The sequence below is a fragment of the Electrona antarctica genome, assembly GCF_951216825.1.
Source record: "Electrona antarctica genome assembly, chromosome: 20".
Lineage (NCBI taxonomy): Eukaryota > Metazoa > Chordata > Actinopteri > Myctophiformes > Myctophidae > Electrona > Electrona antarctica.
In genome coordinates this window covers 24680558-24824736 of record NC_136801.1, presented here as the reverse complement: position 1 = coordinate 24824736, position 144179 = coordinate 24680558, and the positions used below count along the sequence as shown (strand labels likewise).

At 43.3% G+C, this 144179-nt stretch overlaps 1 protein-coding gene and 2 long non-coding RNA genes across 4 annotated transcripts in view; all 3 read left to right on the top strand.

Moving 5' to 3' along the window:
- Nucleotides 1-136, top strand: part of LOC306912918 (uncharacterized protein) — a 6922-nt gene extending 6786 nt beyond the window's left edge. The window contains exon 3 of the mRNA XM_079489378.1: nt 1-136. This exon is cut by the window's left edge and continues 1129 nt beyond it. The gene's annotated coding sequence lies outside the window, so the exon portion shown is untranslated.
- Nucleotides 137-65736: 65600 nt separating this feature from the next.
- Nucleotides 65737-69890, top strand: LOC306913061. Its single transcript, XR_013788474.1, has 3 exons — nt 65737-65761; nt 65841-65952; nt 66864-69890. It is a non-coding gene; the product is annotated as an uncharacterized lncRNA (long non-coding RNA).
- Nucleotides 69891-82967: 13077 nt separating this feature from the next.
- LOC306913457 lies at nt 82968-102154 on the top strand. 2 transcript variants are annotated; one of them, XR_013788539.1, is made up of 3 exons: nt 82968-83584; nt 83767-83840; nt 101389-102154. It is a non-coding gene; the product is annotated as an uncharacterized lncRNA (long non-coding RNA). The 2 variants fall into 2 exon arrangements; XR_013788540.1 differs by having other exon boundaries at nt 101338-102154.
- The last annotated feature ends 42025 nt before the right edge of the window (nt 102155-144179 follow it).

Below are 144179 nucleotides of genomic sequence, written 5' to 3'. Positions count from 1 at the left end.
AATCCACATCTGAAGGAATAAGCAAGGTGGAAACTGATCATTGAACTGCAGCAGTAACATTTTAAGTTCAGAAATGTGTGCTTGGTAGACTATGTCTCTGTTGTAACAATGCTTCTTATAAATAACATTTAATCCTGTTGGAAAGCTTGTTTATTTCCCTTTTTAAATGGTGCCCCATTTGTAAGGAACATGCTAGGGATGTGAACGACTCAGTATTTCCGAGTCGACATGTCGTTGCCATTTAAAGACGTGTTGATCGATTTCATTTAAAAAGAAACGTTTTTGCTACGCAGCAGTTGAGACCTGGTTGAGACTCAAGAGGAGAGCGCTATCGGCTTTGCTATGCTATCTGCTATGTCTCAACTCTCAACTGTCTGTAGCCTGCAGTGTTGGCCATAATTTCTGCAGTATGTCTCTCTGGCATTGCTTGTGTCTGTAGGATGGTATTCTTCACAGAATCTGCTTTCAAAAATAGTTAGTGGTATTGTCACATACTGTAGGACTGTTGTCAACCTGTCCATGCGTACGCACAAATACACATCAATTTGGGGGTCCTTGACACGAAAATGTTTGAGAACTACTGATTTAGAATGCATTTTGTATTCTCTGCCTTTGTTAGGTGGCAGGTTTCTGAACTGTCCACAGCCCACTGTATACTATAGCAAGTAACATTTCTAGGAAATCAATTATTATGCATGGTTTTAATAATATAGAACTAATGACATTTTTAGAAAGTAGAAAAGTGCATTTTTATGGCAACCTGCCAACCCAATAAAATCTGCACCGGACAAACCATAAATCAATTATGAATACTGTAATTAATACTTGGTTAGCTGCTGTTTTATTGATTTAGGTCAGAATGATGCTTGGAAACATCCTTTTTTCATTCAATCATCGCAAATGTTCTCCACTTGGATGTTGGAACCTGTACAGAACTTTGTTTCAACGCTGTCATTGATTGAATTGGATTGGAATGAGTTCAGGATGACCACCAGAGTTCTTTGCGTTAGTTGGAACTTGGAAGCATCCTGTTCTAAATCCCCACATCTGGCAGTAATCCAGAATTCATAGAACTATAGCTACTGTACTGTACTTTCTGAACAGTTCCTCTCTGAGGTGAGGAAAAGGTGCAGCAGTGTAGTAATGCAAGAGCTCATCAAAGTGTTGCTGCAGTAAGGATGTGATAATAATGCAGGACTGACACAATGCATGCTTTTAAGTAAAGATCAAATCAAATATATTCATTTATATAGCACATTTCCAACGATCAAGGTTGAACCAAAGTGCTTCACCTTCACATCATAGAGCAAATGTCTTTAGTATGGACTTAAAACCGGCATTGACCGAGCAGAGCGAATATTGAGCGGCAGGGCGTTCCAGAGACTCGGTCCAGCCACTGTGAAAACGCTTATTCTGCGTATTTCATTATTTATTAATTTTTTTGTTGCTGCATTCCTTGGCCATTGTTATTGCTGCTAGCAGTTGCAGCCATATTTGTAATTGTTGACTCCTGAATCCCCTGTCTGCATCCTTTTGTTGGCAATGACTGAAAAGGGCCACTAAGTGTCAGTGTTGGACAAAGTATTATTACACCTTGGCTTACAGCTTTGTGCAGAATGCCTATCAACCATACACAGTAACCTTATGTATTATTATTATTATTATGCCCTGTTATTCTTATCTAACTGTATGACAGTATCCAATTACACTGTACTTATAATAATTGAATAATCAACTGATAATCGTTGCATTTTTTGGGGGAAATGTCTAAATATCAATACAGTACTGCATTGATATTAAATAAGAAAATGTACTTTGTAAAATGTTTTAATAAAGTAGCTTACTCCAGTAGCCTACTTTAACTCGAGTAAATGGACAATATAGTCACTGTCCATGTCGGGCTTTAGACCGGATTAGGCTTTCCACAGCTACACCACAACACAGCAGGCACTGTCTGCAATGTTTTCAAGATAATACAACTAAATATACAATAACTAAACAAATCTTGAATTGGATTGCAACACTTACTACCATTTCATCATAAAAAGCTTTAAACCCTGTGTCTGTCCATCCATCCATCTTCAACCACTTATCCGTAGTCGGGTCGCGGGGGCAACAGCTCCACCAGAGTGTTCCAGACGTCCCTCTCCAGAGCAACATTAGTGACTTTCTCCTGCGGGATCCCAAGACCAAGGCCAGTGAGTCGGATGTGTTTCCTCCAACTGCGCCTTGGTCTGCCCCTGGGTCTCCTCCCAGTGGGACGTGCTTCGAGGACCTCCCTAGGGAGACGCCCAATAGGCATCCTAACCAGATGTCCGAACCACCTGAGCTGGCTCCTTTCCAGGCGAAGAAGCAGCGACTCGCCGAGTCTCTCTCGTGTGACTGAACTTCTCACCCTATCTCTAAGGGAGATGCCAGCCACCTGTCGAAGAAACCTCATTTCGGCCGCTTGTATTCGCGACCTTATTCTTTCGGTCATGACCCACACTTCATGAGAAGGAGAGTGTTCTCCCCTCACTCATGAACAAGACCCCGAGATACTTGAACTCCTTCACCTGGGGTAATGCCTCATTCCCTACCCGGACTGCACAATCTACCAGTTTCCTGCTGAGAACCATGGCCTCAGATTTTGCTGATCCTCATCCCAGCCGTACACTCGGCTGCGAACCGGTCCAGTGAGAGCTGAAGGTCTTGGACCGATGGTGCCATCAGGACCACATCATCTGCAAAAAGCAGTGATGCAACCCTTAGCTCACCGAGCCGAATACCCTCTCCGCCACGACTTCGCCTCGAGATCCTGTCCATGAAAAACACCAACAGGATAGGTGACAATGCGCAGCCCTAGCGGAGGCCAACCCCCACCGGAAACGAATCCGACGTACTCCCGAGCACACAGACACAGCTCTCGCTTTGGGAGTACAGAGATTGGATGGCCCTCAACAAGGTCCCCCTCACCCCATACTCCCGCAGCACCTCCCACAGAACCTCCCGGGGGACCCGGTCATATGCCTTCTCCAAATCCTCAAAACACATGTAGACCGGATCTGCATAATCCCAGGCCTTCTCCAGGATCCCTGCAAGAGTATAGATCTGGTCAGTTGTTCCACGGCCAGGACGGAATCCACATTGCTCCTCCTGAATCTGAGGTTCGACTATCGGCCGGACCCTTCTTTCCAGCACCTTGGCGTAGACTTTCCCTGTGAAAAACATACCCTGTGTATAACATGTATATAATTACGCAATGTGACATAGCTATGTTTACGAAATGCTGTACCCCTTCAACTGTATATAGCCTACTTTACCCATTTTCAACTGTTTTTATTATATTTTGACACAAACGTATGTCTTCTCATGCCAATAAAGCTCCTTTTAATTGAATCATGTGGTGACCACGTACACGTGTGCCGCAGGTGTGGGCGGGAATACAGAATAAATCTAGAACACACCACTGTCTGGGGGCTTTGGTCGAACAGGCGAAAGTGATGTTATTGCACACTCTAGGTAGGCTAAAAAACATTTCACACTTTCATTCCATACATAGAATAAAATAGCCGATCTTGTAGTTTGGCTATTTTCGACCATGTTGTGGGCCTACCTGCATGTTTGCTGTTTAATAGTGGTGTCAGAGTGTGCTGGGATCTTGGCTCTGAAACATGTACGATCGTCATGTGTGAATTGTGAACCATAGCTACTGCGATCTGTACCTGTCTAGTGTCTATGTCCTGAACACTATCTGTACAGAGTAGAACCTCACAAACCTATATATGCACACTATCTGGAGTCAATATTAATATCAATATTTAAATGGTTTTGGAAAACTGCAAAAGAGATTGCAAAACCATGAAAGATTGCTGCAATGCTGTTATTGAACCTGAACCGTAAGTAAAATCGTCTAGGCTAATTTTAGCCGCAATCTATAAGTCACCTGAAACGTTGATATTGTAACCGTGAGCCAGCGATGCTTTAGTTATGAGCCGTGAACATCGCCGTTTTGATGAAAAACCTCAATCTGGGAAAATAATCAGAGATAAAAGGGTTTTAAGTAAGTTTCAGTTAGCATGGCAGTGGATGAGGGGGAAGCCTTTTACTGACGGACCATAGCCTAGCCGAGTGTTGCCTAGCAACAGAGCTAAACAGACAATGGTGAAGAGCGATCTCAAACGGAATCAATAAAAATTGTTGTCAAAGGGCAGTAAATGGGTTAAAAAATGGATGCTTGCCGAGGAGGATTTTTGTCACTGCACGTAGTCCTATGGGCTGGGGGCGGGAGCAGTAGGACGGAGCCTATACGTCCTCCCGGTGGGGGCTTATCACGGGCAGGTGAGTCAGCGAAAAAGCAGTAAAAAGCCAAGTGTTTATGCTTGAGAATCATTGCTTTTCTTCGATTTCATCTCTCCTAGACTTCCTGCGGGTCATTGTGTGTAAAGAGGAGTTTTCCCCTGAACAGCAGGAGTGGAGCCCCAGTCTGGTCCAGGATGAGCCAGAGTCTCCACAGTTCACAGTGAAGAGTGAAGATGATGAAAACCTGCCTGTAGCCAGTACCTCAGCTGAACACATGACAACACTGGCTGATGTGGAGGACTGTGGAACTTCACAACCAGCCACTGACGACCAGTTCCTCTCCTCACTCTGTTCTGAATCCGACACTGAAGTGTCAGACACAAACAGTGATGAGGATTGGGCCGAGACCTGGGAAGGCCTGTCGACTTTAAACGAACCGGACTCAAATGAGACACATGTGGAAGGACGAAGACGGTTTGATTGTGCAGATTGTGGAAAAGGCTTTAATACACGGGGTGTGCTAAAGCAACACATGATGACTCATAAGAGCGAAAAGCCCTTTACTTGTCCAGTTTGTGGTAAAGGATTTGGTTTCCGTAGCAATGTGTTAAGACACATGACTTCTCATACAGGGGAAAAACCCTTTACATGTACAGTTTGTGGCAAATGCTTTAGTGACAAGGGTACAGTGCGAAAACACATGAAAATGCATTCTGGTGTAAAGCCCTTTATTTGTGCCATTTGTGGCAAAGGATGTGGTGCAAAGAATCACCTAGCAACACACATGAGGATCCATACAGGGGAAAGGCCCTTCATTTGTATGGTTTGTGGCAAAGGATGTAGTAACAAGGGTCATCTAAATTCACACATGAGAATTCATACAGGAGAAAAGCCATATTCTTGTACAGTTTGTGAACATACATTTGCTCGGAAAGATTATCTAGCGAAACACATGAGGACTCATACAGGGGAAAAGCCCTTTACTTGTACAATTTGTGGGAAATTCTGTAGTGAAAAAAGTAATCTGAACAGTCACATGAGGACTCATGCAGAGATAAAGGCCTTCACTTGTATAGTTTGTGGTAAAGGCTGTACTCAAAGTGGTGAGCTAAAAACTCATATGAGGACTCATACAGGGGAAAAACCCTATATTTGTACAGTTTGTGGTAAAGGCTGTGTTAACAAAGCCAATCTAAAAACACACATGAGGATTCATACTGGGGAAAAGCCCTTCACTTGTACAGTTTGTGGTAAAGGCTGCAGCCAAAGTGGTGAGCTAAAAACTCATATGAGGACTCATACAGGGGAAAAGCCCTTTATTTGTACAGTTTGTGGTAAAGGCTGTGCTAACAAAGGTAATCTAAAAACACACATGAGGATTCATACAGGGGAAAAACCCTTCACTTGTACAGTTTGTGGTAAAGGCTGCAGCCAAAGAGGTGAGCTTAAAACACACATGAGGACTCATTCAGTCGGGCAGACCCTTTAGTTGCACTTTGTGGTGAATGCTTTGGTAAAAAAAGAAAAGAAAACAAACAAAAAACTAATGATTGAACTGCTGACAGTAACTTGTGTTTTCTAAATTGACACGTGATATCACACTTAATGTAAATCGCTCTGGATTAAGAGCGTCTGTTAAATGCCTAAATTGTAAAATTGTAAATATGTGATCATTAATTTTAATCCAGGATAAAAGTTCAGAAATTTGTTTGGTAGAATATGTGTCCGTTATATCTGTAACAATGCTTCTTATAAATAACCTTTAATACCATTGGAAAGTGTTTGTGTACCTTTTAAATGGTGCTCCATTTCTAAGGAACATGCATTTGTGGGAGCAGCAGTGCAGCTGAACATGCAAGCAGAATAAGCACTTTTGCATTGGCCAGAGATTTGACACATCTTCCATGGCTGAAGAAAGCCACAAACTCAGCTGTGCTGCCCAGTGTATTTAATCCACTGAAAACGGGAAAGCATCTGTGTCATTTCAGATTTTAGCTATAAAACGTCTAGGATTTAGAACAGTGGTTCTCAAAAATAGCAGAGCTGCAAGCTTGTAGGGTTAATAATGGGTAGCCTGTCTAAAGCCAGACCAAATCAGCCGCTGGCTGAAAAAAGTCTGGCTAAGTAATGGGCGTGTCACAATGACGATGCGTCGGAATTGCAGGCTTCGGAATGCCGTTGTGTAACCCCTAATGTCATGTCATATTGTGTTCATTTAGCTTGTTCTGTGTAATGCACATTGAATTGCCTTGTTGTTGAAATGTGCTATACAAATTAATTTGCCTTGCCTCTTCCCACAAATGCATGTTCTTTACAAATGATCCAGGCACCATTTTAAAAGGGAAAAAAACGGGCTTTCCGACAGTATACCGTTTTACTTTTTGTTTGATGTTTACTAAGCAATATCATTGCGATAAATGTTTTTCATCCCGACGAGTGTCTGACTGATTTGGATTTTTGTCTGATGATTGTCAATATTGTCTATAGGAACAATGTGTGCTTTTTTTAGGTAGACGGGTTTCTGAACTGTCTATACAGCCCACCAATTAGACACAGGGTGAGTAGACAGAAATGGTGTCATATTATGATGAGCATTAGGTGAGGACCAATTATATGAAGAGAGGTTGAAAGTGGCTGAAGTGGTCCAATATTAAAAGTGCATGCTTTTAAAAGTGCAAATTACCATGTATTTTTTCTTTAAATCAGTGCATTGCTGTATTGAAATGTAGACCATTTAACACATAGCTTGCGACTATCACAAACTGATTACCCGGTATGCTACGATGATAGCATTGGACAAACACACTTTTCCTAGGCCGACAGTAAATGTTCTCTTTTTGATTTTACCATCTTCCATTCTGGAGATAATTATCTTTATGTAACACCTGCTTTTGTAGTGACAGGCTCATCTTGAACAGAAGCAGAGTTAGGAGCTGTTTTATGTCAGACGTTGACAGGCAGTTTTAAAAATAAATAGAAAAAAATCCTATGCATTCTATACACCGAATGAAAGCCCTCGTACTTTTACGAGGAAAAAGTACACATTGATCCCATTCACCTTTCGTCGCTAAATGGCTTTTGTATGAGCTAAAGAGGGAGAGAAACAGGAGCAGATTGGCTGAGGTGCATGGATACGATCGGATGTCATGAAATGTGATTCTGTTGACTGGAGTAGGCTACACTCGCATGGGGGCCGCCATTGTGTGATAGTGTGAGATCTACACACAATGAGCATTTGAGCCCCTCCCGTCCTGAGTTTTCAGGAAGGGAGGGGATCACGTGATCGAGTGTTGTGCTATATGTTGCTATGAGTTGACACATTTCCCGGGTGTGTAGAAAGGCGATTGAAAGTAATCAATACAAAAATACGGTAAACGTAGAAATCCTTTTCCCGCACCGTACCGTTGGGATTTGAACCACGTAGAAATCCCTTTCCCGCAATAAATGTGTTAACAAAACAAAATCTAAGATTTTCTAAAACTATAAGGCCATTCTCTGTGATTTTAGTTTGAGTTAGTCTCATAAACACACTTACTTTATTATCAGGTTTGTTAACAGCAGTGCACAGTAGAGCTCTTCCCAGGCCCAGCGATTCCGAAAATACCCGAGAGGACACGAGACCCACACAGGTCGATCGGATCCGTGTTCTATCATAATGTCGGAACGGGTCGGAATCGGACCAAATTGTGACGGGTGACGTCCATCCGGGTTTGGTTTTCTTATTTGAAAAATGTTTTTGGAACGGGTCGGAATGGGATAAAATTTCACAGGACCATTTCGGGTTCGGGACCATTTTGTGGGACCTTTGAACTAGGGGTGTAACGGTATAGTAACTGTATCGAAATATCAATTTTAATTTAAAATATCGATATGTAAACAGCAGATATTGTATCGTTTGACTTTGTATCATATCGTTTTGCAATGGAAATAATTTGTATTGAATCATTTTGCAATGTAAATAATCAATTTAATCAATACTAAGTACTTGTGAATTGTATTTAGCAATTTTAAGAAGAAAAAAGATCGGTTTAATTACTTTTTAATTCCATATTGCTACACTTGGTCTATCGATAAATGTGTGTATTATTCTCTGTTTATGTCAAGGTACGGGTTCGCCCATAGTAGTACATGTTGAAATACAATGTCCATCTATTTGCCAGAGAATCACTGTTATATTTAATGTATTTGCTATACATAGTTACTGTATCGATTTCAAATCATTGAATCGTATTGTATCGCCATACTGAACCAATATCATCCATGTATCGTATCGTCAACCATGTATAGTGATACGTATCGTATCGCTGTTAATATGTATCGTTCACCCCTACTTTGAACAGATTTACAGCACATGTAGTACATTCAAAGGTTATTCTAAAAGGATAACACAAAATGCCCCAGGGGCTTGTTTAGAGGTCCGTAAAGAAAGTGTCGGCAGTGAGATTTGATCCTGGGAGGTTTTGACTGAAAGTCTATTGATTTACTGCAGCACGCAGTTTCAGTGTGTTAGCTGGTGGATGGATTGAATTGGAACTTGCTATTCTTCTGGTCATAAAAGTCATGTCTGCCTTCACCTACAGCACCAACACCTCATCCACTGTGTATTTTTGCCCATAACTCTAGGCTGCCATGTTAAGTGGGCAGATCGGCGGGCCGCGGGCATTTTCATAGCATGTTAATTTGTAATGATCAATCAATCAATTGTGTTCCGACTTGGATCAATGGAACTAATGTAGTATACATGCGACTTTAAGTTCCTATCAGTATCACAATGACAACTCACTCTCCTGGGTTTTAAATACCACGATATAGCCTATTTCAACTTGGAGTATCCTCACGGTGTTCACTGTTTACCGACTGTATGGCGGTATCGATACCTCAACAAAAGTTGTTTTGAATTAAATAAAAATATATAAATAATAATAATAGTAATAATAATAATCGTTATAATGATATTTAAGGGGCATGGTGGCATATTAAGTGGTCTGCTCACTCCTCATGTATTGAAGGAAGCATGAGCTCAGTTTGGGACTCTCCCCAGGTTGGCAGAGGGAAAGTAGCGCCCAGGATTACATCTTAGGCAATTGGCACCAGGTGAGAAATGGGTTTGAAACTCGTGGGCTAAAATTTTAATGAATACTACATAATCGCGGTTATGAACTCGATGCCTTACATCAATGGTTCTCATCCTTTTCAGGCCATGACCCCACCAAATGATCACATTTTAACTGGGGACCCCCAGGCACCACCATGATAAGCACTTGGAATGTAGGAATTGAGGCATTACATTTTCCAATGATCCATGGGTCGGCGGTTCGAATCCCGGCTCCTCCTGTCTACATGTCGAAGTGTCCTTGGGCAAGACACTGAACCCCAAATTGCTCCCGATGTGCTGGTTGGTACCTTGCATGGCTTCCGCTGCAATCGGTGTATGAATGTGTGTGTGAATGGGTGAATGTAATGCACAATCTATGTAAAGCGCCTTGGATAAAGGCGCTATATAAATGCACCATTTACCATTTACCATTATTTGACAATTTGGCCAATGTTTGACCAGTTTTCGTAATATAGTTTGGTGATTACTTTTTCTTTCTTTCTTTTTGAGGTATTAAAAATGTCTTAAAAGCCCTTAAATTGTCACTTTACTGTCATCTGAGGACCCCCAAAAAAATAATTTCACAGGTTGAGAACCACTACCTTACACAACGTCCACATTGCTTTCTGAAGCTCACCAGGGACCATGGATGGCCTTCATGTGAACTCACATTGAGGTAGCGCTAGTATTCTTCTCTTCATCTATCTCTCTACCCATATGCAGCTGTAGAATACACTAGGTTTGGTACTTCTGCATGCAATAATTGACTGCTTTCCACAGCATTGCCTCAAGTTCATCCTGGCAGAAATATCGAATCTATTTTTCTTCTTTTCTTTTTTTTCCTTCTCCAACACAGTTTCGCTTTTTCTTCTTGTATTTTTTATTTAAGTTATTTTGCCCGTCAACTCTAAGTGCAAGAGGGACCCAGAGGGACTCATTACTGAGGAGAATTAAGAGTCTTCATGGGTGTCAACGCCAGGTCACTTATGCCTTATAGTTGCGTGCCGAAAATAGGCAATGTACAGTATAAGCAGATTAAGCACACAACGCATCACGGAAGCGAGCTGTTGTGCTGTTGTGATACCATTGTAAGATTCAAAATCAGGCTTTACTCTCTCTCTCTTTCTCTCTCTCTCTCTCTCTCTCTCTCTCTCTCTCTCTCACACACACATTTAACATCTTTATTTGCATTCACATTTAACAAGAAATTCTTGAACACAAACAATAGTGGATGCGCAAACTTGGAAAACTCTACAACAAGTGCTTCAGGATACAGATCACGGGTACAGAAAGCAACGCCTTCTCCATATATGGTGACTGCCAATTATTGCAGACACTGAACAGAATTTTGCCGATGCCTTAGCTCTCGGCTTGGGCATGCCTGCAATCTGTATGCCACTCACGACTGATTTATGGACATTACGGAGGCTTCCAAATGTCCATAGTAGTTTACATTTGTATCCAAGCTGTATAATAGCATCCTTAAGACGCTGGTACGCTGGTAGCACCCTGGTAAGGAATGCCTCTTCCAGACTGTGGTCAAATCAAATGTACGTACATGCCACTTCCAAAATGGTCACTTCTCTACTGTCCTCATCAACAGCAACAATATCTGGTGTATTAGCTGTGACATCTGAAAAAGCATCATTTTCATTATTGTGCATGAAACACGTGAGTGCTTATACATTTTGGCAGATGATGAAACATATGAACTTATGTCCTTATAGGACCTAATAGGTCAACAATTCTGTTGTGCCTAGCAATGTACATTAATCCCTTATACAGTGTTTCTGTAACTGGAGTGTGGTCATGGTGCAGACAATGAGGAGGAAACGTGTTAGGGTACCACAGAGAGAGATTGAGTCTGGTTGGAAGGACACACACACACACACACACACACACACATTTTCATTCAATCATGATGTTCTCAGGGTCAGGATGTGCAGCACTTCCTCGATGGCCCTTGAGGAGAATTTGGAGGAAGACTCCGCCCTGTTGTGCTAGGTCAAGGAATCCCAAACTTTCAGGCCACGACCCCCCCCAAAATAATCCTTTTTGAACAAACACTTTGAACTGGTGCCCACTCTGACAAACACTTTGAATTGTAGGAGTTGAGGCATCATTTTTTCACTGAGAAGTATTGTGGAAAATAGCTTATCTACAAGCGCACAGCGCCCGAGGCGTTGAATTGGAATGGACTGAGTTCAGGTCGGATGACCGCCAGAGTTCTTTGCGTTAGTTGGAAGCGCCCTGTTCTAAAAGCCCCACATCTGGCAGTAATCCAGAATTCATAGAACTATATAGCTACATGCGTATTGTAACTCTTTTTTCCCCCCGAACAGTTCCTCTCTGAGTTGAGGAATAGGTGCAGCGGTGTAGTAATGCAAGAGCCGTAAAATGGGGAATTGTTCAAAGTGTGTTTCATCAGTCAAATCATCAAAGATTTTTGACTCTCAGATGCAACTATTGCAGCAGCAGCAGCAGTAAGGATGTGATAATAATGCAGAACTGACACAATGTGCAGGCTTTTAAGTAAAGCTCTTCAGTCAGGCTCCAACGCCTTTAGCATTTTGATCAGCAACACAGCAATCTTGCCAAACTTTTTATATCTTAGCTGCATGGATGATTACTCTGCCAAAAGAGTGACAATTAAAGAGCTATTCTGATCTTTTTCTTTTTTTTTACACAGGCTGCAGAATAAAGTTAATGCTGTATTTTCTGGTCCCCGGGTGGAGAGAACTTTCTTTTACGCCTTCAAACCCAGGTGATGGTTGCTCAGGTGGCTTTGATGAACGCACGGTGGAGCTGTTAAGTGACACTTTGACACGCATACAGGGCGAGTCTGCGGTCGAACCGGCTACCTTCCCACTTCCAGATGACCTCTGCACCCCACTCAGATATGACGGTCAAACTATATGCTCACTCTCACAGGCAGCACCAGGTCATAACTGACAGGTTTTGCAAGGGTTTTTACAAGTCGATTAAAGGGGCATTCCACTCATTTTCAACATTTTACTATGTCATTAATATACCTACCTTAGAGCTGTGAAGATGTGATTCACTAAATGCTGCATGCTGTAACTACGCATTTTGAGAGCGAGAGCTTTTCTGATTGAATATCGTTTTTGTTCATGATCCCTTCTTCCAGAGTCCAAGCAACACTGCTTTTCTAGTCCTGAACTCATTCTGTTAGCATGTTGCCACATACAGTATAGCCTACACCACTATGTCAGTAAAACACATACAGATAGATAGTGTGTTCTATCTTACATGTAGGTCCAGTGTACTAGAGGCAGGGTGGGCCCCTCTGGCTCTTCACATTATGTCCATAGGGGCCTCATTAAAACTAAGGTAAAGGTTAGAAAAAATGTCTTCTGTAAGAGTCAAGGGGGCAGCTAAATGGGTGGTGTTGGGGGGGGGGGGGGGGGGGGAGGCCGAGAGGGGGAGAGAGAGAGGGGGAGAGAGTTTTATTGAAAGAGAGATGGAGAGGGTCATCCAAGCAGTACAATATTGATTTAACGTAAAAAGAAATGCTGCGGATGACAAATCCAAGATGCCTTTAAGGTAGAGATGCGCAAAAGATGTGTTTATTATGATGAGAGAGAGAGATGTTATACAACACAACAGCACCACTTCCAATCTGTAACTTAACAAGAATGGAGGTTGTCGCAAAAGCGTGGGTTTCCTTTCCCTCGATACTAAAATTAGATCATGACTCGGCTCATTAGGAGGCAGTAATTATCTCATCTATAGACTCTGCTTGGTTATTATTATGGCACGTCGTATGTGTTGTTTGGGTGTGAAAGATATCATTAGCATTCCATCAACCACCTTGGAATGTGTCCTCATACTGTCTTAGACACAGATTCAGACCTATTCATTGAATGAATGAATGAATGAATGAATGAATGGTTTATTTCGGGGGGGTTTCAGTGAGTTACAAATGAGCATCGCGCCTGTCACAGACATGCGCAGAGCAAGTTCAGTCAGGAAACCTCAGTGCAGTAGCTGCCGGCGTTAATTGGGCCGCCTCAGCATTACTTTCTCACTCACATGGTTCACTCAGCCAATCACACACTCTCTCCATCTTCATACCGGCTATTTAAACTGGAAGGGTTTCTGTGTAAAAATATACTATATTCAAATATCATTAGAATATAGTAGTATTCCATTTAAAGCAGTGGTTCCCAAACTGGGGGTTGGGACTTACAATTCCAAGGGTGCATGTTTGGTCCAGTCTGACAGGCATTAGTCCGACAGTGACACCCTATACCCCAAATCCTAACCTCGCAGGGAAGGCACGGATGAGTTTTAACTGGCAACGCATGTCGGGAGCCATGGGTGAGTCTTAACCAGGCACGCTGTGTCAGACTGTGTCAGACTGTTGCATGTCGGACTGTACGTCGGACCAACGTATGCGCCCCCCAATTCCAAGTGCTTGTCAGGGTGAGGGCCCCCGATTTTTTTTAAATGAAAATAAATAACACTCTCCCATTACTTAACCTCTTAACCTTAATTAACCTATTAAATCTGGGAAAGCATCTGTGTCATTTTAGATTTTATTTTTTTCAGTTTTTCAGATGGGGGTCCGCGGACAAATACATATATCAATTTGGGGGCTGTTAAGCGCGAAAAAGTTTTAGAACTACAGGTTTAGAATGCATTTGTATAATCGATCGTAACAGGTTAAATCTTTTTGACCCTTTACTTGACTTGAACCTGTCGGCTCTACTTACCAGACCGTTTTCTCATCACCGGCGGGGCCGCAGAGAAACGATCTGCCTCCTGGCAAAAAATAAAAAGGACAAACATTGATTGGCCTATAAAGAGCAGCTGTCTCCGTTGCATATTCAATAAGAATAGGGCATTACAAACCTGCTCCTCAAGGTCGTCCCGATGGCGGCCAGCCTTGTGAAGTTCAAAGCCTGTCTCATGTTACTTTGATTCAGTGTAAGGTTACAACCGACCCGGGGATCCACAAGAACCCGCCCGGCTGCCTCTCTTTTCTCAGAACCATCAGAACCATGCTTATCTGAAATATTTAAAAGGATGTTCAAGGGAGAGTCTGTTCAAAGCAGCTGTTCTGTGCTGTACCATCCTAACATAAAAGCATGTGTCCTTTAAAGGAAGGGTTTGTAATGTGCCACAATGATGTTATGTACATCTATACACTATACATGTAGTAGAAGTGGTGGCACTTCTACCCCGGATTTGAATCCCGCTTCCTGCACAAACTACTGACATTTTTACCATTGAGCTAATAGAGCCATTAACCTGCTTGCTCAGGGGATATTGAATCTTGACCATCATGTGTTTGGATGTCCAAAAAAAAGGGTGCTTCTCTGCAGACAGATTTATTCAGAAAGCCCACAGATAGGAATACTTTCCTCCATTGTGTTCCGGCGTTCTCCTAATTTGAGAGACAAACTTGTCTTACACTCCACCAACCCTACTTCCCTTTCACACATTCCTCCTGGCAACTACAAATGTGCTAATTGTGCTCAATGCAGCTACACCACAAAAACTAAGTGCTTCACACATATCCTCATATTGGCAAAGAAATAGCTACAAATGTGGTACCATCAACTGTTCCACTACTTGTGTTGTTTACCTCATCGAGCTTTACGTACCCGTATTAGTGAACACAGAAGCAACATTAGGTGTGGTGATGAGCATAACCCTGTGGCTTCCCATTTTAAGAGAGAGGGCCACAGTATTTCTTCTTTACGTTATTGGGGCATTGAAAAGGTTGAGAGACCCCCCCGTGGTGGTGAACACAATCGGCTTCTACTTCAACGTGAAGCTAATCATATTTTCACACTTAATACTATGGCTACTCATGGCCTCAATGAGGAATTTGATGTCAAGCCATTTCTGGGATAAATTTCTACTTTTACTATTTTAACTTTTACCTTATATTGTGTAGGCTATACTTGAATCTGTATGCCATAATGCTGTCCTTACATAGCCTCAGAATCATAGAATCAGCCGTTGGCAAAAAATAATTGCCTGCCGGTGTGATTTGAGTCTGGCTTATTAGCCAGGCTAGTCCTTATACATGCCATGTCCTTCACACACACACACACACACACACACACACACACACACACACACACACACACACACACACACACACACACACACACACACACACACACACACACACACACACACTGTAATTAGTGTTAAGCCAGTTCAGTTGTGGTAGATCAGCTCAATTGATGTCCAGCACACATGAAACTCTGATCAGTTTGGTAGAGTGTCTCCAAGTGTGCAGATCTCCTCTCCCCTTTTCCTCCTCACGTGTGCTTTGAAGAGCCTTTGCTTGTAAGTTTGCATGCTTTAGTTGTACTTATACTGTTGCATTTTGTCTCTGCGGTATTCAGCGCAACCTGCAAGAGCTGGAATGTGGGTCACAAGATGACTACAGCTTACCACCCGCAGACAAACCTCACCGAGAGGATAAATCGAACCCTGAAGCTCATGATCGTGCTTCATGATGCAGTGGTTAAAAAATCCTAAGCAAAGTTGATTGTAGCTCAGAGTCTTGCTCAAGGGCACTTCGACAACCTCACGGTTTTACCATCCTGCTGCTACTCTACCCCTGAGCCACTGCCGCCCACATAAGAGTTGTGCTGTTGTTGCTGATGTTTCAATTTATTTTTCTCTTTTTATTTTGGTTTATAGAGCACCGAAGTCTGACGTCACTTTCAGTAGAGGGTGCCAGTACACAGGTTCATGAATTTTTTTATTTGCATTGAAATCGCCATAGGGGGATTTTAGGTCGCTTCATATAAGAACTGTGTTTGAAAAATAAACCGATCTGAGGCCATGGTTCTCAGCAGGAAACCGGTGGATTGTGCAGTCCGGGTAGGGAATGAGGCATTACCCCAGGTGAAGGAGTTCAAGTATCTCGGGGTCTTGTTCACGTTTGAGGGGAGGACGGAGAAGGAGATCAACCGGAGAATTGGAGCGGCAGGGGCCGTATTGCAGTCGCTGTACCTCACTGTTGTGACGAAAAGAGAGCTGAGCCAGAAGGCAAAGCTCTCTGTCTACCGAGCAATCTTCGTTCCTACTCTCACCTATGGTCATGAAGTGTGGGTCATGACCGAAAGAATATGGTCGAGAATACAAGCGGCCGAAATGAGTTTTCTTCGACGGGTGGCTGGCATCTCCTTTAGAGATAGGGTGAGAAGTCACACGAGAGAGACTCGGAGTAGAACTGCTGCTCCTTCGCCTGGAAAGGAGCCAGCTTAGGTGGTTCGGGCATCTGGTCTCGGGCGTCTCCCTAGGGAGGTCCTCGACGCACGTCCCACTGGGAGGAGACCCCGGGGCAGACCAAGGCGCAGTTGGAGGAAACACATCGACTCACTGGCCTTGGGACGTCTTGGAATCCCCCAGGAGGAAGTCACTAATGTTGCTCTGGAGAGGGAAGTATGGAGCACTCTGGTGGAGCTGTTGCCCCCGCGACCCGACTACGGATAAGCGGTTGAAGATGGATGGATGGATGGATCGTTAATGCGTCGTTAATTATGTCCATTCATATTTGATACAGCCAGTTTCTGGAAAAAATTGAATTAATGTGGCCGCAAAAGCCTTGAAACGTAAGTATGAAAGCAATGTCGCTGCTAATATGCATCATGCCCACCTGTCAACACATTGCCTTCCTGAGATTTCTCGTTGACGTAAGCTCAGCTGGCACTGACTCGACTCGTAGTAACCACGAAACATTAAATATCAATAAAAAAAATACACTTAATTAACATGTCAGTTTCTGTTGTGCGACGGGCAGCTGCAGCAACCCCGCCTACCCGGAAATGTCGTCTCTGGGTTATTTGACTCGTTTCTATCGCTTATTATGTTAATCTTTGGGTATATTTGTACATTTACACCTTCAGTCGATGCTTCATATCCATATGAGTGAAAAGGCCGGGATGATCGGTTTATTCTTCAAACACAGTTCTTATATGAAGAGATCTAAAATCCCCCTATGGGGATTTCAATGCAAATAAAAAGTACACGAACCTGTGCGCCCTGTACTGACAGTGACGTCAGGACTTTGGTGCTCTCTTTCAGATTTTTTTTATACATGTGAACTACTGTACAAGCTCACAACACGTCCGATCGCACTTTGACCTTGATAGATGGGCTATATGTAGATCTGCTATTTTCAAATCACTGCTGTGTATATAGGGTTAAAGCGGTTAAGATGTTGACGCTATAAACACATTTAGCTGGGGACCCCCGCTTGGAACCCCCTCGAGTACCCCACTTATTGGTTTCTCTACACACAAGCCACTGTGGTGAAATGTTAAAAGAGCACAGGTAATTATTTACCTTGCCCTCTGAAGGTTGGAGTCACTAAGCCACTGGTTCCTAAGCAACTGGTTCCAAAACCCTTTAGCCTGTGACCCAAAAGAGAAATTTGATGTCACCCCCGGGACCCAAACTAGTGAAAATAGCAGATCTACAAGCGCACAATGGTTCGCTTTGTGTTGCAAGCTTGTAGATTGGCTATTTTCACTACGTCTCAATATTTTTTATTCATGGAATTTCTTAGATTTGTTTTAAACATTTTGTAATATACATATATTTTTTCTTTTAAATAAATGAGAAAATGTGATTTTATTTTTTTTACTCTAGTCGTGACCCATACAAATTGGTCCGTGACCCACAAATGGATCCTGGCCCACTGTTTGTGAACCAGTGCAACTAAGCAGTGTATCTGATCCATGCTGATGCTTCCGGTCAACACTGTGACCTCTGACCTGGGCCTGTCTAGACCCTTGCCCCCTTTCTGAAACCAGCTCCTCGCCACTCGCGCTACACACTTGCCCTCGATATGCGCGTTCACGCGAGGCTGCGCCATATTAAGTGTCGTCCGAAACCAAGCAGCCTTGAGTGGAAGTGGCTTATAAAGCCCTCAAGAGCGAGTCTGTGCCGATCTAGACTCGATTGCCTTGTGCAGCCCTGCTCTGTGTCCGCATGGAAACCGCGACCTACAAATGTAAGAACCACCACAAATAAATGATAAATAAACTCCTCCTAAACAATCTTCATCTGATGCAGAATAGACAATGCTCCAACTGATGTGAAAAAACTATAAATGAAACCACACAAACAAAACAACTTTTAACACAATGATTTATAAACACCATGGATGTATATGACATGTCATTTTTGACAGTCACGCTGTATTTCCTTTTTCCATATTAATGAAATCCACGTCACAAACATAACTGTACAAACAAAATTACAGGTAACACAATTGCGTGATGGTAACCATGGCAACGAATGGTGTCTGTTTCCTGTTTCTGCACAAGGAGGGCGAGTGTATTTCCAAACAGTTTTTTATACCCAGCACCCTAATCAAGGGAACTTGATTCAGCTGGAGGGGCACTTTCTGACGAGGGAACCTCCTGAGAGCACTTCAAGTCAAGGGACTGGTTTCAGAAAGGGCCTTGGTGTGGCAGCTGCAGTGCAGGTGTCGCATAACGTGCACATGCAATGCATGCACACCAAAAAGACACATTGCTGCTGCTGTTGTTGCTCAGCCAGTATGTGTGCATTCATGTTACAAGTAAAAGTCCTGTATTATAAATGCACTTGAGTCAAAGTACACAAGTACTGGCATGAAAAATATACTTAAAGTAAAAGTGCTCGTTGTGCACCATGTCCTAAGTTCAAAATGTAGGCCTATAAAAATATTTTTTAAATAGCTGGGCTGAAGTGGTTAATGTATGTTTTGAAATAGGCCTAATAATGAAAAATCTTCAAAATAACTATAGTCACTATAGTTTTTATTATAATTATAAAGATAAAGTTTTTTTTCTTGGAAGTTTGCCTTGGCAAGTGGAGTGAAAAGTACAATAATTGCCTCTGAGAGATTCATTTGGTTCCATTTGTAGCCTACACCCCTTTTCCACCGGTTGGTTCCCAATGGGAACCGGTTCAGTTCTTTTTGGTTTTTAGTCCATGAGCCAGAGCTCCAAAATTGGTGGGCAAACTATACCCTATATTAAATTGTTTATAGGATCAATACAAGTAAATTAATACATGATAACCCTTCCACAGTAGTAGCTTTTTCATATTTTAGATTATTTTGCACATTTTCCTACATAATGCCTCATTTGCATATTTAAAAATGTAAAATTTGTAATACAATAAATCATTGTCTTCGTGTAAGTACTCAATTGGGGAAGTTTAATGGTGATAACAATCTAATATAGGTATGGTTTTTCCCACTCAATTCATAATTAACGTTTCAATTTTGGAGCTCTGGCTCATGGACTAAAAACCAAAAAGAACTGAACCGGTTCCCATTGGGAACCAACCGGTGGAAAAGGGGCCTGTCAGAGTTACACGCCCATACGGGGCCATTTTGAACCTGCAGTCAGAACCTGTTGACCAGAATGGAACAGAGCCTTAATTAGTATCATCGACAGTAACACCTGTGAGTGTGAAGGAAGTAGGGAAGGGGCCTGTATGTTGTTCTATGTGCATATACCCTATTGGCCTACACAGATCAATATGAGAGTCAGAGTAGAAGGACTTGTGGACCTTCTAGATCGATATTGCTATATACAAGCTGAAAATTCAACCATACCTTGAAATGACTGGAATCTTCACCTACAGCATTACGCATAACATTACATCTCCACATCTGCGTGACGGCAACAGGGTCTGCTGTACGATTCCCCATTATTGTTATAAGACAAGTTCTATTTCACAGAAGATCAATCTCTCCCCTGTATTCTTCAGTGTGAAGACACCATCTGTTAGAGGAAGGCATGTCCGCCAAAGTGGTTGTGTTCCCTCTCCGGTGAGTAGAGACACATGTTTGTTCTGTTGTAAACCATTATAGGTGAACATAATGAATGCAGGTTGTGTCTCCAAACTGTGCAGTCTGTGTGTTTACAATTTACAATTTAGGCATTTAGCAGACGCTCTTAATCCAGAGCGATTTACATTAAGCAATAACAAAAGCATGGCATACATCACATATATAAAAAGTAGTTATCATGAATCATGCGTAAACTAAGAACGTAACAGTGGAGTATCTATTTAAACTATACATACTATACTATATAATATATTATACATGTGTACTATAAAGTGCTATGACTACATAAAGTGCAATTCTAGAGCTGTCTACGTAACAAGCTATAAGTCTGTTTAAAATACTATCTAAGTCTACATAATGTGCTATCTAAGGGGCTAGGCTAGGGCAAGTGCTACGGGCCATGGTGGAGTCTGAAGAGGTGGGTTTTCAGACTACGGCGGAAGATTGGGAGTGAGGCTGCAGTTCTGACTGTGATGGGAAGTGCATTCCATAGTTTTGGAGCCAGAAGGGAGAAGAGTTTGGGACGTGTGGAGCGTTGGCCCGGCGTTTTTAGTGAAGGTACCTCCAGCTTCCCTGCGTTGGCTGATCTGAGTGCGCGGGAGGGTTTGTAGGGTACGATCATACTTGTGAGATATGGGGGGGGGTTTGCTCAAACATTCACCTGGACATACCTACACATACTTACCTGTGTATTAGGCTGTTGTCTACACTTGTATTCACCTTTGTTATTCTCTGTACTTCAAGTGTTTGGTTTACAAATTAATGATAAGTATATTTTAAGTTTTATATCATTCATAAGGCCATTGGACAATGAAGTTTGACCTTCACCCATAGTTTGGCTAGGTATTATCATACGCAGTCAGTAGCTACTTAACCGCAATTTGCAACACTAGATTTTTGAATTTTGGAAGCACTTGCTTTTATTAAAGCGTTGTGCTTCTGCTTCTTGTGCAAATTCGAAACGGGTGGTACGCAGGGCCATTCAGTGACTTCCGAAGAGCGCTTACAACACTTGGAAAAATAATCACCTGTACGGAAAATAGCTCATATCATGTCTATATGGTGGAGTTTTATGAAACAACCGCTTTATAATAATAATATATACGATTTATATAGCGCTTTTCAAGGTACCCAAAGTCGCTTTACAGAACGGAAGTAAAAACAATTTTATTAGAGAACTAGTTAAAAGGTTAAAAACTAGAAAAACAAAAACAAAAAGGACAAACAAGAAAAGTGTGTGAGTGTGTGTGTGTGTGTGTTTGTGTGTGTGTGTGTGTGTGGGGGGGGGGGGTTAAGTAGGGAAAGCCAGTCTGAAAAGGTGAGTTTTGAGTGTGCTAAAAGGTGGGGGCAGCTCGATCATTCAACCTTGCCCTGGGCTACAGCTGCAATGTTGGTGGGTTTAATGCCGTTTAATACAAGCAGATCGGAAATTTCCATTTGGTCAATGGGCTGTCAATGGAGGGTAAGGGTATTGCAACTCTATTCAACCCATTATATAAAAAGATCTAATGTTGCAAATTGCATCTAGCCTATATTGTAGCTACTTGTTACAATGTTACATCCATCCACAGCGTGCAAGATTATCAGTGCAAAATACAAACAGTTCAAATATATAACTTTAACAGATAAAAAAAAACAACCATAGATTAGAACTCATTTAAATTCATTAAACATTTGGCTGATCAGATAATTCAGATTTTAATACAAGCTTGTGAAGCCATCAGTGAAGATCATTATCGTGCAAGTTAAGTACACGCCGATTTCAAGTGAAGGGCAAACATGTCTAACCGTGCATGTTAATTGGAAGATCTCCCCCGTTTGCTTAGAGCCTATAATGAAGCCAAAACGCTCCGCTGATATAGACCTTGCCATTGGGTGTAATTTCAATTTGGTAAGCACTAACAAATAGATTGGATATTGTGTCCATGGGTGCTTTCATTTGTCCTGGAGGTTAGACTTGCAGAGTTTGACTTTCAGAGTTTCTCTGGAAAACTGCTGTGTCGGCCTGTGATTTGGAGTGCATTAATTAATGGATGCAGTTCCTGAAGGATGTCAACCTGAAAAGGGACAGTTCCCCACAGCCACAACACTAGAGGGAGCAATCATGATGTTTCTTTTAAAACTGGCCCTGAAAAAAACATCAGGAGACCGAGGTAAATGTAAATTCCCATCTAAAGGAGTTTAGGAGTTTTGCTGCAGTTTTTTCTTTTTCTCCTTTGTACAAAGTTTTTGTATTTGTTGATGACATGTAGTATTGTGTAATACTAATTACCACAATTGAAACAATTAAGTACCCAGGACGTTTTGTGTTATCATTTTAGCCTTAAGGTCTTACTGTACTCACGTGCTGTTAACATTTCTGACTGAGATAAGTATTCAATCAATTTAACGAAACAAGCTCAGCTTCATCCCGGGCTCCTCTGTATGTCCATTTACACAGCCGTAAAACCAGTCTCCATGTTTAAAGAATGCAGTATGTTGAATGTACTGTGTAGCCGTTTGATGGCGCAAACACACATATATATTTTTTGAGGGACGCTATAGCCCCTCCTATGTCCAGCTTTGAGGGTAACACAAACATTGTCCTAACACAAACATTGAATGCCATTGATAATGAATGGCCAGCTTTGAGTGTTTTTCCCAACAAACATTAAATGCCATTGACAATGAATGGCCAGCTTTGAGTGTTTGTGTGAACACAATCGCTGCGTAAACACAATCATTGAAGACGAAGGTGAGGACGCAAATTCTGATTGGCCGAAATGAGATGATGTATGATGATGTACGATGATGAGAGCACCCCTCACTTTTTTAATTGAGTAAACATTTTCAACTTCATGGCGTTCACTCGTGACGTCATGTGGCACCAAGGCTATAGACTTTTAAATGTTTTTTTTTTTTGGCTTTCGCCTTTATTTTATATTTTTTATGGAGGGACAGACAGTAGGCTGACAGGAAATGGGGAGAGAGATGGGGGGTGACATGCAGTAAAGGCCGTCGGGATCGGGAGTCGAACCCGCGGCACACTGCCAGACTGGATTACCAGCCAAGGTGCCTGGACCGCTGAGCCACGGCCCAGGCCATGCTATAGACTTTTGACGTTTGCTTTTAGCAGCCCCACCCCCGTTTACAGCCCCGCCATTACGTCATGTGGCAGCCACAGTGAGTGCCCCTCACTTCACACAAGTGTTTTTTAGGGCCCCTCCTGTATTCAGCTATTAGTGTAGATTCGTCTTACACAAACATAAAATTCCCGTTGACAATGAATGGAGAATTTACATCATATGTGGACGAGCAAAACTGTATTTTTGTCCTATACACAAAGACTAAATTCCCATTGAGAATTTACGTCATGTGTCTGAGCAAATAGACATGTTACGTCATGATGATGAACAATGATAAGAGCGCCCCTCACTTCACACAGGTGTGATTTGTTTTTAAACTCAAATCTTTGCTGGAGGGTCCCCGGCACAAAATATTCTTTAGATGGCGGGATGTTTGCGGGCAAAATACAATTTTGCCACAGACATCTTTGACATGGAAAAGGTTTTGAGAAACCAGTCTGATTGGAGAACATAATTATTTGATTTGGCCCAGCCAGAGGTCCCCCCGGAAATTCAGAAAACACTGGCAACAAGAAACCGTCTCTGTAGTCAACTGGAAGCTGCTGAGGGAGAAGATTGTTGGACTGTGTGTGTGTGTGTGTGTGTGTGTGTGTGTGTGTGTGTGTGTGTGTGTGTGTGTGTGTGTGTGTGTGTGTGTGTGTGTGTGTGTGTGTGTGTGTGTGTGTGTGTGTGTGTGTGTGCGCGTGCGCACACTCACCATCTGTCTGCTTCACTGCAGTATAGGGGCCCTTAATCAAGTTTCTGTTGCTTTCAACTGCAGAGTTCGGTGCTTCTCTCAGGATAACAGTATAACATCTTTACCGGATACTCGGGTTAAAAGCTTTAAGCCACTTAAGATACCCCGATAGATTTCTCATGACGACTTCTAAAGTTTTCATCCAAGCACAGAGCAAGTGATGGAGATGGGGGAAATGAATATGGGCATCTGGACATATCTGTATGCCTATGACTGTCTGTAATCTCTCTCTCGCTCACGCGCGCGCACACACACACACACACACACACACACACACACACACACACCATCTATTCACCATATAGTCTTTTTTATCACTTGTGCTTCACCCACAAGGCTGGCTCCTTTGAAATGGCTGTGGGATTGATTGGTAGATGGTTTTTTGTAGCTCATATTTTTTTCCCTTTACAGAATCCTCGTTCTCTGTTTGTCTCTTTCATTCCTAGCTCCAACCCCCCCCCCCCCACCCCCCCCCCCCGCCCCATCCCTCTCACATGCCCCCCCCTCTCCCCTCTCTCTTTTTATATGGGGAGGTGAGGGTTCAGTGAGAGTGTGTGTGTGTGTGCGTGCGTCTGTGTCAGTGTGCATGATTTACGAGATCTCCCACGCTTCCGTTCGTTCCCGACTGAAGCTAAAGATTTCAGTTATTTATTTTCGGCTCAGTGGTGTTGTCGGTCCCCTGAGGGGGAGAGGAGAGACCTTCCCTGAAGGTCGCAAGGTCACCAGATATGGATCAGAAGGGTGTACAGCAGACCTACTGTGTATAGGTTGCTTGGCAAACCATTATGCTCAAGAATGTGTGGAGAGTTAGGTTCAAGGTTGTTTGTACTTTATTGTTACATCTTGTGTACACTGTACAGGTACATAAGAGTAAAACTTTTTTTGTTTGGCTTCCTTCAGACAATGCAGCAGCATAGATAGCATCACTAGCGTTTTCCTTTGCCATAATCGCTCTGGTTCTTATCAGTTTGTTCAGTTTGAAGTACTCTGACTCTGTTTTATATTTGAGCCATTTTCAGACTATCTTCATATAATTGGTCCCCACTAATGCTCATATAATTATGGTATCGGATTCGTTTTTGTCTAGTCACTCTTGTGTCTCCGATAAGAGGAGCAGGGCTGTGGACATTTCAGAAACCTACCACCTACCAGTGACATCATCGACGGGGAATCCAAGATAAGAGAAATCGCAGGTTTTCTATTCCTGGAAAGTTTAAATAAAATAAAAAATATACTTCATTAATAAATGAAACCTTAAAAAACATCTGCCTAATGATAATGTCACTGGTTAGTGGGTTTCTAAAGTGTCCACAGCCCTTTTACATAACGGTACTTTTACTTTACTTAAGTATGTCCATTTGTCAATACTTTATACTTCTATTCCACTTCTACATCTCAGAGGCAAATATTATATTATTTATTTTTTACTCCACTACAATTTTTTTGGACCGCTTTAGTTACTAGTTACTTTACATATTTGGTTTATTAACAAATAATACATGAACCAAATAATCCCTGAGATACTTGAGCTTAGCCCAGATACCCTGGGTAAATATAGTAATCATTTCATTTCATTACTTCAGCTATTTTCAGCTATTTTGAAATGGCTGATCTATTTTGTAGATCTGCTATTTTCTAAAGATTTCTTTTTTAATATATATTTTGAAACCTTGTGAAATAGGACATCCTCACTAACTTTTACTTTAGGCCTATACATTGATACCACCAACATTGTACCTTTACTCAAGTTATATTTGACCTTTACTTGTAATAGAGCATTTGTATGTGAATACTTCTTTCACCTCTCTGCTGCTGACAAGCCAAGAACTCATGGCCTGTATCTTTTTAAGCCCCTTATGGAATCCACAATGGTGCTCGATAAAGCACATGCTTAAGGCGGCATTTGGGGATGATTAAAGATGTTATAGAACATCCTCCCCGGGATGTGGTCCAGATGAAGAGGATTTTCCCACCAAATGTCAACTGAGCTAATTGTCGGCGCGCATATCCAACACATATCCAGTTCCGCTTCTGTTGACTCAGCGCTGTTTGAGTTGCATAGCGATAGGGTGGAAATTGGTTATAATCATTCCCCTTGGCCTCGTCACGGTATATATATATACGTGAAAGGGCATTCTCAGCAACAAAATAACATGACGGTATGGTGTGAGAATGTGCTGGCATACCACTGCCACAAATTGAGCAGGTCTTCTGAATGTATCTTGTCAACCTAAAAGCAGAAAATGTCAATTGTGTAGCATTTTAATCCCCCCTCCCCCCCGTGCAAATATTGTATTCAGTCTGTCTCTTTCTCTCTCTCTCTGTCCGTCTGTATATCTCTTAGTTCCAACAGAATTGTTCTTGTGAAGTAGGTTTGTATAAATAGGCCACGTCTGCCTTGTGTTGCCTGCCCACTTGGGAGTTCACCTTTACTGTAAACTGCTTCACAAGAGCATTGTTGGAGTGATAGATTAATCACCAAAAAACATAGCTGCATGTGCTCCGCACGCTCAGATCTGCAAACAGCTTCCACTTCCAGGTCCCCAGTACCAAGCTACGCACCATGGGGGACCGGGCCTTCTGCTCGGCAACACCGCTTGAAGAGCAGCAGACCCTGAACTCCAATTAAAACAGGTCTAAAAACCTTTTTTTATTTTGGAGCGTGCATAAGAGAGTGGGGAGATTTGCCTTGGTGCCAGTGGATTTACTAACTATGGCGTTCAGTACAAGTGGGAAGGGGGGTTTTGATTCTGTTGTAGGGGGGGGGGGCTGGGGGCTGGGGGGGCGTCTGCCACAGTCTTCGTTCAAGCAGAGAAGGGTACAAAGCCAAAAATCCCTTGGATGCTGTGCCATGAAATACTGTGATGGGAAACACGCTTCAAGTCAAATCAGCACAGCCGCCTACTGTATATCAAATAGACTGTCTCTCTCTATGACAACACCAAATAATATAAAGATTAAAGACACATATACACACACAAGTTCTAAGTCACCATGGGGTGGCAGAAGTACTTACATTTCTTACTTAAGTGAAAGTATCAATACCACAATACAGACTTTTGCACACAAAAGTCCGGTATTCAAATTTTGCTTACGAAAAAGTACAAAAGTATTGCCATCATGCTTAAAGGGATGGTTCACCTCCAAAATGACCTTTCTTTTATTGTTTACTCATTAATCTATGGTATGTTTTGTTTTTGTCACATCCCTAAGAGTGGTTCCCTATGGAGACACAAAGGAGACTTGCACTATCATGAACTCATGAACACAAGACCCATACGCACACAGTTCCGTAGCCAGATAATTTAGAGATGCCTCCACCCTCCAAACCTTCAAAACCGCCCTCAAAACCCACCTCTTCAATATTGCTTTCTCTAGCTAACTCTTTTTTCACATCTTTTAATGTTTTAGCTTTTATTGTTTATTTTGTTGCTATTCCTCTGCCCCCCATGTAAAGTGTCTTTGGGTACTCAGAAAAGCGCTATATAAGTTTGAGATATTGTTATTATTACACATCATGGGCCCTATCTTGTGCCATCCCATGTTGGCCATCCCACCCCTTATTCCTAAACGTATTTGCCATTGTTTACTATTTTAAAATAGGTCAACTATAGCCGATCTGCATCGACATGTTGTGAGCTTGTAGATTGGCTATTTGAACTATTTTTTTAAAATTAAAAATAGTAAAAAAAAAAAAAGGCAAATTAGTTTAGGGATAAGGGGTAGTGCAAGATATAGCCCTAAATGTACGGGAGGGGGTTTTACGGGTGCACAGGATCAGGCACATATACTGTACTATACACACCACCAATGCATTACATTACATTACATTACATTACAGTCATTTAGCAGACGCTTTTATCCAAAGCGACTTACAATAAGTGTATTCAACATAGGTAGGGAACAAAAACTACTAATCACCAGAAGTCTTTAGTGCATTTTCTGCAAAAACAAGCAACCAAGAGTATACCTAGCGCTAAGGTAAAAGTGCAATATATCAGCTACCTATTTCCTTAAACAGATGAGACAAAATAGCTAAATCAAAATGAGCATGAGCTAAAACAATTAAGTGTATCGACTAAACAAGATCCAATAAACAATACAACAATAGAAAACAAGCGTTCGTACAACTAGTTAACAACAAGTAGGTCAGGCAGAGAGGAAGGGTAGTGTTTCCTGAAGAGGTGGGTTTTCAACCTGCGGCGAAATATGGGCAGTGACTCTGCTGTCCTAACATCGGTGGGAAGTTCATTCCACCACTGTGGGGCCAGAACAGAAAAGAGTCGTGACCGTGTGGATCGGCCAGAAGGACCCTTGAGTGACGAGGCAATCAGTCGCCCCGAGGTGGCAGACCGAAGTGGTCGGGCAGGGGTGTAGGCATCGACCATAGCCCGGAGGTAGGAAGGAGCTGTTCCTTTCACTGCCCTATAGGCTAACACCAGGGTTTTGAACTGGATGCGAGCCGCTACGGGGAGCCAGTGTAGAGAACGGAGAAGGATGGTTGTGTGGGAGAACTTGGGGCGGTTGAACACCAGACGAGCCGCAGCTTTCTGAACAAGCTCCAGAGGTCTGATGGCAGATGCCGGAGCACCAGCAAGGAGGGAGTTGCAGTAGTCCAGGCGGGAGATGACGAGAGCCTGGATGAGCACCTGGGCTGCCTTCTCCGTGAGGAAGGGGCGAATCCTCCTGATGTTGTAGAGGAGGAATCTGCAGGACCTTGTCACTGATGCGATGTTTGCCGAGAACGTCAGTTGATCGTCCAGGGTCACACCCAGATTCTTCGCAGTCCGAGTTGAGGTCACCACAGCATTATCAATGGTGATGGCCATGTCTCGGTGCGGACAGCCCTTCCCCGGGAGGAACATCAGCTCGGTCTTGTCCAGGTTGAGCTTCAGGTGGTTTGTCGACATCCACGCCGAGATGTCAGCCAGACAAGCAGCAATGCGTGCCTCCACTTGGGTATCAGAGGGGGGGAATGAGAGGATCAGCTGGGTGTCATCGGCATAGCAGTGGTAGGAAAAGCCATGGGAGTGGATGACAGCACCCAGAGATGTAGTGTAGAGAGAGAAAAGAAGAGGAATGCACATGCTTTAATTGTCTCCACCAGGCCGAAGGCATGGGGAGAGAGTATGTTTTGCACTCCGTCCGTGTGTGTGTGTGTGTGTGTGTGTGTGTGTGTCCGTCCTTCCTTCCTTCCTTCCTTCCTACCTTCCGTCCGTCCGTTACCAGCTAATCTCCGCCACCGTTGGCCCGATCCATACCAAACTTTGCACACACACTCCCTGGATGCCAACAACGAACCTCTGCCCCAAATATTCTTCAATGTCCTTTTATAGCGCCACCATGAGGCCGATTTAGGCAAAACACATTTCTGTAGATTACTCGTACACATTTTATCCATACATCACACAATTCGGTATACACTATCTTCATAGTCATGTGATCAACACGGATCTGCACCATTTCCCATCTTCCATCCTGATTGGCTAAGATTGGCTTCCAAAGCTCACATGATTGGTCCGTTTCGAACAAAATGCCACAAATCACAAACACAGTGTGCAATTTCCGTGAAATTATACACGCACATTTCCACTAGGCCGAGGACGACATGCCACTATTTTTTTCCAAATCAGCCTCATGGTGGCGCTATAACAGGCCAATTCCTGTTTTTAGCTATAACTGCATCGATCTGTATACAACTTATGTATGCACACTCCCTAGAGGCCATGGAAAAACATTGTCTCTGCATCCCTCCACATCTGCCGGTTATAGCGCCACCATGAGGCCGATTTCTGCAAAACACATTGCTTATGTTAGTCGCACAGATTTCATCCAAATCTCACGCAAATCGGTACACATGATCTCTATAGTCATGTGAACAAGACGAGTCTGTTGGATTTCTCAGATTCTACACTGATTGGCTAACATTGCCTTCCAAAGTTTTCAGGAGTGGCCTGTTTTATTCAAAATGCTGCACATGTCCTGCTCATCCAGAATTCTATCCTCAGAGATGCTATGAGTGATCTGGCTCTGCATTTCCTCAACAAAAGAAAATTGTTGCAAAAAACAAACAAACAAAAAAACATGTTTATATTACTCCTAAACATTTTGCCAAACATCTCACACAGTCCTATCCTCCTGGTGGAGACCTGTGACCAGAAGGGCAATTTTTCTAGTTTTCTCTCTCTCTCTCTCTCTCTTTCATTTTCCTTGCACACCTACCCATCATGCTTCACTCACCCCACTTTGTCGACTCAGCGAGCTCGAAATCCATTGACAGGGACGAGATTAACCCACTGACATTGGTGGGAAAAGTATTCACGTTCTTTTACTGCACTGTAGAAATACTCACAAGCAAACGTCCGGAATTCAAGATGTATTTCAGTAAAAGAAACAAAATTAAAAGTACTCATTATGCAGACTGTCCCATTGAGTAAAAGCACAACATTAAAAGTACTCATTATGCAGAAGTTCAAGTTTTCAAATGTATACAAATCTTTTGAAAATAGCAGATCTACAAGCTCACAATGTGTCAAAATGTATAGGGCTGAAGTGGTTAATGTATGTTTTGTAATAATAATCAAAATCTACAAAGTACTATAGTAACTCATTTTTCAAATAAATGTAGTGGAGTAAAAGTACAATATTTTTATCCGAGATGTAGTGGAGTAGAAGTATTGGAAATTGGAAATATTCAAGTAAAGTGCAAATGCCTCAAAATTGTACACTTAAGTACAGTACTTACTACTTAGTTAAGTAAATGTACTTAGTTACTTTCAACCACTGCTCACTGGCGTCCGTTATTGAATGAGGGACGTTGTCCATAATGTACCGTGGAAAGGGAGGTGCGATTGCTTCCATAGAAGTCCTATCAAACAGGAGGAAACGGAGGCATCGTCTCTGTCTTCCTCAGTGCTGTTTGGCAGGTTAGTCTCTGCAGAGTGCCGAGCCGTGCAAAACGTTTCTGGTCTAATATATTGTTTCGTTCGGGTTCAGTATACAGAATACTGGTTCTGTAAAACTGTAGGCCTATACCCGCAACTAACGTTCACAAGGGTATATAACTGTGTGTATATTTGTTTTTGTTTTGTTTTTCTGTTGTTGATGTGTCGTGTTGTCTTTTTCTTTTTTCTTTCTCTTGTTTGCAAAATGTATAACCACCCCAATTGTATAAGTTATATTGTACTAACATACTTTTACTTAAGTAAAACATGTGAGAAGTTTTCTATCACTGCTTCCTATACCATATTGGTGGAGTTTTTGTTTGTTGTTTTATTCCTTAAAACAAATTTACAAAGTGCGATTTATAATTTATCATTTAAATCTTGGTGTTTTGCGAATTATTTGCAATATCCTCAGAGCTCACCAGTGGGCCCCGTTCTACAGATTATATAAGAAACTAGTGGTATATGAAAAATCAAACGGATCTGTGTTGAACACATGACTATAGAGGTAGTGTATACCGAATTGCGTGGTGTATATGGATCAAATCTGTAAGGTCGCTTCTGGCCCTCAGGGCGTCTCACTGGTACAGTAGGTAAGAACATGAATTGGCCTGTTATAGCGCCACCATGAGGCTGATTTTAATTATTGATATTATTAGTAAGTGGCATTTGTTCCTCAGCCTAGTAGGAATGTGTGTGCATATTCTCACGGAAACCGCACACTGTGTCTATGATTTGTGGCATTTTTTTTCAAAACGGACAAATCCTGCAAACTTTGGAAGACAATCTTAGCCAATGGGGATGGAATATGGGGAAGCGGACAGGTCCGTGTTGATCACATGACTATAAAGATAGTGTATACCGATTTCTGTGATGTATGGCTAAAATGTGTGAGTAATGTAATGAAAGGTGTTTAGCAAACATCAGCCTCATGGTGGCGCTATAACAAGCCGTTTTGAAGAATTTGTGGAAGAGGTTCATCGTTGGCATCCACGGAGTGTGTGTGCAGAGTTTGGCATCGGCCAGGCCAACCCGGAGATTAGCTGGTAACGGACGGACGAAGTGCAAAACATACTCTCTCCCCATACCATGCCTACAGCCTGGTGGAGACAATAATAATATACTGTAGAGCATTGTGTTCCTCTAAAATTACACAATATAAATATCTTTGTTAATATTCCATCAGTGACCGTTTTCAAATGATGCCACACTTCCAAATATCCACTATCTATGGACGCTTGAAAATATCACTGGAATCTAATTGCATAAGACCACATCATAGGAACAAGCTTGTGTATTATTCATTGCCTCTCAAGACTTAATGCCAGGACATACATATTTTAAACATTCTCTTGAGAGGATCTAAACCATAGATAAATTACGTTAGCCATTAATATTATATTTCTGCTGGTATCTGAAACCACAAAGTACATTGACTGTGAAAACCGTGGCATGTACTCTTGTCTATCTACACGTATGTTTATGCTATACTCACGCATATGTTTCTCCATGGACCACAACAACTTGACCCGTAATAACGCGATGGTGGCTCAGGGCTGGAGTGGCTGGATGGGAACCGCAAGGTTGCCAGTTCGAACCCGGGCTCCCCCAGAGTTATTAGTGTCGAACTGAACCCCTAGAATTGCTCCTGATGTACTGGTTGGTGCCTTGCATGGTTTCCGCCGCCATCTGTGTATGAATGTGTGTGTGAATGGGTGAATTGATGCACAATCTATGCAAAGTGCCTTGGATAAAGGTGCTGTGTGTGTGTGTGTGTGTGTGTGTGTGTGTGTGTGTGTGTGTGTGTGTGTGTGTGTGTGTGTGTGTGTGTGTGTGTGTGTGTGTGTGTGTGTGTGTGTGAAAACTCACTTGTAGGGGCACGGTGGCACAGTTGGTAGTGCTGTCGCCTCACAGCTAGAAGGTCCTGGGTTCGATTCCCGCTCAGGACGCTGTGGGTGCTGGCGGCGTGTTTCCTCCTCCGCGTCAGTGCCCATACCCGATGTGGGGTTGGCGAAAGGGCCTTTCTGTGTGGAGTTTGCATGTTCTTCCCGTGTCCCCTAGGGTAGGTACCCTCACATAAAACATGCAGTAATCCTGGTCTCTAAACTGCCTCCCCCTGGCCAGCCGGGGCGCCTGATGGAGGGGAAAGGAACTGGTTGGAATAACGTGTTCCTTCTACACGCTACGTCCAACCAGGGAAACTCCCCCCTGTCAGGTGTAAAGGAGCAACTTGGACACTCAGGCATGAAGGAAGCATGAGTTCAAGTCCGTTGCTCTCCCCATGTCCCCCATATATGGGGACTAGGTTGGCGGAGGGTGTGTAGAGCCCAGGATCACATTAGATAATTGACACAGGGGTGAAAAATGGGTTACAAAATCATGGGATAATAAAAAGAAGAAAAAAAGAAAACTCACTTGTACTCCTTGTCAACATACTGATTAAGACTAAGAGTTGCTGCTTCCACTGCATTATGTCCTTATGTTGCCCTGTTTATGTATTGTTGTTGTTCTTTTGCCTTTGATATTTTAGTATTTCTTTGTGGACAGCACTTTGTTTCAACTCTGTGTAAAATGTGCTTTATAATAAAGTGGTGTGTGTGCGTGTGCGTGCGTATGCGCGCGTGTGTGTGTGTGTGTGCGTGCGTGCGCGCGTGTATAATAAAACGGTTGACCGAAGGTGGTTTAATTATCAGCTTGTTGCTTTCAGAGTGCTTGGCAGCATTCAGTCGATCAATTGGCTTTCTTGCAGGCAGATGATGATTTCTTTGTGCATGGTGGAATCCATTAGAGGTGTGTTGTCCTCTGTTAGCTGGGTTATTGATTAGAACAGAGCCAACCAGCCTCGCTAACTAATGAGCTGCTTTGGTAGTCAGGACTCTTTCTCTGATGCCGTCTGAACACTTCAATTAAAACATACACCAGTGTGTTAATGTGTTTGTCTGTCTATTCTTCTTTCTGCCTTTTCATATATGTCTCCCCTTTCCTCCTAATTTCTTTCTTTTTGTTGTTTACCTTCCTCTAGCTATACCTTTAAATCGTTTCTTACACAGAGCCAATGATGAGGCAATGTACTAGCTGTTAGCGATCGCTTTAATGTTTCTCTCAATTCAGGATCAAACGATGATCTGCCAGCCTGTTGGGTTACTCCAGGGTTCACTGCATTCCGTTCCACTACATCTGTCAAACGGGGTGAATCAATAAGGCCACGGCGCTGCCAGATTACCTGATCAACATAATATAAGTATCTTTGCGCACTGGAAATCTTACTCTCGTCAGCACTATGGAAGGCTCAACTATAACTTCAAAGTAACTTATTTGTTTCTTCCAAGAGTTCTGCTGTTCTTTTGATATTTATTCTGAACACTGGGACTTCACTGGAACATATAGTTCACACTGTTGAACAATTACTGTATATATTTTCTGAGGGCATTTAGTTTCACCACGATGCCTGCTTGTTTCAAAACTGCCGCATAGTCTCAAGCAGTGCAATGTTCTAACATAAATCAAACAACCCCTCCCCCCTTCCAAAGCCACCAAACAAACACTGCTTGTACACAGGGAGCAGGCATTAATTCACTCACCTTGCTGCAGATTAATCAGATCAAATCAAAATTTATTTATAGCACATTTAAAAACAACCGTTGTCGAGCAGTGTCGACCAAGTGCTGCACAAGTTAAAAAACAAACAAAACAAAAGCAATAAATCAAGCAAAACAAGGCAATATACAAGGCCAGAGAGAAAACAAGCGTACACAGACACACACATACACAGACCTTTATAGACTCAAGTACACTGTACATACACACAAATTTAAAGATGAGAGATGTGATAAAGGGTTAGGCTCAACTGTTGTTAAAGGCCAAGGCGAAAAGGTAAGTCTTTAGAAGAGACTTGAAACCATCGATGGACGGGGCGATTTGAATGTGGAGGAGGCTATAGAGGGTATGCGCATGCATAAAGTGAATGGCAGATCGAGTGGCAAATCGAGTGGCAAAGTGAGTGACAAAGTGAATTTAATGTAGTTTAAAGTAATTGAATTCAATCAAATTGGACTTTTCTGTTTGGATGTATGGGCTGTCAAGGCCAGAAAGTATTTTTTTGTCACTCAGTAGGCGTTGTGCACAGAATCCTTCTCTTTGGTCTCTGCGTGTAGAGCACTTTGGTTCAATACTGTTGTTTTAAATGTGCTCTATAAAGAAAGTGGATGGGATTGGAATCGGGACGCTGGGGTTCATGAGGTTAAATGCCCTATAAAGGAAAACATTACGTCTCTCAGCTCCACTTATAGCTGAGTCAACGTTTTGATCCTGCTGGATCTTCTTCAGGAATTGAAGGATCTAAACGTTGACTAAAAACAAGTGATGCTGAGATACCAGTGGTGCAGACTTTTTTTTTGAGGGGCGCTAGCCTCTCCTATGTCCAGCTTTTGGTGTATGTGCACAAACTTTGTCCTACACAAACATTAAATTCCCATTCACAATGAATGGACCATTTTACGTCCTAGTGTCTATTTTGCGTCATGATGATGTACGATAATAAGAGCTCACTTCACACGGGTGTGATTTATTTAATTATTTTACTGTTACCTTTGTAAATGCCCGGATTTTATGCCTTTAAATAGCTTTCTATACCGTATTGTACAGGTATGTAGGCTACAGTAACACTTTGAATTGCTTTTGTGTATGAAATGCGCTATACAAATGAACTGGCCTTGCCAATCAGCCATGCATGTATGATGTGTGCTGTGCATATAAACAAATACAGACATTTATAGTTATTTATACTAGCATATTCAATGGAAGGAGGAAATTACACATTTTGTGCTTATCAAGTGTTGAGGGAAAAGTCAATACTTGTTCTGCAGTGCTGACTGACTCCTCTCCTTTCACATGATCTCATAATTATTGACCCATAACCATTCAACACTAGGTAATTGAATATCTTCTTTTAAAAGAATGAAAAAGCCTGATCACTATTCGTGATACACATTCATGAGGGGAGTCAGTTACCCACTCGACTGAAATCCCCGTATAATGTAGTACGTTATGTAATCTCAACAAAAACGTATTGTAGGAACCCAGCAGGAATGATGAGGGAACAGCAGTATTGCAGAAATGCATAATTCATATTCGTGAAAGCTCCCTCTCTCACCCACTGATTCCACTGCATTGAATCATCTCTGTCACTCTTTATCTGAATATGAATGTGACTGATACCATGATTAACATGCTGGCAAAACCTTTCAGCACCCCAACCCATCACTCAGTGTTGGTCTGTTTTCCGTTATGCACAACATCTCTTGCTCTGATACCAGAGGAAAGAAACTGAGAGCTGAACTCTGTAACTTGCTTCCACTTGCTCATTGAACGGCCACCCACCTCTTTTTCACACAGGATCGGTTTGCAATAATGTGTAAGTAATGTTATTGCTGCTTTGCCTGGCTAGGGTTTCTAAACCCGCAATGTTCACATCACCTCAGCTGCAGCGAGGCTGATGCCTACTTTTGCATTACGTGAGGTACATTACTATATGGATAATGGATCGGTATGACTGGGGCTTGTAAGTAGAGTATGAATTCCCACCACCATTTCCCAATACATCAACCATAGATAGTCATTCAATTACTATCTTCGGCTTCTATAATGGCATGCCCACTAGACCTTTTCCTTGTGATGGAGAATTCTGCTCACAGCTAAGAGCAGCTATACTGTAACTATTACAACGTGGTGCTTGTGATGCATTTCTGCAACAGTAGCCATTACAGAAGTCCTCCATCAAGCATTATTCCACAATGCCACAGACGAATAACAGTCTAAGTCCACACTATTGATCCATAATGTATAAATGATAGATAAGGGTTCAGGAAAACGAGGCCTTTTCGTGGAGGGTTCAGAATGAAATTTGGACTTAGACTGTTTTTCGTCTGTGGTACTCTGTATAGTTTATTGAAATGTTAAATTGTATTGTTCAACTGACTGATAAATGAGACCATTTCTTATGCATGTACAGTATATTCTTATATCGGGTTCTTCTTCTTCTGGCTGATTTCCATCGGTCACCACAGCAGATCAGTGGTTTCCACCTGTTTCTGTGTGTTCCTCAGTCAGAGGCAGCGGTGGCCGAACGGTTTACGGAGCGGTCTTGATACCGGAAGGTCGCCAGTTCGAATCCCCGGACCGGCACGTTAAAATTACCACCGCTGAAGTGCCCTTGAGCAAGGCATTGAACCCCAACCATGAAATGTTCTATGAGCAGGGCGTGGCTGTAAACAAGCATCTCGAGCTTAGTCCACTTACCCTGGGTAAACAAAGAACTTTGCTTTGCTTTGCTTTTACTCCAAGGCTCAATGTTGTACTTAATTGTGACATATAGAGTAAAATGTATTTTATTTTGGCTTCCTTCAGATAATGCAGCAGCATAGATAATAACAGCAGAATAAAGATACAAAAACGCACGCACACACACACACGTGCACACATTTTAATCATTTATTTATGTCCACATAAGAGACATAAGAGAGACAATACAAGGACACATATTTACAAGGTACACGCGCACACACACACACACACACACACACACACACACACACACACACACACACACACACACACACACACACACACACACTTTATGTACTGTAATTAAATGGAATCTAAGCAAGCTTGCTTTTTGCTCACATACCAGCCCACAAATAGCCCTCACGTCTATGAGTAGCAATGCGGTACTGAAGTGGTAGTTATGTGTTAATTAATTCTGTGGTGACACCGCCACGGTCAGTGTAACTTGCTCACTCATTGGTTGATATAAATACCTCTATTTGTGTGAGGTTTAAGATGCTTCTTCATCTCATATCATGAAAGAAAATTAAATACATACTGTACTGTACGTAAATCCATCTATCCTTCTATCCATCTTCAACCGCTCAACCGGATCAGTCGGGTCGCGGGGGCAACAGTTTCAGAGCTCCACACTTCCCTCTCTTGGGGGATTCTGGGGAGTTCCTATAGGCCATTGTGGAGATGTAATCTCCCCATCTTGGAGCTGCCACGGGGTCTCTTCCCGGTGGGACGTGCAGCGAAGACCTCCCTAGTTAGACGCTCGGGAGGCATCCACTAGACTAGATGCCCGAACCACCTATAGCTGGCTCATTTCCAAGCGAAGGAACAGCGGCTCTACTCCGAGTCTCTCTCAGGTGACTGAACTTCTCACCCTATCTCTGAGGGAGATGCCAGCCTTGCCAGCTTGCCACCACCTTATTCGTTCAGTCATGACCCACACTTCATGATGATAGGCGAGAGTATTAGGTACGAAGATTGCTTGGTAGACTGAGAGCTTTGCCTTCTGGCTCAGCTCTCTTTTTGCCACAACAGCGACAAACTCTCTGATTCTCCGGCTGATCCCCTGCTCCGTCCTCCCTCATTATTCACAAAATATCAAACCAGCAGATCTAGCTCTATTCTTCACAACAGATTGGTAGTGCGTTGGTTCTCAAAGTGGGGTCCGGAGACCCCCCAGTCAAGGTGGGGTGTACATCTACTATTTCGGAACATTTAATGTTCCGAAATAGTAGATGTACACCTTGTAGAAATGTTCCGAAATAGTAGATGTACACCCCACCTTGACTGGGGGGTCTCCGAACCCCACTTTGAGAACCAACGCACTACCAATCTGTTGTGAAGAATAGAGCTGAGCCAGAAGGCAAAGCTCTCGTTCTACCGGTCGTAATCTTTGTTTATTGTACAGTCAAGAAGTGATCATATGTGTCAAACTGCTTAGAAAAAGACTGCCGAGTGCCGATTTGCTTGAAACATTAAACAGCACAGCTGCCATTACTGTGTAAACTGTTACAAATGATAGAAGGATAGAATGAGAGATTAAGGGTTTCTACTTTCTACAGCCTCAAGCAGCACATTTAATATTCATTTGAAGAATGTTGAGTGGAACAGGAAAATCTTCATACAGAATGTCAAAACAAAACAGTGGTAGTGGCCAAGGATTTATCAAGAGGATTTTTTGAAAAACAGAAGATATATCGGATGGTGACATTATATTGTATATTTATATATTTGAGCATCAGTTTATCATGTGAGCTTTAATGCTGATTGTATCTCTGAACCTTTGGGGTACCCGATGTATTATCAGAGCAGAGATTCATATTTGTCCATCGATCAGTCATTAGAAAATATCGCTAGACAATAATGCTTCAATGCTACAATTTTCTCTTTTGTCACATTACAAATTTTGATTTTAAATTCTGAAGCAAACTTCTGTTGACCAAGTCGCTATTATGCTTAAGTCTCCACTGGAGACTCTCCAGTGCCAAACGGCAAAGTGAGAGCACATCATGTTTGAATCCCTCGCATGGCTAACAAACAATTGTCTACCAGGCACATCACAAGATACTATTGCTATGTTGCAGAATTTGATTATTATTACAAAACATACATTAACCACTTCAGCCCTATACATTTCGGTCATTTGAAAATAGCCAATCTACAAGCTCACATTTGGCAAAGAGATCTGGTGTATAGGTGTCGTTGATACCCCTGCAAAATTATTTATATTCCATTAGAATGGTGACTTGATGTGACTTAAACCTTTTCATAAAGACTATATTTGAATCGCTAGTTTCAAGTCTTTTCCCCACAGCAACATTTTTTTGTAAATATTTTCTGATTCCTTTTTGTCTTTCCTTGAGTTGAAATAATACTACAGGAATTAGATACTTTGACCAGCATTTGAGTAAACTATATAGTGGTGCCCGTTGGAGCCTACAGCTGTGGCCGTTGGGCTCTGTAGTGCCTACTTGGAACGATGCAAGTTGGAAATGAATGCCCCACCCAGATATTATGTCTGTGTCCCTTTTATGCCCATATATGGAGTTCTTTGTCAGGCATGCCCAAATATGGAGTCTATGCAGACGTCAGAATGATGTCAGAACAGGCCAGCTCCATATGCGACTATGCATGCACCTCTTGGTACCACAGCACCTCAAAGGCCCTTAAAACAAGGCTCCAGACTTCACTTGCTACTACTTGGCCTCCCCGAACCCACCTCACCCCTGCCCACTTTGACAGGCTGGAATGGCTTAGGGTTGACGACAGAGTACAGAATCTTGCAATGGGTCTGGTCCACAAGATTCGATACAACACCAAGATACCCAATACCCATGTACCTGTCTAAATACTTCTTTAATGTCAACGAAGTCCACACCCACAACACCAGAGGGAGTTCAACAAACCATGTGCAACCCAGATTCGGCACAAACAAGGGACTAAATTAATTTCGCTCCTATGCCATCAAAATGTGGAATGCCCTACCAACAGTCATTAAGACATCCCGAATCCCTTGACTCCTTCAAAACCGCTCTCAAAGGGCACATACGGACGGCTGCAAAACTGCAAAACTGGCCCCTGTAAAATCTGAATCCCCCACGCACCCCTTTTCCCCCTCACTGTATATGTTTTAATTTATAGAGTGGTGCAACCACTCCTATAGACAGCTATGTGTGTGTGTCCCTGTGTCCGTCCCTGTGTCCGAGCACGGAAGTAGCATATTGTCACCACCGAGTGTCACTGTTGTGCAGAGTGTCATTGTTGTGCAGCCTAACACACAGAGGCCAGAGAGGAGAGCTTGTACAGTACAGTACAGTACAGTACAGTACAGTACAGTACAGTACAGTACAGTACAGTACAGTACAGTACAGTACAGTACAGTACCACTCACTTCAGACGGGTCTGATTTTCTTTATTCCCTTTTTACTTCCTCTATGATGATTTCCTATTTTTGAGTGGTGTAAACCACTCCTACAACTGGCTTTGTTGTGCAGAAAAAATGAGCATGGTTGCTATGTTCACCCTGTCTGACTGACGTAATGAAATCACACCCGGGTGAACAGGGTGAACATAGCAACCATGCTCATTTTTTCTGCACAGAAAAAAAACCCTGTTCACCCGGGTGTGATTTCATTACGTCAGACATGATTTCATTACGTCAGACAGGCTATATAAGACCTTACACCACTCAGTTCACACGGGTGTGATTTTTTTGGCTATATAGTAGTGTATATTTGTACGTCTCTAAATGTTATGATGAATTGAACATGGTGGACCCTATTGTAAACAAGTGTAATGCTTTATGGTGTCGTCCACAGTCTTGTATTGAGTTGTGCTTGAAACGTACTGTAATTCTCCAAAACTGTTAATAAATTCTTCAATCAATCAATCAATCAATATGGACACTGGGCAGGGACCCATGTCCAGAGCCAGGGCAGAGGCCTTTTTGGGGCGGTTCTGGACAACAGGGCACTGCACCCCCTGTGGTGGGGTGGAACGTGTGTGTGTCGAATTTGAAGTCGGTGGGGCGAACGGTTCTCGAGTTATGTGGATTACGGACGTACAGACGTACAGAGACGTGGTGCATTTATAGTCAGAATTAATGGCTAGTCTATTAAGATTGCCAGTGCAGAAATAAAACTTCAGAAAAAACAACTTATGCATTAGTATGCATTGGAAAATATGCATGTGCATGATGGCTCTGAATATCTTTAGTGCTTCTCACCAGCTAGTACATCAGGAAAGAGCCACTCAGACGTGTAATGCAATGGCACAGGGTCAAACACGACCATCAGACTTCAGGGGAAGGTTTTTTTTTCTTTTTCTGAGAATCTGCCTTCCAATCACCCATAGGACATGTGAAACCAGTTGGAACGCCAACACTATGTGCACAGCAAGCAGGGTGTAAGAAAACAGAGCAGCAGTGGTGAAAAATTGACTTTATAGGTCCCACAGAGTATAGTCTGTACTGACAGGCTATTCACAGCAGTTCAGATTGTAAAAAATCTAATTAGAATTGAATTCTAATAGGATTTTTAATAGGATCGGAATCCTATAGGATATTTTGACTATAGGGATCGCTAGACTGGGGGTCTTCAACGATTTTCAGGCCAAGGACCCAGAGAGAGAAGCAGGAACTCCCACTAGCCACTACAAATTGTATAAAACTATAAAAAGAGATTTCATAGATAGCTTTATTGGGTTTAACACCACTATCATCAGTGTTGCGTAAATTAATGTTTGGTTTTGTTTGTTTGTTTGTTTGTTTACACATTACCTTTTCTATTACTTTTTTGGATTTCATGTTAACATGTTTTTAACAACTTAAACTTTCAATACTTGGTCAACTTGGCCCTTGGCTCTGCATGCTCTGTTCCCCCTCTACACCAAAAGTTTTTGCCGAAAATAGCAGATCCAAGCTTGATGCATTGTGTGTGAGCTTGTAGAGCTGCTATTTTCTGTGAATAATCCTGCAGAATAGGGATGCTATGGCTCAAGTGGTTAATATATTTTAAAATAATAATAATCCTATCACACCCTGTAGTAATTCTGAGGACCCCCTATAGGGGTCTGTTGAAGACCACTGCATGTGCTCGACCAGTGTTGTCAACTTCATTAGTCTTCTGGGCTTCGTGCAGGGCTACCCAGCAACAGTTTACATTACAAATCCCCAGCTGCTAGCTTTAGAATGGATTTTGAAACCAAACTGCATGAACTCACCCATGCAGGGCTACACAATAAAATCCTCCGTGTTCATTTGCTGTAACCATGAGACTGATAAAGTGTACCCCGGCTTGAGGGTCTGTTTTTACACACTCTGAGTTGAAAATAGCACTGAAGATTTGACTGTGTATGGATGAAAACAACATATGATCGATCAGACTTCAGAGGTGTCGGAGACTTTGACCTGTGGGATATTTACATTTCAAACATCTCACCCTTCCTGCAAGCCTTTTATCTCTAATAGATGCAGGTCCTCTGGATAAGGTTAGACTCTGGGAGATGTTCAAACTGAACAAGAAGAGAGTATGTGCAGCTGCCATAAGCCACAGCATAGTTGGTGAAAATCAACATAGAACTTTTTTGTTTCTTTTGTTTTTTTATAAGAGGATACTGTGAATTTGAAGCAGTAAGGCTGTCAATAATGTAAATCAAATAATCAGAAAATATTCAACTGACTTCACTTTCATTTTGATCATGTAATGTGGTCAGTTGGTCTGATGAGTCACGTTAAGTACATTTTGATACCAACACTTTTGTACTTTCACATTTTGAATTCCGGACTTTTAACAGAGTATTTCTATATTGCAGTATTGATACTTTTACTTTAAGTAAAACATTTGAGTACTTTTTCCATCACTGTGCACTTTTAGAAATGCCTTTATCTCGGCCTCTGTGTCGGTCCTCTACCGTGTCGTTGACAATTTATTTTATTTTATTTAAAACCGCCGAAGCACTGAGAACACTAGCCATTCATCAACCGTCTTCATCTTTTCTGGACACAAAAGATGCTTTGTTGAGATATTCCACACTATAGGGCCTTAAATGATCACTTCAGTTTGAGTGAACACACTGGGTCTAGGGCAGTGGTTCTCACACTCAAGGACCACCCAAAATGATGTGTTTGGCTGCGGACCCTTATCTAAAAAATATTGTGTGCCAGGGACCCACAGAAGCAAAGATTTGAGTTATAAGTATTTAAAATATATAGCCTACATTGAAAGATTTGCAAAGATTGTCACGATTTTTCCACAAATAGCAGATCTACTGTACAAGATCATAGCATAGTACGAAGTGACAGGCTTGTATACAGTAGGCCTATATTCTATTTTTGAATAGCCAAAGAACAGCATATGGTTAAAGTGGTTAAAATGATTGTGACACTATTCACTAGCCTAACTACTTTAGCTGGGAACCCCCTCCCCCCTTCCAAGGACCCTTGTGGAACCCCGGACCCCACTTTGAGAACCAATGGGTCCATAATGGACCCATAATGGATCTCAGGACCCAGAGGAGCCATTGTGGAATGGCGTTTAATAAAGGCATTTGGGAGGAATTGACTGTCATTACTCACCGTGAATAGCAATAAGTAAGGAACATCAATTATGCTGATGGAGGCTTGGTTGACTTGGTGTAATTCTAGACTAGTATCAGGGGTAGACTGAGGACAAGGAGCTTCATGTGTTTAAATATGGATATGGATGGATATGTACATGTCCTATCTAGTCACGTTTGCTTGGTATGGTATTTGTTTTGGTAAACCCTTTTATTGGGCAGGGTATTAATGTGTTTGATATGAAATATTTGAGCTATGTAAAAGTATTGTTAAGAATACAAACCCTAAGCCTTTCACTGTAGGGACTTGAGGACAGTAGTCGCACAACAAACTGTAGTGAGCACGTTGTTCTTGTTTAGTGTTTAGGGCACAAAGTACAGTCTATAGACTCTAGGCAGCCATTGAGCCATGATCAACTTATTGGACCCCCAAGACAGATGGGGTGCGACAGATGAGCCAACTCTTTTTTTGTTTAGTCTTTGCTTTTACTTGGATTAGGAGATTAGACTTTGAGTATATATTTCTCCTTGAAGCTCTTTCAGGAGCACAGGCAAACGCTTGCCTTTCATCAGTACGCAGGGGAGGAACACAGGCTATAGTGTCGAGGGAGAAGAAAGCAGGATCTCTGGGGAAAGAAGAAAAGTCAGAGAGGAGATAATGGTACATTTCTAGTGAGCCTGATAATCTTCCATCTAAATTCGTTTATTGAGAGTAAATGTCCACCGAGATTTTGAAACGATCAACGATCAAAACGATCAAAGTACGTTGTGTGTGTGTGTGTGTGTGTGTGTGTGTGTGTGTGTGTGTGTGGGTGTGTGTGTGTGTGTGTGTGTGTGTGTGTGGTGTGTGGTGTGTGTGTGTGTGTGTGTGTGTGTGTGTGTGTGTGTGTGTGTGTGTGTGTGTGTGTGTGTGTGTGTGTGTGTGTGTGTGTGTGTGTGTGTGTACGTATAGTCTTGTAAGAGAGTGGTGTGTGGGAGGAGAATCGTCTTTGGAAAATGTATGCATTTAGAATGGAGGAGTGTAATGGCACTTGATCTCTGCAAACTCCAAGTAGACATTGATACGATCACATCACTCATCGTCTCCTACAATACTGCCTTCAAAACATGTCACTCAAAACATGTCGACTCAAAACTGCTGCCTTATATCAAACATAAAGAGAAGAATGTGCAATGTGCATTACATTGTCTGCGCCATCCACAGCTATAGTCAGTGGTGGAAGAAGTGCTCATATTTTTTTACATATTTCTAAAGATTTTGGGGGAAAATGAGTGGAAAAGTAGGTGGAAATAGGAGGACAATATCAGTCACCAGAACCAAGGACAGGTGTTTTCTATGAATCTATCATCATGGTTAAAATCGATTTTGAAGTTACAATGAGTTTGTATCGGAAGGACACACTATTGAATTGCTGAGTTGAGAAACTTAAAAACTGTCTGGGGAGTTCAAAAAAGCCTGAGTAGAGCTCAGTAGACAATGAAATGACCCCCAAGAAAATGTGAAATTCAAATCCCTTTAAAGCAGCACTGCCACTATGTCACTTTTTATCATTATTTTTTTAATAATACATTTTGTGCAATCTCTCTAGCATCACTTCCAGTCATCCCGGGTTCTTCCCAGCTCGTTGGTGCTTTGTGCTCCTGTCCTCGTGAGTCGTGACCGGTGCCCGGAACGGAACATTGGGAAATTGAATTCACGGATAAGGTCAACATCCTGGATGTCTTCAGAGCTGTTGGGAGAATGCAACAGGAACGTATTGTGCCTACCGTATAAGGGAAAATAGTGTGTTCTGCAAATAACCGCCATCAGCTTTAAAATTGCCTAGCCTTAATAATCCTCTCATGAGGACAGATAATTCGTATTTCTAACATTTATATTAATGGGACCATACAAAGCATCATACTTGAATGTGTACTGTATGATGTGTGTTCCCACAGCACCTTTTTGCTGTATGGTAATGGGAAATACAATATAACTTATACAATTGGGGTGGTTGTATTGTATCTCCCCGTTCTTCTATTGAGACATTTAGATGGTGTCAAAGGTCATGTCTCACCTAGTCACCTTCACCTAGACACAGGATCAGAATATTCCCTCTTACTGTAGCTCAATGGTATAGTGTAAATGTCAACACTTAGAATTAAGTTACATGATGCATCTTTCCCCAAGACTCCCGACCCACTGTTTGGGAAACAGTGACCTAAATCATTAGGGTTAATCCTGCAATCTAAAGTTTGTGAAATGCAAGCAGAAATGTCTGGTGGTGTTTCCTCGTGACAGAGATGTTCCGAGACAATGCATCGATCGGCGTGTTCAGGCTTTAGTCGTGGGATTCTGGATCAATAGTAATTGATGAGGCAATATTCTTGGTGGTGACGGTTAACGGTTAATTTAGTATGAAAATCTGCATCTCCCGTCCGTCCGTCCGTCCGTCCGTCCGTCCATCTGTTAGTTAGTCACCCACGCCTCCATATATGGTCATGCCTCGTGATATCATGCCTCCATATATGGTCATGCCTTGTGACATCTTGTGACATCATGGAGACCCATCTCCATATCTGCATATATGAAGCCGGCCAGCAACTCTACATCTGACCTCAAACCCTCAGATCTCCATATATGGAGCTGACCTGTGCTGACATATGTTGATCCTACCCCACCCGTCCTTCCTGTTCTGACATTCCATGTTGATCTGACCTCATCAAACCCTGTACACTCAATACATGCTCCATATATGGCCAGCACAGAATTCATTCCATATGTTGATCTGACGCCCCATGCCAAAGCGCCAGCACTCGTCCATGCAGTCTGTCGTCTGCCGTCACGCAGGCGGATGCATGCACCCATGGATGCACGCCTAAGTGTGGAAACGGCTTCTCTCTCTCTCTCTCTCCCCCCCTCCCTCTGAGGGCCCCTGGGCACTGAAGCTCGAAGGGCCCCCCTTCACATGCACACGTAAATCTTTGTGCGTGCGCGTATCGTGCGTGCAACATTTTTGCTATTTTGGGCTGTTTTGGTGCGGTTTTATGCCGTTATATTGGCCTATTTCCGGTCGCGTACCCCCCCCCCCCCCCCCCCCCCAGAGTGACAGCCAATCTAGCACATTGTTGCTGCTTTACACACAATTGCACTTTTCAGCTGCCTTCTCACCAACAATAAAACACTAATCTATTTAGACACCATTTATTTCATTCGGATTAGCAGGGACATTTTCTGTGGAGCTTTTTTTTTTATGGGCCCCTGGGCACGTGCCCAAAGTGCCCATACGTTAGATCCGGCCCTGTCTCTCTCTCTCGCTCTCTCTCTCTCTGACATCACACACAACAGAAAGCATTGCCTAATGCTGATTTGCAAGCATGCCAATATCGGGCTTCGCATTGTGGGGGACTGCCCATATCCAACATCCCATTAGGGTTAGCGACCTAGGTGGCCGGTTAAGACTGAGGTGTGGCCGGTTGAGACTGAGGTTAGGGTTAGCGACCTACGTGGCCGGTTAAGACAGAGACGTGGCTGACTTAAGACTGAGGTTAGGGTTAGCGACCTAGGTGGCCGGTTAAGACAGAGGCGTGGCTGGCTTAAGACTGAGGTTAGGGTTAGCGACCTACGTGGCGAGTTAAGACTGAGGTGTGGCCGGTTAAGACTGAGGTTAGGGTTAGCGACCTAGGTGGCCGGTTAAGACAGAGGCGTGGCTGACTTAAGACTGAGGTTAGGGTTAGCGACCTAGGTGGCCGGTTAAGACAGAGGCGTGGCTGGCTTAAGACTGAGGTTAGGGTTTGGGATAGTGTTAGTAATCGGTCTGACTAACGGGAGGTCAGAACAATGACATGTTACCGCATCGTGCCGCTTTGTGAGCTTGTAGATTGGCTAATTACTTTAGTGTGACACTCTTGTATGATGATGTAGGGCATATATTTAAAAGAAACATTTTAAAATAATGTTGAAATATGTAGATACAAGGTCTCTGCCCGGCCGACAGCAACGACATTCATGGCCACCGTTAGCCCTGCCACTAACGGGGCTAAGAAATGACTTGAAAAGAATTATATTCAGTGTATTCCGTTTTCTGTTTCTGAAAACTATGCTCTTTCACGGGCACCTTTATCATGGTTTGATTTATTTTGTATTTTTTCATAAACCAAATACAGAAAACTAAGGAGGGAACCCACACACACAACCCCTGTTGAATATATTCCTTTTGATATTGCCTGGGATGCTTGATCCTCCGACTGTTATATTGCACAGTATGAATATATTATGATAAGAGAAAAAACAAGAACATAATTTTATTCAACTTATCAGAAGGACCGGGGGAAGAAAGAAAGAACATGGGGAAACTTATTGGTGCTTTTTCTTTTTTGTTGGTTTCTGGTTTTGAAGTGGTCTGTATCTCTGGCAGAGTAATAGATTGTGTCTTGAAAGAGTCACTCTGCCAAAATGTTCTGTAGCCAATGCTTAATTGACAATGAGCAGCTGTAGAGGCAGACGCCCACAAGGGCATGGACGTCTTTGACATACAACATGCTTTTTGACAGCGGTGGAAAAATTACTCAAATGTAAAAAAGTAAAATATGAATATTGCAATATTCTGTTACAAGTAAAAGTTCAGAATTCAACATGCACTTGAGTGAAAGTCTAAAAGTAAAAATATTGGAAATTGAACAGGGCTTTCCAAACGTTTTGCCCACAGCTAATGCTCTAATCCTGTCAAAGGAAGTGTGACACAGAGTGTTGCCATGACAACATAACATAGGATATGTCATATAGCTCTGAGGAACGTCAGGCAGTATGCACTGCTGTCTTTCCTTACACAGTAGTTGACACGCACACACACACTAGATGTAACACAAAACATCACAGCTGACCACTTAAACCCTAGCTGACCGTATCCCCACGGGCCCTGTACTTACCGGTAATAGCCTACAGTTAAAGGACCTTTTGCAACCAGAGCTTTTAATGATATTTAGGACACAAGAAACACTTTCCTGCCGTATTTACGTGTGTAATGTATTTTATTAGATATTTTAGTCATGACGGCATGTTCATGTCCAAACACCTGTCATGAAAATGTGGTCTCACTTCCTTCCTGGACTACAAATTTAGTCACACCTCCATGCAGCCTCCCCCCTCTCCGCAAGGAGGGTATAAAGTGCACTAAAGCATTATGGGCATTGTAGGAATTCAGCAATCCAGTCCAACCCTTAGTCAAACACACAGACTTCATTATTTTTCTGTCCATATAGGATGCAAATTGTGCTACTGTTATCTACTCCAAATACTATTAACATTGAGTGACTGCTGTTTCTTCCAGCGGTGAAATGTCCCTTCCAGGTTTACACTTTAGTTTATGCTATATTATGTGAATTGTGTTTCCAGATATCACACTGTATTTCAAAAAAGTTGAAGCAAAATACATTTATAATAATAAAGTTAAGTTGTGGCGATTGGATTAAAGTAACACATACTGTAGGACAATGATGACGGGTACTGGTACTTTTGGTACTTTAAGTACATTTTTATATCAATACCTTTGTATTTTCACTCAAGTACATTTTGAATACTGAACTTGTACTTAACGTAACAGACAATTTCTGCAACAGCCATGGTATATTGACACCTTTAATTAGTACAAAATGTGAGTACAGGCTACTTCTTCCATCACCGCTGAAAGGCATTGCCAACTGGGTCAGCCAGAAGTTCCTATGTGGGTGGATGGAAAGCCAATAAAGCAATTTACTCACTCTGATGTCCAATCCCCTGAGTTCACTTGTATACCTTTGGTGAATAATGTCTGGGATTGACAGGCTGTCACGTGGCTCTTGTCAAAATCTGTGAGAGACGTAGCCTCGGATACCACTTTCCTTTCAAAAGAAAAGGAAAAGTGAGAGAGAAAAGAAAACCCACTGATATCCAGTGCCTATATATTCTAAGGCATTTGAGATCTGTACGTCAATGTGCACAAAAGGGGTTGATCGTTTATGTCGGGCAGAAACCTCTTATCTCCATGTTTTAAGTTAACCTTTTGTGTTTTTTCCTAAATGAATACGCTATACTTGACCACGCTACAGCGTCACACGACAGCATTAGAAGTAGCAGATCTGCAAGCTCATTTAGAGCTTGTAGATCTGTTACTTTGCATACTATAGTTTTGGACATATGATGTTTCCACACGACATGCAGAGACAATATCTCTGTTCTTTGGAGGGGTGAAGGCTGTTTGGAGGCTGGGATGTTAAATTTACCCAAGCAAATCCGCTTTCTTTTTCGTTCCGTGGACAAGAGAATATTGTCCAATAAAGGATGCTATCTATGGCTGGCAAAAGGTGTCATTGTTTGCACGAAAGTCTATTTTTGCATATGAGTTACTGTGCCTTGAAAAGCCTTCTCTGCCTTGTCTGCCGTCAAAGGATTTCATTCCAAAATAGTACCCGATGATCAATGCTACGAATGCTGCAAAGCCTTTCAGTGCCATAATACATAATCCCTTGGATGATGACTCCCAATTATGCCTGACTCGATTTTACACCATTTAGCATTTTCATGAAAACACACGTATTGCTACTCCATCCAAAACTCAAACGAATCAGGACAGTATACACACACCTCTCTGGAGTCATGAATTCCATTCCGATTGCCCACCATTGGCTAAATACTACCCATGCCCAATTATGCCTGACTCGATTTTACACCATTTAGCATTTTCATGAAAACACACTTATTGCTGCTCCATCCAAAACTCAAACGAATCAGGACAGTATACACACACCTGTCTGGAGTCATGAATTCCATTCCGATTGCCCACCATTGGCTAAATATACGTCCTCCCGGTGGGGGCTCCTCACTGGCAGGTGAGCCAGTAGGATACAACACAGAAATGTACATCCGTTATATAGGATGGCCACCAATCATTAGTACAGTATGGCGTCCGATTTGCCCCACATTTTAATTACACATCCACAAGCCTTTGAACAACGCAGAGCTAAAAGCGATTTCACACCAATTTAAATGCTACAAATGTCACTGTTGCTGAACATTGACATTTTCCCACCAAATTGGTCACACATCCGTGGTCTCTGGGAGTCATGTGCCAATGATCTTCAAATTGGGTTGTTATAACATTGGTTCTCAAAGTGGGGACTCCCAGGGGTCCCCAGCAAAATGTGTTAATATACGTAGCATCACAATAATTTGAATACACTTTAACCATATTTTATACTTTGACTTTTAAAATAGCAGATATACAATTAAGCTCATAGCGCGGCATGAGCTTGTAGATCTGCTATTTTTGAAAAATCTTGAAAATCTGTGCAAATATTTGAATAGGCCTAGTGCCTACTACTATATATTTTAAAGCGTACACTTTTAACTAAAATCTTTGCTTCTGGAGGTCCCAAATAGGCCTACATATCATTTTGGGAGTCCTTTTTTGAGTACCACTGATGCATAACGTTTTTCAGAAAACTGATTTAGAAGACTTTTTTTAGAATCGGCCTGCAGGTGTAACGCGTGCTTGAGTTCATTAATTGGCCCATGATGAGACAGAAGATGTAAATTCTGCTTCATCAGCGTGATTTCACTAACAAAGTGGAAGTGGAATGGAGTCGGCCCAGCGGCCATCCGTCTTCCTGGCATAGCTGTTTTCATATAGCCCCTCCTCTATAGCAAAGAGCTCTTCAGTGGGCAATCCATCAGTTACTGTACAAGATGACATTGAAATGTGATTTCTCATCAAAATCATACATGGCAAGCCATTTTAACGACATTATTTATAAGAACATGGAAGAGGATGTATGATGTTGTGGTTAGATAGACCCTCCAGAAAAATGTGTTTATGCAATGGCATAATTATCGCGCAGATTATGCAGGGGCAATCGCGCAAACATAGAGCATAATCGCGCAGAGCGTAATCGCGCAAACTTACCGCATATTTTGCAACTTCCCGCATATTTCACCGCATAAAATCACAGAAAATCTTGCATATTTTGCAACCTTTCGCATATTTCACCATCACTTATGAAGTGATGGTAAATAGCTGTGGGGGGCCTTAATGTGTCCACTGGGCCTAGTGGCCGTTGTTTGTGTTATTATAGCCTATATCTTGTTACGGTTTAAAAAAAACACTAGGATAGTGTTTTTAAAAACACCAGGATAGTGTTTTTAAAAACACCAGGATAGTGTTTTTAAAAACACCAGGATAGTGTTTTTAAAAACACCAGTCAATGTCAATACAATTTACAATCTAGGCATTTAGCAGACGCTCTTAATCCAGAGTGATTTACAGTAAGCAAGGTAAACATGAGGTAATACAAGCAAAACACAATGCCTTCTCTACACAGGGCAGGTAGAGGAGAGATGCAGTCCCTCGCTGGTGCTGGACAAAAGGTTCATACAGTGAAGAAAAAAGAGAAGTCCGCACACTGCTTCAGCTCCACAGTGTTTTATTCTTTTAAAACACAGACATACACAGACACAACGTTTCAGCCATAGCTGGCCTTCATCAGACCTGATGATAATGAGGAGAGAAAGGAGTCACATGAGGACACTGAAAGGACATGTCGAACAAGTTGACAGGTCGCAACCCATGATTTCTACTTGATTTCTACATGTGTCCATGCTGAGAGTGAATGACAAGTACAGACAATCATGAATCAGGCAACAGGGTACACTCAACCCCTCATAGTCTAATCAATTGGTAGGAGGTGGACAGGTACAACTCAAGCGTAGAAAGGCCAAAACGCGACGATGCACGTTTTTCATCGCTAGATGATAGTCCCATTAATTGGACTTATTTGAATGCTCCATTTTTCACTGTCAACCTTCCTCTTGAGATGTTTGGATGAAAATCTTTTCTTCTGTTAAAAAAAAAGTTTAATATGTTTAATATGTCTTAAAGCATTATTGTTCAAGCCTGGCTTAAACAATACACTGTTTCTCTCAGTATCAAAGAGACTGGTTCTCTTTGATACTTTGATTAGTATAGACTGTCCGTCTATACTAATGTCATAGATCAGTGGTTCCCAAAGTGGGGTCCGGGGACCCCCAGGGGTACTTGAGGGAGTTCCAGGGGGGACCCAGCTTAAATGATAATGTGGAACCAAATGGACCCTTATGGGTCTGTAACTCAGAGTGTACAAATGGAACCAAATGGACCCTAAGTTCCTAACGGGTCCATTTGGTTCCATTTGTACGCTCTCAGAGTTAAATTAGCATTGATTTTACAATATAAATTGGGGGTCCCAGAGATAGAAATGCTATTAAATGGGGGTCCGTAGACTAATGCATGTCAAACTGAGGGTCCTTGAAATGAAACAGGTTGAGAATCATTGCTAGAGCCGTAAAAATCTTCTCTTATGGGGGTCCCTGGCATATATTTTCAAATGGGGGTCCGCGGGCTAATGAGTGTAATTTTGGGGGTCCTTGACGTGAAAAGGTTTGGGAACAGGCTACACAAGACAACAGCATACTGTTCTATAATAATTTATCTGAAAACTATTGACTCAGTGAATGAGAAGTACCACTAAATTGCACAGTATGTTACATTTACTTGCAATTAATCAACAAATTAGTGTCATTGCCATCCTATTACTCTAGAATAAGCATGCTCATATACATGTAATGTGTTTATAACAGCCTTCCTAATATATAAAAAAATACCATATGGATCATCATGCTACACTTGGTTATTTGGATTTGCTGATGTTTCTCACCCGCTCTAATGAAGCTCTTGACATAATGTTCACACTAAACAGATCCATCGTTCATAAGTTCATAACGTTTTTGTTGTCTTGAATTAGTAAAATTCTTCCACACTGACCACAAGGGACCTGTTTAAATCCAGTGTGTACAACCCTGTGAATTGACTTAATTACTAAAAGCTTTTCCACACATCACAATTATTTGGGTTTCTCTCCCGTGTGAATTCTCTGGTGTGTTTTAAGGCTGGACATTTGAGAGAAGTGTTGTCCACACTGATCACAGCCATAGGGTTTCTCCCCTGTATGAATTCTCTGGTGTGTTTTAAGGCTGGACATTTGAGAGAAGTGTTTCCCACACGCATCACATCCATAGGGTTTCTCTCCAGTGTGAATTCTATGGTGTGTTTTAAGGTTTGACAATGTAGAGAAGTGTTGCCCACACTGATCATCCATAGGGCTTCTCTCCAGTGTGAATTTTCTGGTGGCCTTTAAGGTTGGACATTGTAGAGAAGTGTTGTCCGCACTGATCACATCCATATGGTTTCTCCCCAGTATGAATTCTCTGGTGTGTTTTAAGGCTGCTCATTCTAGAGAAGGGTTGTCCACACTGATCACATCCATAGGCTTTTTCTCCAGTGTGAATTATCTCGTGTGTTTTAAGGATGTCCATTCTAGAGAAGCAATGTCCACACTGATCACATCCATAGGCTTTCTCTCCAGTGTGAATTCTCTGGTGGCTTTTAAGGCTGGACATTTGAGAGAAGTGTTGTTCACACTGATCACACCCATAGGGTTTCTCGCCAGTGTGAATTATCTGGTGTCTTTTCAGGGTGGACATTTGAGAGAAGTGTTGTCCACACTGATCGCACCCATAGGGTTTCTCTCCAGTGTGAATTATCTGGTGTCTTTTCATGGTGGCCTTGTCAGAGAAGTGTTGTCCACACTGATCACATCGATAGGGTTTCTCTCCAGTATGAATTCTATGGTGACTTTTCAGGGTGGACTTGTCAGAGAAGTGTTGTCCACACTGATCACACCCATAGGGTTTCTCTCCAGTGTGAATTCTCTGGTGTATTTTAAGTTTGGACATTTTAGGGAAGCGTTTACCACACTGATCACAGCAGTGGTGTTTTTGCGTAGCCAAGCTTCTTTGTTCATTCACCTCTGGTAGAACAGGGAAGCCAGACTGATGATGCAACACTGCATTTGAAACAAAGACAAAGGAAATGTGTTTTAGACTAGAGGACACTATTACTAGAATTAATATAGCAAAAACGAATTAACACAATACATGGTACCTTCTTTTTAGACAATTCTAATAATAAAACAAAACAAATAAACATGACTAGAATAAAAAAGCATCCTTATTCCATATAAACACAGTAAGTAACTTACAGAGGTGTTGGTGATCATTGGGTCCTCCCTGTTGAGCAGAATTGTTTGTGCTGTGGTCGAGAGAGTTCATCTTCAGCTGAAGTCCAGTCAGATGTGATCAGAAATGATTATCCTGGAGGAGTTGTGGAGAACTGACAACTACACACTGTTCTTATACTAGAATGTCTCCCCACCAACACGTCCCCCGTCGCCGCAAGCTCGCATATCCACTCCACCAACACGTCCCACATCACCGCACGGCCGCGGGTCCACTCCACCGCCTCTCATTGTGATCAATAAAACCACGGGGATTATTGGAGACAGCCTCATAAAACACGTCCGATTTATAAATTGTATTACTCTTTGTTTTCCCGGAGCCACCACCGCTCAACTCCTCCACAAACTTCCAGGTTTGCTGGCCTCACTCCCCTCCACCGTCACGACCATCATTTTCCACTCAGGCGCAAATGACCATCATTCAGAACACACCAGAATCCACTTCCAATCAGTCCTCGATCTCCTTAGTAACTGTGGCAAATTAATTTACATGTCCGGCCCACTGCCCACGATCCGACGAGGAGATGTCTCTTTCAGCCGCTTATCCACTCTCCATTATTGGCTTCAGTTCGCCTGCCACTCATATAACATACATTATATTTCCAACTTCTTTCTGTTTTGTAACCGCAGCCACTTTTACGCCCGTGACGGCCTCCATCCAAGCCGCTTTGGCTGTGAAATGTTAGCACACAACTTGCGCAACTCAGTAGCAACACAAACGTTACCAAAACAACAACAAACTGAATCTGACCACTGACTAGTGGCCACAGCTGACTCCTCCGACCACCCGTCCACATCCGGTCAACGGACTGCCACCCACACCCATCACCCCCAGGTGGCCGGGCGGACGTCCTACCATAATCCCCACTATAATAACACTGTCTGTTAGTCCCCCTGATAAATCCACATACACAAATACTATCCCTGTCCATATCTTCAGGAATAACTATATACTCCACCGTTTACCCCCTCCATCCACACACCGTGGTGTAGTCCCACAGAACCTCTACACATTAGCAAGGGAGCCCTTAGCCAAAAACAAACATATTTCAGTAAAGATGGCATTATACAACTCTCGATCTCTAACGCAAAAAAACACATTTCTCCACGACCTTCTTATTGACCATAAAATAGATTTTTTATTATTAACAGAGACCTGGCTCCATGTGGATGAGTTTGCCCCACTCATCGCACTCTGCCCAGAAGACTACATCTTTTTTTGTTCACCTAGATCCTCAGGACGGACTGGGGGGGGTCTAGCTGCCGTTTTTAATAATGATTTTAAGTGCAGTCTAATTCAAACAGACCACTTTTCCAGCTTTGAGGTGCAAGCCATCAAAGTAGACTCTGTTAGCCCACTGTTAATTGCACTCATTTACCGACCACCAAAGTACCACAAGGACTTTATAGCTCAATTTTCCACATTCCTCACCAACACCACAACTAATTATGACCAAGCTCTGATTCTGGGCGACGTGAATGTTCACGTATGCTGCCCTACCAAACCCCTTGTTAACGATTTTATGCATTTAATTTAATCTTTTAACCTCACACTTTTGAACACCGGACCCACACATAGGCTGGGCCATACCCTAGATCTTATCTTATCCTATGGACTTAACGTGAACACTGTTGAGCTCATAGCTCCCTGCCTGTCAGACCACTGCACTATTCTATTTAATACAACTCTACCCCCACCCCCCTCAAAACCTCAACTTCCCACTCGGTCCTCACGCCTCATTAACTCATCAACCGCCAATACATTCTCAGAAGCCCTCATAGCTGCTTCAAATAGACCTAACTGCATTATCGCGACCTCCCTATTTAATTCCACCTGTGCCACCATCCTGAATTCCGTCGCCCCACTTAAAATTAAAAAATCCAAACCGAAAGGCTCCCCCTGGCTGAACGACAACACCAGAGCCCTGAGGAGGGAATGTAGAAGAGCCGAAAGGAGATGGAAAAATGGACAAGCTCCATATTTCCTTTGAAATACTCAAAAACAGTCATCTCAAATACCAAGAGTCCATCAGCGCAGCAAGAACAAACTACTTCTCCAATCTAATCTCCGACAACTCCCACAACCCAAGGATCCTGTTTAAAACCATAAACTCTGTCATTCACCTGGCCCCCAGTACCAACATGGACATGTCCGAAGCAAAATGCACAGAATTCCAAAAAAAATTCATCAATAAGGTCAATAACATTCGAAACAGCATGACCCACCCACACCTAACGCAAACAACACACCTGTCTGCTCATCCACACTAGACAGCTTTCACCCAGTCTCTCTTCCAACCCTCATCAAACTCATCTCCTCCATGAAAACTGCCACCTGCCCACTTGACATCAACCCCCCTACCCTCCTGAAGGAGGTTGTTAATACTGCATCCCCCAGCATCCTCACCATCATGAACAGCTCCCTGGCCACCGGTACAGTTCCAACCTGCTTTAAACAAGCAGTGGTCCAGCCCCTTCTGAAAAAGCCCAACTCAGACCCCTCCCTCCCCAGTAACTACAGGCCCATCTCAAAACTGCCATTTCTCTCAAAAGTCCTGGAAAAAAATATTCTCAGTCAATTTAAATAAATCTAAAAGAACTGACACTGTCAGAGTCAAAGCATAGAATATAGACATTATTATCATAGTTCCGACTGAAACACCAGGAAATGGTAGGACAAGTGCAGTCTGGCAGGGCTGGTTTTGGCTGGGGAACAGCACCCACAAAGTGGTCCAAAGCCTCAAAGAAGGAAAGGAAAGACCTTGTGGTTTCAGAAGTGGTGAAAATGGAAGAGGAGAGCTATGTGATCAAGGCTGTGGGCCAACAGCAACAAGGGAGATGGACCAATTGGGAGGCCGTAGTCAACAGGGTCATTACATGGGCAGACATGTGGAGAATGCCCCAAGCGAGGCTGAGTTTCCTCATCAGGGCCACATACGACACCCTTCCCAGTCCCTGGAATCTGCATGTGTGGTACGGGACAGAGGTGACCTGCAAGCTCTGTGACTCCCAGAACGCAAGCTTGCATCACATCCTTTCTGGCTGTAAAGTGGCTTTGACGCAGGGCCGATATGGATGGCGCCACGATCGCGTTCTGCGGAAACTGGCTGAAATCCTGGAAGTACGCAGAATGGAAGCAAATGGCGCCAGTTCAAGAACAGCAGAGCGGTCGATCCAGTTTGTCAAGCAAGGGGGCAAGCCGCAGAGCATCACCAAGAGCCCACAGTCCCTCCTGTCAGCTGGAAGCGAGTGGAACATGAGGGCTGACCTAGACCGGCAGTTGAAGTTCCCGCAAGAGATCACCACAACCTCTCTACGACCAGACATCGTGTTGTGGTCCACCTCTACTAAGACAGTCATCATGGTAGAGCTGACAGTTCCTTGGGAGGAGGGAATGGAGGCTGCCTTTGAGAGAAAGAGGGACAAATATTCAGAGCTGGCAAGTGAGTGCTCACAAGCAGGGTGGAGAGCCTTCACATACCCAGTGGAAGTCGGGTGTAGAGGCTACACTGGAGCATCCACCCAGCGGCTACTAAAGTCCCTTGGGATCAAAGGCTCCAAGCTTAAGAATGCCCTCAAAGTCCTGGCAGAGGAGGCAGAACAAGGAAGCTTCTGGTTGTGGCTCAGGAGAAATGACAAATCGTGGGGAAAACAAGGAGCTTAGACAGGGGGCAGTAGGGAACCTTTCCTGCTACTATATTCCACCACCCTGAGATGCTGTGGTATGCGGTCAGCCCACGCCTGACTCAGGGAGATGGACGTCCCTGCCATGCATAGTCCCTTGGGACTCATTCCACAACCACAAAAGCAATAACACAGGGGACAGAGTGTGGGGAGAACAAGGATCCTTCCGCTGGCAGGGAGACGTCCCTGTCGCTGCTCCACCACCCAGAGATGTTCCGGGATTAAAGGAGCGAAACATCTGTGAAGGGTGGCTCCCGGCTGATGACCCTGCAGCCAGCACCATGGCACCGTCGGAGGTGCGTCAGGCAGAAATGCCCAGCAAGTATTATCACTTGTGCTTACATCTATTTTAGCTGGCTTACCAGTGACTACTGCGAACAGAGCAGTTGGCATCCAGGAAAAGACTGGTGGGCTGCCAGGGAAGACTGGCTGGCTGCAGGAAAGACTGCACCAGGGGTGGAGGGGCTAGTTACCCTTTCCACATGTCTGTGAAGCAAGCTTCATGGACTCCCTAACTCAACTACAAGCAACATAAGGAAAAAACAGCCCGGCGGTCCACCGAGAGGCGGGATGGAAGATGGACCAAGCAGGACGGATAACACGGAAACGACTGATATGACAATGACGAATGATACGAAGATCCTCAGAGAATGTGGCTGTGGGTGGGCCAAGGAAACAACCTACCGGGGCCTGCGAATTCATCAGGGGAAGGCAAAATGCGGCGGCGGCCGCAACCAGATGCAAGCTTGCACTGCAGAAGCAGATCAGACAAGGAGGAATCATAGCCAGGTTGAGCACCACAGTGCTATTGATCCAACCATTGCAACTGGTGAGAGAGAGGAGGACCAGCCTTCCCAGCAGGAGGTGCAGCAACAACAGCACAGCCCACAGCACAACGAAACGCCAAGCAGCGAACCCACAAGAGGAGCATCAGAGAAGCCAATCCGGAAAGCCAAAGTCAAGTGGCCAAAAGCCAATGACAAAGAATCCTGGAGCAGCTTCGATGAAAATCTATGTACCACCCTCCAAAGTACACTAAGAGGCAGCGTAACCTCCAAACTGAACATCATGGGGGACATCATCTACGAGGAAGGCAAAGAGCGATTTGGAGAAATGCCTCAGAGGAGGATTATTCCCAATCAGATCGGGAGACGGGAGAGGAAAATCCTCCAGCTCGTAAAGGAACGACGCCTCTTACGGAAACAATGGAGAAAAGCCAATGACCAGGATAAAGACGGCTTGAAGAACCTGTGGAACCAGATCAAAGTAAAACTCGCACACCTGAGGAGAGCTGAAAGGATCAGGAAACGCAGAAGCCGCAAGGAGAAAGCAAGGGCAAGCTTCTCCCGGGACCCCTTCAAGTATGCCCGAGGCCTGCTGGAGGAAAAGAAGAATGGGACACTGCAGATCCGTGAGCAGGAGTTGGAGGAATACATCACAGTTCAGCTCAGTGACAGCCAAAAGAACAACCCCCTCGGATCACCAGGCCATGTACCTCAGCCACCTGAGCCTTCCTCGCAGTTTGACACCACTCCCCCGAAATGGGCTGAGGTCAAGCAGGTGGTTGAGCGAGCGAGAGCTGCATCAGCACCCGGCCCGAATGGAGTACCATACAGGGTGTTCAAAAGCTGTCCTGGACTCCTGAAGCTGTTATGGAAGCTGATGGGCGTTGCCTGGAAAACCCAAGCCATGCCATCAGCGTGGAGCAGGGCAATCACAACCTTTATCCCAAAGGAGAAAGACTCTCATAACATCAGCCAGTTCAGAGGCATAGCCCTGCTCAACGTGGAAGGGAAGATTTTCTTCACTGTGGTGGCAAAGCGCATGACCAACTACCTTCTGGCAAACAATTACATCGACACCAGTTGTCAGAAGGCAGGCGTCCCAGGTTTCCCTGGCTGCGTGGAGCACTCGGCTATGATCTGGGAGCAAATCCAGACAGCCAAGCGCAAAAAAGCAGATCTACACGTGGTTTGGTTGGATCTTGCAAATGCCTATGGGTCGGTTCCCCACCAACTCATCAGCTTTGCACTCAACTTCTTCCATATTCCACCCTGCATGCAGAGCCTTGTAGTGAACTACTTTAACAACTTCCAAGTCTGCTACACAACTCAGGAGGTCTCAACTGGTTGGCACCAGCTAGAGAAGGGGATAGCAATGGGTTGCTCCATTTCTCCAATCCTCTTCACAATAGCCTTTGAGATCATCCTGATTGGTGGAAGACAGATGGTCCGAGGAGTCAGATCCCAATCAGGTCAGCGACTCCCGGCCCTACGGAGCTACATGGATGACGTCACCACCCTCCTCCAGACAGCAGTGTGTACCTCCAGACTCCTGAAAAGACTTGGGGAGCTTCTAACATGGGCCCGGATGAAAATAAAACCTACCAAGTCACGCAGCCTCTCCATCCGGAAAGGAGTCAGGAATGACAACATCTCATTCTCAGTGGATGGTGAGGAAATCCCACGTGTGGTTGATGAACCTGTTCGGAGCCTTGGAAGGCTTTACACTGCCGACCTGTCTGACAAGCACATGGCTGCCTCAGTCACATCTCAGCTCTTGGACGGCCTGAACAAAATTGACCAAAGCTTTCTCCCAGGGAAACTCAAGGTCTGGTGTTACCAGTTCACCCTATTCCATCGTTTGATGTGGCCCCTAAAGTTGTGTGATATCACCTCCACAACTGTCCTCAAGATGGATTCAAAAGCCAACAATTACATCCGTAAGTGGCTGGGCCTTCCCAGATGTCTTTCCAACACAGCTCTGTTTGGAAGAACCACACTGAAGCTGCCACTGAAATCCATCAGCCTGGGCTACAAACAGGAGAAGGTGAGGCTTGTGTTCGAGCTGAGAGACTCACCTGATCCAACTGTCCGCAACGCCAAGGCCCAAGTCCGCACAGGACGTAAATGGAATGCTATGCAGACAGTAGACCAGGCCATCGTCCGACTGAAACACCAGGAAATGGTAGGACAAGTGCAGTCTGGCAGGGCTGGTTTTGGCTGGGGAACAGCACCCACAAAGTGGTCCAAAGCCTCAAAGAAGGAAAGGAAAGACCTTGTGGTTTCAGAAGTGGTGAAAATGGAAGAGGAGAGCTATGTGATCAAGGCTGTGGGCCAACAGCAACAAGGGAGATGGACCAATTGGGAGGCCGTAGTCAACAGGGTCATTACATGGCCAGACATGTGGAGAATGCCCCAAGCGAGGCTGAGTTTCCTCATCAGGGCCACATACGACACCCTTCCCAGTCCCTGGAATCTGCATGTGTGGTACGGGACAGAGGTGACCTGCAAGCTCTGTGACTCCCAGAACGCAAGCTTGCATCACATCCTTTCTGGCTGTAAAGTGGCTTTGACGCAGGGCCGATATGGATGGCGCCACGATCGCGTTCTGCGGAAACTGGCTGAAATCCTGGAAGTACGCAGAATGGAAGCAAATGGCGCCAGTTCAAGAACAGCAGAGCGGTCGATCCAGTTTGTCAAGCAAGGGGGCAAGCCGCAGAGCATCACCAAGAGCCCACAGTCCCTCCTGTCAGCTGGAAGCGAGTGGAACATGAGGGCTGACCTAGACCGGCAGTTGAAGTTCCCGCAAGAGATCACCACAACCTCTCTACGACCAGACATCGTGTTGTGGTCCACCTCTACTAAGACAGTCATCATGGTAGAGCTGACAGTTCCTTGGGAGGAGGGAATGGAGGCTGCCTTTGAGAGAAAGAGGGACAAATATTCAGAGCTGGCAAGTGAGTGCTCACAAGCAGGGTGGAGAGCCTTCACATACCCAGTGGAAGTCGGGTGTAGAGGCTACACTGGAGCATCCACCCAGCGGCTACTAAAGTCCCTTGGGATCAAAGGCTCCAAGCTTAAGAATGCCCTCAAAGTCCTGGCAGAGGAGGCAGAACAAGGAAGCTTCTGGTTGTGGCTCAGGAGAAATGACAAATCGTGGGGAAAACAAGGAGCTTAGACAGGGGGCAGTAGGGAACCTTTCCTGCTACTATATTCCACCACCCTGAGATGCTGTGGTATGCGGTCAGCCCACGCCTGACTCAGGGAGATGGACGTCCCTGCCATGCATAGTCCCTTGGGACTCATTCCACAACCACAAAAGCAATAACACAGGGGACAGAGTGTGGGGAGAACAAGGATCCTTCCGCTGGCTGCAGGGGGCGGCAGGGAGACGTCCCTGTCGCTGCTCCACCACCCAGAGATGTTCCGGGATTAAAGGAGCGAAACATCTGTGAAGGGTGGCTCCCGGCTGATGACCCTGCAGCCAGCACCATGGCACCGTCGGAGGTGCGTCAGGCAGAAATGCCCAGCAAGTATTATCACTTGTGCTTACATCTATTATTATCATAGTTCCAACAAGGTAATTGTGCTTTGCACAAATCAGGAAACAGATATAAAATCATAACTAAATCATAACTGAATATTATTATGTTTTCCTCCAAATGCTAAACAATGAACAAACCCCACATTCTTCCCCCAGGTTAAAATGTGAACAGGCTAAATGATGATGGCTGATGCTTCATTCACTGTAGACAATGCATTCAAATGCAGAGACTAAACGTGTTAATCGTCTGGCATTGGACAGATCACCTGTTAATGATCACATTATGGATGATTTGAGACCATTTTACACCTCTTTGACTGGTGATTTCAGCAGAAATACAGAAATAGGTCTATCATACAGAACTTAATATTACCCTTTGTGAAATGTTAAAGGTGTTGTAAGGGATATGTGTAGTTAAAATAGCTCTAGTAATCATTGATATAATTATTGTTTGTTCAGTAACAGAAGTCTTCCCATGTCTCCATATCCAGTCATATAACTCATATAGGATACATACAGAAGTGAAACTGTAAGGGAAACTGGAAGACATTGAACTAAAACACAAGCTTGCGGCCCTCGAGATGATTTTCAAAAAGGAAACAACGCTGCTACTCTCCCTCCCCCACCCGCCCCGCTAATGGCCCTGCTGTAGACTGCTTTGTCTCTGCCCAGGTGCGGAATGTTGTCACTGATGGGCTCGTTAAGTCTATTCAACTACTAGTTGAGTTGTTGTGGATTACTCTCCTCACACTCTGATGCAGCAGGACATGGAGAGTTTCATTTCATTTCCATTACAGTGAGATCTACGACAACTGTATGTAAAAGTTACTGAAATAATTGGAGTAATAGCAGTCTGATCATGCTAATTCTGCTGAATAAAACTGTTGTTTTTACCAATTAATAATCAATTTGTGGATAAAAACTGTTAATTGACACATTTATAATGTCGCTTTTGCAGTTAAACATTGTAATTTGCCCTGTATTTTTCAGTGAAATTGAATGGGATTTAATGTAAGATCTACGAAAACTGTATGCTATTACTCCAATTATTTCAGTAACTTTTACAGTCTGATAATGCAAATTCTGCTGAATGAAGCTGTTGTTTTTACCAATTAATAATCAATTTGCAGATAAAAACTGTTAATTGACATATTTATAATGCCGCTTTTGCAGTTAAACATTGTAATTTGCCCTGTATTTTTCAGTGAAATTGAATGGCATTTAATGTAAGATCTACGACAACTGTATGTAAAAGTTACTTAAATAATTGGAGTAATAGCAGTCTGATAATGCTAATTCTGCTGAATAAAGCTGTTTTTACCAATTAATAATCAATTTGCGGATAAAAACTATTAATTGACTCATTTATAATGCCACTTTTACAGGTAAAAAATGTTATTTAATTGACACATTTATGATGCCGCTTTTACAGATATTTTATTTTATTTTAAATCTACCTGTTATAACCTGTTTTTTTTACACTGTAATGTTGTAATTCTTTTTACAGTGTAACAATAGATGCCACAAAATGCAAAGAAATACATTTTTGTGTATTTTTATATCAAAAGATCCTAAAAGACAACATCGGACATCCAGACAGTGTATTACTCGTTTTAAACTTAAACAGTACTCTATGTATCTGAGAACATTTGTCTCCCTGGGACCCAAACTACTGAAAATAGATAGGCAATCTAAGCTCACGACGCATGTCACGCATCGCATCACGAGGCGTCATGAGCTTGTGGATCTGCTATTTTCTCATTTTATTTATGTATTGAATTTCTTAGATCTTTTGAAATGTTGTTCATGAAACTATTTTAGAGGGGGTATTTTTGAAAATATTTTAAAATAGTAATTTAAAGAAATTTAGGGAAAAGATAAAAAGAGAGGCATATATCCCTCTCTTTTTTCTTTAAATATATTGCCAGGGATCCACAAAAAATGGTCCCGACCCACGGTTTGGAAAACACTGATGTATAGAGTAGCCTACCTACAGTATGTGTGCTGCTACTCTAATCTAAAACAGAAAAATGTTACTCCTACGGTGTCAGTTCTGGGTGATATGAACATGATTAAATCTTTTCTCACCACTCCTCCCATCGAGACAGGAAGAGTGGCAAGACGTATTTCATAATGTCATGAAAGGAGACACACCGGAGACCTGTCAGTGATGATTGATACCAGACGAGCTGTGTGCACGACTGCACACAGTGACAATACCTGCATTTTCACAGAGATACAGTTTTTCCTCCCGGGACGCAAACTAGTGAAAATAGCCGATCTGCCAGGTCACAACACCTCGCAAAAACAAGAGAACTATTCATGATGATTCACAGATCACATGTTTGTAGTACTACTTGGCACTCACGGTTATGTGTATAAATAAAACAATAAAAAGGCAGCCAATATCCCAATTGCAGTTTGTTAATTCTGCGCTCTCACTTCTCCGACATAAAAGGTATAGTGAAATACAGTAAGAAAGTGATTCAGATGAGAAAAAAACCTTTCAGTCACTGCCTTTCTCTTTCTACCTGATGTGTTTGGCATTATGCAACAGGGAGACCTGTCTCCATACAGAGTTCTGTCCACGCCCCAATTACTCAGGTGTACACGACAAGTAGTCACTGATTACCCTCTCCCCTATAAAGCCTGGTGCTCATTCACTAATTCCTGCTTGGCTCTCGGTAGGCACTGGCTTGTTTGAGCAGGGTAAGCACTGGATTGTTTTTATGTAAAACCATTGTTTAGACAATTGTGTGTATTTGTAATGATCCTATGTTCCTCTCAGGACCCCACCTTCTCTGTATAATATACCTTTTGGGGGCAGAAAGTAAAATATGTCTGCCAGACGTCCCAGCCTGGTGAATAGTCTTTCAACAACACAAAACAGTCTTTTTTCGGTGAGTAGCAAAGTAGTTTAGTTTATTTTGACTAAAGTCGGACCCTTCGCACGGCAGTGGAATGTTTTGTTTGTGTGCTGTGCAGCAGCGGCGTTCCTGGTAAGGCATCGGAGAGAAAACTCTTAACTATCTACGGAGATAGTTAGCTCCCGCATAGGGCAGGACTTAGCTGGGAAGAACAGAAGCTCAGTCTTGTCTGGGTTCAGCTTGAGGTGGTTGGAAGACATCCACTGTGAGATGTCAGCCAGGCATGCAGTGATGCGCTCTTCTGCCACCCAGGTAGAAGAGCGCATCACTGCATGCCTGGCTGACATCACACAGTGGATGTCTTCCAACCACCTCAAGCTGAACCCAGATCTTGGCTGTTGAGGTAAAATAGTATTCTGTATTTTGATTTGAGTTAACTTTTGTTTTTTGTTTTATTTCATAATAGTAATAATTTTTGTAGCACCTTTCATGACATGAAATGCAGCTCAAAGTGTTTTTCAGAGAAATAAAGCAAAAAGCAAAAGCATGAACATTAAAATAATGGCAAAAAAGCCAGTGAATAAGGCAAAACAGTTAGGACACGAATAACAACACAGATAATTAAAAATCAACTTAAGTAAGTTTGAAGAAATAGGTCTTGAGCTGTGCTTTAAAGCTATCTACAGAAGCTGCCTGTATTAGGTGTAATGGGAGTTTATTCCAAGCTCTGTGTGTGCACAATTTCGTATGGCATTTGAATTTAGAATTACAAACTAAGTTCATAAAGAATTTGCATTCAGCAATACTCTAGTCTATACAATACACTTGATATTAAAATGTGTAACAAGAAGAGACCAAAATAGATTAAAATGGGCATACAGAAGGTATTTAATTGATAAAGAATTAGATTATAGACTAAAATAAAAAATCGGTTTCAAATACAGGTCAGGCTTTTTGACGAGGTTGGAGATCCATGGAGACCCAGTTGATGGCGAGCTACCCAGTTTGATGATCCCAGGACCAAGACCTGCATCGACAACCACCTTCTGGGACAGAGCAGAAGGTTGATGGTAGGATTGTGCCAGACACCGACTGGGGAGCATACCTATGTTCCCCAGGTTCTATGTTCCCCACCATGCAAAAAAGGTGGTGCTAAGTTAAACGCCTTAAAGAACAACGAACATTGTTTGCATGGAACAGTTCTGTGTGGAACTCAGGAATGCAGTCAGACCTCAGTCTGATTCCAACTAACTATTGACTGAATTGCCTTTTTTTTTACAAAATGTATCCCACGAATTTTAGCAACCCATTTTCACCCAGTGTCAATTATCTACACTCCCTCTGCCAACCTGGGGAGAGCAACGGACTGACCTTATGCTTCCTTCAATGCATGAGCATCCAAGCCGCATTTCAACTGACGTGGGGGAATTTCCCCGGTTGGACGTATAGCTTGTGGAAGGAACACGTTACAGTTCAAATCCCCTCCATCAGGCGTCCCATCAGGCTGTCCACGGGGAGGCAGTTTAGAGACCAGGATTACTGCATGTTTTTTGTGAGGGTACCTACCCTATAGGGACACAGGGAGAACATGCAAAGTCCACACAGAAAGACCTTTCGCCAACTGATGACGTGGAGATTGAACCCATGCAGGACCTTCTAGCTGTGAGGCTTCCGACTGCGCCATCGTGCCCCCGACTGAATTGATTTCTCTTCTGAAGTAAAAGAGCTAGCTCTAAAAGTGACAGCTTCACTAAAGAATGTTTTTTCCATAGCAAATCTTTATTCATAAAATATATTTCACTAGTAAGAGACCACACCTTCGCTCAAGATTAACAGTTTATTGAAACAGAATGAGATGAATGCGGAGTGGAGTGAGGAACCCAAGGTAGGGAGAGACTCGGGTCATCTTTGCTCTACTCGGAATGAGCGGTTGGTCGTCTCTGCTCCGTCACTGCCCCCCCTGGATTCCTAGAGAATCGAGGGGGAAGGAGGAGGATGGCGATTTTGAAGAATAGTGAAAATAGCCGATCTACAAGTGCAGTACTCACAACCCATGTTTGGTCTGTCGTGGAGCAGAACAAACAACTTGGTTGAGAGATCGCAGGTGTATTTATACTGTGGTGATTGCACCGGGGATTGGACGGGTGATAATGAAAGGCAGGTGAGTTTGATAAGGAGGGAGGAGTTGTTGATAATGAGGGAGGAGTGGTTAAGGTCAAGCGGAAGGAGGTCTCTTCTTCCGAAACTGCGTTGTATAAATACAACTTCCCAAAAAATACAATATCACATATTACCTCCCTGCCCCCCTTATCACACTGATATCAAACAAAGCTGGGGTCCCTGACAAATCTAATCTGCATTTTGGTTGCGTATCCTGATAGTGGAGAACTAATGGCTCATCAGTAAGGTTGTTGATGCCGTGTGCATGCCATGGCACAGTGAAGGATATAGTCAGGGTTGTACTGGGAGACTGTGCCATTAAATTGTTACACTCACAGCGCTGGTCAAGCCTCAAGGGGGTTGGATTGGGGTATGTCCCTGCGACATACTAGCATCATGTCCAGGGGGAGTATACTTGTACATCAAGCTGCCTCACGCTACAGAAACAGGAGATATAGGCTTCTGCCCTATGGGCCTCATGGCTCGGCAAGGTGTACTTACTAGCACTGGTCAAGACGTTATATACCGTTGTAGCACTGTGATCAACCCAGAGGGGCGTCTGCATGTGGGAGTCCAGTAACTTTTTCCCAGCACACCAGTTGTCGTGGAGAATTTCTTATATGCCCATCATTCTGCGTTGATAGGAAAACTACCGAAACGCATCTGTGTTCATCTGGCCTGTAGTCTTCACAATGGCAGGCCAGAGTATCCTGAACCACTTAGGTTTTCCTCATGCTCGGCCTGCAGAGCCACTGATGTGAGAGGAAACGCACAACAAGGCAGAATGGATCACAGACAATGGAAGAAATGTAGCCTGTTCCTCACGAGCTTCCAGCACAATTATAGAGGATGGTCCACTTGTGAAGCCTTGTACCTTAGTCACCATAGGCAAATGTCGATTTGCTGTTTCAGAAGCCGTTGTTTTTTGATGGCCAGCATTCTGCAAAGGTTTCTGTAATGTCTGTGGAAACAACTTATACTGTAGGATACTCTCTGGCAACGCTGGTCAGCTATTCCCTTTTCCTGGCACAAATCTGTGTGGAAATGAGGCGTTTTCAACAGAACAACAGGCCAGTCTGATTTGTTATCTGTGCCAGCTTCGCCCATCGTACTTTTGCCTCCTCTGGTTGATTGGCTGAGCACGGAATGTAATGTATGATGATAAGAGCGCCCCTCACTTCACACAAGTGCGATTTCTGAGGGGCGCTATGCCCAGCTTTGTAGGTCTGCATGTGTGAACACAAACATTGGCTTATGATTGGCTCATGACCCCATAGTGATGATTTGATTGGCTGAGCAAAGTACATATTGAGGATAAAAGTGAGGGCAGAAAAGTGAAGATGCCAAAAGTGATTGGCCGGAATGACATTTGTGATGATTTCATTGGCTGAGCACGCAACGTGATGTATGATGATATAGACCGCCCCTCACTGGGATTTTTGTTTTTTTTATTACACAATGGTATCGTATCTGTACTCGGTATCGACTGACACGCACGTTATCGGGAAAGGAAAACGTGGTATCGGGACATATACTGTTGGCTGTAGGTTACAGTCTCTGGTGGTCCCTGAAGGACCACTAGTCAGTGTGGCGCGTTTGCCGATGCACACAAACACAAGTGATCTGTCTTGTCTTGATAATTATGTGTACACTACGCAAAGTGTTTTGCATAACTTCCCTGTCTCTCTAACACAGCTTCTGAGCTGAATTCTGAAGGCTTTTCTGTGCTAGATAAAGCGAGGCTATTTATTTATTGAATGCAATGTTGTGTAACACACTGTCTTGTTTCTGTCGTATGCAATTAGGGAAAATAAATTATGGCCTCAAAAACAACCTTCTCAGCAAATTATGTATAAAAACGAATTTGACTAGCCCGTGGCTAAATCTTGCACACACGCACGCACATGCACACGCACAGTACACACAGGCAACTGAGAAACACCACATTGTGCTCTCAAATAACTGAAACCGTTTTTGTCAGTGAATGTTTCCCGTTGAGTTCTCATCAAATGCCAGTGAAAGTGACAGTTACCTGTAGGAGAGCAGAGGCTGTGTTGTTTGTCATGTAATGATGCACTAGACTAGATTATTCCTGCTGTCATCTTTGGGCAGCAGGAAGCTGTCATGTCTTATGTTAACAACACCACAAGATGTAGGGAGCTGTTCTGATTGCTTTCTGACGCACGCACGCACGCACACACGCACGCACACACATATGCACACACACACACACACACACACACACACACACACACACACACACACACACACACACACACACACACAGCGGGTGCCTATGGGCTATAGTTCCAACATTGCTCCTATGGCTGGAACTATCCCATTGAGATAGAATGAGCACTTCCGCATTCCATTGTTACAATGGGAGTCAACGCTAGTGTCACCACTCTCTTACTATATTACTCTGTACCTGTGCTACTCAACTAGTCCTACAAAATGTCTTCTCTCAGGAGCATATGGTGGAGGTGAAGTTCATGTGAATAGAAATAATTCCATGAATTTGTAATGCCTATCATTTGAGTCAGGAGATGAGACGTGAGAATTTGGGCTGATGTTTGTGTGACCGGTGTCAAAATAGGTTCCTTTTTTTTATTTTTCTGTTCCTTAATTTGTTTTGCATTAATATAATATTGTATATCCGTTCAGTGACTTATGATCTTTCCATACCTACCTACCGCTGTCGATGATCCTGCATGTGTGCAAGGACTTCCGGTTCCGCCGGACTAAGTATGACGTCACGCTAATGCATTAACGTGCATTAGCGTGGGGAACGGAATAGGAGGAGTTTTCTGGATTATGGTGATACCATTTACAGGTTTGCCTGCTCTTCAACCTTGACCAAATTGGATCCCTTGTACCATGCTGCATTGAGATTCATAACTAACTCACCTTTCAGAACACATCACTGCACGTTGTATGCTGCAGTCGGTTGGTTATCATTGGCATCTCGCAGGCTTCAGCATTTGCATATTTTAATTTATAAAGCCATTCTGGGTGACCTGCCGTCTTACATTTCATCCAAATTCAACTTGGTCCAAAACGGCCTAAACCTCAGGTCAAATGCTTGGCTGCGGTGTGTAGTACCAGCATTCAAATCCGAGGGGGGGGTAAAAAATGTCTGGCCTTTTTTGGCCCCTGGTCGTGGAATGATCTACAGTCCAGACTAAAATTGGCTTTGAAAGTTCCCTTGAGAAGTTTCAAAAGGATCATCTTTGATGTACAGTCCAACACCTGCACATGTTTGGATATGTACTAGCCTATGTTCATGCCTATATATATATATATATATATATATATATATATATATATATATATATATATATATATATATATATATATATATATATATATATATGATATATATATATATATTTATTTATTGGTTCAGATCGTGTAGATTGTGTATATGGTGTATTATGCCCTGCTACTAAATAGTAGGACTGGGGACTTTTTGTATTTATTCATGGTACTGTAAGATGTATTCTGGATGTTGTATTTGCTGGTCCAAAATGTAACATTGACGATGTGGTATTGAAGTGTAATTTTATTTCTGCCTCTTGGCCAGTTCCCACTTGTAAAAGAGACGCAGTCTCAATGTGTTTTTACTGGTTAAGGTTTAAAAGGTTTTTTAAAAAAAAGGTTTAAAAGAAATCTATTAGGAACATGACTTTTGCCAGTATAAAGAGACATGGAGAAGGGAAGGATGTGTGTGCCGCTGTCTGTGTGGAAGTGACAGGTGACAGCCCGAGAGGAGAGCCGGGAGCATTGAAACAGTACCACACCATTGAGCGAGTCGGAGAGAGACACTTGCTGTGTGGGCCCACTGTTGACTGAGAGACAGACAGAGAGAGAGAGAGAGGGAACCGGAGAGCAGAGACGTGCTGGCCATTGGGATATTCAGGACAACTCCCGAACGGCCGGTCCAGGCCGGTCTGGGCCTGGACTGGACCAGGTGGAAGAGCCACCTTTGGCCGTGCGCCTAGAGGGCCTCCGCAACTCCACTTCCCGGGCTGAATTATGGGCCCAGTACGTCCCTGCCGGAGAGCTTGTATCCTGCGACCAGAAGCTGTGACGGCCCATGAGTCAGAGACGTGGAGGGTGTCTTCAGAGCGCTGATACCATTCAACCTCAGCGGGCAGTTTACGCTGCCCGTTGTGTGTGAGTAACATTCTATCCAGCGCTACTGTCTATTCCACCCTGCCATTTCCGTGTGCTAGCTGTGAACCACTGTGGAACAGAGAAACTGGCCTTTGCCTTGTATTTGCAGATCCATGATGCATTGAAGTAGAAGAATATGATGATGAATGACCCGGAAGGCTCCCCTTGCTGCTCTAAACAAAAACTATCTGAACCTAACTCTTGCACACTTTTGTACCGAACGCTTTTAAGAGGATTTATTATTTGTTTTGTTCTTTTTGGTAGTTAGTTTTAGGATATTTTAGATTAATAAACATTGTATTTTATGGCATTTTAGTAGCCCCTGTACCAGGACAATAAACCCATGTTATATTTTGATCCATGATTCAGTGTCAGTCCCTATTTATGGTTTTTGCTCTCTTACCTGGTAAAACGTGTGTGTGTGTGTGTGTGTGTGTGTGTGTGTGTGTGTGTGTGTGTGTGTGTGTGTGTGTGTGTGTGTGTGTGTGTGTGTGTGTGTGTGTGTGTGTGTGTGTGTGTGTGTGTGTGTGTGTGTGTGTGTGTGTGTGTGTGTGTGTGTGTGTGTGTGTGTGTGTGTGTGTGTGTGTGTGTGTGTGTGTGTGTGTGTGTGTGTGTGTGTGTGTGTGTGTGTGTGTGTGTGTGTGTGTGTGTGTGTGTGTGTGTGTGTGTGTGTGTGTGTGTGTGTGTGTGTGTGCGCGTGTGCGTGTGCGTGTGCGTGTGCGTGTGCTTGTGCTTGAACAAACTGAAGCTAAGAATAATGACAAGTTTCCTTTTCTCTTCAATTAAATAACGGTGGCGTAGTCCCAGGTTTATTCACTTAATAGGGTTTTACAACATTGATATCTTTTGCACTTTAAACAGTGCAACTCAAATAATTAATGGTTGTATGTCTTACAAAGTAATAACGATAGAGTATTCTATTGCCAAAGTACTGACTAATTCGGCCTTGGTCACATTTATTAAATTGGGTTATCTCTTAGAGAAATATAACTCCCAAGATGTGTCCTTGGGCCGGTCGGTCAGCAGAACATTCTGAATCTACACATTTTGCATTTCACGTTGCATGCTTGTGACAGACTGTCATTCCTAGTCTGCACACTAGCACTACACTTAACAGGTATGTGAAAACTAACCAGTAAGCCAACTTTCTCCTCAGTCGTCCAGTTAGGAATAACGTCACTGTCGGGCAGAAACCTTGTAACTATGTTTTTTTATTTTTCGTAAATCCTACTTAGTCGCGCACGCACGCACGCACGCACGCACGCGCACACACACCATCTGTTTTTACGTCCAGAGATGTCACAGAAAAGCATCAAAAGTAACTGTGTATATATATGTGTGTGTGTGTGTGTGTATATATATATATAATATGCATGCATACAAGCCAGTCAAGTGTAAAAGTGGTTATCACGATGCATGTTGACATTTCTTATGATGTGCCATCAGTTTGAAAAGGCTGACTGATGTGGATTAATAACTCGCCTTCTGGAGTCACGGCGCTGTGAAGCCCACAGATTGATGCTGCTGATATCAGTGTGTCGCGCCGCAGAAACTGTGATTCTCTGCATGCACAAGCTCATCCTGCAAGCATTACTGACTGTATAATGATAACATTGCAGAAAACCAAACAAACAAAACATTGTTTATCAGGGATTTGTTGACATGTCTGTGCACTGGAAAACATTGTTATCTGCACCATGCATTTGAATTAGTATGCCATAATGTCTTATTTTGCCGTCAATGTAAAATGAAAAATATCTCGCAAATGGCACTATAGAGCCGCATAAATATGGATGTGTCCCCAACACTCACATCACAGTGATAGAATATTTCATTGAAGATATAATATCTTCAGTGAAAAAATAATAGGGGGCCATAACTTTTTTTCTGTATTATACAGAAAAAGCAAAGTAATGGCCCCTCCTATCCCCTGTGTTTACTTCATTAGAGTGTGGTACAAACAGAAGACTGCAATGGCTGGCGGTTGTTTAACAGAACTTGTTGTACACTTTGGGTGCACCACACTGCAGCGTTGGAGGGAGGGAGGGAGGGGGTTATTATAAGTTGAAAGTCGATCCCATTCTTAAGACCTGAGGCTGAATGTCTTCTAAATCTTGGTTCATTCCATCTATTAACGGGACCATACAAAGCATCATATTTGAAAACAAGGTTAACTGTGAACTTGAATCTGTAGTGTACAGAACTTCTAAAACTCTTTCATGCCAAGGACCCCCAAAATGATTTATATTAAATTTGGTCATGGATACCCATCTGAAAATGTTTTGTGATAGACCCCTCCCCCCAGAAGAGAAGATTTGTATATGGGACACTCTATATACATAGTACTTTCTACTTTTGCTAGGCCTACTTTAAGACATTGTGAATTCCGGACTTCTACTTATAGATCTTGAGTATTGCTGTATTGCTACTTTTACTTAAGTAAAAAAATAAACAAAAACATAGTACTTTTTTCCACCACTGTGATCTCAGTCATACTATTTTGAAAATCAATTTAAAATAGTTCAACTAGCCGATCTACATCTACACGTTGTGAGCTTGTAGATCAGCTATTTGAACTATTTTAAAAGGTTTTTTTAAATAGTAAAAAATGGCAAATAAGGGTTAAGGGGTGGCGCAAGATATAGCCCTAGATGTGATGCTCTAAGGAACAGTTTTGGTTCCACTCGACACAGCGACCAAATGGCAGCTCTCTCTCACACTAAAATAAGATCACACAGCTCATTTCCATATTGTGTTGTGGTTGAGGGGGGCCTGAGGGATATAAAAAGCAGGCCCGCAATCACTCACTTCCCCTCTTCTCTACCACAGACTGACTGCAGCCTTCGATGCTAATTTATGCCGAATTGATACCGACACAGATTACAGTTCCACCAACTGCGGAGATGTGACAGGCGAGAATGGAGGATACTGTGGCGCGCGGTATTATCACTGGAATATGCTCTGCAGCAATTCTTCTTTTTAAATGACCGTGACTCATAAGTCCTCACAGACACTCTAAGTGAGGCCTCTATTCATGTAAAACGGTACGAAATATAATGTGATCCCTTTTAGCAGCATGTAGCCTTTAAAGTAAACTTTGTTTACTAGGTGTATGCAAAACCCTGATGTGCATCCATCCATCCATCCATCCATCCATCCATCCATCCATCTTCAACTGCTTATCCGTAGTCGCGGGGGCAACAGCTCCACCAGAGTGCTCCAGGCTTCCCTCTCCAGAGCAACAAGTGACTTCCTCCTGGGGGATCCCGAGACGTTCCAAGGCCAGTGATTCGATGTGTTTCCTCCAACTGCGCCTTGGTCTTCCCAGGGGTCTCCTCCCAGTGGGACGTGCCTCTAGGACCTCCCTAGGGAGACGCCCGAAAGGCATCCTAACCAGATGCCCGAACCACCTAAGCTGGCTCCTTGCCGCAAAGCAGAGAATGATATACATTTCTCCCCTCTCCTGGTGGTCCCTCCCTCAACTCAACTCAACTTTATTTATATAGCACATTTTACATGACCAGGCTAACCAAAGTGCTGTACAGGGGTAAAAGAAGCAAAGAACAAACAATACAATATAAACAACCATTTAAAACATGAAAACAGACAGGCATTTAGAAAAAATTTAAACAAAACGATACAATATAAGCAGACTATTGCACTAATTAGGGGAACAGGGGGCTACCTCAGATGACACTAAAGGCCAAGGAGAATAAGTGGGTCTTAAGCAAAGATTTAAAAGCTATGATGGACTGGGCAGCTCTGATGTGAAAGGGTAAATGATTTGCGAAGGCTCCCTGCCCCTGGCACAAAACATTTTCAGATGGGGGACACACCGCATAAAGTGCACGTATACATTGACAGAGTGAAGCACACACTTATGGATGTAGACGCATACAAGCAAACAGACTCTGGGCTTGCAGATCTGCTATTTTCAAGATGTGAAAAATTGGGTATATGTTTGAAACATTTTAAAATCTTGTATTGGGGGGTCCCTGGCACAAGATCTTTTCTGATGCGGGGCCATGGCCAAATATCCTACATATAAATTTGCTGCAACATGAAAAAGGTATATTCAGTGATTTCACTTAATTCAAATATCACTACTTTTTTTGTTTTGTTGTGATAATCCTCCCTACTATAGAGTGTGCTGACCATATAAGGAGTTCCTCCTGGTCCCCAGTTAAGCCCTGGGGGTTAAAACCTTAGGTTTCGTTTTTGGCTAGGTGGCCCAGCCTTCCTCCAATCAGGATAGAGAGGGGCCTTCCACCAATCATGATCGAGCAGGGGCGGGCTTTGGTGTGTGTGCTGTTGGCCTGTCGCGTGTCCCCCCACTGTAGTGCGTACATGTGCACATCTTGTTCCTGGGGTGGACCGGGGTTTTTCCAAATCACCCAAATCACTGAATGCTCCTTTAAGATACAGCCTTGGCATGCCTTCTTAAGCCACGGCAGATCTCCCCTCTCTGCACATTTCAAAGTCAGCCTCACAGACTCCCGGCATCACTCACTCTAATAAATTTCTTTGCAGATTTCAGCAGTTATGATTCCATTTGGTTTCAGCGATCTTTTATGCTTTCCAATAAACCGAGTATCCAAGAGGAGGCCTGCGTTTTATGTGTGTGCAAAAAAAAAGAAGATATGCGCACTGCGCATATCTTCTTTTTTTCCATAGCTGTAAATATGGGTCAACAGGGGAGTTTTGCATTTGTAAGTTGCTCCCCAACGTGGCCCTCCAGCATAGTTCCCTGGGTTAGACTCAATGATGGAAGTATACTGTATGTACATCATGTTTTACTTAAGTATATAAAGTATCAATACTGCAATATAGATTTACTAAATCTTCTGCACCTTCCCCAGTGTGATCACAAAGGAAACTCATTGTGTCTCCATAGGGAACCACTGCTGGTCATTTATTATTGGCTTGTACATATAGGAATGCGACCAAAACAAATAAATATATATCCATTAATTCAAGTCTCAATGGGGTGTGTAATCGATAGAAAAAAGCAGTTTTTGTGTAAACTGTCCCTTTATACGCCCAATAGCCTACAGTAGTGATAAAGCAGTCTGAACACTCTTGAGGATCACCTAAAAGCCTTCATATTTTGATGATTGATTGATTGTCTGTCATGTACATGTCATGTGCACACCATATTAGAGCAATCTTTTAAAAACAGCAAAAGAAGAAAAACGTCATAAGGCATCATTGGCAACGAGGGCCATATGGGAAAGGGGTCAAAAGGCGTCCTGTGGCATTGAGTGAGTTAAGGCTAAAAGGATAACAAAAACCCTATAGGGACTTGTTTCCATTGTGGTCCTATGTATTCAATGAATCAATGTAGTACAGAAATGTACACAATAATATGTCATCAACAAATACAAACACTATACTGTATGTACAAAAGAGACGGGGAAAGAAATTACATTTGCCATCTTTTTTTCCCAGGCCTGTTTTGAAAGAAACCAGTAGTGTTTCACATCCTTTAATGGATGGTGTCAGGGCACTCCACATTCTGGTGGCAGATCAGCATGTACTTTCACATGTTTGTTCTAAGTTTGGGTGGTACCAGCCCAGATCATGGTCACTCCATGGTTGTTGTGGCTGTGGGTGTCACTCACTTTGGACTCGTAGTTAGACATATAAGGGTATTGAGGGGACTTCCCAGGTAGGGAATGAGGCATTACCCCAGGTGAAGGAGTTTAAGTATCTTGGGGTATTGTTCACGAGTGAGGGGAGGACGGAGAAGGAGATCAGCCGGAGAATCGGAGCGGCAGGGGCGGTATTGGAGTCGCTGTACCGCACTGTTGTGACGAAAAGAGAGTTGAGCCAGAAGGCTACTACTCACCTATGGTCATGAATAAGGTCGCGAATACAAGCGGACGAAATGAGTTTTCTGCGGCGGGTGGCTGGCATCTCCCTTAGAGGTGATAGGATGCCTCTCGGGCGTCTCCCTAGGGAGGTCCTCGAGACACATCCCACTGGGAGGAGACCCCGGGGCAGACCAAGGCGCAGTTGGAGGAAACGCATCGACTCACTGGCCTTGGAACGTCTCGGGATCCCGCAGGAGGAAGTCACTAATGTTGCTCTGGAGAGGGAAGTCTGGAGCTCTCTGGTGGAGCTGTTGCCCCCTTGACCCGACTATGGATAGCTGTTGAAGATGGAATTTGTTTTTGCTTGCCACTGTCATGCACCAAAAATAGCAGATCTACTTGCTCACAATGAGTCATCCTGCAATGTTTTGTGAGCTTGTACATCAACTATTTTCAGTGTGTGACACAACTACAGTATACAGTAATTTCTAACGATAATGATAATGCAGGCACTTTGGAAAGGCTTCATTAAAACATGCATCTCTGCAATCCCCAGCCACCCTTTTCCCCATGCATTTTGCCTCTTGACGTTTAAAACTTTACCCAGTTTATTTTCAGCTCTTAACACAGCGAACGCTAATCGCGTATCAATACGTTATCAATTAATCAAACGTCCGGTGCGAACCACGTATCCATACGTTCTAATCACTTTTTTATAGCATACTTTCATTCATCTTTTTACCCACCCGGACAATGAAGAACCATCCCCCTGTCATTGCTGCTTAGTCCCGCTCACGTGATCAGAAAAAAAAAACAAAAAAAACAAAACCCTCCCCTCCTGAAAACAGGAGGGCGGGCCGCTTTACGTGTAGAAGCCAGTGTAAAATGGATGCGCCCATGCCGATCTAGTCGGTGTGTGAAAAGAATCAAATTTCACCTAACCTCGCCTCACCAGGCTTTCCACCTCGGACATTTCACCCAACACTATAATACTCGATTCCCCCCTCCCCTCCTGTTTCTCCAGGAGGAGGATCTTGTGAGATGGGTGCTCTCCTCTGTCTCTCGGAAAAAAACATGATGAACGGAACGCTGCCTAAACACATATGCACCGATCGGCATTGCAATGCATAACGTCTGCAACACACATGGACAGATGCATGTTTCCTACTTCATACTGTAGCGACCAAACGATCCCCGAGCCTACAATACTACAAACTAACCACAGTATCGAGGGGCCGCCACGACAACAGACAGTGTTCCGTTGGTGGATCACATATCGCCATGCAGAGCCGTCATAATCGGAGATCGCTCGGACGTGTGATTGTAACGCTTTTTTATTCATTATAATTGTAGTGATAAGACCGCAATGAACGCGTCGGGGACGTAATCGACCTGGGTGTAATGTATAACGAACTTTTCCGCGTCCTAAACCGTGGTGTTGCTGCATGCCCAGGCATGTTCCCCTATACTAGCTTGAAAAACAAAATCAGCTGATGATGACAACGCGTCTCACCGTTATACTATAGTTCTGAACCGAACGGTGGAATGGGACTTTTTATAGCCGTACGGATCAAGACTTTTGCTGCCCAATGTGCCCATGACCCCCCCCCCCCCCCCCCCCAATGTTACTGCGATCAAAGAAAGAAAGCAGAGTTATGAAGGTTTATTGTCAGACATTGACAGGCAGATATAACAATAAACACAATAAATATGCTATACATCCTATACACCGAATGAAAGCCCTGAATGTGTACTTTTACGAGGAAAAGAGTAAACATTGATCCCATGTACAGTTTGTCATAAATTGGTTACTGGGTGGATGCACATTGCGCCCACCAGATATAACTGCAGAGAAGACATGGACCCGAACTCAATATTCACAAAATAAGGCCTATAGCGACATATAAATACTATATACCGTATGAAACAGAAGACTCTCTGCTTTCATAAGAAAAAAACTTCTACTGTAGTAGTAATAATAAAAATCACACCCATGTGAAGTGAGTGGTGCAACTCTGTCCCATATTCTGTTCTCTGCTTATTCAATACAGCTCGCTATATACGGACTGAGGCAGAATGTCATGTAAACCTTTTATTTACAGTTTGGTCTGTAAACTTCTACTGTAATAATAAAAATCACACCCCTGTGAAGTGAGCGTTGCAACTGTTCTGTACTTATTCACTACAGCTCGCTATATACGGACTGAGACAGAAAGTCATGTAAACCTTTTATTTACAGTTTGGTCTGTAAACTTCTACTGTAATAATAAAAATCACACCCCTGTGAAGTGAGCGGTGCAACTGTTCTCTACAGTGCGCAACTGTAGAGAACAGTTGCACCGCTCACTTCACAGGGGTGTGATTTTTATTATTACAGTAGAAGTTTACAGACCAAACTGTAAATAAAAGGTTTACATGACTTTCTGCCTCAGTCCGTATATAGCGAGCTGTATTGAATAAGCAGAGAACAGAATATGGGACAGAGTTGCACCACTCACTTCACATGGGTGTGATTTTTATTATTACTACAGTAGAAGTTTTTTTCTTATGAAAGCAGAGAGTCTTCTGTTTCATACGGTATATAGTATTTATATGTCGCTATAGGCCTTATTTTGTGAATATTGAGGAGTTCACGTCCATGTCTTCTCTGAAGTTATCTGGTGGGCACAAGCTGCATTCAATAACCAATTACTGTCTAACTGTAGATGGGATCAATGTATACCGTTTTCCTCGTAAAAGTACACATTCAGGGCTTTCATTCGGTGTATAGGATGTATAGGATATTTATTGGGTTCAATTTATATCTGCCTGTCAATGTCTCTGACTTTAAACCATCCATAACTCTGCTCGCTGTTCAAGATAACCACTTCCAGGCAAATGCAGGTGTTGCAAAAAGGTCAATATCTCCAGAATGGAACATGGTAAAATCAAAATGTATTTTTTAAATTGAAGTGGACAAGTTCAGCTTTCTTTTGATGTATGCGTGTGATTCTCGCTATAAGAGAACATTTTGCTGTGGGGCCCCGAACAAGGCCTTTGTGCAATGTTAAACGGTAGCAACATCAAAATAGGCCTGCCGAGATCCTGTAGCAATCAAAGTGTTAATAAGTATTTTGTTTCTCCTTTGCGCTCAGGCGGTCTGTCTAGCTGACTATTACTCGAGCTTGTCTGATGTTTTCAGAGAAAATGCAGCTGAATACAATATGTTGTATCACGAGTGAAGTCGGTTGCTGTAGCAGAATTGGTAACATTTCATGGGGGCATATGATATAATATGGCTGGTTTGTGCTGAGAGCTGCTGTTGTTGTCCCTGCTTGCCGCTGCTGTTCATTCCTCTGATTTAGACACAGAGTCAACGGCCAGAAACAGCCAGCCTCTCTGGGAGGCGTGACAAGCAACATCGTGGCAGCTTCTCCCCCACACACTGACATGATGAGAATGCCAGTTTTTCCACAGAAACAAAGGTTTTGTTTCTAATATTTCATCAGCTACCATATGGTCTGAGTGAAATACCAATACCGTCTTCTTCTGCCTTGTAGAATGTATTTATTGATTTTTAGCCCATTAAAACCGGGAAAGCATCTGTGTAATTCTTTATTTTATAGCAAAAATTACTGATTTAGAATTACAAGGAATCTATAGAATTGTCCTCAGCTCGTACTGTAGGTCTTACTGGGTTGGTTATGTGAAAGATATAAATTAAAATCCAATATGTCCTTGGCCTGAAAAACTTTGAAACCCTGCAGTGAGATAGGCCTACAGGTCAGTTCTACACAGACAATACATACAACATAACGTTGAGGCAAAGGAAAATAAATTTTTTGTGCACCTGCTGATTTCACCATAAAAATCTACATTTTAGATGTTATGGTGAAATCAGCATGGGTGCAGACGATGAACATCATGAGCTTTCAGAAGCTAGACTGCCTGAGTGGCCCAATGGACGCTACGCTTTTGCAGCATAAGAGATGCTATGGGTTTGTTATAAAGATCAGCTTCTCAACTCACCGTACATTTGAGCTAAAATGCTTTATTTCACATTGTTGATTTGTAGCTGCTTTTCTGTGGCTAACCGGAAGGCTCACCGCAAAATATAGACCTATAACTCGCCCTCACGCCTCACTCACCCCAGCGATTCTTGTATTCTTGCATTTGTTTTCCTGAGTTTTAGGTTCAGAATAAGTTTAGGTAATGAGACATATAGTTTTACTGAGGTTAAGGTAAGGAATAAGGGTTGTAGATTGCCTTAGTATTCCTTTTTTTTCTTTTCTTAGGTGATATTTGAAAATTTGGCTAATGTTTGGCCATTTCTTAGTTTGATTACTTTTTTGCTGTAGGCCTATTGGTCTTATTTATTATTTATTTTTTAATTTTAGATGTATTAAAAAGGCATTAGGCCTAAATCATAACTTTAGAAATGTGCAGATGCCCTGTAGGCTATACACTTATATTGTATGTTGGTGTGTTTACTGTTGAGGGAGAAAACAATGTTGCATATTTTATTTAGCTAATCATCTGGTAAATAAAAACGTCTGGGTTTCCGAGGCTAATCATCTGGCTACTGCACCAACCGGTGCCCAAAAATCATTTGTGGAGCCCCCTGGAGGTCCCGAGACCCACAGTTTGAGAACCGCTGTCCTGGAGGTAATTAGTGACTGAAATATCACAGGTTTGATCCTGACAACAGCAGTGTCTGTGAGTCAACAGCCATCATTCTGTTTCTTTCTTATCTAAAATTTAGGGCACACGAACAGGCAGCCAAATTTCTTCATAAGAATATAGCCAAAGTGTCAGTGAGACCATGACAAATAAATAAGACAAACAAAACAGATTTATGCCATAAGTGCTATTGCTATATAAAATGTATTGAATCAATAATGATTGTGGAACCAATGCAGATTTGCTAAGACTTTTAAAGGGATTTCATATGGCATAGCTAATACGCAGCGGTGAGGTTCAGCTATAGCCTACTGCAGCGGAGCACCACGTCGACAGGAGCGATCGGCAGATCACAGATGCAACAAATTAACAATTAAAGCCCTTCAGTTTCCTCAGTCCCCTAATTTAATATTCACCTCTCTTCTGCATTTCATTTGGTATATCGTATAAGCTGTACACTACAGACAGATACTTTTACGGTACCGCGGTTGCGCAATCGGTGCGCACAGCACACAGGCGTGTGTTTGTTGTGTTTTGAACGTGCGCACAGAAAGGCGTGTGTTTGTTTTGAGCCTTGACATATTTTCTTGATATCGAAACGGATTTCTCCGCACAGCTGGAGTTTGGTGGGTAATCCACCGTGGATTTAAAAGGGTGGACATTTTTATTTTAAACGTATTGGTTTGGTAAAATACTACAGGTGGACGACTTGGACTGCGTAATTGGAACAACGACGACTTGAAAGCTTCATGGTCAATGCACTGCACTGAGTGAACACGTCAGATTTCATTTCGGTGAAGTTGGACACTTATTAATACACCACGGGCACCTGTCATTTGGACACCTGGACAACCCAGGTAGGTTCAGTAGTCTTAATTAATTATTAATTTATTGTTATGATGGAGATGTGGGCTTCCCAATTGCCCCAATATGCGTAACTTAACTTTCAAATTCTTACAGTATATATGATTATTAATATATTACTAATACTATAGGCTACTAATACTAATATATGATTATTTTATTTATTTATTCACAGAACTTTTGACAATGAACCAAACGGCAGGAGCGACAAACACATATCGCAGATGCTCGAAAGGACCAAAGCCAAAGGTAGGAAAAAACATTCAGAGTTTCAACTTGGAGTGTCCATTCGAAATGTTGACAGCAGAAAACAGCCTACTACTATCTCTGTATTATCCTTCTCATTTGGACTTACAGACAGTTTGGTTTGGTTAAGTGAATAGGAACTTGGGGTTTGCGCTCATGGAGACAATGTGGCACTTAATATGCTGTGCGTCTTATAGTGGCTGTTTGTTTCACACATGCATGATGTATTAAAACAAATTGAGCATAAATTCGCTTTCTGCGATGATGATACAATCATACAGACAGTGCTGTCTAATAATAACTGGGTAAGGGCTTACTTTCAAGGTAAATGGGAGATAGTGAACAGTGATCCAAGGGATTAGTGATCACTTTTTGTATTCTGAAACTAAATGAATTAAACACCGACTCGCCAAATTACACTTAAATCAAGACTATAGTAATTATACGCAAGGCTGCTTGGCAGATTGCCAAGCAGCCTTGCGTAATTAGTGCTTGCACAGAATGTGTCCAATCATGGCTGCTATACTGTAAACATATATGCCAGTGGCATATATGTATAAGTGAGGGGCGCTCTTATGATGCCATGATTAGGTGGCATAATGCCACCTAATCATGGCATCATAAGAGCGCCCCTCACTTCACACGGGTGTGATTTTTCTAAAACAATAGCTGGATAATGTGGATCTCTCCCATGAGATGCAAAGCATTGATTCCCCACGCTATACTCATTATGGTAGCATGACCCACATTACGGGGTTGTCACTGTGTGTGGAGGATGTGCTGCACACAGCAAATCACAGTATGGGGATTTGGTGGGTGGTGGGTGAGAAGAGAGAGAAGTTCAGACAACTATATGTGGTGGAGGACAAAGGGATGGGGAGGTGGGATGATGGAGGCAAAAGGACTGTTGGGAGGGGGGGGGGGGGTCAAATGGATGGAAGAGAGATTGAGTCACTTCCAAAGGAAGGCTGTATGGAGGAATTTCTTTCTCCCTGGAAATAAAAACGTCTGGGTTTCCGAGGCTACTCCTCCACTGACTCACATACAGTGGCAGCACATCTGGCCGATGTTGCCATGTCTGCCATGTCCGCTTATTATGGGCTTTTGTTCTTCTTCTGTGAAGTTGCTTGTAAATATTTGTGGGTTGCAAATTTTTTGGGCTTGTTTCTAAAGTCTAGTTTGTTTTGGGCTTGCTGTATGTGTTTAAACCAGTGGTTCAGATAAGAATCATTTTCATGTCATTAAAATGTAATTCCCCCCCCCCCCCCCCCCCTTAGCAGATTTGTGTGAAAATGTTTAAAGAAATCACACCCGTGTGAAGTGAGGGGCGCTAATATATTAAAGTCTAACTCATGTTGAGTATAGGTGATGTAATGGAGATGTAAAACAAACGGTGCCAACACAAACATTAAACACCATTAACAATAAAGAGACAATATGACTGTAATGAGGCACATTATGACATACATTTTCCCTTCATTGTCAATGGCGTTTACAAAACAAACATTGAACTAAAGACAAACATTAAACCTGGGTTAGGGTTAGGGTTTGTATAGGCCCTCAAAAAATATAATATATATATTATATTATATAAAATATATATATATCCATAAATGTTTCACTTTTGAAGATTGTCTTTTGAAAACCTACAAAGCTCACAACAACAAAGTGCTCATGTGACCTATAACAGGGCTGGGCAACCTTTGACACCGGTGCCAACATTGGCGGCGGCGGTGGCTCATGTCATTATCAGCGATTGTCATTATCACTGATGTCCTGACGGAGGCGCGCCGTGTCTGGTGGCCTTGAGCTACGTGAGCACGCTAGCCGAGCGAGTCGCCGTGCCGAGAGTTGCGAAGGCCACCAGACCTGACTCGGCACCGTCCGAGTTACGTCCCGATAGTCAGAGAATAGTATATTTTAGTAGCCCCTAGTTTCCATGCGCCGACAATAGAGGGTATGCGCGTGACATCATCATCATACCAGGAAGTTATGCGGAAATGCCTACTGAGTGGCAAAAAACTACTTTCTGGACTTGACAGACCATACATCCAAACAGAAAAGTCATATTTGATTGCATTAAATGACTTTAATCAACATTAAACTCACTCTGTCACTCACTTTGCCACTCGATTTGCCACTCGATCTGCCATTCACTTTATGCATGCGCATACCCTCTATAGTTGGTAATGACACGTCCACCAGGGGGAAACCTTGACCAGGCTATGGTGAGTATGCCAGTATGGCCATACTGGGCCCATAAGATGGTATGATAACGGGACATACTGGGCCCATAAGATGGTATGATACCGGTCGAATCGGCCGATGACATACTGAAACAGTGAGTATGCCAGTATGGCCATACTGGGCCCATAAGATGGTATGATAACGGCCATACTGGCCCCATTCAATGGTATGATACCAGTCGAATGGGGTGCAGCGTGGCTCAGGGGTAGAGTGGCTGGATGGTAACCGGATGGTAACCGGATGGTAACCGCAAGGTTGCCAGTTCGAACCTGGGCTCCCCCAGAGTTAGTGTCGAACTTTAAAGAAAAAAAAGTCAAATAAATGAAGTATTTTCGTATTTGCCTCGTATGTAAATTACATCCTGCACATATTTCTACATTCATTAAAACTCTGAACTCTGACTGGAGAGGGAGTCTGCTCTGGTCATTATAATGTGAAAGAAAATATTTAAAAAGAAGAGAAAAGCTACTATTTGTGGACAATCAATATGTTGGGATTTTATTATGTGGGGTCATTAAAATGAACACTGCCATGGCACACTGCGTGCGTGCGTGCGTGCGTGCGTGCGTGCGTGCGTGCGTGCGTGCGTGCGTGCGTGCGTGCGTGCGTGCGTGCGTGCGTGCGTGCGTGCTACATTACATCACTAACCTTCCAGCTTTCTCAACTCTGCCTTGATGTCAAGCTCTGCAATAATGTTTTCCTCCACAACAGGTTTTTGAACCTATGGCAATATTGAAAAATAACCATCATAACCGCATGAAAAAATATCATGATAATGTCGTGTATCGTGATGCTGCATCTCGCGCGCGTGTGTGTGTGTGTGTGTGTGTGTGTGTGTGTGTGTGTGTGTGTGTGTGTGTGTGTGTGTGTGTGTGTGTGTGTGTGTGTGTGTGTGTGTGTGTGTGTGTGTGTGTGTGTGTGTGTGTGTGTGTGTGTGTGTGTGTGTGTGTGTGTGTGTGTGTGTGTGTGTGTGTGTGTGTGCGCTCATCTTTTCCTTTTGAATCATATCTCCTTCAACGTACATTTCTTATCTTGTGCTACATTACATCATGAACCTTCCAGCTTTCTCAACACTGCCATGACTGCTTCCGGACGTTGAGTGGCTTTAATTGGTCAATTGTTCTGCTGTGTTACACCGTAACTTACACGTGTGTTTTAACTTCCCATCCACACCATTTATGTTACCTTGACATATAATGCTGATTATGATTATTACCATCTTCTTTTTCTTTTCTTTTTTTCCCCTCAAAACAACAAAATTAGTATGCAGGCATTGTGGCCTGCATATTTCATGTATATTTTCTACTTCAGTGACTGGAGAAACATCATGAACCATGGCTTATAGGCTTACAGTGTCCCTTTGACAGTAAACTGCAGCTTAGCAGTATTAATGCCATAAATGGTATGTAACTTTAAACTGTGTTTACATAAAACAATTACATGCTGTAAATTCTTTAGCAACCATTTCTGTCTATAGTCATCAGCCACTGAAGTTGTGTGGTGGCGTTTACCTGCACAAACACACCACCAGAGGGCAGTGTGTTTCTGTAAACACCACCACACTACTCCAGTGGACAGTGGTAACTAAGAAGTACAATTTTGAGGTATTTGTACTTTACTTGAGTACATACATACATTAAGCCCTATACTGTATACATTTCGGCCATTTGAAAATACGCGACCTACAAGCTCACAATGTGTTGCGACGCATTGTCACATTGTGAGCTTGTAGATCTGCTATTTTCACATGAAATGTGATACATTTTGAAAACTTGAAATGGGACATTCTATATAACGAGTATTTTCTACTTTGATACTTAAGTACATTTTGATGCCAATACTTTTGTACTTTCACTCAAGTAGCCTACATTTAGAGTACTTTCTACTATAGGTACATTTTGATGCCAATACTTGTACTTTCACTCAGTACATTTTTAATTACCCCCCAAAAATAATCAGCCACCCCTTGGAATATAGGAGGAGTTGAGACATTACATTTTGTTTGACTCGCTTCCGCAGATATTTGTTGTGAAAATGCCAGATCTACAAGCTCAGTTGATGCGCCGTGAACTTGTAGATTAGCTATTTCCACATTTTTTTTGCAAAAAAACAAAACAAAAAAAACGACCCACAGGTAGAGAACGATCACTAAAACATTTTAATATATTATCAGTGGTGTAAAGTAACTAAGTACTTTTACAAGTACTGAGGTATTTGTACTTGAGTATTTCCAATTTCCAGTACTTTTACTTTTACCTTACTACTCCATTACATCTCTGAGCCAAAATTTGTACTTTTACTTAACTACAATTATTTGAAAACTTTAGTTACTGGTTACTTTGGAGATTTTAGATTTTAGCTTGTAGATCTGCTATTTTCAATAGATTGTGTACACATTTTGAACTTGTGAGTACTTTTACTTTTAGTACTTAAGTTCATTTTGATGTGCTATACTTTTGTACTTTTACTCAAGTACATTTTCAATTCCGTACTTTTACTTGTAACGAAGTACTTCTAAATTGCAGTATTGGTATTTTTTACCTAAGTAAAACAATTTGAGTACTTTTTCCACCACTGTATATTATTGTTTTGTTGTGTAAAGACGAAGTGACATACATACTACGCCCACACCATGCACATGCATGCGGGGAGCATTGACCTCATTTTGTTGCAAATGAGAACATGCATAACGCGTATACAGTAAGGCATGCGTTCGACGAGATCAATACAATATGCATCATGGATGCAACATTTCAAAAGAAGGGTGTAGAAAACAGTTATTGACAAAGAAAAACGTTGGAATTTTTGCGGCGTGGTAGTAGCCTATACCTCGTTGATGTAGTTAGTTCGTTGTGTGTTTGTTCTATGTATTTTAAATTGGAATTGGAATAACAAATAGCAGAGGATCTCATGCTTAGTTTCTCCACGTCTGTGTTGCACTCACTGACTCACTGGAGCGGTTTCCAGCTTGATGATGAGCTCAAACTGTAATTGGATTTGATATAGTTGTACGAACACGGAATGACCACCAGAGGGCACTGTGGTAGTACATGTAACGGTTGGATGAAACTCATTTTATCACTCACGTTTAAATGAGTTGTTCTTCGGTTTGTTGTCCAGTTGTTTAAAGTCTACCCAAGCTAAATCAAATGGAAAGTATAAGTCCATAAGTAAGGTGGTAAAGTTGATTAATGGACTGCCAGTGCTGGCTTTGAGTTCATAACTGAGGCTATTTTATACTTCATGTAGTTCCAATCCTTTATTTGACTTGGCTTCATTACCCATGTATTCTTCATGGCTCTATGCTGTAGTTGGAATTAAGGCCAGAGCCTGTAATGTCCTGAAACTCTATTTTATTCTGGTGGTCACTGGTTACAGTAGACCAGCGGTCCCCAAACGCTTTTGGCCGTGCACCTCCGTTACCTCCTGACCTAGCTGACGCACCCCCTAACGTTCAGTCTCGTTGTATTTGGCCGAAAATTATACTTTTTCTCCTTTTGTAAAATTACTCCATGTAGGCCTACTTTTTCATAGTCAAACATAAAACAGCACACAAATATGCAGCCAAAAAATGTTTTATTATTATTTATTTATTTATGTTTACTGTAAACCAACCGCTGGACCCTCTGGCTCATGGTCAAACCATGATTGAGCACATGGTCAACCACAGTTGCCCGAATCTCATTAGATATGACCATTCTCATTCTTTCTACTCTTCCTCCTCTTCCTCTCCCTCCTCCTCCTCCTCCTTGTCCTCCTCCCTCCCCCTCCTTCTCTCTGTCCACCTACTGCTCTACCTCCTCCTTGTCCTCCTCTCCCTCCCCCTCCTTCTCTCTGTCCACCTACTGCTCTACCTCCTCCTTGTCCTCCTCTTCCTCTGCCTCCTCCTCCACCTCCTGTCTTCCTCTGCCTCCCCCTCCTTCTCTCTGTCCACCTACTGCTCTACCTCCTCCTTGTCCTCCTCTTCCTCTCCCTCCTCCTCCTGTCTTCCTCTCCCTCCCCCTCCTTCTCTCTGTCCACCTACTGCTCTACCTCCTCCTTGTCCTCCTCTTCCTCTCCCTCCTCCTCCTCCTCCTGTCTTCCTCTGCCTCCCCCTCCTTCTCTCTGTCCACCTACTGCTCTACCTCCTCCTTGTCCTCCTCTTCCTCTCCCTCCTCCTCCTCCTCCTCCTGTCTTCCTCTGCCTCCCCCTCCTTCTCTCTGTCCACCTACTGCTCTACCTCCTCCTTGTCCTCCTTCCTCTCCCTCCTCCTCCTCCTCCTGTCTTCCTCTGCCTCCCCCTCCTTCTCTCTGTCCACCTACTGCTCTACCTCCTCCTTGTCCTCCTCTTCCTCTCCCTCCTCCTCCTCCTCCTGTCTTCCTCTGCCTCCCCCTCCTTCTCTCTGTCCACCTACTGCTCTACCTCCTCCTTGTCCTCCTCTCACTCTTACCCCTCTCCTTCTCTGGTTGTCGATCTCTTCAAGGTTCTCCATTGTTCACCAAACAAAACAGAGGCTCTCAAGTCCCTTTTATGCTGCAGTCCTGATTGCAAATTGCTCACCAGATCTGAATGTTTAGAGATTTGACTATTTGTGTGTTGTAGGTTGATGCTTTGAGATTTTATGTGAGAAGTGTGTGCAACAACTGAACATTGTGTGTAGTGTTTGGACAACAAGGTAATGTGTAATTGACATCAGTGTAAAGAAGGAAAGTCAAAGTCTAATGCAGATAAGGGAGTGTGATGTAGTGCAAATTGTGTCGAGCGATTAGGTACATGAAGTGAAGGTTGTGCAAATTGTGCCAAGTTTTTGATGTCTGTGTGTTAACTTTCGTGAAAAACTGTAAATAACACCATAAAACCGCCATTACCCTTTTCATGTCATGCACCCCCTAGAGGGCGTTAGCGCACCATAAGGGGTGCACGCACCACCGTTTGGGAACCCCTGCAATTCTGATTATTGTGGGACTGCAAAAACCCATGAACTACACGCAAGTCAAAAAACAAAACACTGACACACACACACACACACACACACACACACACACACACACACACACACACACACACACACACACTCTTGACTCTTTGCCTCCTTGTTAAAGTGTGACAATGGCACTTTAAACATTACAATAATCGGAGAGCCTGTGACCAAGGACAAAACAAATAGTTTTTCTCTGTGAATGTCTGATCTGCCGCTCTTACATACAATAATTGATTGTCAGACTATAAGGTCACATTTCCACCTAATAATTCGGTAGACTCGATGCGAATGGGCAGAGAAGTTGGGATTCTTGCATATTTAATTTGCTGCGGTTTGCCTTCACACTGCGCTGTATAACCGCAGCAATTGGAAACGCAGCAGGGACCTTATCAATGTGTTAAATTCATATAAACTACACAGTGAAATATATGTGTTAAATATATATATATACTTTGAGTGATAGTTAGGACTTTAGGACGTAAAGTGATGGTAACGTGGTTGCAGTGTGTATCGTCGGGGACTGGACGTGTGTGCGTGCGTGCACAATAATGGATGTCTTCTACAACTTTACTAACTTGTTTTTAAACATTTATAAAGTAGCAGCTAGCCTACTAAAGCCTACCTACATTAAATAAACCTGGTAGGTTACTAGGAGTAGCCTATACTGTCTACACAAACACACATACCACTTTTATCTGACTCCAGATCAGCGGAGCCGCACGTCAGGATTCCCAGTCCAGGTTTGTGCGCTACTACGAGCGCACAAACACTTTATGCAACCTGCAACATTGTGCAAATGTGCGATGGAACCTAATCGCCTCCATTCTCTTGCCATGTATATATCCTGTACACTGCATTGTTCGTGTGTGTAACCTTCAGCATATAAGCCTGTATGATGGTCTGGCCATATTGCAATAAGGGCTTCTATCTCTTCATTAGACGACGTGTGTCCACGGGTCATCTTTATGCGTCGCTGTGAAATAATGCCTTCTCCTTCCTTCCCGTGTGCCAAATACCAACTTATTCATCCCACATTGGTACATTCACTCCCATATGTTTAATGCGATTGCATTCACACCTGCAGTGATCCGCACTCTGCTGCGTTTTGAAGCGAAGCGAAACCCCCGGTTTTTGGCGGAGTGCGGTTCTTTGATGCGCATTAGGATTCAATGTGCAGCAGGATTCGTTTTAAACGCTTTTTGGTGTGAAGGTCACCTAAATCTCCATCGGCTGAAAGAAAGTATAACACTTTTTGTCAGTTATACAACAAGAGGCTTATCATGTAACCCAGTCAAAGCCTTGATGACACATAACTTGATCGAAACAATGTATACAAATAAAATACTGATTAAAAATTGCTGTGGCGCCTCATCAGCTACTGATCAAACAGAAGTGATAAAAGAATTATGGAGGAGAGTAGGCACTAAACCATTCAGAGTCAGAGAGTGGACTTCTTAATTACAGCGGCTTTGTCGGGCAACAACAAGGCAGACATCAGCAGAAATGTGCCAGGTATCGATCTCTCTCTCTCTCGCCCTTTGTAATGCATGGTTATCGCTGGGTAGTCCCTCGTCAGAGTTTATGGAAATGACCATTGATCTGAGGCTTTCTTTTGGTTCTTCTTGTGGGGGAGAGTAGTGCCCTGGAGCTTGTGCAGTGGATTGCCTACCTCAGTCATCTTTTCCTTCTGGATTGCAATTTGCAGCCCTTGACACCGCTCATTAACACTTTGATATCTCTTTCTCGGATGCTAGTGAGAGGGGAATTATATCCCCCAATATACAATAGAGCATGTGGCATTTTATGTCATCTGCTCTAAGGCCCACAACAGAGCACCAGCATACATTCACAGTTCAGAATCCAACGTCAGGTTTAAAGGCGCATGCCACATAATTATAGGCTCTGGCCAGCCGTGTGTTCGAGTCCCGTTCATGACGACCTTTGCTGCATGTCTCTCCCCTTCTCTCTCTCTCCCTCTGTCCTGTCCATCTTCACTTGTGACCATCAATAAAGGCAGAAAAGAAAAAAAAAATTTAAAGGAGGAAAATGGAGCTGGGACGTGTGTTAAAATATGAATTTTATTTTGGCTCATGGACAGACGGGCCGCAGAACGTATTATTAATTTGGAGGTCCTTGACATGGAATAGTTTGAGACCCACTGATCTATAGCAGGGTCTCTCAACCTTTTTGGCCGGGGACCCCCAGAAATGCTTTGGCCATGTCTCGGGACGCCCCGCCCCCTCCCAACCCCCAATATAAATTGACTGCTACAATAACCTTAATGATAGAGACCATACACCATAAATAAATACTGAAACCAGATATAATCATTAGGGTGTATGCATGTACTATGTGCACTATACAGTATGTAAACTCTTCATTTCCATTTTCCAGGCATTCAGTTGCTATATATATATATATATATATATATTTTAATAATTTAAAGGGGTCGCGACCCACGCGTTGAGAACCCCTGATCTATAGGACGTTATAGATGGGTCCCATCTATAACGTGGCATCCTATGGGGAGACACGGAGCCTTCCAGGTACCCTATGTAGCCTATACCCCCAGGTGCACCCCCCCCCCCCCCCCCCCCCACCCACATACCATGGGCTCAACACCCACATACTGACTCAGCTGCTCCACAAAGGCAAGGTACTTACTGTACAAATGGGGCTCCATTTAAAAGGCATATAAACAGGCATGTAGCAATGTTGCTTACAATAGGGAACAAATCTACCAAACACACATTTCCGAACGTTTTGCTTTTATTCGCGCGCGCACACACACACACACACACACACACACACACACACTCAGTTTTTCCCTGATGTCTTTTTTTTAAACAAAGACAATGATTATATTATTGATGTTCTCTCCATCTGGTGATATGACCTTCTTCTTTGTGAGCAGAATTATGCAAAATGCCCGTAGAATGAATTCTTGTTGGCTGTTTTTTTCCCTCCTTCACCTTGAGCACCAGCAGAGGGTGTGATTCATCATGGATGCTATGCAGATTGCATAAATGTGCTTCACTGGCACTTATACAATACTGGTGTGTATTACTGCTATCATTCACTAATTAATCACCAAGCGTTGCTGCCGCACTCCTGCTTGCACTTATGTATATGATATGGGAGATCCCAAAAGGAATTGTGTAGTTCGACGGACCACACGCACACACGCATGTACACGCACGCATGTACACGCACGGACGCACGCACACACAGGACCCAATACAACAAATCCCCACCCCAGTACCTTTTGGTATTGAGCTTTTGATGTGGCTGTGGCACAGGCAGTGTTTCTTTTTTCCAGCAGTGATGATTGACACCGCAGGGAGTTTGCAATCACACAAGTCACTGTCACTGTAACCCCTTACTGGCCCTCTGAGCCTCTGCAAATGTCTGTCTGGCAGTATATCAGAACCAGTCAGAGCAAAGCGTTACATTATTACTAAAATCACAAGCAGATTCCCCCTCTGGGCCTCCGGACGGAGAACGTGCTTCACGCAACCTGTCAGGCGAGGCTAACCTTGCGGCGTCCGGCAGATGATTGGAGCACAGAGAGGACCTTGACAGCATGAGTTTACAATTTAGTTCATTTCCACTGAGCTGTCAGTGAGAGCAGGGCAGGAGGCAGGGACGCTTGATATGGCGGATGAGCTTCAACTACTAAACAAGCCTTTTATTTCAAAGCCAGAAATGGAATACTTATTACCAGTTTATATTAGATCACTTTCAACATTCCCAGTTTTTAAAGCATGCAACATTCCCAGTTTTCTTCTTACTTTGAAGTTGTATATTCCGAGGCGGGGTTGGCGAAAGGGCCTTTCTGTGTGGAGTTTGCATGTTGTCCCCGTGTCCCCTAGGGTAGGTACCCTCACAAAAAAACATGCAGTAATCCTGGTCTCTAAACTGCCTCCCCCTGACCTCATCAAACCCTGCACACTCAAGACACGCTCCATATATGGCCAGTACAGAATTCATTCCATATGTTGATCTGACCCCCATGCCAAAGTGCTAGCGCTCACCCAGCAGTCTGCCATCACCCAGGCGGATGCGTGCACGCGACCTCACGCTTCTCGCCCCCAGGGGGCATCTTACTGGTTATATAGTGATAGTCATGTGTAGTACGTAAAAGACTGTAGAAAAGAATACCAGCACTCACATTGTATCCTGGAAGGATTTATGTTTTTTTTTGTTCCCAACGGCAGCAAACAACAACATTGTGGACGTTTCGGTCCGAGAGCCTTCCTCAGCGTAAATCTAGATAATACTGCGTAGGTGTCACTTACAGTATAAAGAGGACCTGGGTGCCACGCACAAAGCGGTCCGGGTGCACCACAAGTTATATCTGTTTACCTCATACAATACTGTTACATCATTATTTTCTGTTACATAGTTTTTTCAACTAAGTTAGCCCAAGCTTAGCCTGGAACTCACCTATGCTTTTTATGGCATAGGCAGCTCCCGGCAGGATCCGCCGGGAGACACTATGCGCAGCTGCGCGACATGAGACTAATTACTTAGAGCGACAGAGAGGAGTGTGTGTGTGTACATGCTGTGTGCGTGTGTGTGTCAATTTAACAAAGGTGCAGACGATCAGAAATCAGCAGAGAGTGAGCGATGTTTGCGCTACTCTATGCTGAATTGAAGTGGACTCGGATCCATACTTTTTTTTCTCCCTGGAAATAAAAACGTCTGTTTCCGAGGCTAGCCCAAGCTTGTTTCTCTTGAACAGACATGTTAGAATACACTCGCTTATTAGTTCGAAAAACAGAAGCACCATTTAGTTCAAGTCTGCAAACAGTGGCTACGGAGTAAATGTATAGAAACAACACATTGGTCTCCCGGTTTCAGTAAATTCAGAACACACAGGTTCTTGTCATTGTGTTGAAAGTGGTCCACTATTAGTCTTCTGAGCCTCTTTAACAAAAAGGCTCCCAACATCACAGACCTGAAAAACTATCTTGTTTGAAACGAGTCAGCGTTTTTGAAAGGAACAAAAAAAGTCACCTTTTAGAAAGAATGGATGTCTCGTATTCAGTCAAAGTTCAGTTGGATATGTTGATTAAATTCTCCCCCTGCCCCCCATGGATCCTCTGAAGCATCTCGCATCACTTTCTGCAGAGACTCTCACTTTGTCTTCCGAGTGTCAGTTGTTTGTTGATCCGTAGACCTTAGGATTTGCTTGTTTCTCCAGTACTATGATAGCGTGGAGCCGTGCCGTCGTATCCGGGTCTCATATTTTAAGAGTTGTTCACGACACCTAAGCGTCGAAGCAGTTAATCCACATCCAGGCGGGTCTCTCTCTAGGTCGTCGTCAGACGAGCCTTCCATCATCGCCTCCAGTCATCCCGGTTCCCCATACATCCGGCCAGCTCGTTGGTGCTTTGCACTCCTGCATCTTTCTTGAGTACATCCACATATGTTAGTATGGGACGTCCTCATGACCGGTGCCCATGTGTTGGTTCCCACAGCACCATTCTGCTGGCTGGGAGCTCTTGGTGCCTCCGGCAGTGTCCTGCGAGTCTCATTCTCCTAGCTGCTATTTTGTTGCTCACCCTGAATATTCCGGCATACAGATTCTCGTTGGTAACATGTGTACTCTTGCTGATGTTGAGCACTACACGTAACATTCTCGTGTAGCACCCGTCTAGAGCCTTCTGCAGAGTTGGCTTCAGGGTCCAGCATTCACTGCCATATAGGAGAACAGATTCTACCGTCGCGTAGAAGAAGCTGAGTTTGATTTGTCGGGGGAGGTTGGAGCGGTTCCATACACTGGCCATGCCATTCAGGGCCCTCCATGCAAGTGGCTTGCCTCCTTCAGAGCAGTGCCTCCTGTTGTTGTGAGAGGTGGGTGTTCCGTTTGGATGTAATAGGTGATCACCTCAGTTTTTTTGGCATTCAGCCGAAGGCCAACCTTAGCACACGGGTCTCGTCAACTGGAAAAATGAAAGACTCTGCATCTGAGTCAGGAAAGGTGAAGTTCGAGGCCCTCGCCTCAGTAATGTTGTCAATGTCCTTGTGTGACATGCTGCTGCTGCTGCTGGGGGGTCGGTGCGTCGCTCCGTAAAAGTTCTTTTTTATATATAAGGTAAGGTAATTTTCTGCCATGTTCTATTTGTGTGCTTTACTATGCTGTAACTTTACATTCTGGTGATGTCAATAGCAATTTTACCTGTAAGACTGAGTTTTATGTAGGTAAGCCAAAAGAGAATTAAAAGTGAGGATAATAGAACTTAAGAGTCATATTAGAAACATGGATAAAAGCTCTAGACTTTTTAATGAGGTGGGACATAAAGTGTGCTTTCTGAGGTTCCAGGGCTTTGAGGCTGTTCAGCATTAGAGATGGGGATCGTGAAAAATTTACTGCGGTTACAGACTCTATTGTAGTATTGATACCTTTACTTAAGTACAATGTGAGTACTTTTTTCACCACTGTAACCTGCTGCCCATGAGGTTTTGCACATCCCACCGCCTCCCCAGCATCCATTTGTAGATGCTCTGTTTCTAGATCCCCCTGGGGGTCTTAATTCATTCCCTGTAATTCTATTTGGCTTATAACTTAAAATGTTCATGCTACACAGGGAATGAGCAGATCGAGACCTATAGCAGACGCCAAACTAGGCCTCGTATATCTACGCTCAATTATGCTCAGTAAATATATACTCTAAATTCAATCTACTGTAAGAGTTGTCTTGACTGAAATGTAATTGGCCCCTCCGAAGTAGGCATGACATTATGTATTCATATTGTAGGTCCCCAGAATAGGGTTGCTTTGAGGTTCAAGTGGTTAAGAATGCAGAGAGCTGCCTCTGATAGTGTAATGTATCGCATCACTTAGTCCTTTCTCCCCCATTTGACTTTACATGCTGTTTGTCAAGCACGCGTCTGTGTCTCGCTGCACAAGATTGCTATCCGTAGACTTTATTGTAATGCATAGCATTCCCCGGCCCATTCCCGGCCCATTTTCATATATAGCGGCTGGAGACGATTTCATTGAGTTATTGTGACGAGCCATTGCGTAATCCATTGCACGTCGCTCGACTGTCCCCGGCAGTGGCGGAAAAAGTACTCAAATGTTTTACTTAAGTAAAAGTATCAACACTGCAATGTAGATGTACTCCGTTGCAAGTAGAAGTATACAAAAGGTACTCGGGTAAAAGTACAAAAGTATCTGCATCAAAAAGTACCAAAAGTAAAAGTACTCATTGCAGAATGTCCCATTTCCAGTGGTGGAAAGTAACTAAGTACATTTACTTAAGTACTGTACTTAAGTATACTTTTAAGTATTTGTACTTTACTTGAGTATTTCCAATTGTCAATACTTTTACTTCTACTCCACTCCACTCCATCTCAGAGCCTCTTACTTTTACTCCACTACATTTCATTGAAAACTTTAGTTACTAGATACTTTTAATTTTGATTAGAAAACATACATTAAACGCTTAAACCCTATATACATTTCGGCCATTTGAAAATAGCAGATCTACAAGCTCACAATCTTCTGATGGAATTCGCCGCCATATAAACTTTTTTAATGATATACAACGTGATTTGCTGTAATCCATTTATTGTTATTTTTTGGCCTGGCCTTTCCTTCTTCAGCGACCTCCTTGTGTTTCGCGCATGCTCGCAAGCATTAACGCTAATTATGTAGCAACTAAAATGGACCTCAAAACCGGACGTGTGTCACACTAAAACAGATGCAGGTGGCAGCCAAGCACCACCACTTTCGTCCACCAGGGGGCAGTCAATGTGTAAAGTACAGTACTTGTTTAAATTGACTTGGTTACTTTACACACCACTGGTTAAAAAGGCCATGATTTGTCGTGTACCATGCCTGACAGTGCATTCTGCACTGGCCCTGGAAGCTGCCGTTCCACTTGACAGTGAACACTCTCGGGCCCGACATAAACAACGGGTTTTATTGGTGAGTGTGTGAGCCCTCCAATCAATGCTTTGTAAATCATCGTCCAGGAGGCACACATACGCATGGCCACGCACGGCACACTGGGCTGTTTTGTTTAGCCTATGGCGCTGCCCTGCACGCCACGCTCTCATTAATATTGTAGACGGATGACGGCAGATCCCATGTAAACCCATATCGTTGTGTGAGACTGGGCATTACTGCCTCTTGTTGGCAACAATGGCAGGAAATCTGAGAGCAAAGTTCACACAAGGAGGATCAGTCCACCATTCGTCTATCGCTTGTCTTAATTGAGAGTGGCAAATTTGATCCGTCATTAAAGTTTGACACACTCAGGAACTCACTCAGGAATGGTATTTTTTTGCTGAGGTTCCACAAAGGCTGCCTGTACACAACTCTTCTCGCTGCCTGTTTGTATTAGTTTCACTTAATGGGTTTAGTGCCTCTGGAGAGGGCAGTGATCCAAGTTGAGCAGCATGCCGTGGAAAATGGAAAGTGGGACATGGGTGTGCAGGTGCAACCTACTCTCGTGTGTTACTTTAGTTAACCTGATTCATTGTATATTTGTAGAGTAGGACCCTATGTGTACAATACATGTACTGTAGTAGACACTAGGTCATAGCCATTTCATTATATCCTGCTCGACTCGAGGGCCCCAATGTGTACAGTAGCTTTAATTATGTTCTCTTGATTATCTTAGTGGCCGAGTTCTTCAAGGTTTTTCAGACCAAGGACCCCTTAACAAATCAAATCCAGTTTATTTATAGAGCACATTTAAAACAACTTTCGTTGTACCAAAGTGTTGTAGCCTACAGAACATTTCATCAGCACAGCAGAACAAACAATAGTAAAAAACATGCAGAGGCATAATTTACACAGTTAATTAACAACATATCAAACAGAAACAATAAGATGAAAGCCAAGACAACATATCAGGGGGATTCTAATGCTTGTGAGTAGAACAGAGCTTGGATGAGCCTGGATTTAAAAGATTCAACAGAGGGGGCAGACCTAATGGGTGAGGCTATGCCACAGCTTGGGCCAGGGGGCTGTGGCAGAAAAGCTGAGAGAGATGAAGTACTGACCCCGCTCTACATATTGTATACAACTAGAGGTTCATGTGCTTTCGGTGCGCTCACACCTAGTTTAAAAAATAAAATCATGCACCTGTAACCCAACATGACATAGACCCAATCCCAATTGCCTCCCTCAAGCCCTGAGCCCTGAACCCTCATTGACTTTAGTGACGTCAGCTGTAAGTGCTTGAGGGTGAGAGGCTGCAAGGGCTCCAAATTGTTGTGAAAGAAATGGGACAGCACTTTGAAGATGAGTTCACCATTCATGACACTTTGCATCACTTTATAAAAACTGTCCTTATTCACAGCCAGTGCCTACCTACATGCTTGGCCTATTTATACATATATGTCTATCACGTCTATTTTAGTATTTAAGCTGATCGTTTTATTATTAGTTTCATAAATACACTTTCCTGTGTGATAGGGGTTGTAATATTCATATAATATTCATTATAAATTGCATTTCCATATTCTTTTACTTTGCTCATTAGTCATTTCTCATCATGTTTCCCTTATTATTATTATTGTTATTAAATATATAGCCTATCCTTCCATTCCGTCTCCCTTTGAGAACAGTGAGAAAGCACTAGGCCTATTGTGTTTGTTGACATTCTAACCGCGATACATAACTAATTTGCATACTTAAATGATTGACGTTCGGAGGATCCCCCTCATTCCCCTGGTAACGCTATGAACTGTGGGTAATTTCTTTGCCAAAGTCAGCATCGATGCTGACTTTGGCAAAGGGCACATAAAGGGGCGGGGCTGAGCCCTCACTGACTTACCGATTTCAAATGGGACATCCCTCAAGCCCTCGCAGACTTCACATGAACGCGCAGCTAAGTCAGTGAGGGCTCATTGAGTCAGCAAGGGAGTGGATTGGGATTGGGCCTTGGACTGCGTCGACACGCATGTCACGTGATCGGCCGTAGCCAATTGGAAGAAGGAAACGCAGTCCAGTTCCTGTTTCTCTGAATTTAGGCGCCGTCCGCCGTGATTTTACAGAACGCGGACGTTCTGGGATAATTTCTGATGTTATGTTGTGTGGCGCCATGGTTACAATATTAACGCTTCTGAAGAGAAATAGACATTTTAGACGGACAAGTAATGGCGGATTTGAGAAACATAAACTGCAAAAGCTGGGTTGAAAACGCAGAGGTAAAGTGAGTGACGTGTTTTGCAGATTAAACCTTTTCATAGATGTCATAAATTCCTTCATAGACTTGTTTGACTGCACTATCATCAGTGTATGTTGGATTCATGTTAATGTGTATTTTACAGCCGGATTGGAGTTGGCTGTAATTTACAGCCAACTCCAATCCGGCCAATCAGGTCTGCAGGAGGCCAACAGAAGCGCTACAAGGACCACATGAAGGTGCTACTTAAGAGCTGCAACATCCCACCCTAAACCTGGAAAGGATAGCAGAAGACCGGGACACTTGGCGATCCTCCTGCAACTCAGGTGTCTCCCGCTTGGAGGCGAAGACATCCCTTGTGGCAGTGGTGGCCGAACGGATTGTGGAGCGGTCTTGATACCGGAAGGTCGCCAGTTCGAATCAGCGGTCCGACATGTTAAAATGACCACCGCTGAAGTGCCCTTGAACAAGGCATTGAACCACTACGATGAAATGTTCTATGAGCAGGGCCTGGCTGGAAACAAGTTCTTGAGCTTAGCCCAGATACCCTGGGTAAATATAGTAATCATTTCATTTCATTTGAGACGCGCAGAGAAGCGTAGGCAGCGGCATGAGCGCGCTGCAGGGACTATCCAACCAGGCTCAACACACCCCTGCCCCACGTGTGGAAAAGTGTGCGGGTCAGCAATTGGTCTTAACCGCCACATGAGGGTGGCGCCACCTGAGGGAGCGCACCAGACTCTGAAAACCCCCCCTTTACCCCCGGGAGATATGAAGTCATCATCGACCACGATGGACTGCCATAAGCATAAGCAAGCAAATGTGTATTTTAACCACTAAAACTCTTAATACTTAGTAAACTTGACCTTTCACTACTAAGAAAAATGTACCTTTAATTCTGTATTTGGTCTGCTCTTTTGTCCTTCTCCACCAAACCTCTTTGCCGTTAATAAATGATCTGCTACTTTCAGCTTTCAGCAATTTTCTCCTCAGATTAGGGATGCTAAATATCCTATCACACAAAGAATTTTGCGGCCCCCCTGTAATAACTCTGAGGACCCCTAGGGGACCCGGACCCCCTGTTGAAGGGGGGTCTTAGTATAATGTGCCATGCTTGTTGTTATAGTCTGTACTCTGTCTGTATTGATTGATAAACTGAAAAATACAGGATCTTCATAGAAAACCCCTGCCCGTCCATAATTTGTGCCCTGCATATTCAAGATGGATTGCTTTGATGCCATGCAGGCTTTGGCGCCGGACAACCTTCAGTTGGCATGCCATTTTCAAAACAGCAGGCGACTGGCTTTGGTGTCAGCCAGGAAACCTTGATTTGAAGATGTCATGTAATTTCCAGAACAGTAGGTGACCCACTCTCAGTTTTCATCTTTGTGCATATTTTTAATTGTGTGATAAAAGCCCTTAAAGCACAATTAACCTTTGGTAGAGGTTTGATTTAGTAGGATTCATTAGCTGGTGTCATAGCAACCAGCTATAGTCTTCCTGTGTTCCACACACTAATACAGTTGCAAATACAAAATTATTAAATGTCAGTACTCGACACGCAAACGTTAAAAAAAGAAAGAAGAAAAATAATTAAAAATGAATATTACAATAATCAGAAATATCAAGTGATTAATTATATTAAAACTAAAAAAATAAGATAGCTGAACATAGGCTACATGTGAGAAAAACAAGAGGAAAAAATACAAGAAATTAATTGACAGTAATAAATAAGATTTAGAGGTTTCAAGGAAGGTTATTCCAAAGCGCTAAAATGAGCTATAAATAAAATATGTCATTAAAACATTGGTCCTTGGACATGCTATGGTAATACAGAGTTTTACTGCATGACTGAGTTGAACAGTACAAGTATATTATTATACGTAGGGATGGGAGATCATGGGACGATAATAATTTGTCATTGTCAAGTTTACCACTAATTGCATCGCAGAGATTTAAATTTACCGTGAAATTGACATACATATCGACATACAGTACACCAGATTAGTGTGTTGTCACTGCTGTTTCCTACTGACCCACCTGCCAGTGAGGAGCCCCACCCAAATATGTATTATTTAAGACACATTTGCATTCAGTATGCTTGCAGACGACATGGAAAGGTGCCACCGATTTGCATACTGACAATGATCACGCTACTATTACTCCTTGTGTGATTGATGGACATGCCATTACACCAGAAACCACCTTGAGCAATGTGATATGAGTGTGTGTGTGTGTGTGTGTGTGTGTGTCTCCTGTTATCAGACACCAAAGCATATTTCTGTAGTTAATCTTCCCAAATGGCGGCGAAGACACCTGACATCCAGCAGGCTTGCCGCGAATGTTGAAATGATGTTGAAATGACGAATGATGAAAAACAGTCATGTCCCATTGTCCCCCCAGTGACGTATCAATGCGGCACATTTCCAATTACACACTGTTGTGACAGCCGATTCGACTGGTATCACCCCATATAATCGGCGAAATCATCTGTTATCAGCACGTTTGAATGGTGCCAAAATGTTGATACTGGCATCCTCACCACATAGCCTGGTCAAGGTTTCCCCCTGGTGGACGTGTCATTTTGGTGCATGGAACTAGGAGCTACTAATATATACTATTCTCTGTCTATCAGGACGTAACTCGAACGGCGCTGAGTCGGGTCTGGTGGCCTTCGCAACGCTCGGCACGGCGACTCGCTCGGCTAGCGCCTCGCTCGGCGGTGCCTCACGTAGCTCATGGCCACCAGACACGGCGCGCCTCCGTCAGGACATCAGTGATAATGACAATCGCTACAATCGCTGATAATGACATACTGAACAGTGAGGATGCCAGTATCAACATTTTGGCACCATTCAAACGTGCTGATAACGGATGATTTCGCCGATTATATGGGGTGATACCAGTCGAATGGTATCACCCCCCCCCCCCCCCCCCCCCCCCCAAGCCTTAATATCGTTTCTGTCGGGTGCAAACCTCATATGTCCAAAACTTTTCAGGATTCAAAAATAGCAAAAAGTAGCAAATCTAGTAGCTCAAGCGACGCGTTTTGAGCTTGTAGATCTGCTGCTTTCGAGCTTGTTGTGGATCTGCTACTTTTGATGCGTTTGTGTGACACTGTAGTTAGTATGACCGCTGTGGTATGAAGTAGGGAGTTAATTTACAAAAAAAAAGAAAAGATTATGGAGATGACTGCCAGACAGCAACGGGCCTAAAGCAGTGTTTGAATCCAGGAGGTTAAACATGCATAGGCCTCCTAGCACACCGCGTCAGATCCATGAATCCAGGAGATCAATGCATAGGCCTCCTAGCACACCGCGTCAGATCCATGAATCCAGGAGATCAATGCATAGGCCTCCTAGCACACCGCGTCAGATCCATGAATCCAGGAGATCAATGCATAGGCCTACTAGCACAACGCATCAGATCCATGAATCCAGGAGATCAATGCATAGGCCTACTAGCACAACGCATCAGATCCATGAATCCAGGAGATCAATGCATAGGCCTCCTAGCACACCGCATCAGATCCATGAATCCAGGAGATCAATGCATAGGCCTACTAGCACAACGCATCAGATCCATGAATCCAGGAGATCAATGCATAGGCCTACTAGCACAACGCATCAGATCCATGAATCCAGGAGATCAATGCATAGGCCTACTAGCACAACGCATCAGATCCATGAATCCAGGAGGTTAAACATGCATAAGCCTACTAGCACAACGCATTGAAGGAAGCATGAGCTCGATTGGGGGCTCTCCCCAGGTTGTATTTTTTTTTCATTGAACAATTTACAATTTACAATTTAGGCATTTAGCAGACGCTCTTAATCCAGAGCGATTTACATTAAGGATCCAGCCTGTTGGTGTTTACTTAGAACAGTCGATAGGCCACTATAGGCCTTTATCGCAGCCTTTAAAAATATATTTTTAATAACAAGGCAAAGGACAAACATGGATTGATGCATTATTCGTTATCTTAATTATTTCTCTCCCACGCACCGCATGCACACGTATGCAGGCAACATGGATACGGCAGCCCGTTTCTCCCTCGTACACACACACCTTCCCTCTCACGTGTGGACATAATCTGCCGTGCATGCCCTTATGAACTGTCAAAGTGAGTGTGCTTGAAGTTGAAGCCAGCTGCTGCGCCGCGGAAGCTCATCACCTGTCCCTGAACAGACCAGAGCAGGTTAAGGTGATGAATCTGATCCAAGTGCCTGACAGACGCCTGCTGTTCAAGGCAACCGTTCCATTAATATTCAGATGCACCCGTCGATCGCCTCCTTCACGGCGGAGACAGGAGAGCGCTAGAGTCTGCTTAAATTGGAGAATAATTACTCTGACTTTTCCCTCTCGCACTCCAATGACAGCATAAGGCGCAGTTATGTGATATTGCAGTGGTGTGGTACCTGCTGTGATGGCTGTAATGTTGTGCTCTTTTTTTTAACAGGCTCTATTAATGCAAAATGGGTTTCTTGGACAGGCACAAGAGCCTGCTAACGGATCTAGTTGAATGCCAATTGGCACATTGGATGTAGCTATGACAGTCTATACAGATTATTGTTTAAACTGGGTAAACATCCATGGAGAAACCCAGCTAGGAAGGTGCAGGTATGGGTCGAGTCATTTTCTTGTGGGCAACTGGCCATAAAACAAAATACGGGAATCTATATCTTCCACCTGGCTGTTGTTTAACCACTTAAACCGTATTATACTTGGGTTTAAGTGGGAGGTGTCCCCTAGGGCTCTGCTCCCTTTCTTTTCCTGTGTGTGTGCGTGTGTGCGTGTGTGCGTGCGTGTGTGCGTGCGCGCCCCCCCCTGTCGTCTATTGCAGTGTGCTTGTTAGAGGCTGGAGGTGATCCGAGGATTAGAGACACACAGTGTCTGTCTCCCCAGAGTATTTCTCCTCTTCCTTCCACCTGGGTCACACACTGCTGGGCCATGGTCACAGAAGAGCATTTTGGTTTTATTTGCATTGCTTTAGTTAAGTTTGGTAGCCAGTACACTATGTTTCCCTGATTTATTGTTTGTTGGACAATGGAAACTGCATTTTTTTTGCTATCCTTATTTTCTTTCTGTTAAGTAAAATCACTCGATTTAGTTAAAAAGCGCTCTCTCCCGTTTGCCTTCATTTGTTATGGTCCCCAAGCGAGCCGGCGGCCATAACATTACTCTACCAGTGACTACCAAAAATATCCTATCTGCACGCTCACAGAGGCCCAGAAAAGGGACGCTAGGCCGAGTTCATGGTTGAGGCTGTACTTTGATGTCTTTGTGATCAGATCAAGGTCTTTATTGCTCTGTACAGTGCTGTGCCCTCACCACCAAGAACCCCAACGTGGTTGTAAGATAAATGTGCGTTTTACATCGCTGGGCACCATTTATCTACTGTCGAATCCATTAACGGCGATAATGATCTCTCACCCTGACATTCCAAAACAGGGAAGGTCAGCATGAGCCTCTTTATCCAGATTGTGTATAGCTCTCGCCATGGCCTTTCTCCTCTCTTTGATTAAGTGTGTCGTTTTAGTTCCGGTGTCTCTCTTTTTATGGTCAAATATAATGTAAGCATCACCAAACACAAAATCTGATAAAGGGTGTATCGGCTTTGCAGGAAACGGCACAATGTATTTGAAAAAAATTGAAAACAAAGAGGCTGCGGGGGTCGTCGGCGATAGCATCTCAGTTTCGATCTCAAGTTAGGGCGGCAGTAGCTCAGGGGTAGAGTGGACGGTTACCAGTTCGATCCCGGGATCCCCCATGCAAAGTTAGTGTCGAAGTGTCCTTGAGCAAGACGATGAACCCCTAATTGCTCCCGATGTGCAGGTTGGTGCCTTGCATGGTTTCCTCCGCTGTGCGTGCGTGCGTGCGTGCGTGCGTGCAAAATGAACAATCTATGTAAAGCGCCTTGGATAAAGGCACAACTCAATACAAAGACTGTTAACTGTGAGTGGACGACCCAATAAAGCATTACACTTGTTTACAAGAGGGTCCACCTTGTTCAATTCATCAAACCCCACAACCCCAGAGTGTTGTTTCAGACCATCGAGGCTGCCATCAACCCTTCCCCCAGACCCCAGTGTACCCCTCGATGCTTCCCCAGAGATGTGTGAGAAGTTCCTTCTCCACTTTGTAGATAAATTAGAGGGAATCGGGCTGCAGCTCTCTGTTACTCATTTTAATCCAATCTCACTGGCAACTCTGGAGGAAACTATTTCTCATATGAAGACGTCCTCTTGCCAATTAGATATTATATCCCCTCTAGGTTTATGAAGGAGGTCCTACAAACTATCAGTCCTGGTATTTTAGCCATTCTGAACTGCTCCCCGTCCTCTGGTTTCTTTCCCTCCAGCCTCAAAAGCGCTCTGGTCCAACCACTGCTGAAAAAGCCATCGTTGGACCCCCTAAGTCATTTTAGACTTAAGACCTAAAGACTTTTAGTCTCTAAACTGTCATTTTTATCAATTTTCTTTTGGAACAAATAGTATCTGTTCAATTGATTTCCTTTATGAATTATAACAGTATCTTTGAGGAGAACTTTGCAGTAAGGCTTCCGGATTGATCCGGACCCCTCTTTACAATCACACTAGTAGTCCACCTACGGAATATAGCTAGAATCAAATCCTTTTTATCACCTGCAGACCTTGAAAAGGTAATTCACGCTTTTATCTTATCACGTTTGGATTTCTGTAACACGGTATACTCCCGCCTTCAAATGGTTCAGAAAGAAGCCAGACTTCTAACCAACACAAAGAAATGTGATCACATTTCAAGCCTTGCAGGGATTGGCTCCCAGCCATATCATAGCCTTGCTACCCCCTATGAACCAGGGCACTGCCTTAGATCCTCGGGTACAACGCCCTCTTGAAAGGCCCCCGTCTCGCCTCGTTACACGGGCAGAGCTGAGGCTAGCAAAATCAGTGTCTTCTTTTAAATAACTTCTAAAATCTGTATGTATGTTAAGGCCTTTTCTTAGTGGTTTCTGCTGTTTTGTTTTTAAATTGTTTATCCTATGTTGATTTTTGTTACCTATTGATTTTATGTGTTGATCTACTGTTTTAACCCGTATTGTTATGTGCTGCCCCTGTATGTAAAGCACTTTGTAACTTCGTTTGCAAAGGTGCTATATAAATAAATTCATTATCATTATCATAATTAGTTGGAGACCATACCACTTGAGATCCTGCTGTTGGCAATGAGCTATATGCAAACGGAATAACTCTTCATACTTCCGGGCAAGGAAGCTTAGAGAAGGAAAGGACATGGTCACGTGACTGGGCTGCGCCATGACACTTTCACGGATGCTTTCATGGGAGCCAAACTACACCCGGAAGTTCGGCAGAATGCACTGGAGTCAATGAGAGCTCAGTGACCAGCTCATGAACAAACACTATTTCTGAATGACTGAGACCTTTTGTAAAGTAATCGCTTCTGGAAAATAACAGAAGACATGTAACACATTATTGTCTGCTGTATTGCTTTTCGATGTGTACACTGTGTAATTTTATAGAGGTATATGCATGGTATCTAAAGAGCACAAAGCACCTTTCTGAACGTACCAAGTATCGCAAGACTTCCCACTGTCTGTCAGTCAAATCTTGCGATACCTCCGAGCCAGAAAACGTATGTCTTCTTTTCTATTCCTAAACCAATTATATGACAAAGGTCTCAATCTTTAAGAAATAATGTTTGTTATGAGCTGGTCTAGCCGGCTCCATTCACTGTCATGTATTCATTGAACTTCCTTTGTGAGTCAAGGACACTTTGAGACCCACTAGTGTAGCAGAGTGTTTCCAGTGAGCCAACATGCACAAAAGCTGCACCCTGACTGTTTGACCAGAATGGAACAGAGCCTTCATTAGTATAGTAATACCAGATTGTCAGTGCATGAGTGCATTGTCAGAAACAGAACATCGTCAGTGAGAAAGCGGGGCATTTGTCAACAATTTACATTTGCAGACTCTCTTCATCCAGAGTGACTTACAATAAGCAAGAACAAAAAAGCATGGCAATACATCACATACATAAAAATCACACCCGTGTGAACTGAGTGGTGTAAGGTCTTATATAGACTGATCAGCTCTGATCTGACGTAATGAAATCACACCCGGGTGAACTGGGTGACGGTAGCAACCATGCTCATTTTTTGGTACGAACAGACAGACAGACGACAGACAGACAGACACGTAAACTAACAAAGCCAGTCGTAGGAGTGGTTTACAACACTCAAAAAGTAGTTATCATGAAACATGCGTAAGCTAAGAACGTAACAGTGGAATATCTGTATAATGAAAACTATACATATAAACTATACATACTATATTATACATATATACTATGAAGTGCTATGACTTCATAAAATGCAATTCTAGTGCTCTCTACGTAACATGCTATAAGTCTGTATAAAATGCTATCTAAGTCTACATAGAGTTCTATCTAAGGGGCTAGGCCCTAGCCCCTTAGATAGAAGGTGTGCCCACACTTTTTGACTTGAGAGCTACTTTCAAAAATGACAAGCTCAACAAGATCTACCCACCAAAAAAAGTTACCTGTGGGGGCTTTGGAATTGTGGCGATGGCGTTACATATAAGACAAACGCACTTGGAATGGGAAATACAAGGGATTCTTTTTTAAATGGAAGGGTTTTCTTGTATATAACTTTGTAATGCTACTGTTTGTGATACAGTACTTGAAAACAAAGTACTGCATTGTGGGTTTGAGCTCGCATGGTCCTTTTTAAGTCAATCAAGTCACCTTACTACAAGTAGCAGATGCCTTTTTATTTATTTTTTACATTTAAATAATATATTTTCAGGGCCATGTCATGTGGTCTACCTGCACAGCCTTTGTGATCTACTGGTAGATCATGATCTACCTTTTGGGCACCCCTGATGTAGGCCTTTCACTGGACCTCCTAGCCACTAAGATGACTACAGGCCCACCACTTAAAGACCATGTTAGGGTGCCAAAATCTGAAGTTAGGTGGTCAAATTACCTGAAACTGAAGCAATTCAGTAAAGGTCAACGCTTCCTCATGGGGTCATTTTAGGGCCTAGGACCTCCAGTAAAGGGTAAAATACTCTTCTCGGTTGTGGGAACAACATATTCAACGATGAGGACCCCAGGCCCAAAGATTTCCCCCTGGCAACTGTTTCAACTTTGGCTCAGCCTACATGTAAAAGTGCCCAAAGTTGAAAGAAGGTTGTCAAATGAACTGTAACTGAAGCAATGGTGTAATTGTGCCCAAATCTGAAGTTAGGTGGTCAAATGAACTGAAACTGAAGCAATTCAGTAAAGGTCAACGCTTCCTCATGGGGTCATTTTAGGGCCTAGGACCTCCAGTAAAGGGTAAAATACTCTTCTCGGTTGTGGGAACAACATATCCAACGATGAGGACCCCAGGCCCAAATATGTCCCCCTGGCAACTGTTTCAACTTTGGGTCAGCCTACATGTAAAAGTGCCCAAAGTTGAAAGAAGGTTGTCAAATGAACTGAAACTGAAGCAATGGTGTAATTGTGCCCAAATCTGAAGTTAGGTGGTCAAATGAACTGTACTGAAGCAATTCAGTAAAGGTCAACGCTTCTTCATGGGGTCATTTTAGGGCCTAGGACCTCCAGTAAAGGGTAAAATACTCTTCTTGGTTGTGGGAACAACATATCGAACGATGAGGACCCCAGGCCCAAAGATGTCCCCCTGGCAACTGTTTCAACTTTGGGTCAGCCTACATGTAAAAGTGCCCAAAGTTGAAGGGCAGAGCTTCAACTTCAGCTACCCAGTACCCAAGGTTGAAGCCCTTCAACTTTGGGCAGATCTACAAGCTCGTAGTGCGGCACCGAGTGCCACGCTACAAGCTTGTAGATCTGCTATTTTTCAGTGGGGTACATTGAATCACTGGGCCTGGGTCAATCCAAGGGCCTACCACTCCACTATTACTGGATGTCCCAGCCCCTAAAATGACCCCAGGAGGAAGTGTTGACCTTTACTGAATTGCTTCAGTTTGAGTTCATTTGAGCACCTAAATTCAGATTTGGGCACCGTAGCATGTGGTTTTTAAGTGGTGGGCCTCGGGTCATCCTAGGGGCTAGAACAGGGGTGCCCACACATTTATGACGTGAGATCTACTTTCAAAATGACCAGCTCAACAAGATCTACCCACTGAAAAAACAAGTGTACCATTGCTGAAAATAGTTTAAATATATAATGTACCTGGGGGGGCTTTGGTATAGGAAAAAATATGAAAAAGTTTGCTGTCATATTTCCTCCCCGTATTTAACTTAAACGCCCAATGCATTCTCAATGGCAATAGCACAAACTTTGGCATGCTACTAGTCCTACATACTTACACCTAGAAACCCCAGCTCTATGGCACGTCAAAAAATTACTTTCACCTAGAAACTCTATTCACACATTTTATAATTCAGCTTACTGTGGAGACACATGCTGGAACTTTTTACTTTGAAATGATTTGTAGTTTCTGAGTTATTTAACTTAAACGCCCAATGCATTCTCAATGGCAATAGCACAAACTTTGGCATGCTACTAGTCCTACAATGTAGGACTTTCCCTGGACCTTCTAGCCGCTAGAAGGTCCAGGGAAAGGCCTACATACTCTCCAAGAGTTGGGAAAGAACATATCAAGAGAGTGGAGTGGTAGGCCCTTGGATTGACCAGTGGATGCAATGTACCCCACTTTGAGGTGTCACGTCTTAGGCCTAGATTAAGGGTAGGATTGAACCAGTCACATTGTAGTCATACAAAGGCCTGGGGTTCCCAGATTGTAAAATGTTGTTCCTCCATCTTGGGAGAGTATGTAGGGCTTTCACTGGACCTCCTAGCCACTAAGATGACCACAGGCCCACCACTTAAAGACCACAAAGTTGAAGGGCAGAGCTTCAACTTCAGCTACCCAGTACCCAAGGTTGAAGCCCTTCAACTTTGGGCAGATCTACAAGCTCGTAGTGCGGCACCGAGTGCCACGCTACGAGCTTGTAGATCTGCTATTTTTCAGTGGGGTACATTTAATCACTGGTCCTGGGTCAATCCAAGGGCCTACCACTCCACTCTCTTGATATGTTGTTCCCCAACTCTTGGAGAGTATTTAGGCCTTTTACTGGAGGTCCCAGCCCCTAAAATGACCCAGGAGGAAGTGTTGGCCTTTACTGAATTGCTTCAGTTTGAGTTCATTTGAGCACCTAAATTCAGATTTGGGCACCGTAGCATGTGGTTTTTAAGTGGTGGGCCTCGGGTCATCCTAGGGGCTAGAACAGGGGTGCCCACACATTTATGACGTGAGATCTACTTTCAAAATGACCAGCTCAACAAGATCTACCCACTGAAAAAATAAGTGTACCATTGCTGAAAATAGTTTAAATATATAATGTACCTGGGGGGGCTTTGGAATAGGAAAAAATATGACAGGCAGTTTGCTGTCATATTTCCTCCCCGTATTTAACTTAAACGCCCAATGCATTCTCAATGGCAATAGCACAAACTTTGGCATGCTACTAGTCCTACATACTTACACCTAGAAACCCCATTCAAACCTATTTCATCTTACGGTGGACATGTTTGCCTGAAATGAAATCTTTGAAATGTTTCATAGTTTTAGAAATATAGTGCTTTCAAATTTGAGAAATGTATAATAGGGCTCAATGGCAGCTCTATGGCACGTACAAAAATCACTTTCACCTAGCCTAGGTAAGTGCTACGGGCCATGATGGAGTCTGAAAAGGTGGGTTTTCAGACTACGGCGGAAGATTGGGAGTGAGGTTGCAGTTCTGATTGTAATGGGAAGTGCAATTCCATAGTTTATGCACTTTTTTCCCCTAAGTTTGTATATTATTTCTTTAGCTTCTGCGGCTGTTTGATTATAAATAGGTTTTCCTAGTTGTCTATAGTGGTTTGGGTTGCTAAGTTGTCTTTCTCCCTCAATTAAGTATTGATGTCTGTCCATTATAACTATTGCGCTTCCTTTATCTGCTGATTTAATAACTATGTCCTCATTTTTAGCTAGTGCCCTCAGGGCTCTTACCTGTTCCTTGCTAAGGTTGTCCTTTTCTTTAATGTGTCCTGGTAGACTCCCAACTGTGTTTGTGTCCTCCAGGATTATTTGTTTTAAACTTTGCGGGAGGCCTTCCGCCGCTGGTTCCCAGTTTGATCCAGGCTGGAAGGGTGGGATCTCTTTTCCGTTTCCCGGTCCGAAGTGTGATGCTAGTTTAAGTCTTCGGTGATAGTCGGAAACGTCCTTCTTTAATTTGTTCCTTTGCTGTTTGTAGATGTCCAGGGTTGGGACAAACGATAGGCCTTTTTCTAGCAAATCAATTCAATCTGGTAGGAAATAGTTTGACAAGTTAATTATGTTTGTCTTTGTGAGCCCCTGCCTATCTTGGCATCTGGGGCTACCTAGTTTAAACTGGACATCCAATTTTCCAGCATTGCTTGGGCTGTTTCGTTTTCCCAGTGTATGTTATCACTACCTGTTTTGAAGTCCCGTTCGTTCAATTTTGGGAGGTGGCTCTGTGTTTTTATTATCCCATTTAGGCTTTCTACAATTAGTTTCTCCCTTGGTGGGAGGTTTTCTGAGTAGTTAATTATAGGTACGTGTATACGTGCGGTAGGGAATGTTCTTTGGGCTGCTAGGACGGCTGACCTCATTGTCTTCTGTCCAGTTTCTGCTGTCTCCTGCGCTTGGTGGTTTATTCCTACGGACAGGATGCAGTGGGCCACTTTGGTAGTGTTTCCAGTTTTCTGTAGTAGATTCCTCAAGTGATCAAACTTCATGCCTGGATAGCACTCGATCTGTACGTCACTTCGTGAGAAAGGTGGGATGTGTCCCACATTACTATCTCCTATGATCAAAATCTTCTTCCTTGGGCGTAGTTCCCAGTCTACGTTCTTCCTAGTTGTATTCTGGTGTCTGTGTGGTTTCTCCAAGGCACTTGGCCTCTCTTCTCGTGTCTCCATTCTTCCTTCTCTCAGGGTTGGTTGGTTGGTTGGTGTTCGGTTATTCCTGGTCCGAATTGTCCTCTGTGGCTGGGGTGTGATTCCTAGGTTCTGTGGTTCTCCGGTGTCCTGGGTGGAAGCCAGTGAGATCTGGTATGGGTCCTCCTGTGTTCTGGTAGTCTTCCTGGTGCGCATGGTTCTTCGGGGTGGCGTCTTCCGGACTGGTGCTGCAAGTTCCAGAAAGTTGTCCTGTGTAAGGTACAGTGGTCCTGTTTGGGCTTCTGGAGTGGTTGGTCCTGATGTTGTCTGGGCTAGTCCTGTGGTTCCATTTCCTGTAGGTAGACAGAGAGGGTAGAGGCATGGGGGGGTAGGTGGGGAGGGGGGAGGGGGGGGTGGACGGGGGAGAGGAAGGGGTGGCCCTGTGTCTGCTAGTGTGTAGCTCAGCTATCATCTCATGGACTTTGTTTATTTCTGTTTGCTTTTTCCTAAAAAAAATTGTGCCCATTTGTTTGCTATAGAGAAGGCATTTTCCCAGTCCTTTGTTAAGCAATCGGACAATTCTTGTTTTGTTGTGCTCAAGACTGTCGTGTAGTGTTCTGTGAGGACTAAAAGTGTTGTGTAGCACCAGTTTCTGGCATTCCCTTCCAGCATCAGGGATGTGTGTTCTGTCGACTGAGCAGGTTTAATTAAATTAATTAGTTCTATTGTTTTTCTGGCTATGCTGGCTTGTCCTCTGTCAGAAGCGGTTACATTCTGCAGATGGTGTGTGGCTACAATCAGTTTGTTCATGACTCTAATCATTTTCAAAAAGTTGTTTCTTTCCTCCTGCAATTCCATAGTTTTGGAGCCAGAAGGGAGAAGAGTTTGGGACGTGTGGAGCGTTGTCCCCGGCATTTTTAGTGAAGGTACTTCCAGCTTCCCCGCGTTGGCTGATCTGAGTGTGCGGGAGGGTTTGTAGGGTTCGATCATACTTGCAATATATGGGGGAGCCATACCTTTGGTTGCTTTGAATGCCAGGATCAGAGTTTTGTATTCTGTGTGGGCAGCAACCGGGAGCCAATGGAGGGAGCGGAGAAGGGGGAGACGTGTGAGAATTTTGGCTGGTTGAAGACCAGGCGAGCTGCAGAATTTTTGGATCAGTTGGAGAGGCTTAAGTGCACATGCCGGTAGGCCAGTAAGGAGGGAGTTACAATAGTCAAGTTTTGACAAGACTGTTGTCTGGATTAGGAGCTGAGCTGAATCCTGGGTGAGGAACGGTCTAATTCGTTGTATGTTATAGAGTGTAAACCTACAGGATCGGGTGACAGCTGTGATGTGTGTTTTGAACGAGAGCTGACTGTCCAGGAGAACACCCAGGTTCCTGGCTGTTGGGACAGACGTTACCAGGGCGTTGTCTACAGAAATAGTTAGCTCCCGCATAGGGCAGGACTTAGCTGGGAAGAAGAGAAGCTCAGTCTTGTCTGGGTTCAGCTTGAGCCTTGAGGTGGTTGGAAGACATCCATTGTGAGATGTCAGCCAGGCATGCAGTGATGCGCTCTTTCACTTGGGTGGCAGAGGAGGGGAAGGATAGAAACAGTTGTGTGTCATCAGCATAGCAGTCAAGGTGTTATGTTAGTTCTATTCAGATTTCCTGAATAGATAGAGTTCCTCTGCTGGACACGTCTTTTCAGTAGCAAAGCAGTAGAATTAGCAAGGCTAGTCTGTGAATGTTGAATAGAGGAAGGGAATACACACTGAATACAGGTGCTCGTTGGCGAGGTTAAATCATGGAAATAAAGAAGACGATCCAAGGCACTCTGTTCCAGTGAGGTGAAAAAAGCCTTTATTGGAAGTTAAGGCATGGCAAAAATCATTACACAAAAAGGGAGGACCAACGCGTTTCGGCAATCAGCCTTCGTCAGGGTAGTGACGAATGCTAGTCTGTGAATATAACCTGCAGGGAAAACATTAAACATGCATTTTCAAAACCTTCAGGAAAGCATGAAGAGTTACAATGGCACATCTGTATGCTATTCAGTTTATTTTAAACTTCATTGAATGATCCCGGCTTCTACAGTCACTCGTATAGGTTAATTTCAGGAGGAAATAAATAACAAATACTTTTTGTAGAGCAGAAAGGGGTTAGCATAATGCTTGAATTATGATGCAATATAGAAATACTAAAAGTCTGGAATTCAAAATGTACTTGAGAAAAGTACAAAGGTATTGGCATAAAAATGTACTTAAAGTACCAAAAGTAAAAATACTCATTATGCAGAATGTCTCATTTAAAGTTTGAAAATATACAAGCTCACACAAGCTCACAATGCGTCACATCGCAACGCATTGTGAACTTGTAGATCGGCAAAATGGCCGAAATGTATATAAGGCTGAAGTGGTTACTGTAGCCTGTTTTTTTAAAAATAATAATCCACATTTACAAAGTAACTAAAGCTGTCAAATAAATGTAGTGGAGTAAAAGTACAATATTTGCCTCTGAGATGTAGTGGAGTAGAAGTAAAAGTATTGGAAATTGGAAATACTCAAGTAAAGTACAAATACCTCAAGTAAATGTACTTAGTTACTTTTCACCACTGGTTATACCTACTGCACGTCAGTGTTGCTGCATGCCAAAACAAAACTGTTGATCCACAAGACTGTGAAGCATTGTGCGCTTGTAGATTCAGAGACGGGTGCGTAGGAGGCAGGGATCAACGTAGACAATAAGAATAAAGTGACCCGCACACCGTCTGCACTTGCACAATGAGAACACTCTCATTCAGGCTTGAATGAAGGTGACCTATTGTGCAAGTGCAGACGGTGTGTGCAGTTCACTTTACTCTTATTCTAGCTGTAGATTGGTTCAGCGGTTTGCGTGATTAGCTCCCCAGCGCACACACGCACGCACGCACGCACGCATGCACGCCAGTCATAGATGGCTAGCCTCCTGCAAAACATTCTGTAGTGTAAGCTCTGATGGTTAATTTTGTATTGAGGGTTGTACTGTGGGGGTGCATACTTAGTTTAGACTAGTCCTTGGTTAGACATGGGTTAAGGTTAGGTTTAGGTGTGCTGGCCCCGTGGGAGGTTAGGGTTAGGGTGAGGGTTTGAGATAGGTTGTAGTTGTCCGTACTGTGTGAATACTGAAGAGAAGATCCCACGGATGCCAAATTACTGTTGGGGCTGAAATATCATCATGCACGTCAGCAAATACTATTCTACAGAACTAGTGGGCTCTCATCTTACATGAATCACGCAAACAATTGTGTTGTCAGTTCATCATATTTTATAATACTATATATGCCCATTGGGAACGCATGCCGCTTCTGTTATGCTAAACCTGAAATCTCCCTAAATGGTCATTACATCTCCCTAAATGGTCATTAAACGGGACACAGACAGACAGAGATATTTGGATTTTTCATTCTGGACAACCACTGGTCCAACTGAATTATGGCACCTGTTCCTGCGATACAGGTTTGAAGCACACACTTTGTTATGGTCAATATATATATTGACTATCATGAATAATTAATAATGTATAATAACAATGTATATATATATCATGTGTATTGTCAATAACAATGTAAAATGTTATTAAAAGTGTATATACCAGCCCACAAATAGCCTTCTCGTCAGTCAGTGTTACTTGCTCACTCAGTGGTTCATATGAATACCTCTAGTTTTAGATGCCTGTTTATCTTATAATGATCGTGAAAGTAAAATGGGTTATTTGCTGGTGTCAGGCATTTGTATGTAGATAGATGATGATTATAATTCAGTTCGGTTATTTTCCGATGCCGTGACATTTTGCCAAAGTATCAACCATTACCGGCATGTACGTCGTACAGTTGTCATGGATGCAGGCGGTGTTGAACCCAAAATGCAGAGTCACAGGAAACAGAGCAGCTTTTAAAGTATTTAATAAAGAATAGTCAAATCTTACACAGGAGTTGCAGGCAGGAATCAGGATGTCGAAAAAGACAAAGTAGTCTGAGCAGGTAACACAAGACATCCACGACAACAAACTTATAAACTGACAATGACTGTTTGCACTGAGGCCGGGACGTGGCAGAACAGGTGACCTGGTCTGGAGGACGGCCGGGACGATGGCCAGAGGCAGAGCTGGCAACTTCAGGGGGACGGCCTGGAGGTCGACACGAGGTCGGCAAGATGTCATCTGGAGGGCGGCCTGGAGGCCGAGACGAGGCGGAGGTGTCGTCTGGGGGACGACCGGGAGGCCGAGATGAGGTGGAGGTCTCGTCTGGGGGACGACCGGGAGGACGAGACGATGCGGGGGACTCTGGAAGCGACGCCAGGAATGCTGCAGACTCTGGAGGCGACGCCGGAGGTGCTGCAGGCGACGCCGGCGGTGCTGCAGGCTCTGGAGGCGACGCCGGAGGTGCTGCAGGCTCTGGAAGCGACGCCGGAGGTGCTGCAGGCGACGCCGGAGGTGCTGGAGGCGACGCCGGAGATGCTGCAGGCGACACCGGAGGTGCTGGAGGCGACGCCGGAGGTGCTGCAGGCTCTGGAGGCGACGCTGGAGGTGCTGTAGGCTCGGAAAGCGATGCTGCAGAAGCAGGCACTGGAGGCGGGGCTGCATGAACCAGGGCTGCAGGCGGAGGAGACGAAGCTGCAGACGGGACTGCAGACGGAGGAGCCGGGGCTGCAGACGGAGGAGCCGGGACTGCAGACGGGACTGCAGACGGAGCTAGGGCTGCAGGAGCCGGGCCTGCAGGAGCTGGGCCTGCAGCGGGCTGAGTGATGGCAGACCAAAGGCCAGGCTTGGAAGCAGGCCGAGACAGGGACTGCATCACTGGAGACCTGGGAGCAGATACAGGTGGTCGCTCGGTTGGAGCTGAACTGGAAATGGCTGGCCGGGTGGGCTTGGTGGCTAGACGACCCAGGGAGACATTTCCCTGTTTGTTGGCACTACGGGGGATCTGGGGCGTGAAGTGGTTCTTTGACTTGAACAGGGTCGGGATAAACAGGAATCTTCACACGGCTGCGAAAATAAGTAAACAAGTCCACATCCACATACTCAGCAGTATTCTGCTCAAAAGGGCTGGTGGGTTGCAGACTCATCACCCCAAGCCATATAGTGTGAAGAGCTGGCTGGGAAGCAGGAAGCAAGCTGGTCTCAAAATCATTAGCCTCCCACGGACAACATTCAAGTGCGGAACAAAATGGCTAACCCATGGCTTCTCTTTGAACCACTTCTGCTGGGTTGAAATCTGCCTCTGAAGTTCAGCACGCAGGTTAGATGGTGAGGCAATGAGTTGATCAACCACAATTTCAAAATCCACCACCTTCTTCTTGAAAAGCTGTAACTCTGCTGGGTTAATTTTTTTATGGTCAGTTCATACTGTCATGGATGCAGACAGTGGTTGAACCCAAAATGCAGAGTCACATGAAACAGAGCAGCTTTTAAAGTATTTAATAAAGAACAGTCAAATCACACAGTTGCAGGCAGGAATCAGGATGTCGAAAAAGACAAAGTAGTCACAAGACAAGTAACACAAGACATGCATGACAACAAACGTATGAACTAACAATGACTGTTTGCACTGAGTCCAGTTTTATAGGAGCTGGTTGATTGTAGAAGTGTTCACAGGTGGGCTGATGAGAGAGTTGAAGACAGGTGTGAAAATGGGACTGCAGTGTGGTGGAAATGAATGTGGGAGTGGCCATGGTGGAGTCACAGACTGAGGGAGAGACACAGTATGTGTGACTGTGACACAGTATGGCAGACCAGTGCGACCAGAGCGCGCTGTGTTCTCCCGAGATCATGCTGAAGTTTAGGTGTCAGACGGAACGACCATGATGACCCACTTTTGTTTCTGTATGCTGTGAAAGTGTGAATCCGGGGACAGCCCATAACTCCGGCATGCCATTACTCCATGGATTCATGTGCGGTTAGGGATATGGTCAGTCATGCACGAATCGGACCGTCTGTATAATGAGCCGCCAGACTAATGAGATGGCACCTGTGAATCCAGGATAGGAATGGGATGATGTGAAAATTACATGATCATGGTCATGATTGTGGCAAAAATAATTGTGATTAATGACATTATCGCTAAAAATCAAAATAATCTACATTGTACTTAAAGCTCAAGATGCCACTTATTAATTTTGTTAAGCACTGGAACCCCGAGCATCCCTATATTCTGGGTGGAATGTTTGTTTGCCATAAATAGCTCACATGCATTGCTGCTATTTTTGGCAAATCGATTTGTGTACTGTGAAATGAGAGCATACCAAATGCATTCTTTACAGATCAGTTTCACAAGTATAGAGGATTTAAGTGCTACTGAATTTGCAGCTCAACAAAAGCTAATTCATCCTAGTGCAATACATTTTAATTTTATTTTAAAATCACAAACGATAACGATAATTATCGTCCCATAATGCGGGAGTCGTGGCAGTAGCGCTGTGTTGCTGAACTGGAAATGGCTGGCCGGTTCCAGTTCAGCTTGAAAGTGATTTTTATTGCATTTAATCACTTTCAACCAGCCTTCCCTTTTTACTGGCATGTTGTCATCATAGACAATTTCTTTCAAACTATTTTCACAATATGTTTCATAAAAGTGCAGATCTCACAACCTCACAGCGTGTCAAGATGTAGTTAATTTTGGAATACATTGAGCTGCTGTCAGCAAATCCCCCATCACTCTGAAATGAGAGAAAATCTCTCCAGTTGTCATGAGTAGGACAGTGATGAAGGTATATAGGGACATATCATACTATTGAGTAATTGGGTTGATAATGAAGCGATCGATTTCTCCTCCCAGTTGTGCTTATTGTGCTGGATGATCGCTGTCACTAGAATGAAGGCTGTGCTCTGGATTCCTTCCTCCAGGGAATCAGGACAATCAATCTTGGATTTGGTCAACTTGAATATAGGGATATATAGGGGCATATAGGGACATATCATACTATTGAGTAATTGAGTTGATAATGAAGTGATCGATTTCTCTTCAGATGGTCCCAGTTGTGCTTATTGTGCTGGATGATCGCTGTCACTAGAATGAAGGCTGTGCTCTGGATTCCTTCCTCCAGGGAATCAGGACAATCAATCTTGGATTTGGTCAACTTGAACTCCAAAATTAACGTTGGATTTGTCTGAAGTTTTCTTGAAACGCGACCGTCAGTCCAAGATGAACCAGGACAAGCGGACCGTTTGTAAACACCCAACCCCACGCACACACGCACACGCACGCACGCGAGCGAGCGCGCACACACACACACACACACACACACACACACACGCACGCACACACACACACACACACACACACACACACACACACACACGCACCCAGATGCCACACGGCACACAAATCAAATCAATTATCCAGTATAACCAGCCTCCTGTTGTGTGGCTTCTGTTTAGAATTCCATTCTTTCTGCAGCCATCAGTTGATCAGTACTGCAGCAGCCTCAGAGCACCCCTGCAACCATAGTCACCACTGGAGTCAACTGCTCTCCCTTCTCTGTGAACATTGGGATTTTATATAACACTGTCTCACCCCCAAAAGGCATGTTGTTGTGACTTCTTCCAGTCAAACAGTGCCTTCCCGGGCACTTCCACACACCAGGGATGCGGAAGTCCAGTTCTCAGACCCAAGCCGGTCCCCTAAAAAACACTGCCAACTACGGAGGCACGCCATCTCAAGTGGACTTGAGCCACGGGAGGCACTGTATGGGGAGCAAGTCGCCGTCCCGAGCGATGCGAAGTCCGATTGAGAGTTATATATCCCGATCGAGACAGAATCAAAACTCATATTCATACTCATATTCCCCACATGTTGTGCAGGCCAGGTTCACAGTGTGAATGTTGGCAGTAGGTAGGGGCAGCAGGTTCATAGTGTGAATGTTGGCAGTAGGTAGGGGCAGCAGGTTCACAGTGTGAATGTTGGCAGTAGGTAGGGGCAGCAGGTTCATAGTGTGAACAGTGGTGTTGAGTAGTAGGGCTGTCACGATTATACATTTAAGTTGACGATTAATTGTCACACTAATAATTGCGATTAACGATTTAATTGATTTTGGCGTTGAATATTGGGACATAAAAAATACATTTCTGTTATATACAAAGAAATGAATATATATTTTTAAAGAAGTAAAAATAGCTGATCTCCAAGCTTTGTTACGCGTTGTTTATGATGTGAACGTCTGTTTGGAGAAAATGTAATTAATTCTGGCACGGCGGTAGTACCCGGAAGTAGCATTGGAAACTACAGTAGCAAAACACAGGACTCACCATCCCCACTAAGGACTCAAATATACCATCGGGTATTGAGCTATTTTCTACTGTGGAATTAATTCAAAACTATGAAATTAACATGTTTACTGTTATCTGCAGTGGTGGAAAGTAACTAAGTACATTTACTTAAGTACTGTACCTAAGTACAATTTTGAGGTATTTGTACTTTACTTGAGTATTTACAATTTCCAGTACTTTTACTTCTACTCCACTACATATCAGAGGCAAACATTGTACTTTTACTTCACTACGTTTGAAACATTTGAAGACATTTGAGACATTTGAAAACTTTAGTTACTTGTAATTACAAAACATGCATTACCCACTTCAGCCCTATAGAGGGTAGTGAATGGGAATGGGAAATCGAGTGGCAAAGTGACAGGCAAAGTGAGTTTAACGTCATTTAATGTCGTTTAATGCAATTAGATATGACTTTTCTGTTTGGATGCATGGGCTGTCAAGGCCAGAAAGTAGTTTTTAGCCACTCAGTAGGCGTTCCTGCATAACTTCCTGGTTTGATGATGATGTCACACGCATGCCCTCTATATTTCGGCCATTTGAAAATAACCATGTGACGCATTGTGAGCTTGTAGAGCTGCTGTTTTCTAAAGATTTGTATACATTTTGAACTTGTGAAATAGGACACTACAGTACTTTATCACCACTGATTATCTGATCAGTTTCAGATATATCTTAAGGTGTCTGTCGTGCTGAATGCCAGTGCAGTTTCAATGGTCAAGCAGGCCAGTGGATATACCAATCCCATATGAGCCATTTTCCCCCTCGACTCTTAGCACCAGACAGCTGCGGACGGTCTGTTTACGTGTGGCCAACATTGTTTCCACAGATGCCCTTGGCAGCCGCATGCATACACTATGAATTCCAACGTGCCATGTTGTCTAATACAGTGGTTCTCAACCTGTAGGTCGGACTCGGGTCTCCCCTGGGGGTCCCCACATTTTTTTGGGAGGTCTCCAGATGACAATTTAAGGACTTTTAAGGCATTTAAGGGGCGAGGCATTTGAGCTTGTAGATTGGCTATTTATCTGTGTAACCAAGTCAAACAAAATGAGATGCAGGTGGTGGAAAATTTGATTACTACAGTACATACTGTAAGTGTGGTTGTGTCAATCCAAATCACCTCCCTTTGTACATGAAGACCATTAGACTTAATTAATACGGCATCACACAACTGTCTGTACCGCTTGCCAAAAACATAGCACACGTCTTTTCAAGCTAACAACGCAGTATGCATGCAAAGGAGAACAGCTGTATATCAACTGCATATCTCTGCACTTGCCTCTGGGTATCTTCTTAGTCAGCAGATAAGCTGGAGTCTAGGGAGGCTGTCGCCGCCATTAGGTTGTTTTGACAGGATCGCCCGCGGTAATTAATTCTGGGGAGTTTTAAATGATAATTATAGGAGGCCGTGCTGTTTCTGGATCCCAGCAGCAACAGGAGTTGGGCATGCTGTGCGAGTTTGGGGATGCTCTCTGTTGCTTGGCTCCGAGTTCCAACGTGTGAAAAGAAAGATCGTGGGCTCAGTTACTGCTCAAGAGCTTTTATAGACGTACTAAGTTCCATGTCCTTGAGAGTTTTTGTGGATGCTGGGCCGACTGGATGCTGCTGACTCATCTGATTATGTATCACTCTTTGTGTTGCACAGTTGCAGGTGTTTGATCACTGTGACTCAGACACAAAAGCTCTGTAAGGTTTTCTCTTTCCCAGAAGAACTGGCAGTGGGTGACTATTAGCCTGTGACATTAGACTTAAGTCATAGACTTGCGTGCGTATTCTGTTGCTGATATTTACTTCTACTCCACTACATCTTAAAGGAAAATATTGTACTTTTACACCACTACAATTATTTGAAAACTTTAGTTACTAGTTACTTTGTAGATTGTATTATTATTACAAAACAATAAAAAACATACATTAACCACTTCAGTCAGATGCCCCTCACTTCACACGGGTGTGATTTATATATATATAAATCACACCTGTGTGAAGTGAGGGGCACTAATATATTAAAGTCTAACTCATGTTGCTATGATTAGGTGATGTAATGATGATGTAAAACAAACGGTGTCAAAACAAACGATAAATTCTCTTTATTGTTAATGGGATTTAATGTTTGTTAGGGACAAAACAAACATTAATTTCTCTTCATCGTCAATGGCGTTTTTAAAACAAACATTGAACTAAAAACAAACATTAAACCTGTGTAACGGTCAGATATTTCTATCACAGTTACTAAAAATCACGGGGTATAGTAATGATGCTCCGTTAAAGATAAAATTGATAAGTTTCAACCATGTAGCATGCAATGTAAACCACTAACTCAACACAGAAATAGGTTCAGATAAATAGTTTATCTATATGCAATCACTCAAATATGTCAATCAAGTTACACCAGAGTTCATCATGACAGGTTGAATATTATCCGTATATAATGGCTGAACCGAACCGCACCGTTCCGTGCCTCTCACGCACGCTCGCTCGCTCGCTCTTATTGTTTGTATCGTTCCTTGAAATATCCACACGTCTCCCTGACGCTCCAAACGAAATAATAAAGTTAATCCAAACGTAGTGATCACGAACGTAAACAAATTCAACAGAGAAGATCCACTGTCCCGCGAACGGAAAACAAACGGTACTCCTCGCTGGACCCAGACAAACAAAACTCTCACCGGAGCAGATGACGGTTCCCGGCCGGGTACACTCCTGTCAAGTCTCATGTGGACTCCCTGCCCGTTTGTCTCTCTGTCCCCACAAGTCTCTAGAGCCGGCGTCTTCCGTGTGTTTAATGACGGAAGCGTCACGGCCTGTCAATCAATCACTCTTATGTTCAATATGTACTTTGCTCAGCCAATCAAATCATCGCTATGGGGTGATCATCAGCCAATGCTGCTTGTGTTCACACAAACCCGGAAAGATAATAAATAAATAATAAAATATGATGCCGTTTCCTTGCATCTAGACAAGCCTTGAGGAGGGAAGGCGGGAGAAAGGGATACAAATACATTCTACACTTTATTAGCGATAGAAATAGAATATCTCTTCATAATACATCTTATCCTGTAAGAATGTCCCTGCTTTCTTTATCTGTGTCTGCTCCATGGACAGCAGCTATAGTCGTTCATATTATCCATAGAGCTCCGCCTACGACACAAGGACGAAAAGGATGCACGGCTGATTTGTAGTTTAAATAAAGGAGAGCATAAGAGAATGAGAAAAGTGCTTATACAGTATGTCAAGATATCACAGATGTTTATACTGCTAGATGGTCCCACACTTCAACTTTTTCCACAGCAGAAAAGTCTTTACTTATCCTCCAATCCGTCATCTAAATACCAAGTGCAAAGGAAATAGACACTGTTATCTAAGGCTCTGGATTAAGAGCGTCTGCTAAATGCCTAAATTGTAAATATTTTCTTGAGTAAATTGTGCCTACCATGGTCTATAGATCACTCACTAAGAGTGTTCTCACTTTTAACATCGTGTCCTGGTTTGGGAATATCTCAGTTAGAGATAAAAACAAACTCAGGTAGTCAACCAGGGGCCTGTTCCACGAAACTTGGATTAACTAATCCAGGATTTAGGCCAAAACCAGGCTTTTTAAATCCTGGTCTTTACAGCCTGGTTTATTCTGTTCCACTAAAGCCAAGCGAGGCTTAGAATGGGCGGATTTATCGAGCCAGGATCATAAAGCCTGGCTGAATGCAGAGCCTGGCTTTTTGTTTCTAGACCCATTCGGTGGAACACAGATTTACTGATCCTTCTTCTTCATGGGGTATTATGGCAGTTTGCATCATTAATAGTTGCATTACTGCCCCCTTCTGTATATCTCAGTATCATTACTAATCTATTCAAGACTTACTGATACAAGGATTTAAGCTTCTAAAATAAATACTGCTGCTGTAATTAAAGAGAGAACATACTCTCAACAGTGGATAGACTGAATGATTAACTACCCCAAAAATATAGTTTACATTTTACCACTACTATTAACTTTGGGGAAGGGGGTTGTTGTCCAGACAGGGGCCAGACTGGTGAACTGTGGGTCATGGGTTCAATAGTGGGTGAAACGTTACAATGGTAATATGTTGTAAAACAATGAGTAATGGTAATATTTAGTGGTTTTCACTTTTACAAAAAAAAAAATATATATAATATAATATAATATAATATAATATAATATAATATAATATAATATAATATAATATAATATAATATAATAATTCTTCTTAACCGTGCACTTGCACGACAGCAAACCTATTCTGGGGAACATTCACCAAAAGCAGCTGATCTACAAGCTCACAAGCTGTCATGATGTCGTGCAGCCTATATATTTTGTTTTTTTGATTTTATATAGTGCTTAAATTAGTCCTTTAATGCAGACCGATAAAAATAAGGCAACATAAACCTATAATAATTGAATAAGTGTGGAAAACATCATTGGTTTGTGATCAGTTTGACTGCTTAATGATCAGGATTAGGTTAAACCTGGCTGTTAGCCTGGTCCGGAGCAGGCTAAGTCCAAAGCATTAGTTTCCATGGTAACTAATGTAGCATCACTTTCATGAAACCGAATCAAGCCTCAACATATCCAGGTTAACTGGTTAAATTAATCTGGCAAGATTAACCAGCTTTCATGAAACCGGTTAATTGCTGATCCAGGATATATTAAGCCAGGATATCTGTTAAATCCCGGCTTAATCTCTAATCCAAGTTTCGTGGAACGGGCCCCAGGCAAGTAAGATCATTGGAGACAAACAATTGCAACTTCAGGACATATACAACCGTTCCATAACCACCCCCTGGGGACCCCCACACGGTAAGTCTGTCATTTCTCAACCATTTCAGACGCGGGGCGGCTCGCCGGAACCGGGCCGGTCCCCTAATACAGTAGCCTACAGCATGATCAATGTTGGTGAACAAACACACAAAACTAGAGAACAAAATTGATATTAACAGTAAAATTAAATTAAAAGAAAAAGGAAAGAAACAGATTTGTCAGTCCAAAAATACCAAAAACTAGAAAAAGTGCCCCTCAGGGCACAGGTCTCCACTCTCCACCAGGGCAGGTCAGGTTGTGGCCTCCTGGTGGTGCTATAATAGGCCAATGTGAAAAGGGTGCCATTTCTTCTTACGCCTTGGATGGCAATTGGATGATTTGAGGCATTATGTTCCAAAAATGTGTTTTGCAAAAATCCACCTGTTGGTGGCGCTATAACAGGCCAATGTGAAAAGGGTGGGATATATTCCTCAGCCTAGTAGGAAAGTCTGTGAAAGATTTCACGTGAATTGCACGCTGTGTTCAAGATTTCAGGCTTTTTGTTCAAAACGGGCAAATCCTGCAAACTATGAAAGCCAATGTTAGCCAATTAGGATGGAATATGAAATATCGGACAGATCCGTCTTGAACACATGACTATAGAGATAGTGTGTAACGATTCGCGGGATTTTTGGACAGAATCTGGAGGAGTAATATCAAAAATGTTTTTCAGAAGTCGGGCTCCTGGTGGCGCTATAACAGGCCGTTCTGGAAAGTCAGAGGTTCATCGATGGCATCCATGGATTGTGTGTGCAAAATTTGGCATCGACCGGGTTAACGGTGCCGGAGGACAGACGGACATACACACACACACACACACTCACACACGGACACACACACGGACGGAGTGCATAACATACTCTCTCCCCATGCCTTCGGCCTGGTGGAGACAATAATAACAACCTAATCTAATACAATTTCCTTTTTGACCATTGCTGCCTTAAAGGGGAAAACCACCCATTTTCAACATTTTACTATGTCATTAATACACCTTAGAGCTGTTGTGTGGAAATAATACAAAAGTCCCCCCATTCTGTGTTTCCTAGAACTGTAAGTATGGAAAAAATCATTAACATGGTGAAACGCATCTTGATGACATCATCAAGATGTGTTTCACCATGTTAATGATTTTTTTCAGACCTCTAGTTCTAGGAAACACAGAATCGGGGGGACTTTTTATTATTTCCACACAACAGTTCTAAGGTGTATTAATGACATAGCAAAATGTTGAAAATGGGTGGAATGCCCCTTTAAGTTTCCTTTTGAAACAAAAAGTATTTCTTGTTAGAGTCAGATGTGGGGGGAGAACACGTCAGTATGCAGCGGTGGCCGAACGGTTTGCGGAGCGGTCTTGATACCGGAAGGTCGCCAGTTCGAATCCCCGGATCGGCACGTTAAAATTACCACCGCTTAAGTGCCCTTGAGCAAGGCATTGAACCCCAACCATGAAATGTTCCATGAGCAGGGCGTGGCTGTAAACAAGCATCTCGAGCTTAGTCCACTTACCCTGGGTAAACAAATAACTTTGCTTTGCTTTGCTTTGGACATGACTCATTTCTTAAGTGCATTGATTTTGGGCAGAGGGAAAGTAAAGTGACCATTTTTGTGCATATCTATTATAATCATGTCTTTCATTGAATGACTCCAGAAGTGATTTCTTTTTTAAGTGAAATACCTCTTCAAGACAAAACAGACATTCATACTCCCGAAGGGAGCAACATCTACAAAACTCACAAACTGGCAGAGATTTTGTTGGATGTCGCCCATAGATGAAGCAGCCAGGTGCTCCTGTTGCTTAATTCTCCCACAAATCTGTGAAATAATTCTAAACCATGGAATTCTATTTCTTCCCCCTGTATTTTGGTAGAAGAGAGACAGAGAATAGAATAGAGATACTTTATTCATCACTGAGAGGAAATCCAGAATACAGGGTGAGAGAGAGAGGTGGGGAGAGAGAGAGGTGGGGAGAGAGAGAGAGGGGGAGGATGAATAGTTGATATACTGTAGTGTCCTATACACTTCACCCCCCCCCCCCACACACACACACACACACACACACACACACTCAGGACTGCAGACTCTCTCCATTTTACACCGCATAGTGTGAAACTCACCTCTTCAGATTACCTACAGTATATACAGACCGACCTACCTACCTGTTTAGGTGTCAGCGGTGCCTCCTGATTATGTTTATCATAAGAATTGTATTCAGATACAGCTGAGATAGCATTGCTCAGAGTCCGATCAGATGCTACGTTTGATGTTTGTTGTTCCATTACTAGATAGAGACACACACCGGTCTCTCTGGCCGGCATCAAACCAGGAAGAAGGGAAAAATCACACCCGTGTGAACCGAGTGGTGTAAGGTCTTACTGTATATAGACTGATCAGCTGTGGTCTGACGTAATGTCTGACGTAATGAAATCACACCCGTGTGAACTGGGTGACCATAGCAACCATGCTCATTTTTGAGTGGTGTAAACCACTCCTACAACTGGCTTTGTTAGTTTACGTGTCTGTCTGTCTGTTCGTACCAAAAAATGAGCATGGTTTCTATGGTCACCCAGTTCACACGGGTGTGATTTCATTACGTCAGACATTATGTCAGACCACAGCTGATCAGTCTATATAAGACCTTACACCACTCAGTTCACACGGGTGTGATTATTTTGGTACGGACAGACACGTAAACTAACAAAGCCAGTTGTTTACACCACTCAAAAACAGGAAAAACAATCAATCATCAGATATCTTTATGACCAGGTTACAGTTGTTGCTTTATCCTGGTAAGCGTTGGCTGGTCATTACAGCTTTTAAGGGCCCTCCAATACATTTAGAAGATTACGTCATATGGCAGCCAAGTCTATGGAGTTTTTGTGTTTTTAGAGCACATATGACATAAATCGTTTGCCAGCCAAGTATGGACTTTGAGGATATTACAATGTTTGTTTAGAGCACTTTAGAGAGCACTTAGGTCAGGACCAGCCAAGTCTATGGACTTTAATGTTTGCTTATAGAGATAACCTTAGAGCCAGCCAAGTCTATGGACATTAATTACGAGGTATAAGACAGCATGTGGTCTATTAATACATTGGGCGCCCCCCAACAGCCACTTCATACATGCAGTATAGCTGTTTGACAGATAGTCTAGTATAGGCTATAGGCTACATTTACTCAATATTACTTAATTATACAAGTACAATTTTGAGGTATTTTTTACTTTCCTGGAGAATTTACAATTTTTAATATACTTTTACTCCACTACACCTCAGAAGCAATTATTGTAGTCCTACTTTTACTCCACTAGAATTATTCGAAAATAGCAGATCTACAAGCTCACATGCATGGTGTCGCTTTGCACTGTGACCTTGTAGATCTGCCATTTTCAAATGATTTTTACATTTTTGAAAACGTGAAATGGGACTTTCGGCATAGGTTTATGTAGCCTACTTTTGGTAGGCTAAGTAGGCCTACTTTTTGATGGCAACACTTTTATAGGCCTACTTTACTCAAGTACTTTTGAATAGCCACCAAACTTGAACTGCGACAGACTATTCGACAATAAGGTGTTGATACTTTTACTTGAGTAAAAATAAAAGTGAGTAGCCTACTTCTTCCACCACCCGGCTATACTTCAGGGCAGGCTATTTCACACAGTAGCCTACTATAGTAGCCTACCTCCAGGCAGCTGTGCTCGACAGGAGGCATGCATGCACTGTCTCTGTCTGCTGCTGTCGTTATTAGTTCAATGACGTGCTGTCCATGGTAATGAAATCATATTCTTCGCTTTATTCGCTGAAGCGGAGTGGCGCTGATCGGGAGCGCGATTATTTGTTTCTCCTCCACTCCACCCATGCACGAAGCGGAGCATCTCGGTGATTATTATTCAGCTTACACATCAAGACCTCGATAGAGCGGACATTTGTGTATACCCTGAAGTTGTTTCCTGTCTTTTTGTGTTCCTGTATGGGACAGGGACACCAAAGGCGAATATTATTTTCCAATAGCGATATCGGGGTTTATAAAGCCCACCCACCTATACTGTATGAAGTGGTTCACTAAAGGTCTCTCACAGAACCAGCTGCTGGGGACAGCGGGGGCTGTGTCGGAAGAGGTGCAAAAGTCTGCGAAATAAACAATCATCCACAAGAAGAAGACCCAATAATCCAACTCCGACGGCGAAAATGAAGGAGAAGAATCTGATCGAGACCGCCAAAATGCAGGGCAATATGATGGTAAGAAAAAGCGTTTTTTTGTTTCTCCCCGCGGTTCCTATCAGAGTCGCGTTTTGGAAGTATAGCCTCTCTAGATACTCGCACTGACGCTCCGACAGCGGTGCATATGTGGTTGTGAAAACGCGACTCGCTTTGGCATTATGTCTGCAATAAAGCCTCAATCTATCCTTTGCTGCCTCGTCACATAATAACGGAGACTGTAACAGCAGCACAACATGGTTTTTATGACAGTTCACGCCCTGATGTTTCATGTATCTCCGAGTCCAGACACTCTCCCCTTGGTAAAAAATAAAATAAAAACGAAGCTGCAGAGATCTTATAGCCTATAGCTGATATTAGGATCGGTGGTTATGGAATGCTTAATAATTCAGAGCCACAACAATAACAGTTTTAACAGTTCTAAAGTTTTGTCCCTGCTGGCTGTCGGTCTTTTGTATAGTGAACTGTCAGTGAGTGACTGCTGGCCCTGCTGCTGTTGAAGTGCTGATCGTTGTCTCCCGTTTGCCTTATGGGACCTTTAAGGTATAGGCCAGGTATAGGCCATAACCTTTTGCACTGCATCGCCTAGCAGGGGACCCATTAATATTTTACCTCCCCCAAAGCAGTTGGCGAATTGCAGGATATATTACCCTTTCTTCCACTGTGTATTGGGACCATGTGCGCGTATAGGCTGCTGTAGGCTATGAATATCATATATTGTAGAGCCTCCTATTTATTATTTTAATTAAGGCATGGGCAGCATCTGGACTTTAAGAGGTTTTGGCTTGTTGGACATTATGACTTGTAGCCTTATACTACTATACTGCCCACCTGTGATCTCCTCTTTATTTTAATTGCCAAGTTAGGGCCTTATTTATAGCTAGACACTGGCCTTGGAGAGTTGTGCTCTGCTCTAAAAGCACAGAAGGCCATTTTGGGAAGATATGGGGCACAGCTGTGCAGAGTCAGGCTTTTGGTAAATGGTTCTTCAGCTGAAACGGAAACGGAGTCCTCATGTGTCCACATTCGTCTGTCTTGGGACACCCAGCTGTGTCCGTGTTTATCCTCGGATAATGTAAAGTAAACATTTCTGTGTTTACCTGGAGGATATTGGTCTCAATTTCTATATCAGTGAAATCATGCATTTGTTTACTGTGTGTGTGTGTGTGTGTGTGTGTGTGTGTGTGTGTGCGTGCGTGTGTGCGCGCGTGCGCTGTGCAGTGGATGTTTTCATAGCTTGCCGATGGGGACTGTTTCCATTTGAGTCCACACACAGTCGCATGGCTGGCCACTCAGCAATCACCTGCCACCATTGAAATGGAATGATCACAAAGTCGGGTTCCACCATAATATCAAATAACATGTTTTGTTTTTTGTCTGTACTCTGTAAAACAACCCCTGTTTTGGTCACTAGATCGAGGGATGATGCACTATACAAGTGGTTCCCAAACTGGGGATTCGGGACGTCCCCGAGTTCAAACAAAATTAACTCTGAATTTTTGGGGGTGTCACGGCCTGAAAGGACTGCGAACCCTTGCAGCTTGCACGTACACAGCAGCATGTGTTAATTTGACTCCGGAAAGAGTAATCAGGGCACTTAAGTCGTGTTTTACACCCTGATAGACCAATCTTATCTGGCCTGAATAAGGTGAGCCAGCAGATGGGGTGTAGCGGCCGCTCTGTCTGTCTCTGGTTTCAGATTTACCTGACAGGCTTGTCAGTACGGGTTACTGACTAAATACTCCCGTTGGGCAGCGGGGCATGTTGGTTGCACAGCCTATAACTGCAGTGTAGGCCCTCCTTGGCTATAGGCCAGTGACCTGGATAGTAGAAATTGATCTGATGTTTTCACTGAAATATTGATACTGTCCTTTTTTTTTTTTTTCTGCGACACTAATGCATTGATTGTTTGCTTGATTGTGTGCGCGCCTGTGCGCGTCGCACGCACACAGGCGCGCACACACACGCACACACACGCACATGCACACGCAAACTCCAGTATTAATTTTAGATTTAGTCTTTTGAACACACCATTTAGTTTTAGCCTTATTTAGTCATCTGCAATTGTTTAGTCTTAGTCTAGTAATCTTAGACAACTAAATAACAGTATATATAGGACGCCCTGAGGGCGAGAAGCGCGTGCACGCATCCGCCTGGGTGACGGCAGACTGCTGGTCGAGCACTGGTGCTTTGGCATGGGGGGGGGGTCAGATCAACATATGGAATGAATTCTGTACTGGCCATGGAGCGTGTCTTGAGTGTACAGGGTTTGATGAGGTCAGATCAACATATGGAAAGTCAGAACAGGAAGGACGGCTGGGGAAAGATCAACATATGGAATGTCAGAACAGGTCAGCTCCATATATGGAGATCTAAGGGTTTGAGGTTTGAGGTCAGATGTAGAGTTTCTGGCCGGCTCCATATATGCAGATCTAGGTGATGATCCAGTCTTCTCCATGTATGGTTATCCAGGGTTAAATGAGGTCAGTGTCATGATCTTCATATATGGAGATGGCCATATATGGAGATGGCCATATATCGTGGCGTGACGTGTCACAATGCGTGATGTCACGAGGTGTGACCATATATGGAGGCGTTAATGGTCTCCATGATGTCACATGATGTCACAAGGGCAGATCCATATATGGAGATCTAAGGGTCTCCATGATGTCACGAGGCGTGTTGGAGTGGCAACCATATATGGAGGTGTGAGGGACAGATGCAGGTTTTCATAGTAAATGCGACCTTTGGTCGCAATCAAAAAACATAGTCTTTTATTCTTAGTCAACACAAATTAACACGGACACACACACACACACCTTGTTTCAGTCGTGGAACATTATGAATAAAAAGTACTTGCGCACGCATGCACGCACACACGTACACACACACACACACACACACACACACACACACACACACACACACACACACACACACACACACACACACACACACACACACACACACACACACACACACACACACAAAAACATATATAGTTTTACTTTTTTTTCTCCTTTCACCAATGAAAGGAAAATGTTCCTTGGCTTCAAGATGACAGGTTTATTGCACAGTGGGGTGACGCGTCTCATGGTCCTGCCAGCCTGTGGGCTATACAGGAGAGCCGAGACTGACTCTGTGGGAAGTCTTCTTCCAGATTCGTGTCTCACGAGAAGACGCTTGCACGGCGTGAGCTCTCACCATCTGACATGAACGTTGCACGTTCATTATGCACCATGGGGTGTTCTTTCTGGAAGGAAAAAGAAAAGCAATAAATAAGCAATATTCATGTGTATCTGAAAAGTGAAGGATTCAATCTACAGTATAGTGGTGTTATTATTATTTGGGCTGCAATGTCCCCAAGCATCTACAGTACCTTATAAATACCTAATGCTGCATTCACATGGGCAGATACAGAGATACAGTCTACTGTTCATTTTCAATGGAAGCCAGCGACGTGAAGCTCTAAAGCAAATCCGGCGTTTGTAGCTGTACAACAGATGCATAAAGATACAAAGCCCCAATATGCTTTGCATCTGCCCGTGTGAACGCAGCATAACTGTACTGTCCGTGGAAAAAACTATATTGTTGATGCTTTTGCAAAAGAAAAAAAGTGATGACATTGCATGTGACAAATGGGAGTTTAATACACGCCATGAACTGTTTGGCCTTCAATAAGATGACGACCAATCAGGGAAGCCATTCGGTTTTTGCCTCTGAGAGCACTAACTCCTTTTTTTTTAGTAGAAACAGGAACACGATTTGCCCTGCCCCCTTTCATAGTGCACTTGCTCCCGGGTGCTTCTGTGTTTATTCCTACTAACAACAACACTACATGTTTAGGGCAGTCGTTCTGACACGTTATGCTGTTAGCAGAATCTGTCTTGAGGGATTAGATGACGACTAACGAATGTAATGCCATGCCTGTAGCATAACTGTGTTTTAACATTTCATATAGAGAAGCCCATAGATAAGCCCAGTGTTTAGATAAAAAATAAATCATAACCCCCAAACACACTAGTAAACAACGCACAAGTATTTACTGTGATGCGTCGGGTAGGATGGGAGGTGCATTCTGAAGCCATTGTTTGTTTTCTGCTCTTTGGTTTTGTGGAGCAGTGCATGATGATGTGACGTCTGGAGTTACCATCTGGTTTTCCCTCGGACTGCACACCAGAAAAGCGGCCCCATTATGCTGATGATCTAAATGAATGCGTACAAGGCTGCTGCCTTTGGCAGAAGTGTGCGACCATTTTGAAGCACCGCCACACCATCCATTGGACCATCTCCAGCCTGTTCTTTCTCTCTGTTTGTGTCTGATTGCGCTCTGCCACGCCGCAAACACACCTTCAAGGGCACACAGACAGTGGAGCGGTGTTGTTGAACAAAGATTGGCCCTTGGGCTGATGTTGGAAACGTATTTCCGTTGCCAAAGCATAATCTCATGGAAATGGAAACGATGGATGTGTTTAACCCATTTAGTGCCTGACGTCGAAATTAAAAAAATGCCTTCTAAATCCTGACAGATTTCTGAAATACCTCATGTTTCTGTATCAGTGCCAGTGGTGCTCAATATTTCATGTCAAGGACCCCAAAAATTATATGTAATTGGCCGCCGACCCCCATCTGAAAATATGTAGTTCCAGGGACCCCCCAGAAGCAAAGATTTGAGTTAAAAATGTTCGCTCTGAAAGGATATATATATTCTAAATTTGCGCCACATTTTCACGATTTTTCAAAAATGGCAGACCTACAAGCTCGTAGCGCGGCACTCGGTGCCGCGCTATGAGCTTGTAGATCTGCTATTTTTAAATAGCTAAAGTATAACATAATCCTTAAAACACCAAAAGGGGTTCCCGCCCCAAAATAGATTTAATTGTTTTCCTATCCTCTGGTCGTCGACTCATCGTGCTTGTCACGTTTGGCCTTCATTTTCCTTTTCATGTTAACCCATTCAGGGAAAGCGTAATTTTAGATTTTAACGTTGGCTATTAAAAAATATAGCAGATCTACAAGCTCACAGCTGCGAGCTTGTAGATCTGCTATTTTTGAAAAAGAATGGGAAAATCTTGAAAGTGTGAGATGTACTTAATTCAGAAGGTATTTGTAGCCTCAGGTCTTATAGGGTTAAATATTCTTGTGATCCTTAAGAGCCTTGTCGCCAGCAGAGAGCTGGGTCCATCCACGCCACAACTGACCAGTCGACTAAATCACCATGTCATTAGCCCAGTCTCTCATGCTGCTGTCCTAGGATAAGGTCACTATGCAAAGTGTCACTTTTTTGTGTCTCATTTGCATAATGTTTCGTGTGGAGCACACAGTTTGAAGTCGGATATTGCTCTGATTTGCGTGCCGGATAATACTTATTCTCTATATGGGGCGGGAGTGGCTCAGGGCTAGAGTGGCCGGTATAGAGCGACCTACCCAGTTCGATCCCGTGTTCCCCCAGAGTTAGTGGTCGACTGTGGCTCAAGAGGTAGAGCAGGTCGTCCAATGATCCATGGGTCGGCAGTTCGAATCCCGGGTCCTCCTGTCTACATGTCGAAGTGTCCTCTCGATGTGCTGGTTGGTACCTTGCATGGCTTCCGCCGCAATCGGTGTACATGAATGTGTGTGTGAATTGGATAAAGGCGCTATATAAATGCACCATTTACCATTTTAGTGTTGAAGTGTCCTTGAGCAACTCCCGGATTGTTCCCGATGAGCACGTTGGTGCCTTGCATGATTTCCTCCACCATCGGTGTGCGAATGGGTGAATATAATGCACAATCTGTGTGAAGCGCTTTTGATTAAAAAAAATACGTTGTATAAATGCACCATTTACCATTTATATAATATCTGGAACAGCTGTTTTGCGATTGGTTTCTTTTCTACTACTTGGATGCCCTTGGGCTGATGAATACATTTCGCTGGAGGGCCACTCTGTCTGCATGATGAGGTGCTCTGCCTCACACTCAAAATGCATCTGTGAGGCAAACAGGAGGGCTGTCAAAATGTTATCACCGGAGCTGTTTTCAATAGCTGTGAGGTTGGAGTTGGCTTAACTTTCTTTGATGTCTATGCTTTTTTAATTATATGAAGTGGAATCACAAACACCATGTCAACATAAAAAGGGTTATTATCCAGTTGTGTTTCCACCCGACTGCGACGATATCAAATATTGAATGCCATAGAACTTTATTTAAATACCACAGATATTTATTTCAATCTCTCTCGTTCTCTCTCTCTCTCTCTTTTTCTCTCGTCATGGTTGGTGCTGAGAATCAGTTGAATGATTGATACATATCTTATTGTATAGCTTCACGCGCAGTCAGGTACTTGAAGTTTTACAGAGAACGGTCAATGCGGGACGCTCCGAATGTCATGCTGTGACCTTTACCTTGACATGAATTAAAATCGATCCAATCTATTATTCAGTCAGACTCGGTAAAGCCTACTACAACTATTGTAATGTGTTTTGTCTGCCATCATTACCGAATGGATTGTGTGTTTCAGATTGACTTATGTTATCATTCTGAATCAATGATGTGATTCCCAGGCATGTGCTTTCAGTGCAGCAGCTCTATCGAGTCAGTGCTGTCTCAGTGTGGATAGTCTCGTGTGGCCAGACTGTTGCCACTCACAATTTTCAAATGCTTCCGTCACACATGCAGTATCCTAATATAAATAGAAATCATCTAAACATAATGTTTAGATGATTTCTATAGCTTGCTGCTTAAAATAATCTCTAAAGATATTTTAAAATATATTTTTGTGAACGGAAATGACAAACGGATGACTCTGATTTCGGGAGGTGTAGTTCCAGACTCTATATAGCATTCGGAGATTGTGGAATAGTTGTCTGGCTACGCGAGACAGCAATAAGGGAGAAGGTGTAACTTGAAGTGCAGCTTCAAGTTACACCCTTAACAATCTGAAAACACGAGGCTCTGTGATCTAGTGATCAAAGCGAGCTTCTGTGCAGGGTTACAGGGGCCAGCAGGGCCACACGAGACTTCTATTATATATTTTTTTACATTGTCTTTATATTTCATTTTTCAGGTTGAAGCCATTCCCTGCTTTGGCAGATTGCTGCATGAATGTTCTTGATCGCTGCGTGGCTCCCATGAGACCACAAACACCGAGGGCTGGCGGGATGGGTTGAAGGCACAAGACGAGGCCGGGAACGTGGCGAGGGCTGTGATTTATAGTGACCTTTATGTGGGCCACAGGTTTTCAACGGCGCCATATTGCAGCAACAACAACACTAGAAGCATTTCATTAGGACTAGCAGAATCCATCATACTGAATGCTTCTCTTTTGTACAAGCAAAGGCTTACACAAATATTTTGTAGCATAGTCACACAGCATAGTCACACAGCATAGTCACACAGCTGTGTGTGTGTGTGTGTGTGTGTGTGTGTGTGTGTGTGTGTGTGTGTGTGTGTGTGTGTGTGTGTGTGTGTGTGTGTGTGTGTGTGTGTGTGTGTGTGTGTGTGTGTGTGTGTGTGTGTGTGTGTGTGTGTGTGTGTGTGTGATATTGGCTGGCAGATGGCTAGAGCCCATCATCTGTTACAACATACAGTAGCAGATGAAAATGTCCTGATGGCGGCGGTAGATTTGGTCTCGTATACCATTTTGCGCCGCGTGCCGATTGGTTTGTCAATAGATGGCCACCACCACCCTAGAAAGGACGGAAGTCGTGACAGAAGAACCTGTGCCCTGTGAATCCTCACCATAACCTCAGTTCAAAAATACACAGGGAAAACATATTTGAATATTATAAAAACATCCGGGGGTCTATTAGAGTAATATTAACTCCATAGACACATACAAAACAGTACAAAAATCACGGCACTCCATCTTTAATTGTCTGATGTTTACATAGTTGAAATGGGACTTGGGGACATTTTTTTAAATGAATACAAACATACAAATAATAACACGGTGGACTGGACTGGTATAGGTCACCAATTTCAGTATAACTAGCAAACAAACGCAAAACTGGACGAATGAAACAGTTGAAACGGTTTTGTTGTACTCGTAACTTGTAGTAATTGGATGGATGCTGGAGAACAAAAAAGACAAGAAAAAGTGGGCTGGCTCACAAACCGACCGGACCGTCAGGATTATTCTTGAACTTCCTGATGGTAAATGGTAAATGGGGCATTTATATAGCGCCTTTATCCAAGGCGCTTTACATAGATTGTGCATTACATTCACCCATTCACACACACATTCATACACCGATGGCAGCGGAAACCATGCAAGGCACCAACTAGCACATCGGGAGCAATTAGGGGTTCAGTGTCTTGCTCAAGGACACTTCGACAGTAACTCTGGGGGAGCCCGGGTTCGAACTGGCAACCTTGCGCTTCCCATCCAGGCAGAGCCACCGCCGCCCCATTGATGGCCAGCCAGTCCATGCCTGGGCCCCCTGGAAGTTTCCACAGAGGGCCGGGCGGCAGTGGCTCAGTGGTGGAGTGGCCGGATGGCAACCAGTTTGAGAAGTTAGTGTCCTTGAACCCCTAATTGCTCCCGATGAGCACGTTGGTGCCTTGCATGGTTTCCCCCGACATCGGTGAATGAATGGGTGAACGTAATGCACAATCTATATGAAGCGCTTTGGATCATAAAAGCGCTATATAAACGCACCATTTACCACAGACAAATTGGCATCTCTACCTCGCATAGTTATTTACTCCAGTCCTTTCTGTAGTAATCATTCGCAATGGCTTTTCAATTTATTTAGAACCAATTTGCACAGATGCGGTCATTTCTGAAACGGCGTTCGTATAGCTTATGAAGTATAGTGTTTATGAAGCATTGTGTGCGAATCTCTAAAGCAAAAGCAATTACTTTGTTAATTTGATTTAGTTTTCCGTTGACCATCTAGTTTCTGTCTGGAATTGGTCAAGCGGAATAGCATTATAGGGAAAAACTGCAACTTATCGGCTTGGCCTGGCTTTAGCTGCCACGGCATTCAATTATTGTCCCATATGAGATCATCTGCTTGCAGAAGGCTCCTCTCCTCTCATGCATACACAGAGGCTGCTGTTTGTGTCCGTTGCTCCCCCGCTCCCAATTCTCCAGCAATCAATCACCATTTAGTCCAGACCGTGGTGCTGGCTGCTCCTGCACAATGAGTACACACTATGCACACAGTGGCTGAATATTTCATATTGTAACACGCCCACCCCAGTATTTGCAACCAGGAATTGCCGTTTGATGTGGAGTACGTACTTTATAGTGCTGTTCAGAATTGAGGGTTTTGTTGCTGTGCTGCTCGTCTGTTTCGTAGTTAAACGTGTAGTTTAACATGAACAAATGTAACTAACTTTTCTTTTCTTTTTTCTTTCTTAAATTTTTATCCCACGATTTTGCAACCCATTTTCACCCAGTGTCAATTATCTAATGTAATCCTAGGCGCTACACTTCCTCTGCCAACCAGGGGGTGCAGCGGACTGACCTCATGCTTCCTTCTATGCATGAGGAGTCCAAGTTTTTGCGAGGGTACCTACCCTAGGGGACACGGTGAGAACATGCAAATGTCACACAGAAAGGCCCTTTCGCCAACCCCACCTTGGGTATGGGCACTGATGACGCGGAGGAGATAACACGCCCACAGCGCCCCCAGCGGGAATCGAACCCAGGACCTTATAGCTTTGCACCTGACAAAGCCTACACGGCGAAACGCGTCGTGATTTACAAGCTCACACATTAACGCATTTTGGAAGTTTGTGGATAAAAATATGCTTTCGCCTAAAATGTCATGCCCAAAATACGGAAGGTATAGAATTTGCTTCCGTATTAGCAAATTTACAAAGTAGAAATTATTTCCAATTGTTTGTAGTTGTATGATTGATTGAATACTAATGAACGTTTTTCAAAAGTACAGAGCTACAGTTAAGGACTCAGGAGTAGGGGTGGAGCTCCAAACCCAAGCCCATTACAAACTCAATAACACATGAGACCCGGTATCAATAAGCTTTGGGCTTGTCGAGCCTGTTATCCAGCCCATGATGTCATCTATTATACATTTGAAAAGGTGTCCCCAAGACAGGAACAAAAGGCACCAGCTACTACGTCACTGACACACTGCAACACACACTGCAACAACCCACTAAACACACTAACACGTCACAGACTTACCCTCCGCGTCGTTCGTTCCCTATCTCCTCATGTCGCGCCGCACGCCCAGACTCAACACCAGCCGCCTAAACATTGTCATTGCACTGCCACTAAAGCCGCCTCCCGTCCACACGCGCAAACAATATCAATATCAATAATAAACACAAACACGCCACAAGCACCGACACCCCCGCCTAATTTGTTGCCACGTCTATGACAACAAGCACCGAAAAAATGCCATTCAACACGCTACTTACACACACTACCACTCGCTTACAATACGCAGACCTGGCAACACTACATCTCCCATTTGCTCACAGCCCACCACGTGACCCACACACACACACATACCAAAACCAAGTAGAAGAAGAAGAACTACAACTACACAGCGCACACTCTGATTCTAACTTGGAGACTTACCATAATGCTAACACGACCGCGTCGACACCTGGCGTGGTACAAGCGGGACAAACCCAGGCGCATATATGGATACCAACAACAACACTACACGCACACGCGCGCGCTGCAACAACAAACAGCTACGTACAGTGTCAGTGTGTGTGTGCGTGCGTGCGTGCGTGCGCGGGGGGGGAATTTGGATCGCCTCGCGATGCCGCGACAATGGCACTACACTACACAGGGCTCGCCAGTGCCACTACGTACTCGCATTTGCAACTTACAATATCACCGTGCGAGTTGTAACATTCACTTTGTAGCACCGCTGCGACTACACAATCCAAACTTCTTTACAGCTACAAGTTGCGCCGTTTACATCCACAACAATGTGTCACTCTCTCGATTCTGCACCGCTGCTGGAGAAGTATAGCACTGTCGAAGGCAGCGCAACTACTCCCCCCCCCCCCCCCCCCCCCCCACACACACACACACACACACACACCCCAGAGAGGGAGGAGAGAGAAGAGAGCGAGAGAGAGACAGAGCACACACGTCTTCACGTAGGAACACAGATAGACAAAGACAGCGCTTTCCAGTCCTTAGTAACTCCTTACCTTTTCTCTCACATTGTTTTCTTAGCTTTGTGACTGACCAATGAGAAGCAGATTGTATTGTCTGCAAAGCAACTATGTGTCTGTCACAAATAAAAGTTCTGTCCTGCAAGCCCATGTCATGTCAACACAGACAAGGCAGCTGTGCGCGCGGTGACTCCTGCAAATTACACTGACCCAATATTATTTTGTACAACCTAGCAAAGCATAACATATGATGGTTTGGAGAATAGGCTGGTCTCTCTTTTTACAAGACATACGCCATTGCATACAGGTTCTCAACCTTTTTAATTTCAAGGACCCCCATAACTCTGACAGTAAAACCAAATGGACCCATAAGAGTCCCATTTGATTCCATTTGTACAGTATCAGAGTTAAAAGTTATAAAACAGTCCATTGGGTTCCATTTGTACACTCAGAGTTACACACCTGTAGGGTCCACTTGGTTCCATTTGTACACTCTCAGAGTTACAGACCTATAATGGGTCCATTTCGAACCCCCTCAAGGAACCATGAGGGTCCCTGGATCACACCTTTGAGAGCCACTGCTTTCAAACAATACATAACTAATATAGAGCATATTTGATCAATTTAATGTTAGGCTACAGATTATTTTGACATCTAAATTTAACAGAACCGCCCACGCACGACACATGCACATGCACGACGTGCACGCGCATGTCCACATCCACATGCACGCGCGCATGTGTCCTCTTTTTGCTCATTCAGAATATGGTATGCCTACACACTTAAAATAATGCAAACACGCAAATTGCGCAAACGACTGCATCGACACCTGGCGTGGAACAAACGGGACGAACCGAGGCGCATATATGGATAACAACAACACTACACGCGCGCGCGCACACGCGCTGCAACACAAAACAGCTGCATAAAACGCGTGTCACTGTGGACTTCTGTATCTGTGGACTTCTGTATCGCAACGCGGGGCAACGCAACTCTGGGATGAGCGGGCCGAAGGCCCGCGAAATTCTAGTGTCTATACAAGCAAGACACCCACGCTGGCACAAACATGTCGGTTTAAAAGTCTATTGATACCTGCCGATGTTCAATTCATTTTAGATGGTAATTGGCCAATAAAAACAAGATACCGGTTCTGTTCAGTATTTGTCGTTTCACGTCTTTCCACAAAATAATAGAAAAAGCTCAATACCGGGCTCGATAAAAAGCCTGGATCAACAAACAGGATCGATATTCGATAAGGTGGTCTTTATCAATACAAATTTACGAGCTCCATCCCTACTCGGGAGTCACACTTTGTGATGGCTGGTGGTGGTAGGGCATTACACATTTTAGTGGCACAATCATCATCATCATCATCATCATCATAACCTTTATTTAAGCTTGGAGTACAATTGAGGGGCAGGCCCTCATTTTCAATGTAGCCGAAATACAAAACACAAAATCAACAATATACATTAAAACAGCAATATAAAATATGAATTGGAGAACAGAAAGTATTCAAAACTAAAATAACTATAATAGACAGATGAGTATTAATTAAAACAGTTTGAACAGCACTGACAGAGAAAGCTGCTTTACCTAGCTCTGAGTTAGCAAATGGCACCTTGAATATAATGATCCCGGTGTTTGCGTCA